Raw genomic sequence first — 118,979 nt, forward strand, 5'->3', positions numbered from 1 at the left:
TTTGCAAATGAGTAAATATCCCTATTTTGTGGGAACCCAGCATGCACTTTTGCACGCCCTGTCCTTCTACCTTGTATGACTCCTCCTTGAAAACTCCTATTCATCCTCCAAAATTCAGTTCCAATCTGACCTTTCCTGATTCCTCAGGAAAAATCAGTGCCCCTCCCCTTTGCTCTGACAGCATGCTGTGCTCACTCTAAAATATCACGACTATGCGTGTCAGGCCTCCTGTGTGACCCTCACCTGCTGCTTACTAAGGTTAGTAATAATAGCTGCTGTTCATTGAGCACTTTAATTATGTGCCAGGTACTTTTTAAAAAACTTTATGTGAATTAAGTCATTTGATTCTCTCAACTCTATGAAGTAACTGCAATTGCCATCCCCATTCTGTAGAATGGAAACTGAGAGAGAGGCTAAGCTACTTTGTCAATATGATATAGTTAGCAAGTAGCAGAGCTAAGATTTAGGTCCAGCAGCTCAGATTTCCAAGTCCCTGCTCTTAACCATGGCAGAGAACAGGTTACCTTTGACAGGGGTAAAGCAGGGAGCCCAAGGACTGAACCCTGGGCATCTTGCTAACAAGGCCTCATGCCTAGCTAGGAAACATCACTCATGGGGAACCTGGAGCAGGAACATGGCACAAGCTATGTTTTTACAAAGATCACTCTCGCTATAGGGCACACAGTGAATTGGAAGAGGAGAGTCCAAGAACAGAGATAACAGTTAAGAGACTAGTGTGGCAATCCAGGGAAGAGGCGAGGAAATCCCAAGTTTAGCAGGGAACCTCGTCCCTGAGCAAGCCCTGCTGACCTCCCAGCCACAGACATGCAGGGCTGCCACTCACGGGTGTGCAGGTGGGGCCCTGCACAGATGCACCTGGGCAAGAGGGCATGGAGGGGCAGACATGCAGCCCAAGCTCTGGGTGCCGCCTGTGAACCTCTGGTGAGGAGTCACGTGCACCCAGAAGGAAGGGCACCGTTGCTCTCACACACAGAGAGGACAGATGGACCAGCCATGGCCCAGCCCATGTGACCCTCCAATCCAGACATTTTCCACTACTTTTTGCTTCCTGTCTGTGGCATGATTTCCCCTCAGTTCCTCAAGGCCGCGGAGATGGGCATATGTTTGGAGGTGAGATCAGGAAGAGGCAGATTGGAGTAGTGCCAAGGAGAGTCCCTTACCCCAGGCGCCCTGCCCCGAGCACCACCTGTCACCATGCTTACATCCCACCAGGCTCTCACTCCTGAGGGCCTGACGGCCACCACATGGAGCCCCCGGTGGAAGTGGAAGGTCCTTCTGGGTACATGCCTGCCAGAAACAGTTGACGGGGATTGGGAACCAGTGATGTAAGGGAAGGAGAAGGGGGAGAAGGAAGGGATATGGGTGAGCAAAGATGCACGTGGATTTCTGCAACTTGCTATTCCTTTTCTCGTATCCTCCACTTTCTCACCTCAAGACACATGTTGAGTAAATGCCACTGAAAAGACTCACCAAGAAGGCGACACAGCATTTTTGAGGTAAGACTTTAAGGCAATGCAATGATGGTAAGAGAGCTGGAGCCAGGAGACCAGGAAAATCCTGCTGTGTGGCCCGGGGCAGGCCCAGCGCTCTCTCTGGGCCTCCATTTCACCACCAGCCACACCCACACCCACACGTGCAGGCTGGGTCAGAGGCTCTCCAGGAGTCCTGAAGTCTCAGCCTGGGTGGTCTGCAGTTTGGACAGCAAGGTGGGAGGCGGGCCTGTCTGTGACTGGCCAGGCTGGGCTGTGTTTCATGTCTCTGGTGAAGCCAGGTCCGCGAAGTCAGGCAAAGTAGCCCCAGAGGAAGACATTGATGGCCAGCAGGAGGACAGCATTGATGTCGCAGACGCGTCTCCAGAGCGGCTCCTCCTCAATGCTGGTCAGCTTCAGCTCTAGCGCGGCCTTCTCTGCGGGGCTCAGGGCCGGCTCCAGGGCCCCGGAGAGCCCGCAGAACCAGCCCCAGAGCAGCTTTCCCCAGTACCTGCGAGGGGCTGAGGGACAAAGGCCAGAGCGGGAGGGAAGCAGGAGGGAGAGGCAAGGCCAGGCCGGAAAGGAGAGTGATGAGAGGGCAGAGGAGGGAGAGAGAGGGGAGAAACCAAAGAAAAGGATGAGGTGCACAGAAAGAGGGGGGCTGTGGAACAATCACCTTAGTCTTTCCTACTAGCCACAGCCTGGGTGCTGAGCAGGGACTCCACCAACCTCTGACCCTGGCCACACACCCAGCCTTCGGCAGAAGCATCTCCATGGTGGTGTGTTAAGGGATGAGGATAATGCTGTCCATCCCAATTCAGATCACACACTCACATGAGGACACAGTGGGGAGCATCACCCCGCCCAGGAAGGAGGCAGCAGTGGAGCCAGACAGACTGAAGCAATGCTCTGGGCAGGGCACTGGCTGGAAGCCGCCTTGCAGGGCCCCTGCCATCACCTCATGAGGCCACATGCAGACTGCTCAGCGTCTCTGAGCCCAGGTCTTTCCCTCCCAAATAGGTCAGTGGCATGTGCCCTGTTCTGCAGGTGGTTCTGTTCATGGAATGAGAATGCAGATTTGACAGCACCTTAAAGAGTCACAGTGCTGAGCAGTGGGACAGGCTCTGGGGAAAGCAATGCTCTGAATGTGCCTGAGACTGTGCCACACGCACACAGCATCACCAGCCTGGAGAAGGGGCTCACTCTGCGGTTAAAAGGGAGCACATTTCACTAAAAGCTTAGCCCTGACTGCTTTGGCTCAGTGGATAGAGCGTCGGCCTGTGGACTAAAGGGTCCCAGGTTCGATTCCGGTCAAGGGCATGTACCTTGGTTGCAGGTACATCCCCTGTAGGGTGTGTGCAGGAGGCAGCTGATCGATGTTTCTCTCTCATCGATGTTTCTAACTCTCTATCCCTCTCCCTTCCTCTCTGTAAAAAAAAAAATCAATAAAATATATTAAAAAATAAAAAATTAAGAAAAGCTAAGTTTAAAAGAATAAAGAAAATAAATATTATCCAAGTTCTTTTGGATTAACAGTTAGTATATTAAAATAAAATTCAAATAAAAAGCCTTCCACAGAGGCTGAACCCAGCCCATTGGAAATGTTTTACTATCTTCATGGCTTTGGAACTGGCACTTGGTGAGTTCAATGTGACTATGGAGTCTCAGGGATACGAAGACCCTGGATACCATGCAGTCTTGTTCTTTCACTTACAGAGGAGGGGAAAGGCTTGGAGAAAGGAAGCAACCTGCTTAAGGTCACGTAGCCGCAAAGTTGCACAAAGAGGAATAAGACGAACCCAGAGCACTAAGCTCTATCATTTTACAAGCCGGTCCCAGCATTTTCTTTTGAGTCACTTAATAAAGCTAAACCTATCTGCACCCTTGGATATGTATCCTTCCTTCAGATCTGCTCTGCTGTTCTTAAGTTTGTCTTTAAGTTCCTTTTCTTAGGACTCAGAAGGGTACTGCCATTTCGCTTTTTAACCTGAGTACGGGACGAGGCTTCCTCTGCCTGCAGCCTTCAACGAGCTGTGCTTCCTCCCACCCCCATGTCCCTTGGCAGGGAAGGGGGTCTTGCCTCTCCCTGTCCTCTCCCTCCTCCTGGTGGGTGGGAGGCATTTCTCTCATTGAACTTGACTGACTCAGTGCCTCTTCTGTCTCATTTGGGATCAAGCCACCCACAGGGAGCAGTCATTTCTCTGCTGCTCCAGAGAGAGAGGCTCTGCCCTGGACCTGGGGGCCACCAGGCGGGGCTGCCTGTGACCGTGCAAATCTGTCTAGTCGTGGTACTGAGCTGGGGAGAGTACAAGCCGTACCCTCCTTCGCTCTGGGAGCCACCTTCTCGGCTTCTTCCCTTCCTCATTCCTCCTCACGGCAGCTGCCTGGCCTGCAAAGAGCTGCGCTCTCAGACTCTTCTTCCACGCCGGACATTTTATGGGACCAGACCTGGTCCTGATGGTGAAGGGATGAGAAGCAGTTCTGAGACCCTAACATCTGACAGATGGACCCCAAAGCTCGGAAAGGAGTTAAGGAGTTCCATTTTGCAAAGCAAACTTGGGGCACCAGATTAGACTAGGGCTGGTGACTTGGAGCTTTATTGGTGCTTATAAAAGTGAGCCTGTAAAAGATTGCATTCCCCACTATGGGTAGTTTTTTAAAATAGTGGATAGATTGGTCAGGTAGCTTGGATCTTGAAAATACAAAAAGAAGCTTGGATCTTAGGTGTCAGGAGAGCTCATACTCTGGAGCTTATGATGTCATAACCTCTAGGCAACTGGCTGTTTCGGTAGAGTCAGGGTCCTGAGCAAAGCTGAAGGGCTCAAGAATGGGGGAGGCTTCTCAGGCCTCAGGGAAGCTCAGGACTCCTAGAATCCGGCAAAGACCTGGGAGCCAAGTGGCATAGCTGCCAGCCATGTGGGGCCAACAACCGGGGCTTCAAACTTGCTGGAATTATTAAAAGTTTGTCACACCATCGGCTGGGGATGGAATGAAGATGCTTTTTGAAGCTTTGATGGAGCTCTTGCCTACCCCAATAGGACAGGGCAGCCTCTGAAGGCACCCCAACCCCAGCCAGCACTGGGCTCCTCTAGCTGAGGCAGGAGGTACATTTAGGACTTAAATTTCATTAAAATTTTAACTCATCAGGGCAAGAGAAGTTGACTTGGGGCTTTAAATTGCAAACTAATTTACCACTTCTGACATTAGTTTTTCCTTGGGAATTTTACACTTTGGGAAATCTCTAAGGTGTCACTAAATTCAGAATACCTTAATATTGGTATTCAAGTGCACTGCAGGGAGGTCATAGATGCATTGCATCTAAACCAGCTACAGTATGTCTTATGTCAACTTCTGATTTAGACACTGTGTGGTTTTGGAGTACATTGAATTCATGTATATTCTAAAACATTTAGGAACAGACTGTTGAACCTCAGAGGGAAGGAAGGCAGGGGAGGGTGGGTGGGAAGAGATCAACCAATGAACTTGTATGCATATATGCATAACCCATATACAAAGGCAATGGGGTGATGAGGGCCTGGGGTGGGGGTAGGAGTGGGCTGGAAGGGGTCAATGGGAGACTAAGGGGGACATGTGTAATACTTTCAACAATAAAAATAAAAAAAATAATAAAAAAAATTTAAAAAAAGAATAGAATCTCTAGGAGGCAGTATTTGTATGGCCCACAAGCAGCTCAGGAGGACACTGTATGGACACATCTGCTCTCTTCCTGTGAAGATGGCCATGCTTTTGTGTGATTCTAGGCAGATTATTAAGCCCAATAGGAAATAATAAATAATAAAATGGGTGTGTGGTGGGAGGAGGGGGGGCTGTTTCTTTGCCAAACCTGAGGCTTCCTTCCATGTGGATGGAACTCAATTAATGTCACACCCTTTGATTTGATTTTATGCCCTTAGATTCATTCAACCCGGGAGAGGAGAAGGGACCTCCCTGTTGGCAGGCTTGGGAAGGATAACAAGGGCTCACTTGGTTCACTCCCACCCTCCTCCTGGGTAGTGCAGTGCTCATGGGTAGGTGACGGATGGGTCCCTCTGTCTAATGCTGGGGTTCAGTGTCAGGAAGTGCACCTCCCTATGGATATAAACCAGATCTTTCCACCTGCACTTTATCAGTAATGAGGGCAATACTTTGGCTCCCATCTGCCTTACTTGTCTTATTCCTCACATTGTTTTATAGCCATGTGGGAAGGGAGGAAAGATAGTGTATGGCGTCTTAGGGGACCTGTGACCCAGTATCTGTCCCCATCACTCCTCTGTGATAGCACCCAGCACATCCTCAGCCTACCTCCGTGCTGCTCCAGGCCCTGGCTGGGGTTCTGGGTCCCTCCGCCTCCTGCAGGGTGCACACCAGGTGATATCTCCATCTCCGATGTCCCTGGTGTGTCCTCGTGGGCTTCCTTCTCCAGCTCAGAGCGGGGGTGGTTCCGTGTCCACCACGTCAGGCGTGCAAGCTGGAGGGAAGGGAAACGCTGTCTTGACTCAGTTCCCTCTGAAGGGAATTCACACCGTAAAATTAGAGGGGCCCCTCATGGGGGAACCTCAGAGCAGTGAGGGGTGCCAGGAGCAAGCACGGAGCTGGGAGGCGAGGCTTGCCTATTAGCTTGGCCTCCATTTCCTTTGAAAACCTGCTCTGCCTGAGCCATGCTACGTGCTGAAAACACACCAAGTCAGGTGCAGGGAGGCAGGCACCCCATGACAAAAGGCTTCCAAGGTCAGGCTAGGAGTTGATTTCTCTTAAAAACACAATGCAATGGAGAGTCACTGCAGACACAGGGAACAGGGAAGAGACTCTGAGTCCTGGGATTCAGAAAGAATTGAAGGGATCCAGCCTGGAGCCTGTTGCAAAAGTGAAGCAAGAAATAAAGCAAGCTGCCTCCCCTGGCTCACCTGTGAATGACCCGCTTGTTTGTAGGAATTGGTGCCACCAGGGTAAAAAGTTGTAACCTCTAAGGCACCGCACAGGTAAGGGGTATGAATGCTGATGTCCACTCAATGTCTCAGGGCCCAGCTTCTGGCATGGGCTCTGTTATGGGCTACATTATGTCCCCCTGCCCAAAGGCATGTGTTTAACTCCTAACTCCCAGTACTTCAGAAGGAGACATACTTGGAGATAGAGTCTTTAAAGAGGTAATTAAGGTTAAATGAGGTGTTTAGAGTGGCCCTAATCCAATAAGACTGGTGTCATTATGAGGAGAGATTAGGACACAGACAGGCACGGGAAAGGCCATTGAAGACAGAGTGGGAGGAGGCCAAGGAGAGAGGCCTCAGAGGAAAGACCCTGTAACACCTCCATCTCCGGCTTCTAGCCTCCAGAACTGTGATAAAAGAAATTCCTGTTGTGTAAGCCACCCAGGCTTGTGTGGTACCTTGTTATGGCAGCTGGAGCAAATGAATGCTCTTTTGCTCTAAAGAAAAAAAAAAAAAAAGGTTTCAGAACTGAAGACTGGGCCTCATGTCCAAGGACAGGTAAATGGTCAGCATGGGAGAGGGGAGAACTCCCAATTAAGTTCTTACTCTGGTGGACTCTGTTTCTTTTCTCATATATTGTTTCTTGACTCTTCAACCAATCCCTACCCATTCTTCTAGATCCAACTCAAAGTGGCCTTGTCAGGAACTCTCCCAGGGGTGACTGCCTCTCCTCTGTGCTCAGCCTTGAGACCAGTCCTTCTGCTTTTCTTCTTATTAGAACAACTGTTTATGTGGGTGTCTGTGCCCCCCATACACCACCCTGTGGACAGATGCCATGGGAGACCATTCATTGTTGTAACTCCAACACAGGCCCGGCACATAGTAGATGCTCACTGAGTAATTTTTCAATTGAACGAATTACTTTTCAGTTGGGAATTAATAATCCAACGAGCTCCCTGTCCCTGGGACATCTGTATGGCAACAGGTAAGATCGTCACCCAATGGCGTAAAACTCGTTGGTGGGCATGGGGAGGCATTTGGGGGGGAGGGGGTTAGCATGAGCGCTCCACTTGCCTCTTCCTCAGGGATGGGGGTTGTACAGAGGCTGACGGTGACCATGACGATGGCAGTGAGGCCGCAGAGGATGAGGGCAAAGTAGAGGTAGTGGAAGTCCTTGAGCACAGCCGGCCTCTGGTCCACCTCCCCACAAGCTGGGGCTGGGTAGGAGAACTCCAGGATCATGCGCAGGAATCCCACCACCAGGCCAAACATGAGGCCCCAGAAGGCTCCCTGTGGAGAGAGGGCAGACCAGGGAAGGGTGAGATCCAGATGGGAGGCCCTAGGAAGATTAAAACCACTCTGCTCCCAAATCTCTCCCCAACTGGTTGTTACTGTGTTTGCAAGTCCATAGGAGTGATTTAATGCTAAGGCTTTGTCCTAATGTTAAGGCAGACAGAGTGGGGTATAGGAAATAACACGGGTTCCTGAGTCAGCGGACCAGGATTTGGACCCTGGCTCCATTCCAGAATAACGGATGCAGTGATTCAGCCTCTCTGACTCAGAGTTTTCTATGTGTAAGGATAGGAGAAATGAATAAGTATTAAGTGTAGATGCTTAATCTTCAAGCAGAATGGAATATGATTTTGTAAAAAGCAGGAATAACTTCGTTATGATAAATCAGAAATCAGTGTTGCTTCTATTTTTTCCCTGTCTTTTGCCATATATATATGGCGTCTTAAGGGACCTGTGACTTAAGACGCCATATATATATTTTTGTTAAAATATATATATATATTTTAACAAAAGAAAGCTCTGGTACCTCCCATGTCTTCTTTATAACACTATTCAACCCTAACCTCTGTTTCCTTATATACGAGTTGTATTTTTAAAATTGAGATGACAATCTGTATTTCAAAAATTCTGCAATAAGCAGAAGCATCCATAGTTCAATTGAGTTTTGCTGTGCACCATGACTATCAGCAGGGAGATCGGACCTCTGCCAACAGAAGGTATCAGTGGACACCTTCCCTCATAGTCCATTGGGAGAGGCATTCCTATGATCTCCTTGGCCATGACCTTAGGCTCTCACATGGCTCCTGTGGAGTCCTGTCCATGACATCCTTTTCTTCCTGATCCCAGATCTGGGCTGTATAGCCAGCAGATCTGGGTTTTTTCTAAACTGTTCTGGGGAGTAATCAGGATTATAGTCCTCCTACCTCGAGCTCCTCCCAGGCTTCTGTTAGATTTCAGTGCAGTTTCATGAATAACACATGTGTAACACCCCTGCAAGTTCACACTTCATTTCATCATCATCATTGCTATCTTTTTGCCTACATATAAACCTTATAATGTTAGGGATGAAACAGAGCCTAGAGATCTTCTAGTCTGTCTTGAGCTTCCACACACTGTTTCTCATGTCTGAAATACTCTTCCCCCTCCCATTAATCCCTCATGTCTCAGCTCAGATGTTGCTTCCTCCAGGAAGGCTTCCCTGACCCCCTCCAAGGCATCTTATAGGTTAGGTGTTCCTGTTCTTTACTATCCTAGCAGCCACTATTCTTTCTTCTTATTGTTTATTGAATTATATTTCCTCCTATCTGGCCTAGTGATGGCACACCTATATGAACCTTGTAAATACAGCATCCCAGATTGATAAATGGTTTTTTCCCCCCATTCTACTAAGGTGCTGTTCTCAGAATGTCCACAAGAGGGTACTGGGATTAAAAATGGCTGTAGAGTAAGTAGATGCTACACAGACAAGCTCCCAGGACCAAATTGGAATTGCAACTAAAATGCAAAAATAAATCCTGAATAATCAACTGAAGACTAGCTGGAGAGAACCAAGAATGGAAAGTGGAGACCAAACAGAGACTGATAGAAAGGGCAGAGGCGTGAAAGGGCTGAACTGGCTCCCACAGACAACAGCTGAAGTTCCGGAGAGATATCTCAGTGGGGGGTTGCCACTGAGAACTCTGGGGTCTAATCCACAAACTGGGTCGCCCATCAGAGAGCACCAGAACTAAGAAAGGTGCCCACAAAACACCTGGCTGTGAAAAGCAGCAGGGTTGCTGTCTGCCAGGGAGTGATGGCTGGATATGCAGGCACCCTCTTAAAGGGCCAATGCACAAAATTTCACATGAAGCCACTCTCTTTGTGCTCCAGCAGAGGAAGGACAGAGTGGACTGAAGCTGTGTAAGCAGAAGCCAGGGTTGGGGGCTCTGGGGTTAGAGCTCAGAAGGTAGACACCCCGGTTTCCTGTGCTGAATCATTCCCTCATGCTGAGGAAGTCATCTTTCTCAGGCAGACCTTTGCTATCCAGGCATTTTTTGCCTGGGGGGAAGGCAGTTGACTCATTCTATTGGAAAACCTCTCCCCCCACAGTGTGGAGTTTCTGGGGCCCATTAAGAGATTAAGAATAACAATTAGCCTCCGGGCAGAAGCAATTGTCCCACACTGTTGGAAAACCTTTTTCCACACCTGTGGATGATTGCCTGAGGGCTACTCAAGACCAAATGCAATCAGTCTGCAGACAGAGGTGGGTCTTTGGAGGCGCTGAGTCTTTGCCTGATCTAAGTAGTCAGAAACAGTGTTTGATATTATCCTGCACTAGAGATTGAGAGCAGATCTACCTAATACACAGCCACAAGCCCAAACAGGCAGCCAAAATGGGGACACAAGAAAAAAAACCCTCAAATGAAAGAAAATGAGAATTCTCCAGAAGAGGAGATAAATGAAATGGAGATAAGAAATTCATCTGATATAGAAATGATGGTAAAGATGCTCAATAGCATGAGAAAAGATATAGTAACTATGAAAAAAGAACAGTTGGAAATAAAGAATGATATAGCACTAATAAATAATACATTGGAAGGACTATACAGAAGATTAGAGGAAGCTGAGGATCAGATCAGTGAATTAGAAGGAAGGGTAGAAAAAAATCACTCAATCAGAGAACCAAAAAGAAAAGATAATGAAAAACCAGGAGAACAGCTTAAGGGAGCTGTGGGACAACATGAAACATAACAATATTGACATAATGGGTGTACCAGAAGGGGAAAAAGGGAGCAAGGGGTAGAAAACTTCCCTAACCTGGTGAAGGAAAAGTCACACAAGTTCAGGAGAAACACAGAGTCCCAAGCAAGAAGAACCCAAGTAGGCCCACACCCAGACACATCATAATTAAAATGCCAAAAATGAAATACAAAGAGAAAATCTTAAAGGCAGCAAGAGAAACACAATTTGTTTCCTACAAAGGAGCTCCCATAAGGCTGTCAGCTGATTTCTCATCAGAAACTCTACAGGCCAGAAGGGAATGGCATGAAGTACTCAAGGTAATGGAAAGCAATGATCTGAAATCAAGATTATCCAGCAAGGCTATCATTCAAAATAGATGGTGAAATAAAGAGCTTCCCAGGCAAAAAAAAAAGGGGGGGGGGTGGCTAAAGGAGTTCATCACCACCAAGACAGCATTACAAGAAATGCTAAAGGGACTGCTGTAATGAGAAAAAATAGAGAAACCTCAAGATTGATCAATGTTTATTGAGTGAATGAATGAATCTAGACCAGATGCTATGGATGAGGAGGGGGCAGTTGGTTTGTGCAAGGTCACAGAGAGGCCAGGTTATGGCCAGACCAGCTCTCCTAACTTGTAGTGAACTGCTGTACTCACAGGCTCTGTGACCCTCTTGCAGAAGATGGCCAGCAGGAAGAGGGCAGTGACGGGTGGGGCCAGGTAGCTGGTGACAGACTGGATGTAGTCGAAGAGCTGGCCACTGTTGGAGCTTTGGATGATGGGGATCCAGAGGATGCTGATGACGACCAGGAACACCACAAACACTCTGCCAGGAGGGCACAGGGTGCTGTGAGGAGCCCTCGGGGTGGCAGAGCGTGGGGTGGGGTGAAGGTGATGCTTGGGAACCAGGAGGAGAGATGGGGGGTGGGGTGGTTTGCATGCTTGTTGAATCAGATAATGTTAGGAGACTAGAATCCCAAAGGATGAGAGTCCAGAAATTTAGACTCTTAAAATCCCAGAATATCGGAATTCTAGAACCTAAGAGATCAAGGCTTTTTAAATAGACCTGTTCTTCAGAGAGGAATCTATACCTTTCACCCCACCACCCACCTCAGTAAATGACCTCTAGTTTTTTGCTGGGGATTCCTTTCCTTCTCTTTTTCACCCAAATCCTGTGCATAGCAGCCCCCTTCTCCAGGGTGGCTCCAGACTCCAGTGACTTCTTCCTTCTCTAAGCTTCTCCAACTCTAAGTGTCTCCTCCTTACGTTGCCAGTTAGCTCAGAAAAGAGACTCCACTTTCATATCCTGACTCACCCACAACTGATCCAGGCTCAGTCCCAGGTCCTCAACATGCACTCCATGTATGATTTTGCAGGTGTGTGACCAGGTTAATGAAAAACTTTTCTTGGATGTGCTGAGTGCAATAATGCATATGGCCAGCAGATGGTAATAGAACCCCACTGGTTGATGAAATAAGTGTCTAAATAAAACCTGGCAGTTTAGTGTGCAAATATCAAAGGACACTCTTTTAGAAGTCTCTCAGTACACCAGTCCTTTCCTCTTCTTTCTTCTCATTTTCTCTTTCTCAGGCCCCCACTAAAGCAGCAGTTACTCAATGACCTCCCTCGCTCATCCTCGCCTCTGCACGATCTGTCCTGCATCCAGAGCCTATGAGCAAGCAGGCAGTGGGACTCTATTGGGCAGCTGTGGGCAGAAGGCACTGTGGTGGAAGGAATAGTGCATATAAAGGCAGGGAGGAGGAAAAAAGCAAGTGCTCTCAAAGACCATCTACCCAAAGCGGAGAATGAACACGTTAGTCCGGAAACCTGAGTTATTTATGGAGCCTTAAGTTATGAAGCAAAGATTTCAGAAAGGGCCCCTTAACTCTATGTAAACTACAAATTCCCAGCCTGGGGCGAAAAAGAAAAATTAGCCACTATTGTACTCTGAAAAGCATGAAACTGATCCCAACAAGGTAAATGCAAACTCTTTAGCCTGGTGTTTGAGGCTCTGCCTTCTTTGGAGACAAACTTTGTACAAATGTCTTCACTGATGCAGGTCCCTCATTGCATTGCCCCTGATGGGGCCTTTCTCGTTAAACTCTTCCACCCTGAGGGCAGAGCCATACAAGTCCTCCCTGTATCCCCAGCACAAAGGCATGACCCAAAGGGGACGCTCTGGGTGAGACTGATGGAGTAAGTTAAAAGCCTTTCTGATATCCTGGGATAGCAGCTGGTCCGAAAGATCTGGAGGGTGAGCTGCTTGCTAGCTTTCTCCCATTTATACAGTTATACGTTTAACTCTGTCAGCTTCTCTCATTGACCCTGTTGATCAGTTGCAAGAGAAAGCTGAACAGGCAGGGAAGAGAGTTTTTTCTCCTTGTTCTGGACGGGGAGGAGGGGCCCAGAGCAGAGGAGGAAGTACCTGAGGTTACAGAGGAAGCTGGTGCTAGAACTAGGCGCTCTGACTGCCAGTCCAGGGCCAACCCAGCCACACCTCCCAGGGCAACACAGGCAGGGAGCAGAGGGGAGAGGGTCTGCCTGCAGGAAGGGTCGCCTGAGGACAGGCCAGCGCACCTGCCCACCACCATCAGCTCCTGCTCCGTTGCCTTCTTGCGGAAGCGCTGCCACACGTCAATGGCGAACAGTGTGCTGCTGCTGTTGAAGATGGAGGTGAGGGAGCTCATGAGGGCGGCCATCATCACGGCGATCATCAGGCCCCGCAGACCTGGGAAGAGATGAGGTCTCTGTGGACAACCGGCCATGGAAGCCCTGCCGAGCATCATGGAGGCTGCAGTGCCCACAGAGCCAGGAGTCTGGGTGGAAATGGGATGGGGAACGTGCTGGCTGAGGTTCCCACCCAGCAGATAAGGAATCCAGGGCTGGGCACTGGGCTCTGGCCACGCCCTGCTGCTGCCTGCTCAGTGGCCTTGGGGGAGCCATGGCCCTCCCCAAACCTCCCCAGGAAGGGGTGTGACAGCCCTGGCATCCTGTGTGGGTGTCAGATCTGGCAGACACTTGCTAGTGGTCGCTGGTGGGGAGGAGGCGACTGTTACTAAACATTTTCAGCATTTTCCTTTTTCATTGAATTGACACCAGACAAAGCCCTGGCCTGGGAAGCAGAGGCCCAGGCTTGTTTCCTGGTTCTGCAGGCAACCAGTTGTGTTACCTTTGAACTAAGTGAGTCCTTCATGTTAGGGCCAATTTTTCCTCCCCTCCTGCAGCAAGAGGTCGGCTCCACTGATCCCCGAAGTCTCTGCCTCTCATGACCAAGCTTCCAGGAAAATGACTGCTCACCCCGGGGAGGGACCCCCAACCCGGCCCTACCTCCGGCCCCTTCTGCCCTCAGTCCAAATCTTTAGCCACGGCCTGCACGTGTCCCTGGAAGACTCAAGGTGTTCCACACCGAGGCCAGCAACGGCCTCCATGGCCTCTGATTCTTCCTTTTATTAATAATGTCTTTCTAGTCTCCACACCAGACTCCTCAGAGGTATCCCAGACCCCTCCTGGGCTCCTCTCCCGCCCGCCTCCCTCTGCGGCTGCTCTGTCATCACTGGGCCTCCCCCCCCCGCCTTTTCTCTACTATTTCTTTGATTCATTTCTTATTCTACTGATGGTGAGGGGAGGGGGGAACTCAACTCACCTACTTCCCTTCATAAACCCGCCTTTCTCCCACATCCCCTTTGGGTTCCTCTGTCTTTCTTGTCCCTCAAACACAATCAGTCATCAAGTCCTACCAATTCTGCCTCATGTATATCTTTTAAACCTCTTTTCTCCATCTCTAAAGATACCAACCTGGTCCTAGCCACCATAACCCCTTACCAGGACCACTGAAGGCCCCTTGTAAATCATCCCCCTGCTGTCCCTAAGCTGAACCCCAGGCAGAGTGGTCCCCCAGAGCACAAGTGCGATCGTGGATGCTGGCCTAACCCACGCCCCCATCCCCTGACCTCCATTGCTCTAGGTGCGGCCACCACCTCATCTCCACGATGCTTGTCTCCAGTCCTCCTGCATCTGAGCCCATAGTGGCCACCTTCAGCCCAGACTTCATGCTCTCTCCCAGTCTCAGGCCTTTGCACGTGCAGCCCCTCCTTCTGGATGATGTCTCCCTCACCCTCCAGCTTTGTCTGCCTGAGGTGCTCCTCAGGCCTCAGTTCCATGTCCTCTCCTCTGAAAAACCTGCCCCTACACTCCCCCAAAGTGAGCCAGGTGCTCCTGAGGGCTCCCCCAGCCCCACCGTGTCCCCACACTGCTCACACTGTATTGTGGCCTCTGACACCCTGAGTATCCTGGAGTCTGCGTGGAGCCAGAGAGTAGGGGCCCACCCTTTATCCTGCATCTCAGGGACCAGGGCACAGAGCAGTGCCTCATGGATGCCTCTGTGTGTGTGTGTGTGCATGCATGTACTGGAAGGGGATGGGGATGTGAATGTTTTTATTCCCTCTCCCTGCCCATGTCCATCCTTAATGCAACCCCTCCTGGGCAGTGGGGATTGGAGGCGGCTGGAGGAGGGAGTAACTGGTGGCCGTAGGAAACAGGACTCACCAATGGGCATGAGAGCTATGACCAGCTTGGGGTAGGCGATGTTGGAGCATCCCACTCGGGCCCCACAGACTCTTTGGCAGACGTCAGGGTCCACGCAGCCCACCTCATCTGCAGAAGAGGTGATGGCAGGGCAGTTAGAGACAAATAATCTAGGTCAGTGGTCAGCAAACTCATTAGTCAACAGAGCCAAATATCAACAGTACAATGTTTGAAATTTCTTTTGAGAGCCAAATTTTTTAAACTTAAACTTCTTCTAATGCCACTTCTTCAAAATAGACTCTCCCAGGCCATGGTATTTTGTGGAATAGCCACACTCAAGGGGCCAAAGAGCCGCATGTGGTTCGTGAGCCACAGTTTGCTGACCACTGATCTAGGGCCTGCTCGGAACGGCCCCGTATTTGCCTTCTGACCCCACCAGGAAGTATCCACTGGGGACTGTGCTGGGCCTGAGGGTCAAGGGCAAGTGGCTGACTGAGTACCAGGATTTACTATGGTAAATTTCTCTGCCATATACTACCCACAAAGCTGGTAGACTTGTTAGCTTTAGGCCTTATCTACACTAATAAAAGAGAGATGCAAATTGCCCATACCTTCGTGACGCCCACCAGCCAATCAGGAGTGAGTATGCAAATTAACCCAACAAAGATGGAAGGTAATTTGCATACACAGGCAGGATGGATGCTTGTGTCATCGCTATGGCAATGACGCAGGTGTTCCGCACCGCCCCAGCCGCTCCAGGCCTCTGGGCAGCGTGGAAAGGTGGAAAGGTGGCTCAGGGCCGTAGCAAAGGGAGAAAGGCAGCTCCAGGCCAGAGCAAAGGTGGAAAGGTGGCAGCCAGGGGAAGGAAGGCCCATTCTTGCATGAATCTTCATGCATAGGGCCTCTAGTATCCTGATAAAAGGCAAATATCCTTGGAAGCCACCAAGAATGCTTTACTAGCCTTTCCCTTATAAAAGCAAGGCAGGATTTAAAATGACATTTGGATGCAAAATTTTCTACTGAAGTAGTTTGGACCACAAAGGTTAACGTACTACTATATGTTCTTTTTTGTCTGTTTGTTTTAATCCATCAATCAGCTGCCTTCTGTATGTGGCCCAATAGGGGCTCAAACCCACAAACCAGGTATGTGTCCTGCCCGGGAATCCAACCGGCAACCTTTTGGTGCACAGGACAATGCTCAACCAACTGAGCCACACTGGTCGGGCACGACTCCATGTTCTTATTAAGGACTGTGCAGCCCCTGCCTGCCCCAGCTCTCACCTGGGTACAGGGCCCGGCTGATCATGCCGGGCATGACGATGAAGAACATGGGCAGGATCTTCAGGTAGCCGCCCAGCACAGAGCCTCCCTTGGCGTGGGACAGACTCTTGGCGGAGAGAGACCGCTGCACGATGACCTGAAAGGCACCAGCGGAGGCTACAGGTGGGCTCTGACGTGGTCACTGCCTGTGCCCCTGCGAGTCCCAACCCTCTGCATCCAGTTTCCCGCAGGGAGCCACCCCAGTTCTGGTGGGCGGGGCCTGCCTGGCTGGGGCATCACCTGGTCCGTGCACCAGCACCAGGTGGCCAGCACCGTGAGCCCGAAAATGAGGCCTGGCCAAGGGATGTCCCCGCTCACAGGGTCCCGAAGCATGTGGAAGGCGTCAGGCCGGGGCAGGTGGCAGGTGGTGTTGGGGACTGTGGCATTGGGGATGGCCTGCCTGTACCGCTGCTCCAGGCCCGGGTACCAGCCCACCTCCTTAAAGCCTGTGGGGGGAGACCTCAGTGAGTGAAGCAGCCCTGAGCCCCAAGAGCCTGTCACAGGCCCCCCAGCTCCCAGTCCCGCGTGGAGTCCCTGGGCTTGGAAGTGGCACGACGTGGAAATGCGGGAGGGCTGTGGGCCTCCGCTGGTTTGGCATAGAGAGCATGTTCCCGGCTCTGAGGGGAGTATGGCTCTGTGCCCCAGGAAGTCCTGATCAAACCACGGAGGTGACAGAAGCCATACTGGCTGAGAGAGGGATTTAGGGGCAACGTGGGGTGTATTCAGTTCTCCTCCTTACCCAGAAACATGAGGACCAGGGCTCCCCCGACCATGATGACCGTCTGCAGGGCGTCCGTGTAGATCACGGCTGTGAGGCCCCCTGGGGACCCAAGGAGAGGGCTCATCAGTCAGCACCCAAGTGTCCTCTCTGTGCCCGCCCTGCACGTGCCACCCTGGGGAGACCGGAGAGGACACGGCGCCCTCCCAGCAGGTGGGCTCCGCCTGCCTCTCCTGCACTGCGGGCTCCCCTCCGCCCCACCTGCCTGGTAGAGGTTGGTCAGTCACGGGTGCTCAGGCCCAGCTCTTCCCACCAACAGCCTCTGCCCCGGCTGCCTGGCCAGAGCCTGTTTAATATCCCAAGTCTATCCCTCTGTGAGCTGGTAGCTCTGCCAGGACGCCCCTCCCCCACCTGGACGCCCACTTAAATTCCCTTCCGCCCAGGCCCACTTGGCGCCCCGCGTCCCAGGAGCCAGGCCAGCGCTCTGCAGGAGGGGCTTTGTGGCTTCAGTCTGAAGCAGCCTAAGGTCTGGTCCAGGTGACAGTCCCCTCATCACTGCCCTGCTCCTGAGTACAGCAGGTCTCTCAGGATCTCTCAGGGCCTCTCCTTCCCTGCCTCTGGGGCTGGCTCTTGCCTCACGTCCCTGCCCTTGTGTGTCCCCTTTCTCTGGTCACTGTGCCTCCTGTCATTTCCTCTGCGTTTTCCTTCGAGCCTATACTTCTCTGTCTGACTCTGTCATTGGCTCTTCCTGTTTCTCATCCTCTGCCCCTCCCTCGGACATCTCTCTCCGCCAGCACTTCCCACTGTGTCCCGGTGGCCTGGGCTTCCCTCTCCGCCTCTCCCAGCCTCTATATCTCCGCTCTGGCCCTGCACCCCAAGGTGACCTTCCCCCGGCCCTACCTGCAATGGTGTAGACGGCCGTCACCACCAGCAAGACCACTGTGGAGAGGTACAGATTCCAGCCCAAGGCCATCTGGATGAAGAGGGCTCCAGAGAAGATGTCAGTCTGCAGAGACACAACCAGGAGGTCACCAGGCCCCAGGGTGTCACCTTCCCACTCAGCAGTACCAGCTGCTGTCAGCCCTCCTCACACCATGAGGACAAGCCTTCAGTGCTGTGCTGAGTGGGTGTGGTGGGCTGTGCAGGCGCTGAGCAGCCATGGAGGTGTCAGAGCAGAGGTGGTCCCAGTCCATGACTTTTATGAACTCTTTACAGGGCTACAACATAGTGGAGGGCAGGACACATGGATGGGTCACAGGACCCCAGCCTCAGTTCCAGTCTCAGAGCTGGCTCTCTGGGCAAATCATGTGACACAGTTTTGTTTTCTAAGGTTAGGTCGATGGAGAAAGAATAAGGACCTTTATTCTAAACTGTAACATTCTAGGCAATTAATGCTGGTACTGAATGAAGAGTCAGGGATAGAAAGATGAAAGAATGAATGGATGAACTCTAGATTGTGAGGTCTTTGAATGGAGGGACTGTCATACACTCAACAAACATCATCCATCTCTGACTACCTACCACTGAGGGAGAGCATGCACTGAAGGTATATGGATTCATTCTTCCTTTCTTCCATCCTCCCTTCCATTCATCCATCCATCCATCCATCCATCCATCCATCCAGCAATAAGCCGTGCCCTGTACTCAGCATTTTCAGAGACAGGGTGGCCACACTGCAGTGTACTCACCGAAATCTTGGTGAAGATATAGAGGATGAGAGACAGCACAGACATATACACCTGGATCCTCTGGCCCCCAAATCGCTTCTTCAGATACTGCGGCATCGTGACCACGCCGGCTGCGATGTACACAGGGACAAAGACCCAGCCGAGGGCCAGCAGCAGCCAGGTTGCCTGAGAGAGTGGAGAGAAATTGGTGTTCATGTCCTGGATGCAAATGGACGAGTGTCCCCTACAGAGGGGCGGTGCCATGCGGAGGACAGCCCTGAGCAGGAGGTAAGGGACCCGGGACTGATCTCAGTCCTGTGTGACCACCAATGGTCCCTCTATCTCCTCCGGGTCTTGGTTGCTTCATCCATAAAATGGGTTCTCCCCAAGCACATATGAGGGTCCTCTCAGGGCTAAGGCCAGGGGTGGGATGGGGTTCAGACCCTCAGTATCCCTGAGAAGCCTCTGGGCCAGCTTCCTTACGTTCCATTCGAAGCCTCCCACAGCAAGGCCTCCGGCAGCACCCGTCCCAGCCAGGCCGATGAACAAGCCGCTGCCCACATTGCTGGACATCAGAGATGCTCCGATCTGCAAGGCACAAGTGGGTCAAGAATCAGGGGTCAGTTTTCATCTGACTCAACCTGGAGTCTACCATGAGCTTCAGGAGCTGGGACATGGCAAGGAGAGAGGACCTGGACTCAGGGAATCTGAGATCAGGGGGAGGAGGAAATGGGGGAGCAAAGAGAAAGAGGGATGGGACTGACAACTAGTGGGTGCCTGCTGTATGCCAGGCACCGTGCTAGGCATTGTATGTATTTTATGTGTGCTAATACACTTGATTCCACAAAGATTTGGATGGATGAGTATTAATCTTTCCAACTTACAAAGAAAGGAAATAATGTTAAGAAAAATAGATAGTAGCTGCAGGCCACCTAGTGAGAGTAGCTAAGTGGGAAAGAAGGAAGCCACAGGGAGCAGATCCATGAAGGGAGAATGAAGTGCTGACTCAGGCCTGGATCTAAGGGCCCCAGAGAGGAGGAAGGGGAAACCGAGGAGAGAGGACAAGCGGTCAGCTGATGGGGAGCCTGGGTCATAAGAGTCTCAGGATCAGCTCCTGGAGGCTGCTGGGGGATTTACATCTATGATTTCCCTCATTTAACTGCTTTTTAGTAATAAGCTGATGTGTCACCTTCTCAAGAAAATCTTTGCTGGTCCCACTCCCACTGTCTGGAGGTCGGAGGCTTCCTGCGAGCCCTCATGAGCCCACACTGCCCCTTGGTCCCTCCAGCTCAGTAGTCATGCTGTCTGTGAGTCTGTCTGCCCAGTGCCACCCAGCTTTCTAGGACAACATTGTGGACCTTCTCCCCGTAGGTCCAGCCTGCGGCCATGAGAGGGCGCCAGTGGACGCTTGTCGGAGGTGTCCAGAACAAGGTGGCTCAGGTGGCAGGTGCATTTGGACTGGAGAGAAGGAGCCCAGAGCCAGGAAACCCACCTGGGGGCTGTTTCCTGGGTCCAGATGGGAGATGAAAAGGGGACTTGGATGTGGGAGAAGGGGAGGGAAGAAGGTCAACTCACCGGCCACCAGGTCATAGACCTCCCAGCCAGGAAGTAGCCACCAATGGTGCCTCGGCTTGCTCGGATGGACGACTGGAAAGGAAGTGGCCAGAGGTGAGGGTTTCCCGAGATTCCCCAGCCTCTGCCCTCACCCAGATTCTCCGCCCTCGGCCAGGCTCTGTGGAAGCAGAGGGGAGAACTGAGGCAGCGTTTTCATCATCTTTATTCTACGTGCCCTTGGGGTGGTCTGAGCCTCTCTCTGAGCCTCTGTGCATGTCTCCCAGAACCAGAACCAGTGTGAAGAACAAGGAGCCAGTGGGGGTACGCAGGCCCCGCCATGGCACAGAGCTGCAAAAGCATACAGCTGATTGCTATCGTGCACTGTGGTCCCCTCCCTCCCCTCCTTCTGAGATGTGTTTCAGAAATTGAGCTGGTGTCTCCGTCTCAGGCGTCCATAGCTTCAGGGAGACTGACCTGTCCCCTCCTTCCCACAGGACTCCTCACCGGGGAGGGTAAGTGCAAAGCTGTTATTAAGATGCTGCCAGGCCTCTGACTGGGCCTGGAGGGAGAAGCACTGAAGGAGAGACAGGAAAAGGGAGGAAATATAATTGATCAGTCACAGGGCAGTGATCAGCTGTGCAGGGCTGGTGATTGTTCCCACCCTTCCTTAGACGATCCAGTGTCACCTCTAGTCCTCGGGGAGGCCAGATGAGCAGAAAAAACTAATTTCATACATTAATCCTGAAGCCCAAGTCAGGGAGCAACTTGCCCAGCCTCCAAAAAGGGGTGCTTCTCCCCGCTGGCCCCTCCCAGAGCCAGGGGTCATCTGTGTGGCCTGTTCTTCCTCCCACCAGCCCTGGGAGGCAGGGACTGGTCACCACTTTACAGATGAGGAAACCAAGGCCCAGAGAGGGATCCTGCCCTTGCCACAGCCTCGTCAGTGACCAGCTGGGGCTCCAGTCACCCTCGGCCTCGCAGCAGAGTCTAAAGGTGCCGGCATTTCTCTCGAATGCTTCCGTGATGACAGCAGTCCTTTATGGCTGCCCTGTGTGCCGGGCACTGAGCCAGATGTCACGGAAGGGTCATGCCCGCTCTGTGCTGTGGTCCTTATTCTCCTTGTCCAGATGAGAAACTGAGGCTCAGAGAAGCTTCAGATGTTCCCAGGGCACGCGGGCATGCTGGAGTTGGATATGAGCTCAGGGCTCGCTGACCTCAGAGCCTGCCTCTCTATGGCACTGAGGCTTAGGGGAACAATGGACCACAGAAGGACCTTGGGGTCCACCTGGCTCCCTCCCCGTGAACACAGGAGCCCGGCTCCTTTAGAAAGCTCTGCTCCTTGCCAAAGCACTAACTAGTGGAGGGTGGGGCAGGCCAGGAGTCGAGCTTCCGGGGAGTTGGGGATCTCAGCACGGCGAAGGGGGAAGGAATGGGGATCAGGGTGGCCAGGGGAGGGTGGGGCAAAGGCAGCAGGTGCATAGAGACAGGCAGTCAGGAGAGGGGCTCAGGCCTGGCCTGCCTCTGGCTCGCTGTGTGACCTCAGGCAAGTCACACCCCTCTCTGGCTTCATTCTGCCTGCCTCTGAAAGGGGGATTGATGAGACCCTTCCACCCCAACCCCTCTGCTTCCCTGGCCCTCCTTCCTCTGCCCACCCCTGCCCCCAGCTCACGGCCAGCCGGAGATGAGAGTGTGGCTCTGCCTCTCCTGCTGGCTCCCAACCTCCACAACTACTCACCCAGACCCCCACGCCCACAACGAAGACGAAGTAGACAACCAGGACCCCGATGTCGTAGGCGTGCAGGCTGGCCCCGGGGCCTGGTGCCGAGCTCGGAGCTGCCGCAGTCCTGACCCCACTTCCTGAAGCTCCGGGCCCCGGCGCTGCCAGCTCCATGCTCCTCCGTGAGAGCTGCTCACCACCCGGCTGGACTTTGAGGCGCTCCTGGCTTCATTCCTTTCCTTTAATGATTAAACAGCCCAGTGCCATCCGCTGCTGAGAAAGCTCAGCCCCACTGGCAGGTAAGTCCTGGCAACCCTTTCCCCTAACAGCCTCCCTTGTCCTCTGTGGGCTCTCTCTCTCTCCATCTCCCCCTCCCCCTTCTCCCTCTCTCTCCCCATCCCTCTCCCTCTCCCCCTCCCTCTCCCCCTCCTTCCCTCTCCCTTTTCCTCTCCCTCTCCCTCTCCCTCTTCCTGCCCCCTCCCACACATGCACAGGCATAGACAGGCACACACATATACACAGAGACACATACAACAAGGCACACATACTCTCTCTCACCAACCCCCCCGCCCCGCAATGTGGAGAAGAGGAGGAGGAGGAGGAGGAGGGGAGGAAGAGAAAGAGGAAGAGGAGGAGAGGAGCAGAGTCTTGGAACCCTGCAGCTGGGAGGACCTTCAGAAGTCGTGTTCTAGCTTTTGCTTGTGTGGAGGGGAAACTGAGGCCCAGGGAGGGGCGGGTCACTCAGGGACGTAAAGGCAGACAGAGCTGGACCTTGATCCAGGTTTCTTGGTCACCTATATGCAACTTCCCTTCTGCCCAGCGGGAGGAGACCAGCGAGGAAGGAGCCTGCTGTTACCCTTGCAAAGCACCCCCCTCACCTGCTCCTGCCTCCAGCCCACCCAGGGGTCACCTTCCCTTCTGTTACCATGCAGGACCCTGAAGCCAGGAGTGCGGCCAGAATTCACACCTCGGCCCACGCTCCTGCCCGCACTGGGACAAAGGAGCTCTCCCGGAAAGAACACAGAGCACCCTGCGCCCAGGGGAGACCATCTGCCCGTGACCCAGGGGGCCGCCTTCCAGTCCTAGCTGCGGGGCTCAGTGACCTTCAGGGTGATGGAGGGCCGGTTGCTAAGGGACTCTGAGTTTGTGTCCTCGGTCAGCATGGCCTGTGCCCTCCCCACCTCTCAGTGCCAGTGAGTGACTCCTCCTATGCCCCCCCCCCCACACACACACACCAAGGAAGGGCCAGCCTGGCCCTCAGGGTTCCACTGCCCACATACAATGTCCCCAACCCCATCTCAGATGCCTGAGGCTGAGCCCCACCCCCTGCACTTCCCTCCCCTAGGCCAGCAGGTTTGGGCCCACAGCAGCCACGAATCTGTTAGCTAACCAGCCGGTTAGTATCCAGAGCCCAGGAAGTGCCAGGAGACGGCAGAAAAGGCATTGACATAGTAGGACTAGATATTGTGACGCCTATGCCCAGAGCCCAAGGCCTTGCTATATCAGCGAGCCCGGAGCCCCCACTTGAGGCCTCTCTGTTGTTGCAAACTAGCAACAGTCAGCAGCAGAAAGGGGCTGCCAGAGGCAGGCAGGGCTGGAGGGACAGAGAGAGAGTGGCTGTGATGGCCGATGGTGCACAAAAGCATCATTAAAACCAGGAACACAGGAAGAATGATGCATAAGACAGGCCAAATGGGGTGGGCAGACCTATAAATTAGGCTCCATCAACTCTCAGTAAAGGGCATTCACGGAAAGCAGCTGAGGATTCAAATGCATTGGCCCAGAATCACCGAGGAAACATTGGTACGACCATCAGGGACTTCTATTGAGAAGGCACACATTGTGAAATCCAGGTGGGAGCATTTCATTCCAAATGGTCTAACATTTTAGGCAGGTGTTGGCATTCAGCAATGAGGCCTCATATATCCAGGAGACCCTCTCAGAGAGCTCCTGAGACGGAAGGGTCGATCACGTTGTCATTCTTATCTTGGGTGAGCCCCCGTGGGCCCCTGCTCTGTGAGGCAGAGACGGCGACATGAGCAAGGCCCAGCCCAGTGGGGAGCCAGATGGCACACGGACAGGCACCTTCAGCATGTTCACCCACCCCTGTCCTTAGCTGGGAGCTCAGAGAAGGAGGAGGCAACAGTCCGTGTGAGGAGGTTAGGCAGGGCTTAGAGGGAAGGGGGTCCTTTGAGCCAGGCCTTAGAAAAGAGTACAACAGATTTGGAAACAGCCCAAGCGCCCATCAGTAGATGAGTGGATAAAAAAGGTGTGGTGCGTTTACACCAGGGAATAGTATGCAGCTGTAAAAAGGAGAGGTCTCTCACCCTTTGGGACAGCATGGAGGGACCTGGGAGGGCACCATGCTAAGTGAAATAAGTCAGTCAGAGAGAGACAAATATCACATGATCTCACTCACTTGTGGAATCCAATGAACAAAATGAATTGACAAACAAAATAAGACCCGAAGCATGGAGGTATGGAACAGACTGACATATCTCGATGTGGGGTTGGGGGGACGAGAAGAGATAAACCAAAGAACTTACTTATATGCATAGTCCATGGATAAGAGCAATAGGGTGATGAAGGCGTGGAGGGTGGTAGAGGTTGGGAGGAGAGGGGTAAAGTGGGGGGCGGGGATGGGAGCTATCTGTAATACTATCAACAATAAAAAATACATTAAAAAAAAGAGTATAACAGCAGTGTAACAGGTCGATAAATGGAAGTTTCTGCCAAGATACAATAACATAAAAATTGAAAAGTGAGCAGCAGATCTGCACAGGAAGTGCTAAGAGCTAGACTAACAATTGTAGAGGCTCTATAAGGAGGATGTGGAAGGCTTTTGTAAACATTTATTTGGATAAAATCCTTGTGTTTTTCCCAACGGAAAAGGCAGAGAGTGTGAGGGCTGGTTGCCCCAGACAGTTTTGGGCAGAGGGGCTTTGGAGAGCTTGGTGAGCATCCCGCTCAGTTGGGGTCACTGCGGACGGGGCTGACTCAGCCTGGAGCAGGTAGTGGGACTGACTCACTGCTTCCAGCTGGAGTTGGTGCTTTGGGATTGGGCTGCACCTGGGTTGGGCAAAGACTGTGCGGATGTTTTTTTTCGGGGGGAGGTGTGTGGACTAGATGTGAGCCACATGCATGGAAAAGACGGGGTGGGGTTCTTCTTAGATCCTGTCCAACGGGCTATCCAGAGGGGGCTTGGGCCTCAGCTGGCAGAACCTGGCCCTGACCTGCTGGATTCCTGGGGGCTGTGGAAGAATGGGCGGGTCTGCAGTGCTGAGGCATGGCTGGGCTGGGCTGGGGGCGGGGCTTCCCCGGCTGAGGGAGTCCTGACTGCCCCACCAGAGAGCCCACAGGGACGGTCAGCCCGAGGGTGGGAGACCCATGCGCCAGAGCCATCTCAGGAGCGGCCTCTCAGGAGCACATTCCTGCCCTTGACTTCTCCTTGCTCAGCACCACAGCGCCCGCCCGGGTCAGCCTGACCAGGTGAGAGAGAAAGGAAACAAGCTGACAGCGTCCCCTCCTCCCACAGCAGCCAGCCCACCTGCGGGTGGGAACTACGGGAGGAGAAATCTTAACCATAAATGACGATAGAAGAGTTGAATAATGTATGGCACTGGGCTTTATACGTTTGGGATCATATCTGAGTTGACTGTTTTCAGACAGAATAAAGCCCTAAGGGTGAGACTTTGCCCAGGAGGTAGGAAACGCTGATGATGGAGTGGGCCTCAGCCCCCGAGCCCATGAATCCTCACGGTGGATCTGAGTTTTCCACATGGAAGGAAACCCCCTCAGGTGAGGCACCTGGGCATTCGGCGGCCTCCTCCAGCCTCGTGGGCCCAGGAAGAATCCTGGGCAGGCACAGCTGTACCTGTGGCTACTTGCAAGTTCCTCCTGAAAAACCACTCTACCAACCGCCTCTGAGCACCTCCTCTTCCAGAACAATGAAGGGCAGGGCTAACATTCACCACCATGTGCCAGGAGTAGCAGGTCGGTCAGACCCCACATGTAATCGAAATTATACTGATTGCGTGATTGGCCTCATTATTCCCATTCTGTAGGTGAGGAAGCTCAGGCTCCTTGGGGATGTCCCATAACTATGGGTCTTTGGGTTTGGAATTCAGGCCTGATTCACACTAAAAGCTGTGCTATCCCACCTACCCTTTCTCCTTAGCCTGATGTCCACGGGAGACAGTGCGCACAGTGCCTCCTTCTGGAGGTTAAGGTAGAAATGGGCTGTTTTGCTCTTTCCAGTGGCGGCTCTGAGCAGGGCACAGAGCTGATTGGGCTGTGATAGGCACCCCACTGGGGTCTGGGTTCAGGTGACAGAGACCTTGTGAGCCTTCTCTCATGCCGCCCCAGCCCCCAGCCATGGCTCCTTTGCTGGCCATGACTCTAGCTCTCAGCCTGCGTGGCCAGGTGACACTGTTTCTGTGTATTTTTTTTTCTACCTGCCTACCTATGCTCCTCTCGGTCAGATCACATAGCGGGGAAGGACAGGAGCTCCACATGGACAGGCTGGACGCTCAGTGCCAGAGGAAAGGGTTATTCCATAGCAGAATGAGGCTGAGAGAGATGGCAGCAGAGACCTAAGGATGGAGAAAAGAGGGGAAGGAAAAGGAAGAGAGTTGCAGGCTCTTATTACTAAAGCTATGCCTGCCAGACCCATGACCCCTACCTGTGCAGCCTGGCGCCCGGCCTGGGCAAACCTCCTGGGCCCCGTGCTCAGCGACAGGCCCGGCGGCAGCTCCCAGACTGGTGTGGCGCAGGCCTGGCCTCTGAGGGCTCAAGAGGAGGCTGAGCCCAGCCCCGGCCCCTCCTGCAGGGGAGCTGGAGAGAGGCCCTGAGCTCCCACTCCAGCCCCTGGGCCTCGGGTTCTGCGGGACAGCCTCGTCCTTTCACGGGTCCCGTCCTGGGGAAAAGAGAACTCGCTCTGGGCTCAGCGTTCTCGGGACCCCTGGAGGGGTCAGATGAAGACCGAGCTCAGAGAGGGCTGTGGTGGCTGCGGTGGCTGTGGTGGCAGCCCTTGTCCCCAGGGACCTGGGCAAACAGGTTTCTCCAGACAGAGGGGCAGGGCTGACACCAGAAACTTGGCCAATGTCTGCAGCTTAGAAGAAGCCTTGGCATCGGGCCGCAGCTCATGCACAGTGTGACTGGCACCCGTGTGCACACACATGCTCACACATATGACTAGAAGCTAGTCTAGGTAAAGCTGTGGGTAGTGGTGAACACATAGAATTTCGAATCCAACCAGGCTCATGTAGGCGCCTCTGCTCACAGCATCTGAGGGCCTGGCAGCTGCCGTCTTCCCTGTGGACATCACTTCATGCAGCACCAGAGCCGAGTCCAAGAGCAAATGGCGAGCCCACGGCAGCTGTAGGTCCGGCTGAGGAGCCAGGGGAGCTGGGGGCCTCCAGCACCTCCGTGACCCCTGACCGGGGTCCATGTGTCTCCCTGTCATTGTGGGCCCGTTTCCTCCTCTGGGAAATGAGATGTCTGGAATTGTTCCTACAGTGCTGGGAACTAAACCATGCCGCAGGTCCCCCCAGCCTTTGGTCCTAACGGTCGGGGTGGAGGTGGGATCCAGCTGGAGCTGTGATTGAAAAGCAGAAGAAAGTGGGGGCTCAGAGCCCACAGGCCTTACTGTCAGGCCCGCCTGGGCCCACACCCGCCGGCACCCATCAACCCCAGAGGGTAGCCTGCTTACGACCTCCCTCCATCCAGCCCCCCCACCCCCCACCCAACCCCGCAGCCTCAGTTCCCTTGCATATGAAATGGGGAGAACTACAAGGTGAGTGTGTGCAGCGTGGACGCCTGGCCTGGCATGGCGGTACTGCCCTTGGCAGCACTGTGCTCTTCTTATCCATGTGGGAGAGGGGGCCCTGTGTGGCTCTGCGCTGGTTTTCACCCTAAGACAGTCAAGCCGCTTGGAGACGTCCTTGGTTCTGACAAATCCCAGAGCCCAGAGACACCCCAAGTGGGGTTGGCAGTGGGCAAAGGAGTGTGGGCTTCATGCTCGAGTCAATACCACCTCCCTTGCCATGTCCTTTTCAAGGGAGCTGGTGGCCGCCCCGGCCAGGGTCTCCCACGAGCATGGGACCCTCCCTGGGAAGAAGAGAAACAGGCCCTGTTCTCTGCTGCTGTTCACATGAAATCAGCTGGGGAGACTCAGGGACGCCTGGGGTCAGCGACGCGAGTCGGAGCCTGAGCTGGGCTCATGGTCCTGTCTCCACTCCGTCTATCCCGTGTCAGTCCTTCCCTAGATTCTGAGCTACATGGCTTCCACACGTGCTGTGTTTCCCCATTATAACTCCTATGCCTGTGTTAGGATGGCTCGTCTGTTCCCCCTGCTAGTGGTGGGTCCTGGAAGGCAGGGGCATCATCGAGTGCGTTTCTGTCCCTAGCACATGGCACATGCCTGGCACACTGCAGACCCCCACACTGTCATCAAATAAACGAATGATGCAGCTTATGTCAGTTTCCTCCTTTCCTCTGAAAATAACTCAAATGCATCCAAATTGTCATCGGCAGAGCCACATACCTTCGCTGAGATGATCATATACACTTAAGTTAAAAGTAGCTTAAACAAGAGAGATTTTGTTCATGTTGAAGTCTGAAGTTGAACAGAACAGGACTAGCCTGGTAGTTCACAATATTTTAAGGGACCTCAACTCCTTTACCTCACTGCTCCACCATCTCCCCCCTCAGTGTTTAAAACGGCTGCTCAGACTCCAGCCATTGCCCCTGTATTCCAGTGTACGTTTCCTAGAAATTGCACTTAGTCACATGGTCACTTCTAGCTGCAGGGAAGGATGGGAAATACCATCATTATTTTGGGTGGTCTCTACTCTATCAAGAACCTGAATTTTATTTTTGTTGATTAATGGAAAAGAATGGATGCTGGGGAATGCCAGCCATACTACAATTTATAGTCCAAATGCCAAACTGTTTTCTTACTATCATCACCCATTAGCCCTGATTTACAATTTATACGCCAAGCTAAAAGCTGGACATTCTGAATGATTGGCTTTTTATTTTTACTAGAGGCCTGGTGCACAAAATTCATGCACTGGGGGGGGGGGGCGAGGGCTGTCCTCAGGCCTGCACCCTCTCACAGTCTGGGAGCCCTGCAATTGATCACCCCATAGAGGGAGGCCCTGCCCACCTGGCCAGGGCTCCATGGTGAATCGCCCCAAAGAGGTAGGCCCTGCTCACCTGCTGCAGCCGGCTGATTGGTGGCCTGGGCCTCCCTCTTTGGGGTGATCATGGAGCCCCCCTATTGATTGTCCCACCGGCTGGTGGCCTGAGCCTCCCTCTGCGAGGCGATGGCCTGGCCCCTGACCAATCGCATCGCACCTGCCTTGGCTGGCCTGGCGCCAGTGGGTGTCATAGCATGGTAGTCCAATGGTCGTTCCGCTGTTCAGCCATCCAGTCTATTTGCATATTACACTTTTATTATTATAGACTAGAGGCCCAGTGCACAAAATTCGTGCACGGGGGAGGGGGTGTTCCTCAGCCCAGCCTGCACCCTCTCCAATCTGGGACCCCTCGAGGGATGTCCGACTGCCCGTTTAGGCCCAATCCCACCAGAGATCAAACTGGTCAAGGGGAGCCACCAGGATCGGGCCTAAACAGGCAGTTGGACATCCCTCTCACAATCCGGGACTGCTGGCTCCCAACTGCTGGCCTGCCTGCCTTCCTGATTGCCCCTAACTGCTTCTGCCTGCCAGCCTGATCACCCCCTAACCACTCCCCTGCCAGCCTGATTCATGCCTAATTGTTCCCCTGCCAGCCTGTTTGCCCCTAACTGTCTTCCCCTGTAGGCCTGGTCCCCCCCAACTGCTCTCCCCTGCAGGCCTGGGTCCCCCCCCATACTGCCCTCCCCTGCAGGCCTGGTCACCCCTAACTGCCCTCCCCTATATCCCTGGTTTCCCCCAACTGCTCTCCCCTGCAGGCCTGGGTCCCTCCCAACTGCTTTTCCCTGCAGGCCTGGTCATCCCAACTTTCCTCCTCTACCGGCTTGGTCACCCCTAACTGCCCTCCCCTGCTGGCCTAATCGCCCACAACTGCCCTCCCTTGGAGACCTGGTCCCTTCCAACTGCCCTCCCCTGCTGGCCATCTTGTGGTGGCCATCTTGTGTCCACATGGGGGCAGATCTTTGACCACATGGGGGCAGCCATCTTGTGTGTTGGAGTGATGGTCAATCTGTATATTACTCTTTTATTAGATAGGATAGAGGCCTGGTACACAGGTGAGGGCCAGCTGGTTTGCCCTGAAGGGTGTCCCGGATCAGGGTGGGGGTTCCCTTGGGGCATGGGGTGGCCTGGGTGAGGGGCCTGTGGTGGTTTGCAGGCTGGCCACGCCCCCTGGTGACCCAAGCGAAGGCCCTGGGATCTGGGGTTTATTTATTTTCTACAATTGAAACTTTGTAGCCTGGAGCGGAGCCAAGCCTTCTGCTTGCTCCATGGCGGCAGCCATTTCTGTTGGGACTTATGTATCTTCTATAATTGAAACTTTGTAGCCTTAAGCGGAGGCCTGGGCTGGCCAGGGTGTGCAGAAAGCTTGGCTTCCTCCATCGCCGCGGGCAACCCTAGCCTCCTGCTCTTTCCAGCTCTGTGGCTGCCGCCATTTCTGTTTGGGTTTATGTATCTTCTATAATTGAAACTTTGTAGCCTTGAGTGGAAGCCTAGGCCAGCAAGGGCAGGCGGAAACCTTGGCTTCCTCCATTGCCGGGGAAACCCATGCCTCCCTCCTGCTCTCTGTGGCGGTAGCCATCTTGGTTGGGTTTATTTGCATATTGGCTCCTGATTGGCTGGTGGGCGTGGCTAATGGGTGTGGCTTGTGGGTGTAGCGGAGTGATGGTTAATTTGCATATTACTCTTTTATTAGATAGGATTTCACACGTTTTTCATTTTCTAATTTGTACATAATATACAAAGAACTGAAGATAATGTTTCTTGTGAACCACAGAGAGCCAGGACTTAGACAAAAGAAACTTTCCACATCAAAAGGAGATGGAGTAAAGCCAAGTGGTTCTGCCCAGTTATTCTGAAATGTCATTTTCAGATTTTACCATAACTCTATGCTGACCATTAAAAGGTGCTTCGGAATCAGGGCCATTATCCCCTTCTTCACAGTTGAAGGAGGGTCCTGAGATGCTAGCAAGTTTCCCACAGCCTCACAGTTAGTGTCTGCAGGGCTGAGATGGAGCCCGAGGCTCCCAGCTACAAGGCTAGTGCTGTTGTTCTTTCCCCTTGTCCTCCTGCCCCAGGGCTGCCTGGGATCATAGAGGTGGGCTCCTTCCTCACAATTCCCTCAAGGATACCTGCTGTGTGTGTACTTGGAGCTGGCGACTCAGAGAAACCAGACCCAGTCCCTCTCAAGGACCCCCTGGTGTGATTTGGGAGGTCTGGTCCTTAAGCAGACTCTTAGCATACAGTGTGCTAAGTGATGTGAGAGTTTTGAACACAGGCAGGAGACAGGCATCTAACCCTTTGAGGTGCATGACATACAATTAATTTTAGGCCCCTTCCAAACTTTAGTAATCGGTCTCGGACAGGAAATGGGGTTGGAGAAGTTGGGTTGAGTTCACGCCGTAAACTAAGGACAGTCATGTTTACAACTGGTGTGGAGTGGAACAGCTGAGATGACGGGCTTTGAAATCAGGACACATTAGTTCTCTTCTCATGGAAGGCAAGTTCTCAACTCATTTTTCATGTGAGAAAACGGAGGCTCATAAGTCAGAATGCCAGCAGATGGCAGTGCAGGCCATGAGCACAGGTCTCCCATATCCAGGCAGGACCTCCCCAGCCCCAGCCGGGTGCTTTGTTTGGGTGGCTCTCCAGACCCTGGCCAGTGCTCACTGTCTGCCAGGCCAGCCCTGACCGGCCACCTGGGCTTCATTCCGTAGCTAGTAGCTGGCAGGAAAATGCCCCACCAACTGGAAAGAGGCGATCTCACCGAGGGAACAATCTGCCCCATGCCAGATTGTAATGCCTGCTCTATTAGACTCCGCTGTGTGACACCCGGACTCCAAACTCTGGTTAGACTGAGACTCCCACCTGTCCTTTCCCTCCCTGCAGGGAGTATCTCTGGAAGTTCACTCACTTCTGTAGGGCTCCTGGCTCCCATGCATTCTGAGGTGGCAAATGTGATTTGGAAAAGAAATTGCCTTTGTCACCTACAGCAAGTGGAGGTGTGCTGTAACTCACTGGCCTCAGAGAGCCTATTAAGTTTAAGGAAAATCATCTGACATGTCCTTTGATGACTTTCTAGCCAGTCACTGACTTCAACTTGGCCCTGATCAATAATGATCAATCAATAACTGATTAACCAATCATCAACTTTTAATCGCTATCATTTAAAAATCTTAGACTGTGTATCCAACCTGTGCTGGCCCTATGACTGAGGGAAATTAAGTGGAGACTGGGCCCTGTCCTTTAAAGAAATTAGCTGGAGAACTCAGAGTTGGAGGAGAGAAGAGAATGATGGATTTGAAGTAAAACAGATATAGCTTTGAATGACAACACTTCATCTTATTAACCATGTGACCTTAGGCAAGGCCCCTTACCTCCTTTGAGCTCAGTGTCTCCGGACACCTGGCTTGATAGTTGTGAATATGAAAGGAGAGAATATAAAACCTTTTGCTCACTACTAGGCCTATGGGAAGCACTCTCTCCGTGGTAACTGTCAAATGCAGGACAAATGCACACAATTATTCAAAGTGACATAGGAATTCAGCGAACAGAGTGATTTGTGCACGAATTCTCTTGTAAGGCCTTAGCTTAGTAAGCAGGTAATTCAGACCCTTGGTTGTCCCAGGACGTGGAAAGGTTGCACTTTTCAGAACCTGCAGTACAAGAGATGGCCACAAGAGGGAGAACAAGGACAAAATTTAGGATCTTTCATCCCACTGTCCCTCTGGGCAGAGCCCACCAGGGGACTGTCCTTTCTCCCCTCCCTCCCTCCCTTGTCATGTTGCTTTGGAGCTAAACTTCCACATACAATATCTGAAGATAAATGAGGGACTTACTGGGCTTTTTAATGTGAAGCAGAATGTCAAAAATTCCCAGACAGTCATGGCACGCAGGAGCCAGTGTCGAATAGCTCTGACTCCATTTCTCTCCTCTTAAACTTGAATTGTTTTTAGGTTCTCTGTGTAACTTTTCCAATATCTTTCTGGAAATATGCAAATGTATACAGTTTTCTATATCTATTTGAAACTTTTGGAAACTGTGACTATCTCTCAAACGTTCTGAAACTCCTTGAAATGCTCTAAGCTTCTGTAAAGCTCTGAAATTCTAAGCCTCTATGTGGCTGGCTTTTTCTGAATTTACCTACGTTTTGAAGCCACACATTTTTTCTGAATCTCAGAGACTCAGGCATGTATCCACCCACAGCTCATTATCATTTCACCGATGGATGCTGGGCAAAGACAGGTGCTGTTCGTGACCAAAGCTCTCCCCCGACTCAGCAGCTCAGGCTTTCACCCACCGCCGAGCACTGCGCTACCCCTTCCCTTGCTTCAGAGGAAAGTGGATCAGATCCCTCCCACACAGGAGGTTTCAGGGAGAATCGGAGCAAGAGGAGAGAGCCAGGCCTTCGGAGTCAGTCAAACCCACGTTTGATTGTTCTATTCCTCACCTTACTTTTTGTGCAACATTGAGTAAATTGTTTCCCCCCTTGCAAGTCTCTCATCCCAAACTAGTTACAATAATAGTGAGATTGAGGTCAGAGGATGGAGACTTCAGTGGGGACCACAAAAACTAGTGCCTTACAGTATGAAGAGGGACCCCTGGCTGCAAGTAAACCCAGTGGTACCATGGCTTTACTGGTGGAAAAGAGAATGTGATTAGAATGTTTCAGTTAAAAAACATGAAAAGAACTAAGGAAGAGGGGAAGGGGGTGGTTTTTGTGTTATTTCCCCCCCTAAATGCAGATCCTGCTATTTCTGTATCTTTGGTTATTTGGCTAGGAATACTTGCCAGAAGTGTAAAATTACTAGGTAAGTAATTTAAGAGAGGACTATGAAAGCCAGGATTTTAAAAAAATATATTTTTTTATTGATTTCAGAGAGGAAGGGAGAGGGAGAGAGACATAGAAACATCAGTGATGAGAGAGAATCATTGATCGGCTGCCCCACACTGGGAATTGAGCCTGCAGCCCAGCATGTGCCCTGACCTGGAATCAAACCAAGACCTCCTGGTTCCTAGGTTGACGCTCAACCACTGAGCCACGGTTGTGGGGCAAAACCAGGATTTATTGATCAGGCTTCAGGGTATGAAGAGAGGAGAGAAGGGTTCTCCCCAAAGCAGCACCGGGCAGGGATCAAACGTGGACAGAGGAAAAGACAGGGAGCTGCTCTAGAATGGGGGTAAAGGATTCACCCCCGCACTGGCCAGGGCAGGGCGAGGCATGTCCTCTCCTCCTTCCACCCATCCAGCCTCCACCCTAAAGCCAGAGAGAACTCCCCAAATGTCACTCTGAGCATGTCACTCCCAAACCCCACACTCTGCTTAAAACCAGGAATGTGAATAAAGCTTGCTAGTGCCCTTGTGCTCTGCCTGCAGCTTCATTTTGCCTCAAAGCTCCTCCTCTTCGCTCTCTGCACTCCCTTCACTGTGGTCATCCATTTCCTGGCAGAGCTGTGCTCCCTGCCACTGCACGGCCTTTGGCCTCTGCCTTTGCTGCTGACTTGTCCAGGGACTCCCTTCCCCCACCCCTTGCTTTGTGGTCTGAAATATTCATGTTCTTCCCATTGAGCTCCAGAGAGCAGGGATTGGCCTGATTTTGCTCATCATAACATCATCTGTGTCGACGTAAGAAACATCCAAACCTGCAAAGTTCTTAAAAACCAACAAAAGAAAGATCAACTGTGCGAAGGAGACCTGGAGGAGGGACACATGCTGGCATTCAGAGAAAACAGAAATACAATTTTGGGGAAAGATACTCAATTTCATTCAATAAAAAAGGTAAAATATAAGCACTATGAGAATTACTTCTCATCTGTAACTTTGGAAAAGGTGAAGAGCTCTGGTACCTGTAATGTCTCACATAGTGACCCACCTGGCAAGCTCACGTGTGCTCTGGTGGAAATGTATATTGGTAACTACTTTCGAACATTTTCAAGAAAATAAAATAGCACATAACCTTGATCAGCAGTTCTACTCATTGGAATATTTCCTGCCTATGAACTTACAGGTTTGCTCAAAAACATGTGTAAGATGTTTGTAGCAGCATTACTTTCATCAGCCAAAGACAGGATGCCAAAAAAAAAAAAAAATGTGCATCAGTAAGATTTCTGCTGTTTAGCAAGTAACATTTGCGAGGAAATTTTTATCTTTTACGTCATTTGTTGTCTCAACTTTTATTTGTTTCTACATAAGCTATATTTATTTCTGCTTTGCATAGACCCCCCTACACAGGCAAATTTATCGCCTGTCGGTTCCCACTAGCCTATTCCTCCTTTTCTCATTGGAATCCCCACTCCCCTGATAACTCACATGGATTCCAACATGGATCCCTATCCTGGGCACTTCCTCACTGTGTGAAAGACACATAAACTGAGTCTCCTCAATATGAATATTGGGTTCACCAGGGCAAATATTAAGTCTTCTTCATCTGCTTCTCCTAGGAATTTAACACAAATCCAGGTACGTGATAAAGAAGACTTACTGATTAGAAATCATTAGCTTTACCCAACCGTAAGCTGGATCCTATAGTACATGCCCTCATTACATAATTATGTATAAACCCGAGGAACCATGGCTGTGTTTTTGAATAGCTGATGTAGCCATAGCTCAGACAGGTAGGAGAGTCAAGCCTGAACTTGGTGTTATCATCTGAGGGAGGAGCATGGGAACAAAGTATCTATCTGGTGAGAGACGGTCTGTAGTTTCTATTACACCTGTGATAACAAGTGAGGAGGGATCAGAAACAGCGATAACAGGAGTGTCTGCAGCACTGAACTCTCCAGTACTGTTGCTAGATAAAAATGTAAGACTCCCAATTAAATTTAAATATCAAATAAGCAGGTATCAATGTAAGAACATCTAAACCTGTCGAGAATTTTTAGAAGCGTTTACTTGAGCCAAACTGAAGACATATGCTAGGGAGCAAGATCTCAAATGCTCTGGAGAATAGCAGATCACAGCTTCTCTTGTGCATCTGAAATTAAGGAGGGGACATAGGAAGATTGCATGAAGGTGTGAGAAACAAGGCAGGATTCAATACCAGGGTAGTTATGTGCTCTTTTGTAGGTGTTCACAGCTTATTTCAAAGGTGTGTTAACCTAGATGTACAGAAACAATGGACATTGCTTGCTTGAGGCAAAGATAAACCTTTTTTTTTTTCAATCTTCACCCTAGTATATCTTTTCCATTGATTTTTTTTTTAAGAGACAGTGGAGGGGAGGGAGGAGGGGAGACAGAGAGAGCGAGAAACATTCATATGAGAAGGTTGCCTCCTGCATGCGCCTGGTCGGGGCCTGGGGATCAAGCCTGCAAAGGAGGTACATGCCCTCGACCGGGAATTGAACCTGTGACCCTTCAGTCCTCTGGCCGATGCTCTGAGAGAAAATGGCCAGGGCAAAGATAAACTTTTTAACTAAAAGTTATATGCCAGAGACATGATTACCCACTGTGACCAGCTCAGTTAGGAATTTATGCTATCACCCTGTGAGGTTACTTTTCATAGAACACCCCCCCCTTTTTTTTTAATCTACACCAGCATAATGTCAGACACATAGTCAATACATAGTTCCTTCCTTCCTTCCTTCCTTCCTTCCTTCCTTCCTTCCTTCCTTCCTTCCTTCCTTCCTTCCTTCCTTCCTTTCTCTCTCCCTCTCTCTCTCTTTCTTTTCCTCACCCGAGGGTATTTTTCCATTGATTTTCAGAGAGAGTGGAAGAGAGATGGAAAGACAGAAAGAAATATCATATATATGTGAGAGAAGCACACTGATTGGTTGCCTCCTGCATGAGCCCTGACCAGGCTGGAGAGAAGCCTACAACCAAGGTACATGCCCTTGACTGGAATCGAATCTGGGACCCTTTGGTCCGCAGGCTGATGCTCTATCCACTGAGCAAAACCAGCTAGGGCTGAATTTCCTTGTCAGCATGAAAGATCTTCATGCTATCAGATTTCACTTGTAGAAAAGTACATGATATTGATCTTTTATTGCTCTTCCCTTTTCCTTTCTGGGGAAGGTGGGGGTGAAATCTTGAATCATGACTATCAGGGCTTTGGCATTGGCAAAGGGCTGATCAGGGGGTGGGAGAGGCGTGATGGTTTCTGTGATGCATCTGGGGGAGGAAGGAAATTCCAGGCAGTTCCCAGGAGCCATCTGCTTTGCCAATGTAGATGCTCTCCCCAGGTGGCCACCTTGGTTCTGGGAATTGAATCTTAATGAATGGATGATAAATAGATACACAGAGACACCCCCTAAAGCCTTAAAGGAGCTGGCACTCTTCACCAGCAGGATTCTCTTACTTCTCATATGGCTCCCAGCCATGATGTTTTCTCTGTAAATCTCTTTTCAAACCAATTGTGGCTTAAAACCTGATTGGTGGAGTCAGACAAACCTAAATTTCAGTGTCCACTCAGTTACTTACCAGCTGTGACTTCAAAAAAAGTATCTTAACCTCTTTAATCAGCACCTTGTGATTGGTATAGGGACCACTACAATGGTATTCTTACAGCGGGAGAGAGAGATTGGGCTCAACTCCAAAGGAAGCATGGACAAGCAGGAATTTACAGCCAAGGAGCAGGTGGAAATCAGTCCATGGAAAATTACTAAGAAGAAACATCAGAAGTAAGGGGTTTTCTGGCTAAACCAACCTGACAGGATTCTTTGCTGAAGACATGTCTGGGTGATTGGACGTCACGTGGGGATGATGGAGGAAGTCACTGGCCAGACATTGAGGGTGGTCAGATATTGCGGGTGGGGGATTCCAGTTAAACTGACTTAGCAGAGTTCTTGCTAAAACTGGATTTTTATAAGGAAGTGCACCAATGGGCATAGGAGAAGTTTCAAGACCCTGAGTAAATTTTGCTCAAGCAAAGAATCTTTGTCAGTACCAATAGGCAACATTTCTCTCAATAACTTTGGGGAACAAGCACTTGTAATTTAACTACTAACTTTTTAAAAAGAACTTTATTGAAGTATGATTGATATACAAAGAGCTGCACATATTTAATGTGTACAATCTGATGAGTTTTGGCAAATGCAAAAGCTGTGATACTATAATGACAATCAAGGTAACAACATGGCCAATACTCACCAGAGTTTCATCCTGCCCCTTTGTTTTGTTTAGTGTGTGCGTGTGTGTGTGTGCGTGTGTGTGTGTGTGTGTGTGTGCGCGCACGAGTGTGTGTGTGTATTTTGGGGTAAAGACACTTAACATGAGACCTACACTTTTAAGAAATTTTGAGGTGCATGATTCTACATTGTTAACTATAGGCACTATTTTGTATCATAGAGCTCCAGAATTTATTTAGCATAACTTAAACACATTGAATAAACTCCTTATTTCTCCCACCTCTTTCCAAGCAGCCCCTGGCAACCACTATGCATTCTCTGCTTCTGTCAGTTAAACTATTTTAGACCCCTCTTGTAGGAGGAGTCATGAAGTATTTGTACTCCCATGACTAACTTCATTCACTTAGTATAATGACCTCCAGATTCATCCATGTTATTGCAAATGGCAGCATTTCCATAAAGGTTGTGGAGAAATTTAAACCTTTGTACACTATTGGCAGGACTGTCAAATGTTGCAGCAACTATGAAAAGCAATATGGATATCCCTCAAAACATTAAAAATAGAACAACCTATGATTCACCAATCTGATTTCTGAGTCTATATCTAAAAGAATTGAAGTCAGGACCTTAAAGAGATGTCTGCAGTCCTGTGTTCATTGCAGCATTATTCACAATAACCAAGATATTTAAAAAACCCAACTGAAAAGTGAATAAAGACAGTGTGGTATATACATACAATGGAATATTAGTAACTGTTTAATTGTATTATGTGGGTGGTACTTTGTGCAATCATCTTCTTGTATTGCCATATTTTTCTATTACCAGGAATTGTGTGTCTTTATCCATTGCCCTAGAAACTAGATAGTTTCTTGAAAAAATATTTCACTTTTATGCAGGCTTGACTGAATAGCTGTTATCTATATCCCTACTCAAAAGATAATGAAACATACTCAAAGATTTTATGTTTTGTTCCTGATCATATGGTGGGATTCCAAAAGCAGATCCTCAGTCTCTAAGTGCTGTACTCTTCCTCTTGTTCTGTATATACCTTAGATTTACCCTTACACCTGTTTGTTATGCTGTTCATTGTGAATGACACTGTGTATACTTTTGTGCCAATAGGTTTTTGTTGTAATTTTTTGTTTAAAGTATTACATAAGTCTCCTTTTTTTCCCATTGACCTCTCCCCAACCACCCCCACCCCCCAGCACATGCCCTCACCCCACCCCTATCTGTGTCCATTGGTTACGCTCATATGTATGCATACCAGTCCTTTGGTTAAGCCCTTACCCCCTCACCCCCTACCTTCCCTCATAGGTTGGACAGTCTGTTTGATGCATCTATGACTCTGGTTCTATTTTTGTTCATCAGTTTATGTTGTTCATTATATTCCACAAATGAGTGAGATCATGTGATATTTATCTTTCTCTGACTGGCTTATTTCACTTAGCATAATGCTCTCCCATTCCATCTATGCTGTTGCAAATGGTAAGAATTCCTTCTTTTTTACAGGAGTGTAGTATTCCATTGTGTAGATGTACCACAGTTTTCTAATCCACTCATCTGCTGATGGGCACTTAGGCTGTTCCTAAATCTTACCTATTGTATATTGGGCTGCTAGGAACATAAGAGTGCATATATCCTTTCTGGTTGGTGTTTCTGTTTTCTTGGAATATATTCCTAGAAGTGGGATTACTAGGTCAAATGGAAGTTCCATTTTTAATTTTTTGAGAAAACTCCATACTGTTCTCCACAGTGGCTGCACCAGTCTGCATTCCCACCAGCAGTGCAGGAGGGTTCCTTTTTCTCTGCATCCTCTCCAGCATTTGTTGTTTGTTGATTTGTTAATGATAGCCATTCTGATAGGTGTGAGATGGTACCTCATTGTTGTTTTGATTTGCATCTCTCAGATGATTGTGACTTTGAGCATGTTTTCATATGTTTCTTGGTCTTCCTTATGTCTTCTTTCCAAAAAATTCTATTTAGGTCCTTTGCCCATTTTTTGATTGTTTATCTTCCTTTTGTGAAATTGTATGAGTTCCCTATAAATTTTGGAGACTAAACCCTTATCGTTGATATCATTGACAAATATGTTCTCCCATGCAGTGGGCTTTCTTATTTTGTTGATGGTTTCTTTTGCTGTGCAGAAACTTTTTATTTTGATGTAGTCCCATTTGTTTATTTTCTCCTTAGTTTCCATTGCTCTAGGAGCTGTGTTGGTAAAGATATTGCTACGACAAATGTCTGCTGTTTTGCTGCCTATGGCTTCTTCTAGGATTTTTATGGTTTCCCATCTTACATTTAAGTCCTTTATCCATTTTCAGTTTATTTTGTGTATGGTGTAAGTTTGTGGTCTAGTTTCATTTTTTTTGCATTTAACTATCCAATTTTCCCAACTCTATTTATTGAAGAGACTGTCTTGACTCCATTGTATGTTCTTGCCTCCTTTGTCAAATATTAATTGAGCATAATGACTTGGGTCGATCTCTGGATTCTCTGTTCTGTTCCATTGGTCTATATGTCTGGTCTTGTGATAGTACCAGGCAGTTTTGAGAACAGTGGCTTAGTAGTATAGCTTGATATCTTGTATTGTGATCCCTTTAACTTTGTTCTTCTTTCTCAAGATTGCTGCAGCTATTTGGGGTCTTTTTTAATTCCAGATGAATTTTTGGAGAGTTTGTTCTAGGTTTTTGAAGTATGCCATTGGCATTTTAATGGGGAGTGCACTGAATCTATAGATTGCTTTGGGTAGTATGGACATTTCAATGATGTTGATTCTACCAATCCATGAACATGGTATATTCTTCCATTTGTTTATGTCTTCCTCTATCTCTTTTTTCAGCATCCTGTAACTTTCTGAGTACAGGTCTTTTACTTCCTTGGTTAAATTTATTCTTAGGTATCTTAATTTTCTTTTTGTTGCAATGGTAAATGGAATTTTTTTTCAGTTTCTCTTTCTGTGAGTTTATTATTGGTGTATAAAAAAGCCATAGATTTCTTTTTCTTTTTTTTTTTTTTTTTTCAAATTTTTATTAAGGTATTATATGTGTACATATCTTACCATTGCCCCCCACCCCCACCCCACTCCCATACATGCCCTCACCCCCCAATGTTTTGCATCCGTTGGTTACTCTTATATACATGCATATAAGTTCTTCAGTTGATCTCTTATTTCCCCCACCTCTCCCTAACCTTACCACTGTAATTTGACAGTCTGTTTGATGCTTTACTGCCTCTGTAACTATCTTTTTGTTCATCAGTTTATAATGTTTTTCATTATCCCCAAATGAGTGGGATCATGTGGTATTTTTCTTTCATTGACTGAAAAAAAGCCATAGATTTCTGGGTGTTAATTTTGTATCCAGCTACATTGCCGAATTCATCTATTGGTTCCAGTAGTTTTTTGATGGAGTCTTTGAGGTTTTCTATGTACAATATCATGTTATCTGCGTATAATGGCAATTTTACTGCTTCTTTTCCAATTTGGATGCCTTTTATTTCTTCTTCTTGTCTGATCACTATGGTAACACTTCCAGTACTATGTTGAACAAGAGTGGTGAAAGTGGGCATCCCTGTCTTGTTCCTGTTCTTAGGGAAATGGTTTTAGTTTTTGCCCATTGAGTATGATGCTGGCTGTAGGTTTGTCATATAAGTGTGCCGATAGGTTTTGCAATTGTGGATTTATAGCCTGTTTAGTCAGATGTATTTTTTCCTAAGGTGCTGGATTGGTTCACTAAAATGAACCTCTTCTCCTCAGTAAATAAATAGTCTGAGGTCTCAGTTTCAAAGAAAACTTGTACACAAAAGTCATATATACTAAGTGGGAAAAGGTGTGTTGAATGATGTGCATATGTTATTCATGATTACTGATTGTTGGAGGACAGCAAATAAAAAGGCACGTATACCATGTGGAAAATATATGCAATTTATAACGAATCAGGGGAGAGATGTTTAAGTGTGATTTTTTTAAAAAGAGCAAGTCAAGGGCTGTGAAATTAGCACGGATTTGAGAGTCACACAGCTCTTGCATTTTAATCCCAAGTCTACTGTATACTGGCTGTGGAACTTTGCACACAATACCTGGCAAATATGAGACACTGAGTATTTGTTAAATATTACTATTTTTATTTTATTTTATTTTTATTTTTTTGGTTTTAAGTAGCACTTTATTTTTTTAAATAAATCTTTATTCAGATTATTACAATTATTTCTCCTTTTTCCCCCCATAGCTCCCCTCCACCCATTTCCCACCCCACCTTCTGCCCTTACCTCCCCCCCACTGTCCTCATCCATAGGTGTATGATTTTTGTCCAGTCTCTTCATGAACCCCCCATACCCCTTTCCCCCTGAGAATCATCAGTCCACTCCCTTTCTATGCCCCTGTTTCTATTATATTCACCAGATTATTCTGTTCCTCAGGTTTTTAATTCACTTGATTTTTAGGTTCACTTGTTGATAGATATGTATTTGTTGTTCATAATTTTTCTCTTTACTTTTTTCTTCTTCCTCTTCTTTAAGAATACCTTTCAGCATTTCATATAATACTGGTTTGGTGGTGATGAACTCCTTCAGCTTTTTCTTATCTGTGAAGCTCTTTATCTGCCCTTCAATTCTGAATGATAGCTTTGCTGGGTAGAGTAATCTTGGTTGTAGGTTCTTGCTATTCATCACATTGAAAATTTCTTGCCACTCCCATCTGGCCTGCATAGTTTCTGTTGAGAAGTCAGCTGACAGTCGTATGGGTGCTCCCTTGTAGGTAACTAACTGTTTTTCTCTTGCTGCGTTTAATATTCTCTCTTTGTCTTTTGCTCTTGGCATTTTAATTATGATGTGTCTTGGTGTGGTCCTCTTTGGATTTCTTTTGTTTGGGGTTCTGTGGGCTTCCTGGACTTGTAAGTCTATTTCTTTCACCAGGTGCGGGAAGTTTTCAGTCATTATTTCTTCAAATAGGTTTTCAGTATCTTGCTCTCTCTCTTCTTCTGGCACCCCCATAATTCTGATGTTGGTATGCTTGAAGTTGTCCCAGAGTCTTCTTACATTATCTTCAACTTTTTGGATCTTTTTTTTTTGCTTTTTGCTTTTTCGGTTGAGTGTTTTTTGCTTCTTTGTATTTCAATTCTTTGACTTGATTTTTGTGTTCCTCTTGTCTGTTTTTGGGTCTCTGTATAATATTTTTTATTTCAGTCAGTGTATGATTAATTTCTAGTTGGTCCTTTTTCATATCTTCGAGGGTCTCGTTATATTTATCGGCCTTTTCTAGGATATTCTTAAAAAGCCTTATAACCGTGGTTTTGAATTCTATATCCAGTCATTTGTCTATTTTTATTTTTTAAAGACCTTTGTAGGATATTTGCAAAATAAGTATACCATCAACTCTTGTATTTGCATGTACAACAACTTCTCAACTATATGACAATAATGATCACCTAAAATAATCTCTCTGACTAAAAATTTTCAATCCCATCATCTAATCCAATATCTACCACAGTAGCAAGTGAACTCTAAAATTTGGAATGATTACAGTTAACATTTATTGAGTACTGACTCCATTTCTGATTCTTTGTTAACCCAGGAATAACAACTTTACTAAATTCTCTGAAGGAGAAATGGTGAAGAACAAATTGACTTATCAAATGCCATAAAAAAGAAATTGTTAACAAAAATACAAATAGATAAATATCTTTCCCTCTCTATCTCTCTCTCCCCCCTCCATTCCACTCCTTCTAAAAAAAAAAAAAAAAAAAATATATATATATATATATATATATATATATATATATATATATCCTTGGAGAGGATTAACAACAACAAAATACAAATAGACAAATCATAAAAACTTGGAAAATTTAAAGAAAAAAATTGTCAAGCCTTTCCTATTCAAATCTTGGTCCAAAGAGAAAATAAATCAAATAAAAATTAGAAATACCAAATGCCAAAGACTACTAGTAACATACTAAAATTTATGTGATAAATAGGAGACTAATGAGGATGAGAACAAGTAGAAAGCATAGAAGGAGTGGGAGGATTATATTTATCTGAACATAACTTTATGTTGTTTTAGAACTCTCTATCAGAAAATTTTATTTATTCAACTAGAATTTTAATTTTACCATGATGAACAAAGTAACTTTTTGTTAGGCTAAAATTCAGTATCATTTCACACACTGAATTCATTTAGGCTAGTCTGAAGTCTATAGTTTTTTCCCCCCAATTTAAAAAATTTATGGTAAAATACATGTAACAAAATGTACCATGTTAACCATTTTTAAGCATACAGTTTAATGATGAAGTACAATCATATTGTTGTGGAACCATCAGCACCATCTATTCCCAGAAATCTTTTCATCTTTCAAAAGTGAGACTCTCTATCCATTAAACAGTAAGTCCCATTCCTTTCTCCCACCAGCCCCTGGCAGTCATGTTCTATGTCTGTCTCCATGAATTTGACTACTCTCAGTACCTCAAGTAAGTGGAATCATACAGTATTTATTTTTTCTCACTGACTTATTTCACCTAGCATAATGTCCTCAAGATTCCTCCATGTCATAACATATTTCAGAATTAAGCTGAAAAATATTGCATTGAATATACATACCACATTTTACTTTTTCTGTTTCAGCAGTGGGCATTTGGGTTACTTTTACAGATGGTCGCCAGCTTAGATGGTGTGAGTTATGATTCTTTTGATGGTGCAAAAGTAAAATGCATTCAGTAGAAACCGTACTTCAAATTTTGAATTTTGATCTTTTCCTAGTCTGGTAATATGCAGTATGATACTTCCTCTTGATACTGGGCATTATCAATAGGACTTGTGTTAGATGATTTTGCCCAACTGTAGTCTAATGTAAGTGTTCTGAGCACATTTAGGATAGGCTAAGCTTTTCTGATGTTTGGGTTTAGGTTTTCTAAAAATTTTTTAAATCAATTTTTAGAGAGAAAGAGAAAAACATCGATGTGAGATTGAAACACCAATCAGCTGCCTCCTGCATGCCCCTAACCAGGGATTGACCCCGAAACCTAGGCGTGTGCTCAGACCAGGAACTGAACCGGGAACCTTTCGGTGCATGGGATGATGCCCCACCAACTGAGCCACACCAGCCAGGGTAGTTATGATGTTTGGTAGGTTAGATGTATTAAATGCATCTTCAACTTAATGATATTTTCAACTTAAGATGGATTTATTAGGACATGACCCCATCCTAAGTGGAGGAATATCGCTATATTTTAGCTACTATGAATAATTCAGTTATCAACACAGGTGTATGACATTTTTTCGGGATCATGCTTTCTTTCTTTTTCGTTTCTTTTCTTTCTTTCTTTTTTTTTGGGGGGGGGGGGGGGGCGTTGGGAGATACATTCCCAGAAATGAAATTTCTGGATCCTATGGTAATTCTATTTTTAAGTTTTTCAGGAACTTTCATACTGTTGTTTATAGAGGCTGTGCCATTTTATATTCCCACCACAATGCACAAGAGTTTCAATTTCTCCACATCATTGCCACACTTATTTTCTGTTTTTTTGATAGTAGTTATCCTAATAGGTATGAGGTGGTGTTTTTTTATTTGTATTTCTCTACTGATTAATGATGTTGAGTACCCTTGCGTGTACTTACTGGCTGTTTGTAGATCTTCCTTGAAGAAATGTCTATTCAATTTTTTGCCCATTTTTTAATAATTTGCTGTTGTTGTTTTGGGAATCTGTTATATACTCTGGATATTAATCTTTATCAGTATGTGATTTGCAAATACTTTTTTCCATTCCATGGGTTGCCTTTCACTCTATTAATTTTGTCCTTTTATGCCCAGTTTAATTTTGATGTGGCTAAACCTATCAATTTTTTTCTTTTGTTGCCTGTGTTTTTAGCATCATGACCAAGAAATCATTATCAGGTTTAATATCATGAAATTTCCCCTATGTTTTTATCTGCGAGTCATATAATTTTAGCTTTCATAGGTCTTTAATCCATTTTGTTGATTTTTGTATATGTAAAGCAAAAGTCCAACGTTATTCTTTTGCATGTGGATATCCAGTTTTCCCAGCACTAATAGTTCAAAAGCTCTCCTTTCATCATTGAATGATCTTAGCACTCTTTTCTGTTATCATTTGATCATATATATGAGGGTTTGTTTCTAAGCTCTCTATTCTCTTCCATTGGTGCTCGCATTAAGGCAATGTTGATCATTCTTTGCCTAGTTTTCATATGTGCTATTCAATAGTCAGAAATTTTTCATAGGGCTTTATTTGAAAAGGTCTGGTACTATTTTTATTCATAGTTCTCTTCTTTCTGAAAGTCAGCCTTACATCTTCCTGCCACCTTAGCCTCCCTGAGACATAGTATGTCTTCTCAGTTCAGTCAGGCCTATTGGGGTTTTCTTTGTGTTCTCTGTTCCTTTGCCCACAATAAAAAATTACCTCCAGAAAGCTGAGGCAATCTTAGGACTTGACTCACTGATTTTCTTGTGTTTGTTTTCTAAACTTTAAAAACAGATTATTTTGCAAAATTTTCTTGCTTTATCATTATTTAATGACATTAACTCCCACCTTTGTTACTTCATCGGAGCTAGAATAAAAAGTTCTACACAGTGTTTGGGTTTCTGATGTTAAGAGAAAAGCAATTAAGGAAAGTTGATAGTTACCCCACTATCTTGGTAGGGGTAATTTATGTTCATCATCAGAAAGAGGTAGAGCTAATGTTACAGAAAGAAGGTAGGAAAGAATGTTTATTTATAGCATTTGGTTAATTTCAGTTGGTCTGGATCAACTGAATACTTATCTTCAGACTTATTACCCTTGGTAAATGGTGTAGAATCTATTAACTAAAGATATCTGATGTTATAAAACCATGGCTCTGTGAGTTGTCACAGACAAGAAGTATCAGACTATTTTCATTGCTTATTATCTAAGAGTAGCATCAGATTTTGGTGGAGACTAGGAGTAGGAAATTTTAGGTTCAAAGGTTAAGTCTAGTTACATAGCTAGAACAGATTTATATGAACAATTCTACATGAGACCCCTACCATAGGAAGATTTAGGGCTTCCTGGTACTGAGGTGCTTCACAAAACACTGGTGGTGGTTTGAGATCTGGAGACAATGCATATCAACTTGTAAGTTATGTCCTCCATAGCCTCATTTTACACCTGTACTTTGTGGTACTAGTGGCCTATGTCCAGGCTCCCTTTAAAATATTTATTTATTTATTTATTTACTTATTTATTTATTTATTTATTTATTTGGTTAATCCTTACCTGAGGATATTTCTTCCCCCACTGATTTTTAAAGTGAGTGCAAGGGAGAGGGAGAGATATAAAGAGAGAAACATCAATGTGAGAGAGACACATTGATTGATTGTTTCCTGCACGCACCCCAATCTGGCCTGGGGATTGAAACTGCAACCCAGGTACTTACCCTTAACCGGATTCAAGCCTATGACTCTTCAGTCCCTAGGATGATGTTCTAACCACTGAGCACACCGGTCAGGGCTCCTGCCCCTTTTTAGAACACAATCCTTAAAAGTCCCCTATGGACCAGATAATTTCCAGCAGAAGGCTACCTAAGCCTCATCCAGGAGGCTTAATTTTAAAAAATCCATTGTTTGGTTAATTTTAAAAAGCTTGTAATATTATTTTCCAGGTGCTTGTCTGTGCTCTTCTCAAAATTACAAGTAATACGGTTTTCAGGAAGAAAACAGCACTGGTATAAGGAAGTAGAAAGGAGTGTTCAGTAGGGGTGGATGAGTAGGAGGAAACTCTAAACTGTGTTTACAGCGATAACATAAGGGCATATAACTTAATGAGAACAAAATTCCCCTTGGGTTCACCCCAGCATTCTCATGACGGCAAGGCAAGAACCAAGGGAAAACACATGCAGAAAGACTCCTGAGCTCAGATGTCATCTCAGCCTAAGGCATGTCACGTTGGGACCTGCCTCTTGCAAATATAACATGGAGTTCTCTTGGGTGATGCAAGGTTTAGCTGCAAATGATCTGAGATTTTATGATACGTGAAACAGACACATTGCTGGTTTTCCTATGAAGGGACTTTGATATCAGATGTCAGAAAAAAAAGTTCCGCCAGCAGGCAATAGGCGGAAGCTCTGGTAAACAGAGTACCTGCTTGACTGAAGTGTAGCTGTTACCGACTGTTGGAGGAGCACTGCCGAATCACCTTGAGACCTTGAGGTGACTTTCTGAAGGACCCGGAAAGAAATTTGCTCTGGATCCTGGTGCTCAGGTACGTGATCAGATTGTGAACGACATTAAGGACAAGGCCTGGTGTTAGAGGCCTCACTGCCAATCTTTTCATCACAGAATAGTGATACCCGGGATTTAGAAAGTTAACAGGCAGTGAGGTGTTTCAAAAGAGATCTGCTTTCAAATGTTAGTAGTGGTTTGCTAATAATTAACAACCGGTTCTTTTTGCTCTGGGTCCCAGAAATAGTGCCCCTTTTCCAGTCTCTTCTTTTATCGTCACCGAAGGATGTGCTTTTATTGAGAGAGAGAGAGAGAGAGAGAGAGAGAGAGAGAGAGAGAGAGAGAGAGAGAGAGAGAGAGAGAGAAACATGGGTCGGTTGCACTGGAGGATGCCCCAATGCCCCAACCAACTGAACCACCCAGCCAGGGCCCCAGTCTCTTTTTTTAAACAACTCAAAGAAAACTTACAGTGAAGCCAATGCTTTAGACATGATATAAATGGTACCATTATTAAGTATAAATACTTCATTAAATATTATTATTAATATTTTAATTGTATTTTAAGTAGACTTTACAAAAAAGATTTATTGAGGTATAATTGACATACAACAAACTGCATATGCTTAAGGTGAATAATTTAAGTTTTACATATGTATACCCTGTGAAACTATCTCTAATCAATATAATAAACATATCCATCACTCCCCGAAATGATGGAAAAGTCAAGCAGGTTTGTAATTATTCCTTCCTCTTCATTTTCCCCTCTTCAAGCAACCACAGAGATTACTTGCAATTTCTAGAATTTTTTTTTCATGTATTCACACAGTATGGACCACTTTTTCTGTCTAACTTCTTTAACACAGCACAATCCTTTTGAGATTCACAGGTGTGTAAAATGGTTAATTCCTTTTTCTTGTTAAGTATATTACATCATATAGATATACCACAACTTGTTTGTCCATTTCTAGTTATTGACTACTAGAGGCCTGGTGCATGAATTCGTGCACGGGTGGGGTTCCTCAGCCTAGCCGGTGATCGGGGCCATCTCATCCAGTCCCAATCAGGGCCAGCCAGCTGGGGGGAGGGACAGTGGGAGGTTGGCTGTGGGAGTGCACTGACCACCAAGGGGCAATTCCTGCATTGAATGTCTGCCCCCTGGTGGTCATTGTACGTCATAGCTACCAGTCGGTCATCTGGTCGTAAGGGTCACTTAGGCTTTTATATATATATAGATTACTTCCAGTTGTTAACTATTACAAACAAAGCCATTATTAACACTTGGATACAAGTCTTAAAATAGACATGTGCTTTTATTTCTCTTATCACTTGCTTTTAAAAATAAGCATTTGTCTTTCATAGATTCAAGGTTTAAGTTACTGATTCTGAATAGGAATGGTAAAGGAGGGAGTCATCTAGAGATTATTACATCTCTTTGGAAATTGTAATCTGCTTTTCTTTGTGGTATGCTAACCTACCAACCTACATCCACACACTAGGATATGAATAGTCTACTGGGCCAGTGTTATTGATAATCATTTGTCATATCTGTTAGATATGTGAAATAATCTATATATATAAAAGGCTAAGCAACCGGCTGACTGGCCAGTGGATATGATTCACACTGACTACCAAGCAATAGTAACTTTGCAGAGTGCCCTCTCATACTCTGGGACCCCTCGTATGTATGGTTTCAGCCTAATCCCTGCAGGCCAGGTTGAGGGACCCTCCTGCCAGAGGGACCCCACTCACTCTGCAGAAGACCTTTGAGCTGCAGCAATGCCCCAGGTGTGGCTGGCTGGGGAGGGACCTCGAGAGGTTGGCTCCAGGGTGTGTCCGTCCTGTCTTGCCTAGTCCCACCCTGATGGCCACCTTCTAATTAATTTCCTTTCAATGTGCACAAATCCATGCACTGGGGCATTAGTAACATATAAAGCACCATTACTTTAATTTGTTTTCACATTGGAAAACAATAAATATAGAACGAATAAACCTTTCTTTCTTTCCATAGTAGATAGATTTTGTTAATTTGTAGGACCATGTGAATTTCTTCCTTCAGATATTGACTCATTTCTTTAGTACATGGCTATGATTTTAATAAAGTTCTACATCTTATCGCCCTTCAAGATATATTGTTAGACCACATTTTTTATTGTTTCTCAGTGGTTAGAGCATTGGTCTGCACTTCCTGGAAGATCTCAGTTCTCGGTCAGTGGCACGTATGTAGCTGGGTTGCAGGTTCAATCCCCACCCCCAGCTGGAGGACTTATGGGAAGCAACTAATAGATATGTCTCTCACATCAATATTTCTCTCCTCTCTCTCTCTTTCTCTCCCTTTCCCCTCCTTCCTACTCTCTTCCCCCACCACCCCCAAAAAATCAATGGGAATAATATCCTCACTTCTCAGGTGAGGATTAAAAACACTTATTAACAAGCTATTTTAGTTCCACCTGAATTTGGTTTTATCTTAATTATTCAAGAACATGAGTTCAAAAAATACTTTCCTTACTTTACCATGCATGCTTAGACATTCATACTTTTGTGCTTGCCATTTTCGTTTCCTCCCCCAATTCATTCATTTAGAATGTTTCTTCTATTCCATTTGTTACACCTACTGGAGGAAATGTTCACTTAGTAGGTTAGGTCACAAAGTGAAAGAGAGATAAAAAGCAAGTGTGATTTAGTGGGAGAAAGGAACTGGGAAGACCTTTTCTAATCAGAACACTTTGGGTGGACATGATCATTTTGTTGAACACCGAGAGAACTTATACTCTGAAAGGAGAGTTTCAAAATTGTCCCTCTTTGTGATCTTGATTAATTTAATGTATCTTGACAATTCCTACAAATATCTCATAGTCTATGGCTTTCTCCTTGTCTCTTTTCCAGGCATGATGAAGCTTAAATCCCCTTCTTTTTCTGGGTACTGTGTTGGCTTTCTTCTCCTACAAGTGATGACATCAACATCAGGTAAGAACATCTACTTTTTTCTTACTAAGTTACAGCTATTGAAAAACCCAGGGCAGACTTCCAGTGTCCAGTTCAGCATGTAAAGACCTTGGAAGTGATCCATGCATCCTAACATCAAGTTAAAAAACTGAAAAAAACTGAAAATCAATTAACTCCTTTTAGGTCCAACAGGGAAGTGAGGTTATAGGACAAATGGGGGAGTTAGACAAGTGGAGTGTTAGAGACTCAACCTCCACATCAGAAACCTCTGTGGAAACCAGTACCAGGGTTAGGAGATCTAAGCTGTAATTATTGAACTAGGGGCCTGGTGCATGAAATTCATGCACTGCGGGGGGGGGGGGGGTGAGGGGGGATGGGGTGGTCCCTCAGCCCAGCCTGCCCCCTCTCACATACTGGGAGCCCTCAGGGGATGTCCTACTGAGGCGACAGGGCTGATCAGGGGAAGGCACCAGCCCCATCACCCTGCTGCTGCAGCCACTGCCAGTCACCATAGCCACCAAGGTGTTTTCATCAACATGGACTCCAGTCCCTTCACCATGAAAAAATGACAACTTTCTTTAGGCATTTTCAAGATGTGTCTTTCATAGGATATGACATTTCTTTCTTTTTTTTTTTTTTATCCTCACCTGAGGAAATGTTTCCATTAATTTTTAGAGAATGTGGAAGAGAAAGGGAAAGACAGAGAGAAACATCAAAGTGAGAGGAACACTTTGATTGGTTCCCTCCTGCATGCGCCCTGACCTGGGCCCCGGCCAGGGAGGAGCCTGCAACCTAGGTACATGACCTTGATCAGAATCCAACCGGACAATGCAGTCGGCAAGCCTAGGCTCTATCCACTGAGCCAAACTGGCTAGGGCAGGATATGACATTTCTTAGCCCTCCAGCAGCGGACCTTTGTTTTTTTCTCCAGGAGTGTGGTAGAAAAACCCTAGATCACCTTCTTGGATTCTTATACCCAAGTTACTAAGAATATTACCAGTGGCATACAGGGAGCTTAGCTAATGAGCGTCAGAAAAGGTATTTCCTCTGTAGTTCACATCGATAGCCTCCGATCTCTGGCTCTGCCCCTGCCAAGGCCTAAAGCCTCAGGGACTGGGCAGGGGCCCCCCAGCTCCCTGCGATCACCAGCTCCATCCCTGCCAAGGCCTAAAGCCTCAGGGCCTGGGCAGGGGCCCCCCAGCTTCCTCCGATTGCCCAGCTCCACCCCTGCCCAGGCCCCAAGCCTCTGGCTGGGGCTTGGGGCCTGGACAGGGGACCCTCAGCTCCCTTCGATCACTAGCTCCACCCCTTCCAGGCCTATAGCCTCTGATCTCCAACTCTGTCCCCTCCCAGGCCCCAAGCCTCTGGCCAAGGCTCTGGCCAAGGCTTGGGGCCTGGGCAGGGGAACCCCAGCTCCCTCCCATCACCCAGCTATGCCCCTGCTCAGGAGCCCCCTGGCTCAGGCCCTTCCCAGGTTGCTCAGGACCCATGGGGGGCCTACTTCGGAGTAACCTGGGTGCTGAGAAAGTTCCCGGGACCCAGGCTGCTGGGCACCTACATATACAAATTAACCTCCTTCTTTGTTGGGTTAATTTGCATACTCACTCTGATTGGCTGTGGGCGTAGCAGAGGTATGGTCAATTTACATGTTTGTCTATTATTAGTTTATGATTGCTGGAAGCTCAGTGTGGACAAATTTGAGAGTTAAAAGCTCCAGGCAGGCTCAGTCATGGGAGAAATCACTTTTGTGAATTTTACCTCTAGGATTTTTACTAGGATCTCACAGTGAATATTGGAGAAAAATCACCTCATGTTTTAGGAAGGGGAAAAAACCATTTTGAAACATGGTATTTATTTATTTATTTATTTATTTATTTATTTATTTATTTATTTATTTATGTTTGTTTGTTTGTTAACCCTCACCTGAGGATATTTTCCATTAATTTTTAGAGAGAGTGGAAGGAAGGGGGAGAGAGAGAAACATGATGTGAGAGTGGTACATTGATTGTTTGCCTCACACATGCGCCCTGACCAGGGCCAGGAATCAAGCCTGCAACCAAGGTATGTGCCCTTGACCAGAACCTGGGCCCCTTCAGTCCATGGGCCGATGCTCTATACACTGAGCCAAACTGGCTAGGGCTTCTTTTTTATTTTTAAATTTTATATTTTCCATCACCATTTATTCTCTTTATCCCTCTTCCACCTCCATGTCTCCTTACCCCACTCCTGCAATCATCACACTGTTTTCATATGTTTGTGAATTCTTTCTTTTCTTTCTTTTTTTGTTCAATTCCTCCATTCTCCCCAATACCCCCCTCACCTCCCCCACACACACAACCAGAGTTGTCTGCCTGCTCTCTATCTGTGAGTCTGTATCTACTTTATTTGGTAGTTCAGTTTGTTCATTAAATTCCACATTTGAGTGAATGATACGGTACTTGTCTTTCTCTGACTGGTTTATTTCACTTAGCGTAATGTTCCCTAGCTCCAGCCATGCTGTTGCAAAGGATAAAATTTTATTTATTTTTATGGCAGTGTAGTATTCCATTGTGTAAATGTACCACAGCTTTTATATCCACTCGTCTACTGAATGACACTTTGGCTGCTCCACACCAAAAACAAAAAACAAAAATTCAATTAAAAAATGGTCAAAGGACCTGAATAGACACTTCACTAAAGAAGACATACAAATAGCCTATGAACATATGAAAATATGCTCAGCATCACTAATTGTCAGGGAAATGCAAATTACAACCACAATGAGATATCACCTCAAACTTGTCCGAATGGCTATCATCAATAAATCAACGAACAAGTGTTGGTGAGAATGAGGAGAAAGGGAACTCTTGTGCACTGTTGGTGGGAATGCAGATTGGTGAAGCCACTGTGGAAAACAGTATGGAGTTACCTCAAAAAATTAAAAATGGAACTGCTTTATGTGCCAGTGTTTCCACTTCTGGGAATTTATCCAAAGAAACCAGAAACACTATTTCAAAAGAATATATGTACCACTATGTTCATTGCAGCGTTATTTACAATAGCCAAGATTAGGAAATATGGTCTTCTTAATAGGGCCTACTTTCAAGAGAGACTATTTTACCAGAACCTAACCTATTAGGGTTTTATCAGAATCTGACTGATCTGGAGGTAAGAAAATATCCAACTCCAGATCACCTATGGGGGTGGGAGTGGGAAAAGCTGAGATGAAGTTCACAGCTAAGGACATATCCGTGGTTGGCAAACTGCGGCTCGCGAACAACATGTGGCTTTTTGGCCCCTTGAGTGTGGCTCTTCCACAAAATACCATGGCCTGGGCGAGTCTATTTTGAAGAAGTGGCGTTAGAAGAAGTTTAAGTTTAAAAAATTTGGCTCTCAAAAGAAATTTCAATCGTTGTACTGTTGATATTTGGCTCTGTTGACTAATGAGTTTGCCGACCACTGGGCTAACTAAGACTGAGATCACAGGACTAAAAAATTCCTTCTCTCCCCCTACACTTATTCCATCACTAAAAACTTTTAACACAAGTTCCTTCCTTTTATCCAGTCCATTATGTTTGGTTTTCAACAAAAAATTTGCAAGGCCTACTAAAAGGCAAAAAATGTAGTTTGAAGGGGCAGAGCAAACATCAAAACCAGACTTCGATATGGTAATATTGTTGGAATTATCAAACTGGGAATTTAAAATAACTATGATTACTATGCTATGGTCTCTAATGGAAAAAGTAGGCAACATGCAAGAACAGATGGGCAATGTAAACAGAGAAATGTAAATTCTAAGAAAGAATTTTTTAAATTATAGAGATAAAAAAAAAACTGTAACATAAATGAAGAATGCCTTTCATGGACTCATTAGCAGACTAGACATGAGTGAGGGAAGAGTCTCTGAGTTTGAAAAAATATCAATAGAAACTACAACAACTAAAAAACAAATAGAAAATGAGTTTGTTTTTTTAAAAAGAGAAAATCCAATAACTGTGAGACAACTATAAAAAGTGTGATATATGTATAATGGCAATAACAGAATAAAAAGGAAAAGAGAATGGAATAGAAGAAATATTTGAAATAATAATGACTAAGAATTTCCTTAAATTAATGTCAATCACCAAACCATAGATCCAGGAAACCTACAGAACATGAATCAGGATAAATACTAAAAAATTACATCGAAGCATATGATATTAAAACAACAGAAAATTAAAGAAAAAAATTTTTAAAGAATCCAGGGACCTAGAGCTTACAGGAAATGTTAAAAGAAGTTATTCACAGAGAAGAAAAGTGAAACAGATCAGAAAATCAGATCTCCATAAAGCAAAGAAGAGCAATAGGGAAGGGATAAATTAAGGCAATATTATTATTTTTTTTATTTTTAATTGACCTAAAATAATATTTTGTTCATAATAATAACAGCAACAATGTAACCAATGATTATAGTTTATGTATAACTGAAGTGAATGACAGTGATGATGCAAAGAAATGGAGAAAGATACTAGGAATTCTTAGTTATCATAAGGTATTTGCATTACCCATAAAGTAATATAATGTTGTTTTTCAAAATACCTATTTAAAAACTACTCCCCATTTTCCCTTCCTTTCAGTCACAAAACAAACAAACAAACACACAAACTACCATTCTACTCTGCTTCTATGAGTTTGACTATGTTAGATGCCTCATATAAGTGGAGTTATGCAATATTTATCTTTCTGTGACTGGCTTATTTAATTTTATATATTTTCTTCCAGGTTCATACATGTTGTAGCATATGACAAGATTTTATTTTTTAAGGCTGAATAACATGCCCTGTTTTGTATATGTCACACTTTTCCTCTTGTAAAACTGAAACTCTTTATATTAAAATCGGGTTTATTGTTGACAACACTTTATTGGATCTTGTTTTTTGAATCACTCTGACAATTTCTGTGTTTTAATTGGTTTCTTTAGGCCACTGATGTTTAAAGTGATTATTGATATAACTTGATTAATGTCTAACATATTTTTGTTTACTGTTTTCTATTTGTTGTCTTTGTTCTTTGCTGTTATTCTTTTTTGCCATATGTGGTTTTATTTTCCATCAAGTATACATTTTCACTGTGGTCCTAACTGGGTTGTTCAGTTATTTAGAGCATCTTTGCAATACACCAAGATTGTGAGTTTGATCCTTTGTCAGGGCACATATAAGAATCAACCAATGAATGCATAAATAAGTGGAACATCAAATCAATATTCCTCCCCTTCTCTCCCCCCCCCACCTCCCTCTCTCTATCTAAAATCAATAAAAAAAATTTATTGTGGTAAAATTCACATAAAATGACATTAACTATTTAGTTATTTTTAAGTGTAAAGTTCATTAATATTAAATATATTCATAATGTTTTGCAACCATCACTATCTTTTCCTCATTCATGGCTTATCTTTTTCCATTCTTTCACTTTCAATTTATTTGAGTCTTTGGATCTAAAGTGAGTCTTTTGTAGGTAGCATATCCATTCTTCTAGCTCTGTCATTGATTGGAGATTTTAACCCATTCACATTTACAGTAATTACTTTTGTAATTTTGTTATTTATTTTTTGTATGCTATATCGCTTTATTGTCCCTCATTTCCTTCATTACTTTTTTTTGTATCTAATTGAGTTTTTGAATAAATAGTTTAAATTCCTCCCTCATTTCCTATTTTACATATTCTATAGCTATTTTTGTGTAGTTATCATAGAAATTGCATTAACATCCTAAAACTATAACACTCTAATTTGAATATGTAACAGCCTAACTTTAATAAGATTTTTAAAAACTGTTTCTTTAACTGCTCTGTACCTATTCCTTTCACTTGTTGATGGTACAAAATTACATCCTTATACATTGTGTGCCCTAAGACATAAACTTATAATTATTTTAATTACATTAGACTCTTATAATTTACAGTGCAAAATGTGGACCTATAAACCAAAGTTGCAATAATGCTAGCTTTTAGACTAATAACTTTTTAAAAAATATATATTAGTTTCTTAAATCACACAGAAAACAAAAAGTGGAGTTAGAGAACATTGTTACAATAACAATAGTTTTTATACTTGCTCATGTATTTACCTTTATTGGGTACTTTATTTCTTCATACAGCTTCAAGTTACTGTAACTATCTTGAGTATTTTTTTTTCTTTTTTTTTTTCTTTCTTTCTTTCTTTCTTTTTTGGTAGGGCAGATCCAGTGGTTACAAACTCCCTCAGATTTGTTTATCTTGGTTGACAGTGTTTTTTGTTTTGTTTTTCTCTTAGCACTTTATATATATTATTCCACTTCTTTCTGGATTCCAAAGTTCTGATGAGAAATATGTTTATAATCCCTCATAAGTGATGAGTTGCTTCTCTCTTGCTGCTCTCAGGATTCTGTCTTTGTCTTTTAAAAGTTTGACTTTAAAGTGTTTATTTGTGATTTTTTCTTTGGTTCATCTTGGAGTTTGTTGAACTTCATAGATGTTTATAGTCATGTCTTTCATCACATTTTGGGAGTTTTCAGTCATTATTTTATCAAATATTCTCTCTGCCCCCTTTTCTCTCTCTTTTCCCCTTTTGGGACTCCCACAATAAATATATTGGTCTACTTAATGATGTACCACAAACCCCCTTAAGTTCCGTTCACTTTTTCCAATCTTTGTTCTTTCTGTTTTCCAGCTTAATAATGTCTGTTGTCTTGTCTTTTAGTTAATGGATTCTTTTTCTTCCTGTTTAAATCTGCCTTTGAATCCCTCTAGTGACTTTTTCATTTCAGTTGTGTTTTTCAGCTCTGGGATTCCATATTGTTTTCTTTTAGATTTTCAGGTCTTTATTTATATTTCCATTTTGTTCATATATATATTTTTTGTTGTTTTTGGCTATCTCACTTCTTCCTATAGTTTTTGGAGCATCTTTAAGATGGTTGTTTTACAGTCTTTAATTGTAGATCTGCCATCAAGTCTTTTTCAGGACAGTTTCTGTTTATTTATTTGATCCTTGGAATGTACCATATTTTCCTGTTTCTTTGTATGTACTGTGATTTTTTTAAAAGAAAACTGGATATTGGAATCTTATGTGTTAACTCAAAATATGAGTCCCTTCCTTTTCTAGGATTTGCTGTCTCTTTTTTTTTATTGTTTTCTTTCTTGTTCTTGTTTTGTTTTGTTTTATTGTTGTAGGCTGTTGGTGTGCCCAGGATAAGCTTGAGATATAAACTTTAGGTCTCCTTGGGTCTTTTCTGAGCCTGTCCCTTTTCCTGAACATATGTGGTCACTTTCTAATTTTCCACATATATGCACTTGCTTTTGAATGTTCTAATCTTTAATGTCTGGTACTCAACAGGGGAAAAAGAGGAAAATGAAGGGGTGAATGAAAGGATACTGACCCTTTAAATTCCCAGAATGTCACTTCAGTTAGAGAGGTGTGGCTTGAAAAAATAGAAGTTACAATACTTACCTCTTTGACCTCCAATCTCTGTGATTGGAAGCAGCAATCGGGGATGACAGCACAGATCCCCAGTATTTGAAGGACAGGGTCCTTTGTGCTTACTCAGGCTCCCATAAGCTATGTGAAAGCGTATCCAGGGAGAGTTGCACAGTTGCCTGCCATGGAGCTGAAGGTGGGAATTGGGTAGATGGTACTGTGATATGAGCTAAAATGGATCACAATTAATGCAATTTACCATCCAAGCTTTCCCTTGGAAGTTGAAGGCCTTCCATAGACTTCAGAATTCTAAAATAGTTACCTCAGACAGATTCTGCCAGTGCAATTATTGTCTAAGTAGGGATTCAGATTCCTGGTGCTTTTTGCTCTGCCATCTTCTCAGAACCCAAGTGAGTATATGTTAAAGAAAATAATGTAGTAACATAGATCTTTTAAATAAATAAAATATTGATTTAAACAGATATGTTCAGAGCTGAATATTTAGAATGTGAAGGTGTGATGGAAATAATAGTGTGTCCTTTAATATAAAGCAACAAAGATGTAGTTGGCCTCAAATTTACCCTATAGTTTTCTATCTTTCTTTACAGAAAAGTGGACAGTGACCATTCCCACGGGACACTTGGTGGCTATAGTAGGAGGACAGACTGAGCTTAGCTGCCAGTTGTCCCCACCACAAAGTGCAAAACACATGGAGGTGTCCTGGTTCAAGGGTGACCATTCCAAGCTTGTTCACCTGTACAGAGATGGCCATGAAGTGAAAGGGAAAGCTGCCCCAGAATATGTGGATCGCACAGAGTTTGTGGAAGAGGCCATTGGGGAGGGCAAAGTGACTCTCAGACTTCATCATATCCGAGTTTCTGATAATGGAACATACCAGTGTTCATTTAAGGATAGCAACTTCAGCAATGTGGCAAGCATGGACCTGAATGTAACAGGTATGTTTATGGTGGAACATTGCATATCAATGGCCTTGTGACCCCAGGAGCTGAAATATGTGGAAAATATATCATTTTTTATTTATTGTCTTTTTTATATTTTACAAAGTATCTCAAGTGTTCTAAATAGAAGATGACCCCCTATATCTAATGCAAAATTATACTTTGCAGTAAATAAACAGTGCTGAGTGTCCAAAGATAGGTAGCTTGGATATAGATTTGAGTATTACTTCTTCTTATATTGCATAATACAAGATTAATGACACACTTTTCCCTTCATCTTTCAACTCAACTTCAATACAATAACTATCTTGATTTCTATATCATTTACCCAGCATTAGGCTTGGAGACACAGATCCATATTCAGACTCCTAGAATTGATGGACTTATGGTGGAGTGTAACTCAGGAGGCTGGTTCCCACAGCCCCAGATGGTGTGCAGAGACAGCAAGGGAGAGGTAATTCCACATTCATCACAATCCTATTCACAGGATGGAGCTGGATTATTCCACATCAAGATGACTCTTCTCAGATACAAATCACAGGGTGATATGATTTGCTACATTCGCAACCCTCTGTCAGATGAAGAGAAACAAATAAATATCATCTTAGCTGGTGAGTGTTTGGCAGAGTTTGGTTGTCAATAAAGCAACATATAGAGAAAATAAATGAGATAATTCATGTTAAAAAGCTTTGTACGTTATCAAGCGCTCTTTCAATGTGACTCTTTATAATTGTTATAGGTTTGGGTACACTTTACAGCTTTAAAGGAAAGTGCAGTGTCTCATTAGACCCTTACAATATTGCAAGAATGTTCAAACTTGTGGAGAATTTTTGTAAGAGTTTATTTAGCCAAACTGATGACATGCCTGGAAGCAAGATCTAAAATGCTCACAAGAAAGACAGTTTTGCAGTTCTCTTTATATATCTGGATTAAAGAGGGATGTAAGAAAGATTACATGGAGATGGGAGAGAGCAAGGCAGGGAAATCTCTGTGATTAGATTACATGATTGTTAACAAGATTGTGTGATCCATTGAGGGTGCTTATGCCTCCCAGGAGTCTTCAAAAGGGGATTATTCTGGCATTTCAAAGGTCTGTTAACCGAGGGGCACAAGAGCAATGGAGAAGTCTTGATTAAGGTGAAAGTAAACCTTTTGCTAAAGAAGTTATAGGCCTAGGGTATGACTATCCACCATGACCTGCCAGTTAGGACTTTATGATCAAACTAGAGGCCCAGTGCATGAAATTCATGCACAGGGGAGGGGGGTGTCCCTCAGCCCAGCCTGCACCCTCTCCAATCTGGGACCCCTTGGGGGATTTCTGACTGCCAGTTTAGGCCCCATCCCACAAGGATCAAACATCCCTCTCACAATCGGGACTGCTGGCTCCTAACTGCTCACCTGCCTGCCTGCCTGATTGCCCCTAACCACCTCTGCCTGCCTGCCTGATCGCCCCTAACTGCCTCTGCCTGCTGACCTGATCACCCCCTAACCGCTCCCCTGCTGACCTAATTGCCGCCTAACCACTCCCCTGCCAGCATGATCGCCCCCAACTGCCCTTCCCTACCGGCCTTATCACCCCCCTAACTGCTTGCTCCCCTGCGCCAGCCTGATCTTGCCCCTAACTGCTTGCTCTCCTGTTGGCCTGATCGCCCCTAACTGCCTCTGCCTCTGCCCCTGCCACCGTGGCTTTGTCCAGAAGGAAGTCAGACATCTGAAAGATATCCGGTCGACCCCGTCTAATTAGCATATTACCATTTTATTAGTGTAGATTCGCCTGTGAGGTTACTTTTGACACTGATTTACTACAGAGTACCCATCTTCATTCACAGTATTCATGTGTAAGCTTAACACGTTTCTAGCTCAGTGACTTAAAATATGTCACTTACCTTCCTGTATATACTTTTCTTATCTTAGAAAGAATTATAATCATACTTCATGGTTTTTTGTGACATTTTGTCATACAAATGTATTAGTAGAAGCACAAATCTTCTTTAAAGTACTAACACTACCTTTAAAACTTTCTGAAAATTCAGTAAGAAGGCATTATTATGACCATTTATAGGTAAACAGAGGTTGAAAGAAGCCAGTCAAACTGACAGTAAGTAAAATTTGAAACTAAAGCACAGGTTTTTTTATTATTGACCAATATATCACCTTCAGAAGGTCAAACAACAAAGGTCAAACAGGAAAAAGCTATGTCCTGTGTGTGACAATGGCACCCTTAGCTAATACCTATGCAGAGAAGTCTAAGCTGATTATAGGAGCAGAGTGGTGGCTCTTCAGGTGCCACTTCAGGGAATCTCTTTCTGGCCTAATTGAAGGCACAGCCTTTTTTCCTAAAAATCCTCTCTAATACTTTTAGACAATTAGAAATTGAACTGGGGAAAAAAAAGAATGTTACCCTGACTAGATAGGAGTCTATAATAATGATCTTGGAAATGGGTATAGCAGAAAAAAATAGTAAGAGTTGATAAGATTCTATAAATATTTTAAATGAAGTGCTGATGGGACTCACTGATGGATTGAATATGTGATGAAAAGGAGAAGAATAAAGAATAATTATTATAAGTTAGGGTTCTGAGTCATGAAGGATAAGTTTGCATCTACTCAGATGGGGAAGTGTGTAAAGATGAGCATATCTTGGAGATAAGACCATGCTTATATAACATGCAAATGAAATTGTTGACTATGAGTTAAAATTCTATGGAAGGGACCAAGCTTGAGACATAATGTGAATAGCTTCAACCTAAGAAGAATATTTACAACTGTGACACTGGATAAGATAAAAAAATAAAATAAAAATAAAAATTCTAGAATTGCATTTTGGAGCATGCTTTTTAGATGTCCTTTAAATGAATAAGAGAAACCTGCAAAGTATCTGAGAAGGAATAAGGAGAAAGGTAGGAAATAAGCAGACACAGCAGACAAAGAGCAATATTCAGAAATATTTGTTTTGATCTCATCCTTTTATGAATGATAACAAATAACTTCCATTAGAACCTCTTTTTACTCTTTTTGATATTTCCTGCTATTTCACTAAAGATAGTTGCTTCTTATACAAATTAAAAGGAATTATATAGATACATTCAAATATTAATTTCATATAGGAATCAAATTGGAATAGGCTTTAAAATAAGCATAATATTTGAAAAATGGAGCCATATCTGATGCAATTAAATAGATAATACCTGAAGTCAAGTTACATAACAATAAACTTGGACTAGATGAGCAATATTGTTATCATTTTTTCATATTTTATGTAATAAGTAAAGCTCTTACACCTTTATTTAATTCACAAATATTAAAACATGTTAAACATTTAACATAAACTTGAAATCTGCAAAAGCACTGCATGGTAAACTTTGCTTTTCTTGAAAAGCTATCCAAAAAAATGTTGCTATCATTAAAAAGCACCAAATATATGGTACAGGCAAATATGAAACCAAAAGATATGTAAGATATTTTCTTAATTACAAACTAGAGTGAAGCTATAATAATTAAAAAAAGGTTAAAACCCCCAAGGAAAATATGGGGAAAAGTAGCATGCAGTTAACATTAGCTACAAAATACGTAGAGTCACAAGGCAGATGCAGAACCCACTTGGAAAAACAACACATACTCTGTCTAAAAGACCTCAAAAGGACAAAAATGTTTGTGGAAGAATGCTTTGAATGGGAATATTTATATCCATGAAGACAAACTTAATACAAAATAAATATAACCACTTCATTGTAATCAGTTTTTAATAATGTTTTATTTTTTAACTAGAGGCCTGGTGCACTGCCGCAGAGGCCGAAGAGGCTCCCGCTACCACCGCTGCTGCTGGCTTCTGGCTGAGCAGCGCTTCCCCTGTGGGAGTGCACTGACCACCAGGGGGCAGCTCCTGCATTGAGCAGGATGGGGCCGAAAATGGCTCTCAGACATCTCTGGAGGGGTCCCAGATTGTGAGAGGGTGCAGGCCAGGCCGATGGACCACACTGGTGCACAATGGGGCTGGGGAGGGGTGCAGGAGGTTGGCCTGCTGTGGAGGGATCATGGGAGGGGTCCAGGGCATGTCCAGCCCATCTCTCTCAGTCCCCATCCGCCAGACCCCAGCAGCAAAGTAACCTACTGGTTGGAGCGTCTGCCCCCTTGTGGTCAGTGCACATCATAGTGAGCGGTTGAGCAGCCTTAGCATATCATTAGCCTATTACATTTTGATTGGTTGAATGGACGACCGGACACTTAGCATATTAGGCTTTTGTTATATAGGATTACAATTGACATACAGTATGTTTGTTTCAGGTATAAAACATAGTTATATAAGACACTTATATAACTTACAAAATGATCATCCTAATAAATGCAGAACCCACCAGGCACCATACATAGTTAATACAATGCTATACCCTATGCTATACTTTATATTCCCTATGTTATACTTTACATCCCCATGTATCAGTTTTTTATCTGATAAAATAAATTCTATCTATTTATTTAAACTTTTTTCTACTATTTACAGATATTCATTCTTCCATACTAACTTCAAAATTACTTTATCCAACTTTTTTATAAAAAAAAGACTCATGCATGCAACCATATACAAAAATAAATTTCATATAGGTTAAAAATTAAACGCTGCAACTGAAACAAACCCTTTTGAAGGAAAATACTTTATAAGAGATACCTTGTCAAAAATGCAAACCATAAAAGGAAGACATTTGTCTCTTCATTATCTCTATACCCTAAAAGCTCTCTAGACAATTCTGAGGATCTCTTACAGCCACTGAGCTTCTCAACCTCCAGCATGATTTATGATGTCCAGGGTTCTGCTCAATTGTTTCTTTTATAATCAGGAAGCATTTGTACTGGATATTAGTAAGAGACAAGGGAGAGACTTCTTTCATTCCACTTGGCCTCAATTTCAATTCTGTCCCCCAAACAAGCTCAATCCCAGGCTCTGTACTTGTCACTAAAACGGTTTCACTGCTCTTTAGCCCTGACCCAAATACAAAAAAAAAATAAAGACAATGCAGGACCTGAAGGGGAAACCTGCTTATTAGCAGTAAAATTTCTAATGCGATAGTGATGCATGTCATGGGTTTATTGAACTTCACATTATTCTGCTCTTTCTTTCAGATGCCCTGTTTATTCCAGTCCACATTTGGCTGATGGTTTTATCTTCAATTTTCAGTGTGATGTTGTGTTTTATTTTTGTCCTCTTTATCTGTCAGTGTTTCAAAAGAACAAGTAACTGCTGCAACAAAGGTAAAATCATTTAGGGCATCTCTCTTAATGTGATACCTAAGTCACATGGGGTGCTTAAATAGAGCAGCATGACATATGTAAGTGCCAAGCCTTACATAGAATTATTTAGAGCTTGTTTCTCACTTTAGAAGTGTTAAACTCCACACCTCTCAATTAGGAGCTTCTGAGGACAAGGGTTTTTACAGGAATAAAGTCAGTATACATGTCTCCTGAGCTGCGTAGGCCCAGTTACTTTTGTATTCCCCAGGAGTGCTTTCTCTCTTAGGTGAGAGTCTATTCAATTAAAATTAAATGTATCTCGGATACACTTCATTTGATCACAATCTCCTTGCCTGCACAGATTGCCATCAATGTTTAAGATACTATCTCCATTCAAGGACTAGAACAAAACTAACATGAAAAAGAAATAGGCCTCTAACCAGAGGTCCTCAAACTTTTTAAACAGGGGGCCAGTTCACTGTCCCTCAGACCGTTGGAGGGCCGGATTATAGTTTAAAAAAAACCACTATGAACAAATTCCTATGCGCACTGCGGGCCCGGGACGAGTCGGCTGCTAAGCAGGACAGGCAGCGGCACCCGGCGGGCTGGATAAATGTCCTCGGCGGGCCACATGTGCCCCTCAGGCCGTAGTTTGAGGACCCCTGCACCAACAAGTCCTTTATAACCAGACTGTCCCCTAGAGTTTTATGGCTAAACTAAATGACTATATCATCTTTCTTTATGAATAGATCACTGAGTGATACAGTGGCCCATCAGGTACAAGTACATCAGACTTTATTAAGAACAACTCTTCTTACAAAATATGACCAAGCAAAATAGCTCATATATAGTTGAGTAAACTGCTAGATGGGGGATGTGAATTTGGAGATGGAATAGACAATTTAATGGAGATGAGGAGATGAGTCAATAGAGAGGATACAATTCATTGTGCACTTTTATTTTATTTTATTTTTTTTACCAGATCCTTAAAACCTGATACCATACTTATTCAGTGCCTACCTTATGCTAGGAATTGTGATAATCATTTCACAGAATTTATCTAAATTAAGCCTGGAAGGCAGTGCTATTATTGTCACCATTTGATGGGTGAGGATGGCATGGCTCACCTAGCTCATAAGAAGCAGAGCCAAGATTGGAATACAGATGTGTTTGGCTCCAATTTTCATGCTCTACTTATTGTGCTTCTTTCCAGTATTTAGTGTCAGGTTTCTGCCTGCACACCTTAATGGTCATAAAGCTTATCAACTCATGTGGCAGCCTGTTGCACAGTATCATGGGGATTTTCTTCATTGCGAAAATCTAACCTACTGATACATATCTACCCACTATATAACAATGATTAGAATTTCCTTGTTTCCCCATGAAAGTCTTCGAGTGGAGATCATAATTTTACTACAATTGAGTGTCTTTAGAAAGTACCTAATTGTTCTGGTTATTTTCCTGTGGAAGGTGATATAAATAAAAAATAAATTAATACATATTTTAGTAATACATGGAAAAACATTTTAATCATCTCTGTTTAGCTTATAAAAATAAACTCCTTGACAGTGAAATTCAAGCTGAAAGGTGTAAGTACAGTCAGAGTTGTGGATACAGAGATTTTTCTTTCAGCCAGCTCAGTTCTACCACAGCTATATCTGGTCAGTCCCAAAATCCTCAGAATCCCCAAAAATCTGATGAAGATTCCTTGGGCCTGTCTCCAGTCCCCCCAGACAGATTAATTTTGTGGTAGGTTAAGTGGTGAGAACTAGGAATGGAAACTCCTCTTAGCCCTACTAGTCTACAAGTCCAATCTTACTAGGCCCTGCCACCACCCACAAACTAAACTCACATCCTGAGTCCTGTCTAGGTTGAGTGGGCGTGGGATAATGGCTATGCTTTTTCTAATAGTGACCCTTAGGTCAGTGATGCCCCTGATTCCTGCACTCCTCATTAATTAATTCTCTCTCTGTTCTAGCGATCCGATGCAACTCCATTCACATAATGAACACAATTCCTGCTCAATTCCTGGCTTTTATATGCTTTTGTGAAATGCTCGGGATATATCTGCACTTCCGGATACAAGGTAAATGGGGTCAGGGACTCTCCCTTTTCCTGGAAATCTCTTTCCTGGGGGTTTGCTTAGTCAAGCTTTGTGACTCTCTCATTATCACCAGGAAGATCAGTGGTTTGGGTGACACCTTAGAGGACCAAATCCCAACACTAAGGTTGTTGTGGGTGTCAAGGACTGAAGGTCCTGTAACTACTGATGATGTTCTCAACTGTGCTTAAAGATATAGCCCTTCCACTACAAGGAGGAAAGCACATTCTGGCTCCAGAAAATATGGAGTCCAACCACTCATTTACTTTACTGGGCCACTGATAGTGTGCCTTCATGACTCTACCAATAAGTTAGTGTTTATCTATTTGCAGCTTAGTGTCTATATTGAATATACAATGTTCCATCTGAGAGTAATATTTACATATACCTCTTCAGTTTGCATGCAATTTCAGAAGGCTTATGAAACATTGAAATCCTTCCTTGCACTTAATATCTATAAAACGTGGCTATCACTTAGAGATAAAGTTGATAAACTAGCATGATAATATTCTTTTTTTTTTTTTTTTCAAAGAGGAAGGGAGAGAGAGAGAGATAGAAACATCAATGATGAGAGAGAATCAATGATCAGCTGTCTCTTGCACGCCCCCCACTGGGGACTGAGCCTGCAACCCGGGTATATGCCTTGACCGGAATCGAACCTGGGTCCCTTCAGTCTACAGGCTGATGCTCTATCCACTGAGCCAAACCAGCCAGGGCAATATAATAATATTCAAAAATATGATTTTGACACTTGACAATTCTTAATTATTTAAAGAATTCTAAGGAAATGTATATACAAGATAATTACCACCAGACAAGCAAAAAAACCCTGAAACTTTATTTTACTTGAAGCATTGCTTTTAAACCACGAAGAAGAATGTTAGAGAATTAGGGTGGTTACCAGCAGGGCTCTCTATCTTCTCTCAGTTCCTATCCTCATGCTTAATAGGCCTTGACCAACAACATATGTAGGACTTTTGTTCAACTCTTTCCATTGAAATTTATTCTGAAGTTTCCCATTTGTCTGCAGAGTTTGATGAACATCTTTATGACTATTGCTTTGAACTCTTTATCTAGTAAACAGCTTACCTCCATTTTAAAAAAAACCCTTTTAAAATATATTTTTATTGGTTTCAGAGAGAAAGAGAGAAGAAGAAAGAGATAGAAACATCAATGATGAATGAAAATCATTGATCAACTGCCTCCTGCATGCCCCCTACTGGGGACTGAGCCTGCATGTGCCCTGACTGGGAATTATACCATGACCTCCTGGTTCAGAGGTTGATGCTCACCCACTGAGCAACACCAGCTGGGTGCCTCCATTTTGTTTAGTTGTTTTTTTGTTGTTGTTGTTGTTGTTGTTGTTGGGATTTTTTTTGCATTTTGTATTGATTTTTTTTTCCTCTTTGGAACATATTCTTTTGTCTCCTCATTTTGCCTGTTGTTTCTATGTATTAGGCAGATAAATTATGTCTCCTGGTCTTGAAAAAGTGGTCTTATTTAGAAGGTGCCCTGTGGGTCCAGTGGTGGATTCTCACCCTGTCAGCAGAGCCAGGGGCACCAGAAATGTTTCCTGCTGTGGTTGAGCCACAACTGTTCAGGACACACTAGCAGCTGAGGCTAGTTCCTGGCCCAACTGGTTCAATCTAAGCCTTAGCTGCAGCTGTTGTGGGCATACTGTGTACAGGGAAAGACTTTGGTGTGGCTGGCTGTGAGGCCCAGCCTTGACTGTGTGCTGGTACCAACTGAGAATACCCACAGGGTGTGGCAGGGCAGGAGCTGCTTTGAAGGGGTGCCAGTTGGGTGGGTCCTCAGGGGAATGCCAGGGTGGGTTGACAGTGTTAGAGGTTAATGGAGAGTATCATAAATGGCGCCTACTAGTGTCAGACCAAGAAGGTGGAAGGAGAGTAAAGAAAGAAAAAAAATGGCTTCTGTTCCTGAAGAAAGTTATAAGAGATCCATGTCCCTCCAGCACACACCCTAAAATTAGTTAATGTATCACCTTCCATTATGACCTGGGTGCTTTTCTGACTATTGCCTTTCTGCTGGGACTAGGAAAGAGCACAACCTTGTTTCCCTACAGCCTTTTGGTTCTCCCAGCCATAAGCCCCACATATTTTCAAAGCCAGATCTTACAGGGCTTCTTTTCCTGGTGCTGGTCCCCAGGCTGGGGCTCAGACCCCTTGCTCTTTGGTGCGGACCTCCTTATTGTGATATGCCTCCCTTTTGTGGGCCACTGCACAGAGAGTGGATTAGGATGGGTCCTGACTCTACTCAGTCTCTACCTCCCACACCCATTTCAATGTGGCTTTTTCTTTATATCCTTAGGTAAGTTCTGCTAGTCTTCAGGTCATTTTCAGAGATAACTGTTCTACATTTAGTTGTAGTTTTGAAATCAATAAAAGGAGGTAAGCTCAAGATCTTCCTACTCCACCATCTTTTTCTTTTTCTTTTTTCTGGTACACTGTTCCTGAAAGTACTGTAAAACTGGGTCAAAGCATGGAGTGAATGAAGCAGCTCTTATTCCATCTCCCTGTCCCAAAATACATTTAATATATTGTCCTTAGGTAGTGGAAATATCAGATATTAAACTGATAAGAACAGACACTACACTTGATCTTAGCCTAAGGGCTGAGAAGCAATGGTACTCCACCACCTTGAATCCAAAGCCAGGAGCCTTGCTCTTGAATGCCAACTTAGCTTGTCCATGAAATGTTGTTCCTTGTGGTTTGTGCCCTTTCCCCAACAAATGTGTCTCCAGATTGCCAAGTTACTGCCCTCGCTTCTGTGTGTTGAATTCTATCCTTTTTAATGCTATTGTAAGCAGAGTTGTTTTCTAAATTTTACATTGATCTTGACCATTGCTAATTATAGAAGTGCACTGATTTTTGTATTTGGATCTTATATCCTGAAACCTTGCTAAATTCATTTATTCACTATTTATTTGTTCTAATAGTTTGTGTGTGTACATGTGCATCTGTGTGTGTGTGAATTTCTTAGGTGTTTCTATAATATAAGATTATCTTATCTGTGAGTGAGATTTACATTTTCATTTACAATTTGAATACCTTTTCTTTCTTATTATTGCCAAATTGCCCTGACTAGGAAATCATTGAATACTAGAGGCCTGGTGCATGAAATTCGTGCATGAGGGGGTGTGTCCCTCAGCCCAGCCTGCACCCTCTCCAGTCTGGGACCCCTCGAGGGATGGGGCCTAAACGGGCAGTCGGACATCCCTGTCACAATCCGGGACTGCTGGCTCCCAACTGCTTGCTTGCCTGCCTGCCTTCCTGATTGCCCCTAACTGCTTCTGCCTGCCAGCCTGATCACCACCTAACCACTCCCCTGCCAGCCTGATTGATGCCTAACTGCTCCCCTGCCAGCCTGATTGCCCCTAACTGCCCTCCCTTGCAGGCCTGGTCACCCCTAACTGCCCTCCCCTGCAGGCCTGGTACCCCCAACTGCTCTCCCCTGTAGGCCTGGGTCCCCCCCAACTGCCCTTCCCTGAAGGCCTGGTTGCCCCCAACTTCCCTCCTCTGCCAACCTGGTCCCTCCCAACTGCCCTCCCCTGCTGGCCTGATCACCCACAACTGCCCTCCCTTGCAGGCTTGGTCCCTCCCAACTGCCCTCCCCTGCTGGCCTGATCACCCACAACTGCCATCCCTTGCAAACCTGGTCCCTCCCAACTGCCCTCCCCTGCTAGCCATCTTGTGGTGGCCATCTTGTTCCCACATGGGGGCAGCCATCTTTGACCACATGGGGGCAGCCCTCTTGTGTGTTGGTGTGATGGTCAATTTGCATATTACTCTTTTATTAGATAGGATACATGGTAAGAGCAAGCATCCTTGTATTGTCACTGATCATAAAGGGACATCATTAACACTTTCACTACATAGTCTCATGTTAGCTTTCAGTGTTTTCATAGATGGCTTTTTATCAAATTGAAAATTCTTTTCACCCGGCCTCAGTGGCTCAGTGATTGAGCATCAGCCTATGAACCAGGAGATCTCAGTTTGATTCCAGGTCAGGGCACATGCCCGGGTTGTAGGCTCGATCCCCAGTAGGGGGCATGAAGAAGGAAGTGGATCAGTGATTCTCTCTCATCATTGATGTTTTTATCTCTCTCTCCCTCTCACTTCCTCTCTGAAATCAATAAAAAATTTTTAAAGAAAGTTCTGACTTTTTTATTTTTTTTTATCATGAAAAGTCCTTGTGTTTCATTACATGCTTTTTCTGAATCTATTGAGATGAATATATTGTTTGGACTTTTATTCATTGTATTATATTAATTTGTGGAACTTAAACTAACCTTTCATTTGCTAGGATAAGTCCCACATGGTCATGGTGAATAACAATTATAATAATAAAAGCATAATACTCTAATTAGACCGGACATTCTTCCAGACAACCTTCCGGATAAAGCCAGAGCTGGGAGGGAAGACCAGGTCCCAAGTGCCAGAAGGAAACTGGTGGTGGGGGAAGGAAGGCTTACTCTTGAATAAATTTTCATGCATTGGGCCTCTAGTGCCTTATATAAAAAAACTAGAGGCCTGATGCATGAAATTCGTGCAAGAGTAGGCCTTCCTTCCCCCAGCTGCCAGCACTGGCTTCCCTCTGGGACCTGGGCTGCTTCCCTCTGGCCACCGCCATCAGGCACTCGGACCTGGCTTCACTCCAGCCCCGGCTTTGTCCAGAATGATGTCTGGAAGGACATTCAGTCTAATGGTCTAATTAGCATATTACCCTTTTATTGTTATAGATGGTTTGGTTTGCTAGTATTACTTTTTTAATTGAGGAATAATTTCTTCTGGTTCAGGACTTTGTGTCTATATTCATAAGATATATTTGTTGTAGTTTTTTCCACCTGTTATGTCTTTGTCTAGCTTTAATATAAGAGTAATACTGGTCTGATCCAACCATGTGGGAAGTGATTTTGTCTTTTCTATGTTTTGGAAGAGTTTGTGAAGGAGTAGTATAAATTCTATGAATGTTTGGTAGAATTTACATGTGAAGCCATTTGAGCTTGAGCTTTGAGGAGAATTTTTTAACATATGAATTCAGTTTTTTGCATGTTATAAGCCTATACATGTTTTCTTTTCCTTCCGGAGTCAATTTCCCTTTTTGTATCTTTCTAGTAATTTGTCCAATTTATATTATCTAATTTTTTGGTATTCATTTCTTCATAATATTTCCTTACAATCCTTTTATTTCTGTGATCTTGGAAATGATGTCTCCCATTTCACTTCTGATTTTAGTAATTAAAATCATTTTTTATTTTCTTTCTTATCCTAATAAAGTTTGTTAATCTTCTTAAGTAATCCATTCTTGGTTTTATTGATTTTCTCCATTATGTTTCTATTATCCATTTTATTTATTTCTGCTTTATTTTTAATCATTTCCTTCCTTCTATCTGCTTTGATTATAGTGTGCTTGTCTTGGGGTGTCTTATGGTGTAAAGTTAGGTTATAGATTTGACATTTTTCTTTCTTTTTAATGTAGGCATTTATAATTATAATTTTTTCCTCTAAGTGCTGCTTTATATGCTTCCCATACATTTTGTTATGTTCTCTTTTTATTTTTATTCTTCTGAAAATATTTGTAATATCCCATGTGAAGATGTGGTCTGGTTTCTTTTTTGCTGCTTATAGTAAAATATGAGAGGGGGGAAATGATTGATGTAACAACTGTTAAACTTTTTAAAAAGGAACCAGGACTTGATGATGTGGGAAGTTCTCAGCAATTCAAATGATTAAAATAAAAAAGGCTAAAATTAGGAGAGTCACTGTTAGTAAAGTGTGCTCTAGAGAGAAAACCTAGGGTGTGTTTGGAAAATCTTTTGCTGAAATCTTGGAGGAATAAAATAAAATCAGAGTATCCAATCATGCAGAGGGTTGCATACTTAAATTAGATTAGATTAGATTAGATGTGTGATTCATGGATATCTTCAGCAATATCAGCAGAAATTAGCAATACTTATTATATTATCCTGGAAACATCTGTTGAGGGATCTCTTATCTAATAGAGTTTGTCCCTATAACATACACAGGAAAACTTCAAGGCTCTTGAGAATGTTATACCAGCAGAAAAACTGCCAACTTGTACTAACCAGGTCAGAAAGATAAAATGAAAGAAGACTGTTGAATTTCCAAAATTTACTGACAGAAAACAAGACAATAAAACTGTAAGATGCAAACAGATATTACTGTCCTATGGCCACTGTACCAATTTGCCACAAACTTAGTGTCTTAGAGCAACACAGGTATCACTCAGCTGAATCCAAGGTGCCACAAAGACTGTGCATCCTCCAGAGGGTCTATGAAAATTTCATTTCCTTGTCTTTTACAATTTCTAGAGCTTCATCCTTGTATTTCTTGGTTCATAGCCCATTCCTCCATCTTCAAAGCCAGCAGCATAACATCTTTAAATTTCTCTCTGCTCTATCTCCACATATTCTCCTCTGTGTTTAAAATAAACTGCCTCCCTCTTATAAGAGTACTAGTGATTGCATTGGGCCCAACCAGATAATTTAGAATAATGTCCCCATTTTAAGATCCTTAACTTAATCACAACTGCAAATACTCTTTTACTGCATAAGGTACCATAGATTAGATATTTAATATCTTTGGAGTCTATTATTCAGCCTACTATCATATATTATCCTTTATGAAATTAGAATAAGGACTCCAGGTCCAGAGGTCAGAGCCATGAGTCCTAGAGAATTATCCTCAGGACTTGAAACCTAATGGAGTTTGCCCCATAGAAATTTGGAGTTGTTTGGTAGTAGTAACTACGTTTTTCTTCTCATTTTCTCTTCATTTCAATGGAATGTCTATAATGGCTTTCCTATGCCTATTGCACCATTATACTTTAGAACAGATCACTTATTCTATTTCACAATTCATGATGAAAAGGAATTTTACCCCAGGATAGATTATATTCAGAGCCTCACTCATCTACCTCCAAAGTTATTTAGTTTGTTGGACAGTTTCAGTTCTTTGTATTTGTAGTACTTAGGTTCCATTTCCTTGCTGATTATTAGCAGAAGGACTAGAGGCTGCCTGGATTTCTTCACTTGCTTTTTATGATGCTTGGCCAATAATGGTGGGTCAAGTCCCTTTCAGCATTTGGAATCTCTGACTTCTCCTTCTGCCACATATTTCTGACTGCAACCAGAGAAAGTCTCTGCTTTCTTGGGCTCATATGATTACATTTTCCCCACCTAAATATTCCTGAGAAATCTTCCTATTTTAAGGTTCATAACCTTAATTATATCTGCAAAATCTCTTTTTCCATGCAGTGCAAGATATTTACAGGTTCCGAGGATTGGGGTACAGGTATTCCTCAGAGGGGGCCAGGGCGGTCCATTCTGCCTATGATAATTTGTTTCATCCCCAAAGATCCACATCTCTCCCAAACACAAAATCTATTCTACTCATCCAAGTCTCAACTTATTAGAACATCAACTCAAAATTAATAAGAAAATAAAAGAATATTAGAGTCTATTTTATATAGTTGTTATGAGGATTAATTGGATTAGTCAATTTTAAGTAGTAAAATGATGACTTTTAAATACTAAATTATCAGTACAAGTAAAGTTACTAAATGTTGGTTCTTGAATATTCTCTCCCCCTTGCCGGGATTCTTGTCCCAGCGTTACAAAGGGTTCAGCAATCTGGAGAAAGGAGCTTATGCGTAATTAAAAAGGAGTCCAAAGACAAAAGATAATTTTGAAAGGCATTGGGGGTCAGAGGATCTTCAGCTAAAGGAATTGAAGACTACTTCCTTGTCTAAGGACCCTGTGCTATTTATTTAACACAATTTGTCCTAAGGCAAGGTGGAGATATACACTTCAAAGGGTAAGGTTTCAAAGGGTACAGAAGCATTTTCAGTTTGGGGAATAGCCTACAGCTGTTTAGGTGTTTGGCCAACAGGAGGCAATAAAATGTCCTGAGCTGTCTGGCAGCAGACAATCCTATTTAGGTTTGGGGGAAGTGCTTTTTAGCCGTTCCAACAGGTAAACTACATATGTGGCTCACCCTTGTTGAGCCGCCCAAGCTTCACCAACCTTTTGGTGAAACTCTTGTAATTATGACATGTTGGAATTGGTTCCCAGCATGCCCTTGTTCTCAATTTAATTAATTTTCTAATTTTTACACCTTTCACAGTTTCTATTTCAGATCCTTTCTTGCCTTTGTATAATGACTGGATATGGGATATGGCAAAGATGGTAATGATACTTATGGGATTTTACATTGTGCTTATTGCTGTTTTATACTTCACAGTAAAAGGTAAGTGGTCAGGGTTAGTCATGACTCTAATCTATCATTTTTCCAGCACACATTTATATTCCATTCCCTGTAAGGCCCCACTTTCTGCCTGGTTATTAGTCCAAAGTTCATCCTTTTTTAGAGAGAAAACAAAATAAGTCTCAAATTATATTTTGTCAAGTTATACATTTATATACTAAGGTTAAGTTATAGTATCTCAATGCACAATCACAGAGTGACTCTGCTTCTGCTCTGACCTTCAGACATCTGCTCTGACCTTCAGCTAGTAATACACTAAATCATAGCTGTACTTCTCAGATTTTTCACTCTCCTTGTGCAACATGTAGGTCAATTTTTATATTGGCATCTCTATCTCTAGCACCCAAAAAGAGTGCAATGCAGGTCTCTCCAAGCTCATGTTGTGACATTGCTGTTCACATAGATTGATTTATCCAGCTCTTATGTTATTTTGTTCACTAAAAATTACTAAGACTTGATTCAATTTTGATATTATTTAACTGTTCACCCTGCCTCCTTGAATTAATTTTTACCATTTCTCCACTTTTGTTCAGCCAGGAATCCCAAGTAATAGGTAGTAAACTAAAAACTCTTATGATTTTTTTTGGCCAAGATTTTGATATGAATGATGGCCAATAAGTGTTCAGATATATAATTTTCCCCTAACAACTTCCTATAAGTGAATTTAAATTCATAAAATCATAAATAATTCCCATTGCTTTCTTGACATAATTTTCTTAAATGAACATAGTATTAAATGGACAGTGAACATCTTATTTGTATCATTAGATGTTAGAAGAAACAATAACAATATATGGGATTCTAATGAGTGAGTGTGTTTTTAGTCCACAATTTTACCTATTCTAAATAATTTATTATAAGAGCAAAAAATAGTTAAGGATGTAAAGAATTTACTATTACCATATGTTATATGAAAATTATTTAAGAAAAAATTTCAAATGGCAATGAGAATATGTAAAAAATTAGATGAAAAACTAATATGTAAGAAATAAGTAAAACAATTTGATCAATAAAATATTAATTTAAAAATACTTAGTGTTATAATAGTTGCCAATATAATTATTATTTAAGTAAATAATGTAACAATATATTAATAACCTAGTCACTGAAAACCAATGACTGCTAATATGACAGAAAGTGAGACAACCAGAGATTATTCTGGAAGTAATAAAATATTGATGACATGTTCCTGGTAAAAAGAAAAAACAACAACAACAAAGGAAAACCTTGAATCTTATTAAACTTCTATTTTAAATTCTAATTTGTAGGGCATATAAGAAAACGAATATATGGAAAAAAAACAACAGAGATACAATCATCAAAATGTAGACATGGAAAGCACTACACAAGAAATGATCCAAGTTCTTCAGTAAATGTTGCAAGAAAATAAAATGAGAGAAACAGAAGATTAGCTCTAAAGTTTTATAACTAAAACATACTGTATATCAATGAATTACAACTTGTACATATATTTGTTTTTACAAATGTGTTTTTATTGACTTTAGAGAGAAAGAACGGGAGGAGAAAGAAATAGAAACATCAATGATGAGTGAGAATCATTTATCTGCTGCCTCCTGCACACACACACACATCCCCTCTCCCCCGCCCACTGGGGATCAAACCCACAACCATGGCATGTTTATCCTGACCAGGAATTGAACTGGTGACTTTTTTGGTGCATGGGACAACACACAACCAACAAAGCCACACCGGCCAGGTCAGTACATATATTTGGATGTCTATTTAAACCAATACACTATTAAGCAAAAATGATGAATCTATAGCCTAACTGATCAAGAAAAAATATTGCCCAAATAAATAAAATGAAAAATAAAAGAGGAAAAATTATAACCAACAGCACAGAAAGACAAAGAATCATTAAAGAACATTATGAACTATTATGTACCAGCGAGTGGACAACCTACAAGAAGTGGATTAATTTCTAGAAGCATACAACTTTCCAAGACTGGACAAGGAAGAAATAGAAAATCTAAGACTGATTACTAGCAATGAAATTGAAGCAGTAATAATAATAATAATAATAAACTCTCACAAACAAAATTCCAGGACCAGACAGCTTCCTTTTCAGTCTATTCCCAAAAATTAAAGAGGTGGAAATGCTTCTAATTCCTTCTACAAAGCCAGCATTGCTATAAAACCAAAACCAGACAAAGACGTTATCAAAACAGAAAATTAAAGTCCAATATCCTTGATGAGCATAGATGCAAAAATCCCCATTAAGAGCTTGCAAAAGGCAGCCAATCCATGTTGCTCATGATGTTTCTATCTCTTTATCCTTCTCCTGTCCTCTTTCTGAAATTAATAAAAACATATTTTTAAAAAATTCTCAACAAAATATTAGCAATATGGATTCAACAATACATTAAAAGGATTATAGGGAAGGGGCAGGAAGAGATTAAAGAACTTATATGCATAACGCATGGACACAGACAATAGTGTGTGGGAGGGTAGGTGATGGAGGGGGCAATGGGTGTAAAAAGGGGACATCTGTAATACTTTCAATAATATAGATAAATTAAAAATATTTTTTAAAAAATAAATGTAAAAACAAATAAGAGGATTATACAGTACACTATGCCTAGTGGGATTTATCCCAGAAATACAGGATTCTTTAACATTTGTAAATCAATCAACATAACACATCATATCAACAAAATGAAAAAAATCATATGATCATCTCAATAGTTGCAGAAAAAGCATTTGACAAAATTCAGCATTCTTTTATAATAAAAACTCAACAAAATGAGCATACAGAGAACATACTTTAACATAATAAAGGTGACATATGACAAATCCACAGCTAATATCATTACTCAATGGTAAAAAGCTGAAAGCTTTTCTTCTAAGATCAGAAACAAGACAATGATGCCCATTATCACCACTTCTATTCACCACAGTATTGGAAGTCGTGCCACAACATTAAGACCAAAAAAAAAAAAAAAAAAAAAAAAAAAAAGAAAGAAAGAAAAAGAAAAAGAAATGGCATCTGAATTGGTAAGGAAGAAGTAAAATTGTCACTATTTGCAGATGACATTATACTATAAATAAAAACCATAAAGATTCTACCAAGAAACTGTTAGAAATAAAAAATGAATTCAGTTAATTTGCAGAATACAGAATTAATATATAGAAATCTGTTGCATTTCTATATACAAATAATAAATGATCAAAGCATAAATTAAGAAAACAATTCCATTTACAATTGCATAAAAAAATATAAAATCTCTAGTAATAAATTTAACCAAAGAGGTAAAGACCTGTACTCTGAAAACTATGGACATTGAATAAATTAATTGAAGAAGATACAAATAAATGGGAGGGCATACCATGCCCATGTATTTGAAACATTAATATTTTAAACGTCCTTATTATTTAAATAAATATACAGACTTAACACAATCTCTATTAAAATACCAATGGCATTCTTCTGAGAACCAGAACAACTAATCATAAAATGTATGTGAAGCTACAAAACACTCTGAATAGCTAAAGAAATCTTGAGAATGTAGTGATCAATATCACACTCCTAGATTTGAAACTATACTACAAACTTACAATAATCAAAACAGTGTGGTGCTGACATAAAAACAGATATACAGATCAATGAAATAGAATAGAAAGCCCAGAAATAAATCCTCATTTATAAGGTCAATCAATCTAAAACAAAGCATGCAAGAATATACAATGGGGTAAAGACAGTCTCTTCAATAAATTGTGCTGGGAAAACTGGACAGATATATGCAAAAAAAATGAAACAGGTACTTTCTTACACCATATACAAAATAAATTCAAAATGGGTTAAAGATTTAAATGTAAGACCTGAAGCCATAGAACTCCTAGAAGAAAATATGTGCACTACACTCTTTGACATGGACCTTAGAAATGTCTTTTTGGATATGTCTCCTCAGGTTCAGGCAACAAAAGAAGAAATAAACAAATAGGACTACATCAAACTAAAAAGTTTTTGCACAGTGAAGGAAACCATCAACAAAATGAAAAGAAAACCTACTGAATGGGAGAATATAGTCACAAATAATATATCTCATAATGAATTAATATCCAAAATATATAAGGAGCTCATACAACTTAACATAAAAATCACCAAACAATTTGATTTAGAGATGGGCAAATGACTTGAATAGACATTTCTCCAAGGATGGCCAATCCTAATATATAAAAAGCCAGGGGCCATCACGACCGAAACAACTGGATGGACAATGGAACACAGGCTACGTGGGGCGACCAGGCTGGCAGGGGGGTTAGTGAAGGATGACCAAACGACTGAACAGCAGACTGCATTGGGTGACAAGGCCAGCAGGGGGGTTAGTGAAGGATGACCAAATGACTGAACAGCAGGCTGCATGGGGTGACAAGGCCAGCAGGGAGATTAGTGAAGGATGACCAAAGGACTGAACAGCAGGCTGCATGGGGTGACCAGGCCAGCAGGGGGGTTAGTGAGGGGCAACCAAATGACTGAACAGCAGGCTGCATGGGGTGACCAAGCCAGCATGAGGCGGGCAGTTGGGGGTGACCAGGCTGGCAGGCAGGTGAGCAGTTAGAAGCCAGCAGTTCTGGATTGTGAGAGGGATGTCCTGAATTGGAGAGGGTGCAGGCTGGGCTGAGGGACTCCCCCTGTGCACGAATTTCATGCACCAGGCCTCTAGTAGACATATAAAAAGATTCTTAATATAACTAATCATCAAGGAAATGCAAATCAAAATGACAATAAAATACCACCTCATACTTATCAGAATGGCAATTATCAAAATATCAACAAATGCTAGCAAGGATGTGGAGAAAAGGGAACCTTTATACACTGTTGGTGGGATTTTAAATTGTTGTATACATTATGTAAAACAATATGAAGATTACTCAAAAATCTAAAAATAGAGCTGCCATATGAGTCAATGATAGCACTTTTGGTATTTATTTAAAAACCAAAGAAACAAACAGACTAATTAAAAAATGATATATGCATCCCTATGTTCAATGCAGCATTATTTATAACTAGAGCCCTAGTGCATGAAAATTCATGCACTGGAGCGGAAGGGTTCCCTCAGCCCAGCCTGCCCCCTCTCACAGTCCAGGAGCCCTCAGGGGTGGGAGGTGACCCGGCGATCAGGGGAAGGCGACGCCCCCATCACACCTCTGCTGCTGTCACTGCCAGTAGTGCAAGCCTTGGCCAGCCCTGGTTACCTGGGTGGCTGGGCAGCTGCCATCGAGGCTTGCCTGCACCTCAGGCCGGCCCTGGGGGGCTGGAGGGCTGACGGGACTGGGGGACTCCAGAGATGGGCGTGCGGAGCAGTCGGACCCGCCTGGGGGCTGGTCTGGCCATGCCGCACACCTGCCACCCTGGTGAGGCTGAGTGGGCTGGGCACCGCCATCTTATGGCTGTGGGTTCAATTAGCATATTCCCTCCTTATTGGCTGTGGGCGCTGCCATCTTGGTGAGGGCATGATGGTTAATTAGCATATTCCCTCTTTATTAGATAGGATAGCCAAGATATGAAAGCAATCTAGGTGTCCATTGATAGATAAATGGATAAAGAAAATATCACACACACACACACACACACACACACACACACACACACAATGGAATCTTATTCAGCAATAAAAAAAGATGGAATCATCCCATTTGCAACAATATAGAAGGAACGCAGCCGTGGGCAAACTATGGCCCACGGGCCAGATCCAGCTGTTCTATCCGGTTCTCTTGCTCTCCCCTCTGCTCCTTTACTTTAAATTTATATTAGTTCACACAAACACTCCATCCATGCTTTTGTTCTGGCCCTCCAGTCCAGTTTAAGAACCCATTGTGGCCCTCGAGTCAAAAAGTTTGCCCACCCCTGAACTAGAGAGTATCATGGTAAGTGAAATATAGAGTGGGGCAAAAATAGGTTTACAGTTGTTCCTATGGAAAATAATATAATAATTAATAAATAATAATAATACAAGAATAAACTGTGCTTCATGTACTCACAACTGTAAACCTACTTTGCCTCACCCTGTATGTCAGACAGTAAAACACAACTACCGTATAATTTCATTTATATGTGCAATCTGAAAAGACAAAACAAATGAATAAAAAAAAAACACACACAACAGAAACAGACCCATAGATTCAGAGTACACCTGATGGCTGCCAAAGGGGAGGAGGTTGAAAGGATGGTTGAGGGAAAAAAAGAATTAGTCTGAGGTGGTACTCAGTATCTATTAAAACTCTCCAAGTGCTTTTTAAAAAAAGAAAAAACAGCAAATATTTATTAACTTGTCCACTTTAAGTGGATCAGGAATTTGGACAAATTTTAGTTGAACCATAACCGGTTTGGCTCAGTGGATAGAGCATCAGCCTGTGGACTGAAGGATCCCAGGCTCGATTCCAGTCAAGGGCATGCACCTTGGTTGTGGGCACATCCCCAGTAGGGGTTGTGCAGGAGGCAGCTGATCGATGTTTCTCTCTCATCAATGTTTCTAACTCTCTATCCCTCTCTGTAAAAAAATCAATAAAATATATATTTTTAAAAATTATAAATTTTAGTTGAGTTTTATGTCTCTGGGTTTGTCATTAAATAAGTAAATAAATGAATAATTAATTAATTAAAATGTTGACATCCTATATAATAAAAGAGTAATATACAAATTAACCATCACTCCGCTATACCCACAAGCCATGCCCACAAGCCACGCCTACCAGCGAATCAGGAGCGAATATGCAAATAAACCCAACCAAGATGGCTACGGCCACAGAGAGCAGGAGGGAGGCTTGGGTTTCCCCAGCAATGGAGGAAGTCAAGCTTTCCACCTGCCCTTGCAGGCCTAGGCCTCTACTCATGGCTACAAAGTTTCAATGATAGAAGATACATAAAACCAAACAGAAATGGCAGCAGCCACAGAGCTGGAAAGAGCAGGAGGCTAGGGTTTCCCCGGTGATGGGGGAAGCCAAGCTTTCTGCACACCCTGGCTGGCCCAGGCCTCCGCTTAAGGCTACAAAGTTTCAATTATAGAAGATACAAAAATCCCCCCAAAAATGGCTGCCACCACGGAGCAAGCAGAAGGCTTGGCTCCACTCCAGGCTACAAAGTTTCAATTATAGAAAATAAATAAACCCCAGATACCAGGGCCTTCGCTTGGGTCGCCAGGGGGCATGGCTGGCCTGCAAACCACCACAGGCCCCTCGCCCAGGCTACCTCACACCCCAAGGGAACCCCAACCCTGATCTGGGACACCCTTCAGGGCAAACCAGCTGGTCCCCACCCATGCACCAGGCCTCTATCCTATCTAATAAAAGAGTAATATGCAGATTGACCATCACTCCAACACACAAGATGGCTGCCCCCATGTGATCAAAGATCCTGCCCCCATGTGGACAAAAGATGGCCACCACAAGATGGCCAGCAGTTGGGAGGGACCTGGCCTGCAAGGGAGGGCAGTTAGGGGTGATCAAGCCTGCAGGAGAGGGCAGTTAGGGGTGACCAAGCCGGCAGAGGAGGGAAGTTGGGGGTGACCAGGCCTGCATGGAAAGGCAGTTGGGAGGGACCCAGGCCTGCAGGGGAGAGCAGTTGGGGGTGACCAGGCCTGCAGGGGAGGGCAGTTGGGGGCGACCCAGGCCTGCAGGGGAGAGCAGTTGCGGGGGGACCAGGCCTGCAGGGGAGGGCAGTTAGGGGTGACCAGGCCTGCAGGGGAGGACAGTTAGGGAAAAACAGGCTGGCAGGGGAGCTGTTAGGCATCAATCAGGCTGGCAGGGGAGTGGTTAGGGGTGATCAGGCTGGCAGGCAGAAGCGGTTAGGGGCAATCAGGAAGGCAGGCAGGCGAGCAGTTGGGAGCCAGCAGTCCCGGATTGTGAGAGGGATGTCCGACTGCCCCTTTAGGCCTGATCCCACCAGGATCGGGCTTAAACAGGCAGTCAGACATCCCTCGAGGGGTCCCAGATTGGAGAGGGTGGAGGCTGGGCTGAGGGACACCCCCTCTCCCGTGCATGAATTTTGTGCACCAGGCCTCTAGTTTTTATATAATTGGAAATAAGAGTATTGGTTGTATCTCTGAGGATACTATTAAATTTTTAATTTTTAGGTGTAATAATATTATTGTGACTATGTTAGAGAAGATCTGCTTTTAGAGACATGAGATATGTCCTAAAATATTTATGAATGAAATGCGATCATGTCTAGGATTTGCTTCAAAATAACATGGCAAGGATGTGAAATGGGTAATTATATACCTTAAAATAAACCTGTCAGTTAGGTGATATTTATTAAAGTTGGTGATGGGAACATAAATTATACTAATATTTCTATTTTTGTATATGATGTAAAGACTCTTTCATTCCTATGTTCCACCCAGATAAGTCAGTGCTTGTGTCTCTTCTATTCTTGGAAGTTTCAGGCTGCCTTTTTCTCTACAAACTCAGCAGGGTTCAAGAAAAGTTATGATTTTGTTGATTATCCAGCTTTTCTTTGGTGTTAGACTTGGAGCAACACTCCAAATTTATTGATCCCAAGCAAAAGCCAAAAATCTAATTTAACACTGAATTTGGACGGGAAGAAATTGTAAATTTTGATGAGATTTTTATCATCATCATATACTGTATATATACATAGATATATAGATATATAGATTATTGATTTCATAGAGGAAGGGAGAGGAAGAGAGATAGAAACTCCAACGATGCAAGAGAATCATTGATCAGCTGCTTCCTGGGGATTGAGCCTGCAACCTGGGCATGTGCCCTGACTGGGAATGGAACCTGTGACCTCTTGGTTCTTGGGTCAATGCTCAACCACTGAGCCATACCAGCCTGGCCATCATTCTTCTTCTTTATGGTCATGCTTATGTGACCAACCTATGAAATAACTGAAGATCATATAAACCCTCCTACATTGTTTAAAGCAGAGTTTTCCCAACAGCCATGATGAAACTCTGACTCTGTAGAGAGTGAAAGCAAGTGTTCTCATTACCTTATGCAGCAGATGGAGATAACAGCACATGAAGCCACTTCTTTGCAAGATGAAGCTTGTTCTTCCTAACAGTGCAGTCCCACACTCAGAACTAGAGAAAAACAATAGCAGAGCTGATAGGATTTGGAATACCTCCAATAGCCTTCCCAATACCCCCAATTGGGAAAACTTCATTACTCTGCCTCTCAAATGCTTCCTGTCAAAGCCTTCAAAATTTGTGTATGTCAAAACTATCCATTAGCTATGGAGACATTTAACAATTCAATCTCAGGGAACTTTAGAACTTAACAATGGCATCTAAAAAAACCAGAACGTAAAGAAATAGAATAGAAGCTGAGGATTTGGGGAATCAGGGAGATGTTGTTTAAGGGTGCAAACTTGTAATAGTAGATAAACAAGTTCTGGATATCTAAATACACATCACAGCTATTATAGTCAACAAAACTTGTGCTATAAACTTCAAAGTTCCTATGAGACTGTATCTTAATTACTCTCACCACAAAAAGGAAATGACAATTGTGAGATGGGATAAAGGTGTTAGCTTATGCTATGGTAGTAGTCATATTGCAATATATAAATGCATCAAATCAACATATGTCTTAAATTTATATCAATACTAGAGGCCCAGTGCATGAAAATTCATGCACTGGAGGGGGCTCCCTCAGCCCGGCCTGCCCCCTCTCACAGTCTGGGAGCCCTCAGGGGTGGAAGACAATCAGGGGAAGGTGACGACCCATCACACCTCTGCTGCTGCCATGGCCAGCAGTGCAAGCTTCGGCCGGCCCTGGTTACCTGAGCCTCGGGCTAGCCCTGGGTGGCTGGGGGACTGAAGGGACTGGGGGACTCTGGAGGCAGGCACGTGGAGCAGCCGGGCTGAGGGGACTGGGCACTGTCATCTTGTGGCTGTCAATTAGCATATTCCCTCCTTATTGGCTGTGGGCGCCACCATCTTTGCGATGGCATGAGTGTCAATTAGCATATTCCCTCTTTATTAGATGGGATGTTAATCATAGTTCAAATTTTATAAAAGAACATCACTATAATGAGGGATGCAAAGTTAAAATGAAAACAATAAAGTCTTAACAGTTTTAAAAGATGTATATTCATAAATGGAACACTATAATAATAAAAGCATAATATGCTAATTAGACTGGACAGCCAAATGACCTTCTGGACATCATTCCAGATGTCCTTCTGGACTAAGTCGTGGTGGCGAGGGTCAAGGCAGAGGCAGTTATGGGTGATCAGGCAGGCAGGCAGTCAAGCAGTTAGGAGCCAGTGGTCCCGGATTGCGAGAGGGTGCAGGCAGGGCTGAGGGGCCTCCTCCCCCCACTCCCCGCCCCATGCACAAATTTCGTTCACCAGGCCTCTAGTTCACCCATAAAAAGGAGTGAAGTACTGATACCTGCTACAACATGGATGAACTTTGAAAGCGTTTTTCCTAAGTGAAAGAAGCAGGTCACAAAAGCCACATACTGTATGATTCCACTGATATAACATGTCCAGAATTGGAAGATCAACAGAGAAGGTCAGTGATTGCCAGGGATGGAGGGAGGGGGAAATTGGGAGACACGGGTTTCTTTTTAGGGTGATGAAAATATTCTGGAATCAGATAGTGATGATGGTTGTACAACACTGTGAGTATACTAAAAACCACAGACTTGTACACTTTTAAATTGTAAATGCTATGTTATGTGAATTTATTCTCAATTAAAAATTGATACAGAAACCCAAAAATAAATAAATAATATTAATGGCATTCCCCACTCCAAAGCTGCTCTAAAATATTCCCTAGTTGATTCAAATGTGTGGTCTTTAGAGCCTGATACAGAGACATATCAGAATTACAAGGTGGATGTTCTGTTGAGGCAGAGGAGTCCCAGCCCTCTGAAGAGGGGATCGAAGATGAACCCATGAGCTCTAGACCCAAACAACCAAGTGCCTCATAAACAAAACCTCCTGAGGATTCAATGTACATTCAAATCAATCTGATCAATCTGTTCCAAACCAAGCTTGTTCACAAACATATATACATATAAACAATTTACTCTCATGTTTAAAATTGCTCTTCTTCCCTTAAGCCATACCTCAAGAAATATTCTCTCCATTCATCTGGTCAGTTAAATGCTGAACTCTGGAAGACACCCTGAAAGTCTTTATTTCCCTCAACTCCCTCATTCCATACATTCTACCTATCAATTCCTCGTCCCAAACAGATCTCAGATCTTTCTAATTATGCATTGTCTGCTCTGCCATTACTTTAACTTTTCATTGTACTTGTCCCTGATTATTGATTTACATATATATATGTGTATATGTATATGTCTTATCTAACATATGTCCATATGTGCTGTATAGTCCATATGTTTGTGTATGTATAAACATAATCAAATGTGTATTACAGACATATATATACATAGTAGAGGCCCAGTGCATGAAAATTCATGCACTCGGAGGGTCCTCAGCCTGGACTGCACCCTCTTGCAGTCCGGGACCCCTCAGGAGATATCCACCTGCCAGCTTAGGCCCGCTCCCAAGGGGAGTGGGCCTAAGCCTCAGTCAGACATCCTTAGCGGTGCTGAGGAGGTGGGAGAGGATCCTGCCACTGCTGCTGCACTCGCAGCCATCTCCCTGACTTGAGGTTGAGTGGAGCTTCCCCTGTGGAAGCACACTGATCACCAGGGGGCAGCTCCTGCATTGAGCATCTGCCCCCTGGTGGTTGGTGTGTATCATAGCGACCAGTCATTCCCGGTTGTTCTGCCTTTAGGGTCAATTTGCATATTACCCTTTTATTATATGGACTAGAGGCCCGGTGCACGAAACTCAGCCCAGCCTGCACCCTCTCCAATCTGGGACCCCTTGAGGGATGTGTGACCTCCCATTTAGGCCCGATCCCAGTGGGATCAGGCCTAAACAGGCAGTTGGACATCCCTCTCACAATCCAGGACTGCTGGCTCCCAACTGCTCACCTGCCTTTGCCTGATTGCCCCTAACCGCTTCTGCCTGCCAGCCTGATCACCCCCTAACCACTCTCCTGCCAACCTGATCAACGCCTAACTGCTCCACGGCCAGCCTGATTGCCCCTAACTGCCCTCCCCTGCAGGCCTGGTCACCCCTAACTGCCCTCCCCTGCAGGCCCGGTCCCCCCCCAACTGCCCTCCCCTGCTGGCCTGGTCCCCACCCCTAACTGCCCTCCCCTGCAGGCCTGGGTCCCCCCCAACTGCCCTCCTCTGCTGGCCTGGTCACCCCTAACTGCCCACAACTGCCCTCTCCTGCAGGCCATCTTGTGGTGGCCATCTTGTGTCCACATGGGGGCAGCCATCTTGTGTGTTGGAGTGATGGTCAATTTGCATATTACTCTTTTATTATATAGGATATCATCATTTACACATATACAGGGGTAGGCAAAGTGTTTATGGTTGTGATACAAATAAATAATACAATAATTACTAACTAATAATATAAGAATAAGCTCTGTTTTGTGTACTCACAACTGTAAACCTACTTTTACTGCCCCTGTATATTGTACATAAAAACACCATTAGGATATGTATGTATGCACATAAAATATAGATATGTCATACCTATATTTATATTTATGTAAGCATATATGCAAAAAGATATAATTCTTTATAACTACTAGTATATACATATATGTACACATGTATATGCTTATATATATATAGCTATATATTTTAGTACTCATATATGTATATTATCTATATTATATGAGAATTAGGAATGAATATGTGTGTATATATATATACTTAAGTATATATTACACATATTTATTAACATTCAAACCACAATTTTGCCTTTGTTTCTCTGTACAACTCATTCACTTCATTCTCTGTTTATATCTCACATTGCTGCCACAGTAAACTACTTGAAGTTTTCTGAATTGAACATTTTCTCTCAAATACCTTGCAAGCTGTCTCTCCCTCAGCCTAGAAAACCTATTCTGCTCCTCTGCTCCTCTTCTTAAATGGCTGTTTATGTTCTGTCAAGACTCCTCTTAGTCATCATCACCTCCCTTGAATGACTGATCTAAATTTAGTGTCTTTTACTTGTATCTCCATAGTTATTTTCCTTTCTTTTCTAAGTACAGTACAGCCTTCAAAATAAATTCTTGATCACACCCATTTTATTCATCATGAATTATATAGAATACAAAAATCAGCTTGGGTGTTGCTTCCTTTCAGAGTGAGGCAAGTCTTGTTAGGACTTGTGATGTGGGTACAGCAATGCCAGCTGCAATCACTAAAGCTAAACAAAGACTCCTACCCTCAAACTGGAATAGCCAGTCTCCCTGGAATTTCCCTTGGAAAGGAACATAAGGACAGCACTGCAGAATCAGGTGCCCAGAGGTGGAGGGCAGCAGTGAGAAGGAGCTTTGTTAGTACTCTGCCTGGTTCTGGCACTGTCGTTCTCTAGGGACAATGGAGCGCTGCATCAGGATCTCCGGTAAGTGTAAGATTTAGGATTGAGTTCTCTGTTCTTAGATGGTCAGCACTTCTTCCATCCCTCCCTCTTCCTGTGCCTTCTGGGAGACCACCTGTCCCTACATTTCAAGGGACTTGACAGATATATTTGTGGACTAGTGAGATAGTATGAACAGAGATCCCAGTGCCCTCTAGGGAAAGTCTTTTCTCATTGTTTCTTTGTGGGTCATTTGAAACTCAGTCTGCAGTATCATGTCACAGCAAATGTTGGGCTGGATTTCTGGAGTCTGCTTTGTTCAGGCGTAAAGAAAATGTTATTCTTATGAATGTTATTCCCCAGTCACCTAGTTGTGCAACCAGTCACCATCTATGTTTCTCTCTCTCTCTCTCTCTCCCTCTTCCTTCCTTCATCCCTCTAAAAATCAATAAAATTTTAAAAAGAGTTGGAGTTTCCAGATCTAGCAAATAAGTATTGCAGGATGCCAAATATTGGGTGGGAAATATGTATACCAGAAACTTATTCACTGTGTGGACAAAAAAGGGGAGGTTCTGTGGAAAGTAACTTCACATAAGGTGTCTGATCATAAATTCCTAGTTAGGCAAGTCATGGTGGGTCATCATGCCCCAGGCATATAACTTTCTAGTACAAGGTTTATCTTTGCCTAAGGAAGCTCTGTACATTGTTTCTGTGCATCTAGGTTCACACACCTTGACATAAGCTGCAAACAATAAAAGAGCCCATAATCTAGTTAGCCCCGCCTTGCTTTTGCCCACCTTCATGTGATCTTCCTTATGTCCCCTCCTTAATTCCAAATACATAAAAGAAGCTGCAAAACTGTTATTCTCCAGAGCATTTGAGCATATGAGCCACACATATGTATTAGTTTGGCTCATAAACTCATAAAAATTCTCTACAGGTTTGGGCGTTCTTATATCCATAAGTTTATTTGATATTCAGATAACTGGGACTCATACAGCACTCTTACAACATTGTCTGGCAACACTACTTGAGAGTTTATTAATGCCTAAAAAACATGTTAAAATACGTGATTTCTGAAAATTCTTACTCCTGTTATCGCTGTTTCTGAACCCTCCTCACTTGTTATCACAGGTGTAATGGAAACTACAGGACCGTCTCTCACCAGATACTTTATTTCCATGCTCCTCCTTCAGATGGCAGCACCAAGTTCAGGTATGACCCTCTCTTCTATCTGTATAAGTCATGGCAGTATCAAGTATGCCAGAAAAATCAAGGACCAAAGTAAAGAATTAAGCTCTTTTGACCATTGTTCCTCAGATTTAATACATAATTATGTAATGAGGATGTGTACTATAGGATCCAGCTTATGGCTAAAAAAAATTATTTCTAATCAGCAAGTCTTCTTTATCATGTACCTGGATTTGTGTTAAATTCCTGGGAGAAGAAGCAAATGAAGAAGACTTAGTACTTGCCCTTGCGAACCCAATATTCATATTGAGGAGACTCAGTGTATGTGTCACTCACACAGTGAGGAAGTGACCTAGGATATGGATCCATGTTGGAATCCATGTGAGTTATCAGTGCAGTGGGGCATCCAATGAGGAAGGAAGGAATAGGCTAGTGGGAGCCAACATATGATAAAATTTGCCTTTGTAAGGGGATCTATGCAAAGCAGAAATAAATATAGAGTCTTTAGAGACAAATATAAGCAAAGCCTGAGACAATAAATGACATAAAAGAGAAAGTTTCTAGTAAAAATTACTTGTTAAATAGTAGAAATCTTACTGGTGCACTTTTTTTTTTGTATACTGTCTTTGGCTGATAAAAGTAATGCTTCCATGAACATTTTACACATGCATTTGACAAAACCTGTGAGTACATAGGTAGAAAATATTCCTATGCATAGAACTGCTGGTCAAGGTTATGTGTTATTTTATTATGTTGCAAATGTTCTTCTGAAATAGTTACCAACATACATTTCCACCACCAGCATAGGTGAGTTTGCCAGGCAAGTCATAATGTTACATATCCACCATTATAGTATCATACAGGATTATTTTACCATTCTAAAAATGCTTTACGCCCCACCTACTCATCTCTTTTTCCCTCTGAAGCCCTGGCAAATACTTCTGTCTACTGTCTGCATATTTTCGCATTCTTTAGAATGTCATGTAGTTGGAATCATATTGTAAGTCTTTTCAGAGGGGCTTCTTTACTTAGCAATGTGCCTTTAAGGTGCCCCCATGTCTTTTCTTTTTAAAATTTTAAAACATTAATTTATTTTCCAATTACAGTTGACATACAATATTATAGTAGTTTCTGGTGTGATTAGACATTTATATACCTTTTGAAATGATCATCCCAATAAGTCTAGTATCCATCTTGCACATAGTTATTACAATATTCTTGAGTATATTTCCTATGCTGTACTTGACATTCCTGTGACTATTTTTATAATTAGCAATTTGTACATATTCACTTTCTGCCTTTCCTCCCAATCAACCTCTAATCTCTGTGTCTTTGTTTCTGTTTGTTTGTTTATTTATTTATTTGATTCCACAGAGGGTGAAATCATGTCTGTCTTTGGCTTATTTCACTTAGCATAATACCCTCTAGGTTCATCCATTTGTCACAAAGTATAAGAGTTCATTCTTTCTTATGGTTATATATTATTCCATTGTATATATGATTACCTCTTTTTATCCCTTTGTCTATCAATGGACACTTAGGTAACTTCCATATCTTAGCTATTGTAAATAATGCTGCAATATACATATGGATGCATATTCAGGGTGGAGCAAAGTAGGTTTACGGTTATTCATATGGAAATTAATATAATAGTAAATAATAATATAAGGATAAACTCTGTGTTTCATGTACTCACAACTGTCAACCTATTTTTGCCCGACCCTGTATTTTTTCAAATTAGTGTTTTGTATTTCTTCAGATAAAGACCTAGAAGTGTAATTTTCTGGGTTATATGGTGGCTCCATTTGTAACTTTTTGAGGAAACTGCACATTGTTTTCCATAGTGCCTACACCAAATTACAATCCCACCAAGAGTGCACAAGGGTTCACTTTTCTCTACATCCTCAGTAACATTTATTTTTTTACTTATTAAGGATAGACATTCTGACAGGTGTGAAGTTTGATATCTCATTGTGATTTGGATTTGGATTTCCCTGATGATTAGTGTTTTTGAGCATTTTTTCATGTCTATTGGCCAGCTGTATGTCCTCTTTAGAGAAATGTCTGCTCAGGTCTTCTGCCCATTTGTAGGGGATATTTAGAAGCCATTGATATTTAGAATGGTAGAAATTCAGATTATCCTTATGAGTCAAGTTAGAAATTAAAAATGTGGAATTATTAAGAACAGAAATATATAATGTATATATTTTCATATTTTTACAATATGCAAATGTGGCAAAATGGCCTTTAACACCTCACTGAAACATGTGGAATGTCATGTGTGTGTCTGTGTGTGTGTGTGTGTACCTCATACTCTCACGATTTGCTTATCATCTCCCTTCCCAGAACAATTTACAGTGACTGGCTTACAGGGGCCAATCTTGGCTCCATTTGGTGGCATAGTTGAGCTCACCTGCCAGCTGTCCCCACCACAAAATGCAGAACACATGGAGATACGCTGGTTCCGGGATCGCTATACACAACCTGTTCACCTATACAACAATGGCAAAGACCTGCATGTAGAAACTATCTCCAGGTATGTGGAGCGGACAGAGCTCCTGAAAGAAGCTATCAGAGAGGGTAAAGTGACCCTCAGGATCCTCAATGTCACTGTTGATGACCATGGGCAGTACCACTGCTTCTTCAAAGATAGTGATTTCGATGAAGAAGCCATCACAGAAGTGAAGGTCACAGGTAGGGATGGATTTCTTTGAGGTTTCTACACATATGATTCTCAACTCACCTGAGGCTGAATAATAGGGAAATTCTCAGTGTTTCTAACTATTGCATGGTTTGGTTAGCAAGTTCAAATTCATGCATTTAGTCCTGGAACTGAGAAGAGTTAGGATTAAGAATGCAAATTGTGCCTGCACACATTACCATTTTCAGAACTGTTTTCCCATGTCCATATACATTGTTAGATCTGTAAAGTATCAACAGATTCCTTTCAGGATTTATTACTATGCTTTTAATTATTTCTGACAACACTTTAGTGAAACCTGACTTTGTAAACTACCTAAATATTTACAATAGTCTCCTTAATGATAATTTTTATTCCCATTTCTTCCTGACTCAATTCACTGACTACTTAGTTTCAGACTAATTTTCTTAAATCTATTTCAAAAAGCCTTCATCTACAATCTTAAGTATGCCTGCCACCACCCGGTAGCCACCGCTTGGTAGCGCTGCCATGGAGATGGGAGAGGCTCATGCCACTGCAGCTGCGCTTGCCAGCCATGAGCCCAATGTCTGGCACCTGTCGGTCAGCTGAGTGGCGCTCCCACTGTGGGAGCACACTGACCACCAGGGGGCAGCTCTTATGTTGATTGTCTGCCCCCTGGTGGTCAGTGTGCATCATTCAGTCATTGGGTTACTTAGGCTTTTATATATACAGATATACACTGAGTGGCCAGATTATTATGATCTCTGAACGCATAATAATCTGGCCACTCAGTATATATCCTACATAATAAAAGGCGAATATGCAAATTGTCCCCTTGACCAGGAGTTCGACCAGCAGGCAGGCCTGCCAACCACCATGTCCCATCCCTCTGGTCAGACCCCACCCATCCACGAATTCATGCACCAGGCCTCTAATATATATATACTGGGTGGCCAGATTATTATGCGTTCAGAGATCATAATAATCTGGCCATTCAGTGTATATGTATTGTATGCAAAAATATAGTATTTAAATCATTCACTTTATCCTTGAAGTATTTTTTTTTAATTTTTATTAAGGTATTATATGTGTACATATCTTACCATTGCCCCCCACCCCCACCCCACTCCCATACATGCCCTCACCCCCCAATGTTTTGCATCCGTTGGTTACTCTTATATGCATGCATACAAGTCCTTCAGTTGATCTCTTATTTCCCCCACCTCTCCCTAACCTTACCACTGTAATTTGACAGTCTGTTTGATGCTTTACTGCCTCTGTAACTATCTTTTTGTTCATCAGTTTATAATGTTTTTCATTATCCCCAAATGAGTGGGATCATTGGTATTTTTCTTTCATTGACTGGCTTATTTCACTTAGCATAATGTTCTCTAATTCCATCCAGGTGCCTACAAATGGTAGTAATTCCTTCTTTTTTATGGCAGCATAGTATTCCATTGTGTAGATGTACCATAGTTTTCTGATCCAGTCATCTGCTGATGGGCACCTAGGCTGTTTCAAAATCTTAGCTATGGTAAATTGTGCTGCTATGAACAGAGGGGTGCATATATCCTTTCTGATTGGTGTTTCTGGTTTCTTAGGATATAGTCCTAGGAGTGGGATTACTGGGTCAAATGGGAGTTCCATTTTCAGTTTTTTGAGGAAACTCCATACTGTTCTCCACAGTGGCTGCACCAGTCTGCATTCCCACCAGCAGTGCACGAGGGTTCCTTTTTCTCCGCATCCTCGCCAACACTTGTCGTTTGTTGATTTGTTGATGATAGCCATTCTGACAGGTGTGAGATGGTATCGCATTGTTGTTTTGATTTGCATCTCTCGGATAATTAGTGACTTTGAGCATGTTTTCATGTGTCTCTTGGCCTTCCTTCTGTCTTCTTTTGAAAAGATTCTATTTAGGTCCGTTGCCCATTTTTTTATTGGATCCTTTATCTTCCTTTTATTAAGTTGTATAAGCTGCCTGTAGATGTTGGAAATTAAACCTTTATCAGTGATACCATTTGCAAATATGTTCTCCCATAGAGTGGGGTTTCTTGTTGTTTTGTTGATGGTTTCTTTTGCTGTGCAAAAGCTTTTTATTTTGATGTAGTCCCATTTGTTTATTTTCTGTTTGGCTTCCATTGCCCTAGGGGCAGTATCACTGAAAAAGTTCTTTTGGCATATGTCTGAGATTTTGCTGCCTGTGGATTCCTCTAGTATTTTTATGGTTTCCCGTCTTATATTTAAGTCCTGTACCCATTTTGAGTTTATTTTTGTGTATGGTGTAAGTTGGTGATCTAGTTTCATTTTTTTGCATGTATCTGTCCAATTTTCCCAACACCATTTATTAAAGAGACTGTCTTGACTCCATTGTATGCTCATGCCTCCTTTGTCAAATATTAAATGTGCATATTGGTTTGGGTCGATATCTGGATTCTCTATTCTGTTCCATTGATCTATATGTCTGTTCTTGTGCCAGTACCAGGCTGTTTTGATGACAGTGGCTTTGTAATACAGCTTGAAATCTGGTATTGAGATCCCTCCTACTTTATTCTTCTTTCTCAGGATTGCTGTGGCTATTTGGGGTCTTTTTTTATTCCAGATGAATTTTTGGAGAGTTCTTTCTAGGTCTGTGAAATACGCCGTTGGTATTTTAATGGGGAGTGCATTGAATCTATAGATTGCTTTGGGTAGTATGGACATTTTAATGATGTTGATTCTACCAATCCATGAACATGGTATGTTCTTCCATCTGTTTACATCTTCCTCTATCTCTTTTTTCAGTGTCCTGTAGTTTTCCGCATATAGGTCTTTTACCTCCTTGGTTAGGTTTATTCCTAAGTATCTTAATTTTTTTGGTGCGATGGAAAATGGGATTGCTTTTTTAGTCTCTCTTTCTGTAAGTTCATTGTTGGTGTATAGAAATGCCATAGATTTCTTGGTGTTAATTTTGTATCCTGCTACATTGCCGAATTCATTTATTAAGTCTGTTAGTTTTTTGATGGAGTCTTTCGGGTTTTTTATGTACAATATCATGTCATCTGCAAATAAGGACAGCTTTACTTCTTCTTTTCCAATTTGGATGCCTTTTATTTCTTCTTCTTGTCTAATTGCAGTGGCTAATACTTCCAGTACTATGTCAAACAGGAGTGGTGAGAGTGGGCATCCCTGTCTTGTTCCTGTTCTTAGGGGAAATGGTTTTAGTTTTTGCCCATTGAGTATGATGTTAGCTGTGGGTTTATCATATATAGCTTTTATTATGTTGAGGTATGATCCTTCTATTCCCACCTTGTTGAGAGTTTTTATCAAGAAAGGGTGTTGGATTTTGTCAAATGCTTTTTCTGCATCAATTGATATGACTATGTGATTTTTATCTCTCAATTTGTTTATGTGATGTATCACATTTATTGATTTGCGGATATTGAACCATCCTTGCATTCCTGGGATAAATCCTACTTGGTCATGGTGTATGATCTTTCTGATGTACAGCTGGATCCTATTTGCTAGAATTTTATTGAGGATTTTGGCATCTACATTCATGAGGGATATTGGCCTGTAATTCTCCTTCATTGTGTTGTCTTTATCTGGTTTTGGTATGAGGGTGATGCTGGCTTCATAGAAGGAGCTTGGAAGTGTTCCTTCCTCTTGAATTTTTTGGAATAGTCTGAGGAGGATAGGTTTTAGTTCTTCCTTGAATGTTTGGTAGAACTCTCCTGTGAAGCCGTCTGGCCCCGGGCTTTTGTTTGCCGGAAGCTCTTTGATGACTGCTTCAATTTCTTCCATAGTTACTGGCATGTTGAGCTGTTTAGATTCTTCCTGATTGAGTTTTGGAAGGTTATATTTTTCTAGGAATATGTCCATTTCCTCCAGGTTGTCCAGTTTGTTGGAATAGAGTTGTTCGTAGTATTTTTTAACAATCCTTTGTATTTCGGCGGGATCTGTTGTTATTTCACCTCTTTCATTTCTGATCTTGTTTATTTGGGTCCTCTCTCTTTGCTTCTTGGTGAGCCTGGCTAGAGGTTCATCAATCTTGTTTATCCTTTCAAAGAACCAGCTCTTGGTTTTGTTGATCTTTTGTATTGTTTCTTTGGCCTCTATGTCGTTTATCTGTGCTCTGATCTTTATTATTTCCTTCCTTCTGCTTACACTGGGCTTTTCTTGTTGCTCTTTTTCTAACTCTTTGAGTTGTTGGGTTAGGTAATTTATTACCCCTGTTTCTTGTTTTTTGCAGTAGGCTTGTAGAGCTATGAACTTCCCTCTCAAGACTGCTTTCGCTGTGTCCCATAGATTTTGGATTGTAGTGTTTTCATTGTCATTTGTTGTCATGATGTTTTTTATTTCTTCTTTGATCTCTCTGGTAACCCAGTCATGGTTTAATAGCATGCTGTTTAGTCTCCATGTGTTTGATTTCTTTGGGTTGTTTTTATTGTAGTTGATTTCCAGTTTTATGCCACTGTGGTCTGAGAAGATGCTTGATATGATTTCTATCTTCTTGAATTTGAAGAGACTTTGCCTATGTCCCAACATATGGTCTATCTTTGAAAATGACCCATGTGCACTTGAGAAGAATGTATATTCTGTGGCTTTGGGGTGAAATGTTCTGAAGATGTCAATTAATTCCATCTGGTCTAGTGAGTCATTTAGGATTGATGTTTCTTTGCTGATGTTTTGTTTAGAGGATTTGTCCAATGGTGATAGTGGGGTATTAAAGTCTCCTACTATGATTGTATTGCTGTCAATCTCTCCCTTGATATCCTCCAGGAGTTTTTTTATGTATTTGGGTGCTCCTGTATTGGGTGCATATATGTTTACCAGAGTTATTTCTTCTTGTTGGATTGCTCCCTTTAGTATTATGAAATGGCCTTCCTTATCTCTTGTTATGTCCTTCAGTTTGAGATCTAATTTGTCAGAAATAAGTATTGCTACCCCAGCTTTTTTTTCAGTTCCATTTGCCTGGAAAACCTTTTTCCATCCCTTCACCCTCAGTCTGTGTGCGTCTTTTTTTCTGAGGTGGGTTTCTTGTAGACAGCAGATATATGGGTCGTGTTTTCTTATCCAATCCGTTACCCTATGTCTTTTGATTGGGGCATTTAATCCATTTACATTTAAAGTTATTATTGATAGGTACTTATTTGTCGCCATTCCTATTCTTTACCCCTGTGTTACTTCTTCGCTTCCTGTTTCTTTCTTTCTTTTTTTTTTTTTTTCTTTTTTTTTTTTTTTTTTTTTTTTTTTTTTTCACAGCAGACCCTTTAGCATTTCTTGCATTGCTGGTTTGGTGGTAATAAATTCCCTTAGTCCTTTTTTGTCTGTGAAGCTCCTGATTTCACCTTCAATTTTGATTGACAGCCTTGCTGGGTACAGTATTCTTGGATTCAGCCCCTTCCTTTGCATGACTTTGTATATTTCATTCCATTCCTTTCTGGCCTGATGAGTTTCTGTTGAGAAATCAGTTGCTAGTCTGATGGGGGTTCCTTTGTATGTAACTTTCTGTCTCTCTCTGGCCGCTTTTAAGATTCTTACTTTGTCGTTGGTGTTTGCCAATTTAATTATAAAGTGCCTTGGCGTTGGTCTTTTGGGGTTCATTTTGCTTGGGACTCTGTGAGCTTCTTGGATTTGTGTGGGTTTTTTCTTCCCTATATTAGGGAAATTTTCTGTCATTATTTCTTCAAAGAGGTTTTCTATTCCTTGCTCAGCTTCCTTTCCATCTGGAACCCCTATTATGCGGATGTTGTTTTGTTTCGTGTTGTCCCAAAGTTCCCTTAGACTCTCCTCCTGCCTTTTAATTTTTTTTTCTAGAAGTTGCTCTACTTGGGTATTTTTTTCCATCTTGTCTTCTAGCTCACTGATGCGGTCCTCTGCTTCTTCTAGTCTACTCTTGATGCTTTCTATTGAGTTCTTTACAGCAGCGATGTCATTTTTCATTTCTTCTTGGTTCTTCTTCATTTCCTCTTGGTTCTTGCTCATATTGTCGAATTTGTCTTCCATTCTTTTCAGCCACCTTATGACCATTTCTCTGAATTCTTTTTCTGGAAGGTTGCTTGCCTCCATTTCGTTTACTTCCTTTTCTGGTGATGCCTGCTTTTCTTTCATATGCGGGCTGCTTCTTTGTCTCCCCATGGTCTCTCTTCTCTGGGTGTCTGGTTATGTAGTTCTCTCTCTCCTGGGTTGATTTAAAGGCACAAAATACAGCACTACCAGGTACAACTTACAAGGCACTGAACAGGAATGTATTCACGATATTAATAACCTCCAATAAAGGTGACCACCAGAGAAAGGCAAATTAGGTGATAGTAGAGAAAGAAGAAGAGGAAAAAAGAAAGAAAGAAAGAAGAAAAGAAAAAAGGAGTGTGAAAATGAAATTGGGAAAAGGGAAAGTAAAGAGAAAAAAAAAGTAAGAGAGACAAGAAAGTGACTAAGAGAGAAAGGGGAACAGACTATATATGTTGGGGATAAAACTCCAATAGAACAATCACTAATCTCAGCAAGTGCCCGCAACAAGTGCCTGGGGATTAGTACAAACTACAACACCAACTAATATGGAGTGAGGCAAGGGAAAGCTGAAGCACAAAACAAACAAAAAAATAAACAAAAGAAGAATAAGCAAAACAATCTCACAAAAAAGCATAAAAATTCGATATAATCTACATTCAAGCAAACAACAACAAAAGGACAGAGAGAAGGACAAGTTTATGGATAGCTCAGACAGCGAAGGGAGAGGTGTATGTGGACTTGGAGCAGGGGATTGGAGATTAGATATGTAAGTAGGGTGAAATTTTAACAAGGGGTAAACAGAAAGAATAGGGAAAATCTAAAGCAGTAAAAGGGTAAGATAACCAGGACACTGAAAAGGGGGAGGTTAGGAAGAGAGTGATGGCCTAAAGGTAGAGTTGAGATAGAGTAAAACAATGCTAAAGGAAAGATAAAAATAGAATGTAGAACCCTAATCCCAAAATAAAATGAAGAGAAAATAAAATGACACTTAAAAAAAAAAAAGATAAAATAGCAGTAGTAATAATACGGATTGAAAATAAAAATGTAATAATTAAAAAGGTAAAATCAAGTGAGGAAAAAAGAAAAAAAAAGTTTCTTGATTAAAAGATGCAAAAAATGAAAATAAAAATAAATAAAAAAAATAAAAAAATAAAAGGTAAAAATAAAATGTGAAGTAGTGAAGGTCATTCACTTCCTCTGTTTTTCTGTTTGGCACACCTGTTTCTCAGTCCAGACAGTATTGCAGTTCCCTGCGATCCACTGCTCTTCGGTGTTGTAAGCCAGTCCTGATTTTAAGCAGGCGGTGTGTCTTAATTTCTCGTATTCCTTTATTTTTGATTACACAAGAGTCAATTTGTGATTCAGCCCCAGGGTGGCAGTGTTTCTGGATTGACTTCTGGGTCTATCTATGACCTCTCTAGGCAATGTTAGAGCCTTCTTTCCCTGTGGCACTCGCTACCGGTTTGTGGGAGTGGGCTCCCTCAGAGCTGACTCTCCGATGGTCACTCCCTGCTCCGATCCCCAGGTTCCAGAAAAACAACTTTCCCCTGCAGTCTCCCAGGGTGTCCCCAACTGGGTGATCCTATGTATTGGGCTTAGTAATCAGAAGCAAGAATTTCAAGAGGAAAAAGCCCAGTTGTGCGAACTCCGGGACTGCGCGTAAGCCCAGGCACCCAGGGAACGCAGGGGCTGCGCGTAAGTCTGGACTGCCTGAAATTCTTAGGGTGTCCCTGCACTTCAGATCAAAATGGGTTGCTTTTTAGAATGCCCTTCTCTTAGCAGCTCTGAGGACCCCTTTCCACAATCACAGATCACGCCAGCCCCTACAGCCATGGATTTTTCTAGGCACAGACTTCCCTGGTCCTCCAGCTCCCGCAAAACGCGCGTTCCTCTCTCCTGCCGGGACCAGAGACCTCACCTTATCCCAGGCGAAATCTGACCTTTCCGTGGTGGAGTGTAGAGCTCCTCTGAACCCGTGTGTTTGCGCCAACTGGGGAGCGTTGTTCTGGGGCTCGCAGCTGTTCCGTGGGTGCCGCAGTTGTGGATTCTCAGGCTTCCGATAAGCTCCACTTTCCGGATCAAGATGGCGCAGACTCCGCGTCCAACCCCGCAGCTCCGGGAGGGGACCCAGCCACCATTGGTGCTGCCAGGTCAGGGGAACCCCGTTTAGCAGTCCCCCACCTCCTTCTGGAATTCAGCTGTCTCCCAACCAGCCAACAAACACTACTTGTGCGACCCTCAGCTGTTCTTTCTTTCTGCTCCGGGACAAGGCTCGGAACACTTCTGTCTATTCCGCCGCCATTATTCCCTCCCTCTTCCTTGAAGTATTTTGAATGACAAAGAAATTGTAGGGAGATGGAGGACTAAGAAACTAAAATGTGTCACAAATGTGAGGGCACTAGTGTAGGGTGCTAGGCCCACTCATACTTAACATTTTTATTGGATACTAGGGGCCCAGTGCACAAATTCATGCACCTTGAAAGGAACTGTGGGCTGCGAGGCTGCGGTGAGCACAGGGCAGGTCTTGGCCCATCCTCTTTGCCCCCACCAGGCCCCTCCTGCCATGGCCCCTGGTCCACTGTCTGCTGGGAGCCCCACTCCCACCGCCATCACTCTACATGCTGATGGTACCAGCCCCACTTGCATCCACTGATGGCATGGAGCGATTGGGGCTGGTGCCAGCAGTAGGTGCAAGCAGGGCCGGCACCATTATTGGGTGCGAGCAGCAGCTACTGCCCTGATTGCCCTCAGGAGCAGGGGGAGGTGGAGAAGCCCTCAGGGGTGATCAGGGCCAGCAGCGGCCACTCACACCCGCTGATAGCACCGAGTGGTGGGACTGGCACCAGCGCCAGCAGCAGGTGCAAGCAGCAGCTCTGGAGCCAGCTGTGGGTGCGAGCAGGGCCGGCACAGGCAGTGGGCCCAAGTGGCAGCTCCAGTGCCAGCAGTAGTTGCAAGCGGAGCTGGTGCCAGCAGCAGGTGTGAGCACCAGGCGGGACCGAGGCACGTGGGAGCAAAGAATTTTCAGTAACCACCAGAGGCTCACCCTGATGACAGTGACCGGTGGCCCTCCTTGGTCTGGTGCCCCTACTCACCTGCTCCACCATCCCACCGTAGCCAGTGCCCGCCATGTTCTGTGCTCTGCCACCTGCTGCTGATGCCCACCATGTTTTATACGCTCCCCCTGGTGGTCAGCACACTGTCATAGTGACAAGTTGTTCGGTTGTTTGGTTTTTTCAACCATTCAGTCTATTTCAGTGGTTCTCAACCTTCCTAATGCCATGACCCTTTAATACAGTTCCTCATGTTATGGTGACCACCAACCATAAAATTATTTTCGTTGCTACTTCATAACTGTAATTTTGCTACTGTTATGAATCATAATGTAAATATCTGATATGCAGGATGTCTTAGGCAACCCCTGTGAAAGGGTCGTTCGACCCCCAAAGTGGTCATGACCCACAGGTTGAGAACCGCTGGTCTATTTGCATATTAGGGTTTTATGTATAGAGATTATGACACTCAGTAGTATTGCTCAGAGTTGAGCTATTCAAATGACAACCATGAGCTGCATGTGACTGTTTAAATTTATATTTAAGTTAAGTAAAATTAAAAATCAATTCTCAGTCTCACTGGCCAAATCTCAAGTGCTTAATAGTCTCATGTTGCAAATAGCTACTGTATCAGGCAGCACTGATATCGAATATTCCCATCATTGCAGAAGCTTATTGAACAGAGCTGCTCTAGAGTAATGCTTTAAATCTCTGTTATTCTTCTTTTGTCTGCACATTTAGGCAAGCCTGATGTTCCAGGCAATGAACTGAAATTTTTCAAAAACTAGTTATTTTCTCTAAACTGATATGCACTGCTTTATTTCGGTAATAGTAGTGTATTACCCATTTTATGCAAATACTCATTACATGCAAAGACATACACATAAAATGTTATTAAAGTTTTAAACAGATTTATATTATTTGTTTACTTATAACTGATGGCAGATCAAACATGACTAATGGTGAAGATACAAGAAAAAAACCTTAAGCCTTAAATTCAAGAGGGCAGAGATCTTGACTGTTTATGTTCATTATTATATCCATATTTATAGCTAAGTCTCCTAGATGTAGTAAATAACAAAAATAATATTTTTGAATTGATAAATGAAACAAACATGCATTTTCTCCCTGAGTTGTTAATTTGTAAACCATAACCCTTCGGCCTGGTTTATCCTGTTTGTGGTGACAATCACAGCCCCACAGTGCTTGGCTGTCAGTATAGCTAATGGAACAGGGATTAGAGTGGGGGAAGCAGGCTTTTCTTTCTCTGTTTTTCTCCTTTTCTTCACGTAAAAATACTGTTTTTCCCCTTTCTTTCCAACCAGCTACAAGCTTAGGAATACAGATTCTTGTGCATCCTCCTAATACCAAAGGTCTTTTGGTGGAGTGTAATACAGGAGGTTGGTTCCCACAGCCTCAAATGGAATGGAGAGACAGCAGAGGAGAAATCATTCCGCCTACATCCATATCCCATTCACAGGATACAGATAAATTGTTCAACATGAAGATGACCCTTCTCCTTAAACCGAGCTCCCATAAGAATGTCACTTGCTGCCTTCGAAACCCCGTAACTGGTCAAGAGGAAAGGACAAGCATTGTCCTATCAGGTGAGATCAGTGTACTTGTTCTACAAATGATGACCATTGTCATAAAATTTACAAACTGAAGGGAAAAATTAATATACTTTCTTCACTTGGTTTCTAGGATGTTACATTCTCTTGGCTTTATTCATCATTTCGCCCATTTTCTTTCTTTTTTCCTTCTGTTACTTTATCTTTTATCTCTACCCTTTTGATACAGGAGTTCCCCAAGGCTTAGTCTTTGAGGATTTTCTCTTGTGTCTTAATTCCATCTCATGGCTTTCCATACCATCAATATGACAATGGCTCCCCAAATGATATCTCCTACCCAGATCTCTCTCCCTAAATTTAGTCTTATTTCTAAACTCAGCATCTCAATGTGGAAGTCTAATATATATCCCAAATCCCACACATCAAACACTGAACTCCTAATCACCCACTGACTTGGGTAATTTATTGCCTTCCCACTCCACACATCATATTCTCAGTTTCAAAGAACAAAATCCTTGAAGTCATTCTTGACCCCCATCATTCTCTCATATTCTATTTCACATTTGTCAAAAGATAATACTAGGTCTACCTTTAAAATAAATCCAAAGTCTCACCACTTTATTTCTATCATGCAAGTCTGAGACACTATCACCCATGGTCTGAATATTGGCAATAACATCTGAAAAGATCTCCCTATTTCTAGCCTTGTCCACTATGATGTATTCTCAACATATAGGTAGGAGAATCCATTTAAAATATAAGATATACAACATTACCTTTTATTCAAAAACCTGCAAAGGTTCCTAATTTTATTCAGATTAAAATGTCCCATAATGTTCTTCATTATCTGTGCCCATTACCCAGCTGACCTCATCCCCTAATATTCTCCTTTATCTACTCTAGGCTATGTCCCCCAACATGCCAGGCTTGCTCCTGCGTGGGGGTCTTTGCTCTAGTTGCTCCTCTTCCCAGAACACTGTAATTCCACTAAAGGTCCTTTCTCCTTCCAGTTTATGCTCAACTCTCACCTTTTTCATAAGGACTACTTAATTTTTTTTCTGTTGCACATTTATGTTATCTATATTATTTTTAAAATCTTTATTGTTGAAAGTATTACATATGTTCCCTTTCCCGCTCATTGACCTCTCCCAGTCCGCCCCTGCTCCCCACCCCAGGCCTTCACCACCCTATTGTCTGTGTCCATGGGTTATGCATATATGCATTCAAGTTCATTGGTTGATCTCTTCCCATCCAACATACATAGACTGATGAACAAAAATAGATCTATAAGGACTATTTTAACAAGCTAATTTAAAAAATGCAACCTGCCCTCACTACCCAGGATTCCCTATCTTCTTACCTTGATTTAATGTTTTAACATAGTATGTATCCTTTTAACTTACTCTGTAACTTATTTATTATTTTTATTGTCCCTTATCTATCTCCCTCTCTAAAACATGAAGATAGAAATTTTTGTTGGTTTTATGTATTTATTATACCCCAACTGCTTCAAATATTAGGTAAGCAATAAGTATTTGATACTTGAATGATTGGAATAAAACAAAATGAGTGCCTTGTCAACTGCCAAGAAAATATATATGTATTAGTATTTGTGTATGTCCATGAAATTAATCTTGGAGTCAGATACTTCAGGAATATTCTGATTCAGAAATATTATAATAGGAATAAGTTCCTTAACAAGCTTAACAATTTGCTAATTTTAGGTTATTTTTGTGTTTATTTGCTCACTTGATCTTCCAGAAAACAACCAAAGCTTCATATTATGGTTGTGTCACAAACAGCAAGACACTTCTATAAGACAAGCAATTACAGGGGATAAAGAAAGACTAAACTACCCACCCTCTGCCCTGAGAGTTCTAAGTAGGATATATATATATATATATATATATATATATATATATATATATATAGAGAGAGAGAGAGAGAGAGAGAGAGAGAGAGAGAGAGAAAACAAAGAAAGGAAAATGGATAAAATCTTTAACTTATTTACTTCAGTAAATAACAAGATGCATATTTTCTGAGTTAACACATTCTTAAAATAGATATGCACTTAAAAAACATATATTAAAAGCAATGTAATTGACACAAACATAGGGGATTGAATTAAAGTTCTGGGAAATAAAGACATCTGAGGAGATCTTATTTTCCATTCACTAAATATTAGGAAACATGGATAAGATTCAAAAGTTATGATAAAGAAAAGTTCATAATCAAAATTCAGTGTCCCTGTCTGGCCCTTGAGCTGGCAAAGCTCTTTTCAGCTCCCTTGGTTGCAGTGAGGGGTGGGGGGGGTGGAGAACTCGTCTGGATATAGGATTGGCTCCAAAGTCATGGGATTCTCAATCCCATGAATTGCACCAGCTCAATCCAGGTTCCTGCCCACCAAACATAGACAAAATTGTGAGAAGCAGAACTTGTGACTGGCTCTCTAGCTACCTCTTGGGTTTACTTCCTTGTACATAATGGTGTGTTCTAGTTGGAATAGAGATTTTTCTCTGGGAAGAAAGATATCAGATTACCAAACAAAATGACAGGTGTCCATGCCCAGCATGTGCAGCCAGCAGACCAAAGAAGATGAAAAGGAGAAAAGTTTACATAAACATATTTCTCTCTAAATGTATTCTGAAGCATAATGCCAAACCCAGTGAATATATTAGAGAATTCAGGGCTGCACATATATTAATTGCTTAGACAAAAGGACTGAAGGACTGAGTTGGGTCTGAGACTTGCTGGGGAGAACATGAGATAGAATGGATGGGAAGAAATGAGGTTGCGGAGGAGGGGGAGCCTTCCTTCACTCACACCTGGCTCAGTCCCACTCCAGACCTTTATTCACACCTGGCTCAGTCCCACTCCAGACCTTTATTCACACCTGGCTCAGTCCCACTCCAGACCTTTATTCACACCTGGCTCAGTCCCACTCCAGACCTTTATTCACACCTGGCTCAGTCCCACTCCAGACCTTTATTCACATCTGGCTCAGTCCCACTCCAGACCTTTATTCACACCTGGCTCAGTCCCACTCCAGACCTTTTCTCACTATTCAACTACCCAAATATAACTGCCTCCCCAAACTGGCTTACGGCTAATATCCCAGGTTCAGGGGGTCTTGAATGGAAATAAGCTTTGGATGAATCATCATTCCTGGTTTGATGAGTCTAAATGCTCCAAGTTCCTAAGTGGTAAGCTTTGTGGCTCTCTATTTCAGATCAATTGTTTCCGTGGAACTTTATTTGGAGACTGATTCTGGCCATAATTCTGATTCTGCTGGTGATATTTATCATGGTGCCCAGTGTTGATCTACATTGCAGATTACAAAGTAAGTACGTTTGAAAGGCGGGAGATGAAAAAGGGGGTGGGGAAGCTTAAGCTGCAATAAGTTTAATTAACATTCATTGCTACAGTTTCAGAATTTTTTTCTTGTGATGAGAACTTTTAAGTTCTACTCTCTTAACAATTTTCAAATATGCAATACAATATTAGCAACTATTGTTGCCATGCTGCATATATATATTCCCATGAATTATTTAATTTCTAACTGGAAGTTGGTCTATATCTATATCTATATCTATATCTATATCTATATCTATATCTATATCTATATCTATATCTATATCTATATCATTGATTTCAGGGAGGAAGGAAGAGGGAGAGAGAGAAACATCAATAATAAGAGAGAATCATTGATCAGCTGCCTCCTGCCTCCTACAGGGCTCCTACTGGGGAACCAGCCCACAACCTGGGCAGGTGCCCTTGATGGGAATGAAACCTGAGATCCTTCAGTCCACAGACCAATGCTCTATCTACTGAGCCAAACCAGCTAGGGCAATGTTGGTATCTTTTGACTCCCTTCATCTATTTGTGCATTCTCCCATGCTCTTCCTCTGGCAACCATCAATCTGTTCTCTGTATCTATAAATTTGTTTTTTCAATCCTCACCCAAGGACATTCTTTTTATTGAGTTTAAAGAGAGAGGAAGGGAGAGGGAGAGAGAAACATCCATGTGAAAGTGAAACATGGATCAGTTGCCTCCCAAACATGCCCCAATGAGGAATCGAACGTGCAACCTAGGTCTGTGTCCTGATCAGGAATCAAACCAGTGACTTTTGGGTGTACAGGACACCACTCCAACCAACTGAGCCACTCTGGTCAGGGCCAAACTTGTTTATTTTATTTAGATTCCACATGTAAGTGAAATCATACTGTATTTGTCTTTCTCTTTCTGATTTATTTCACTTAACATAATGCCCTCAAGTGGCAAGATTTTATTCCTTTTTCTGGCTGAATAATATTACATTGTGTGTGTGTGTGACATTTTCTTCATTCATTCATTGATGGACATTTAGGTTGTTTCTATTTCTTGGCTATTGTAAATAATGTTGCAATGAACATGATAATGCATATATTTTTAAGTTAGTGTTTTCGTTTTCTTCAAATAAATACAGTCATGTCCCACTGAGAAATGCATCATTAGAAAATTTCATCATTGTATGAGCATTATAGAGTGCACTTACACAAATCTAGATGGTACAGCTTACTATATACCTAGGCTATATATGGTATAGTTGATTGCTCTGTAGGGAAGAAAAATATAATTTTCCCTCTACCTTTTTTTTTTTTTTTTTTTTTGGTTGAGACATCACAGTAATAATAATAAAAAAATTAACATGAGAAAAACAAACCGAAGTTTAATAACATGGAAGAGACCCAGGAAAACTGAGTAACTCACCAAAACAGCTGAAGCTAGCACCTTAAATACCATCTTCAGCTGAAGACTAAAGAAGATTTGGGGGTGGGGGTCAGGTTACCAGAAAATCACAGTAGACAAAGGTAAGGGTAAGGTTGTGATGCATATTTAAGTCATTTTCTTCTGCACTGATAAGCGTTTCTAGAGATAAGGCCATCCCCCTTTTTCTGGTACAACTAAGAAGACACCCTTACAAATGAAGATTTTTCCTTGCAAATGTAAATGCATTTTACAAAGGGTATCTTCTACTTGGTTTTCAGCGCTTCTCCCAGGTCCGCTGTTTCTTAAAATTAACCAGCCTAAAATAATTCTTATGCCAAATAGACATATTTTGGGGGTGACACATTCTGTTCCCCTATAGCTCCTAGGCTATAAATCTGTATAGCATGTTACTCTATTGAATACTGATGGCAACTGTACAACACAATGGTAAGTGTTTATGTAATGCATTGTGCTGCCACATTATGATGGCTAAGATATAACTAGGAGATAGAAAACTTTCCGTTCCATTATAGTCTTACTAGAGGCCCAGTGCACAGATTTGTGCACCAGTGGGGTACCTTGGCCTGTCCTGCAGGGATTGGGCCAAAACCGATCTCTGGGTCCGGAGTGCGGGTGAAGAAGATTTGGCGCAACAGTGTCCCAACAGCAACCTAACCCATGTCTGATTCTGCAAGGAATTGGGTTCCCTCCTCTACTGGTCGGAGCGTCTGCCCCCTGGTGGTCATTGCGCATCATAGCTGTCAGGCGAATGGTCAAACGGTCGGATGGTTGGACGGTGGTTTAGGCTTTTATGTATATAGATGAGACCACGGTCATATAGATGGCTTGTTGTTGACTTAAATGTCTTTACATATGGCACATGGCTGTACCCAGAAGTTGAATTGCTGGATCATATGGAATTCCTAGTTTTAATATTTGAGGAACCTCCATACTGTTTCCAATAGTGGCCATATCAATTTAGATTCCCACCAACACTACAAGGCTTCCCTTTTCTCTACATCCTGGCCAACTCTTGTGTTAAAGTCAGAAACATTCAAACCTTTGAATAATTTTTGTGAGTTTATTTGAGCCAAAGTGTCGACAGTTGCCAGAAAGCAGAATCTCAACAGATTGAGATAATGCTCCAGAGAATGGCAGTTTTACCCACTGTGTTATACATTACAATAAAAAGAGGAGACGCAAGTGGGTACATGAAATCCATTGATGATAGATTAGGGAGGGAGGAAGAAGCAAAGCAGGGAAACCTCTGGGATTGGATAAAAAGTAAATGAGAGACACATACTTCTTTTACATAGGTGGGTACAGGATAGTTTACAGTCAACAATTAACTCAATAACAGTGAGGGGATTTGTGGTGTCCACAGAGCAGTGCCTGTGATTTGAGGGGTCCAAAAAAAGGAAAATTACTTTGACATTCCAAAAGTATGTTATCGTAGATGCAAAAAGACAATAGACAGGCCCAGTTAAGGTTAAGATTGACCTTTGTGAGGGAAGATACTAGCCTAGGACATGGCTACCCACCATAAACTGATTTTTAGTTTAAACAGTTTTAATTTCAGACCATCCTTTTTGGTTTCTTTAGTTCTCTGAGTTTGCAAGGCTGCCATGCAGGCCTTCCGTGAGCTCATCAGGTTAGTATGTGGCCCTTTTTCGTCCGCATTTGTTATTGCTTGTCATTTAATAATAGCCATTCTAACAGGTATGAGGCGATAACTCCTTGTGGTTTTGATTTGCATTTCCCTGTTGATCAGTGATATTGAGCATCTTTTCATGTACGTGTTGATTATCTGTACGTCTTCTTTGAAAAAAAATGTTTATTCAGATCCTCTGTCCATTTTTAAAATGGATTTTTTTTCTATTGAGCTGTTTGAATTCCTTGTATAGTTTGGATATTAACCCCTTATCGGGTGCATGACTGCAACTGCTGTAGATTCTGAGGCTCTCTGAGACTTTGTATGGATACACCTGCTCCACACTTGCACCCTTTTAGGGCAGGATTCTGTAGCTTGTATATTTTTTCTTGATTTTGCAGCACACCATGCTGGCTACTCTGTCTTTTGTTTCCCTGAAGGTGGCTATACAGTTCTCACTATCTCACACACCCTGGCCCACTTTCTGCTCATGCTGCCCTCCAGAGCAGGAACAGGGAGCCAGCCACAAAGTGGAGGGAGGTGTGGATTTGGCATGTAGTGTGCTGGGTGTGTGAGCAGGCCAATTTGGAAGATCCTTGTGTTAGGCCTTCCCCATAGCTCATAGGCAGGCTTCTTGATGGGAATCCAGAATGCATTCAGCAAGAACCATATCCCATTAATAATCTCCTTAAATCTTATATGCAGTCTCCTGATCTGCTCCTTCTTCCATCCCCCGACCATGGACCTTTCCTTTGAATATACTAGATACTCTGAGAGATAAATGAGTCTCTTTGGAAGCCTCCTGTACAGCTGGGAAAGCCAGGCATTTTCTCATTGGCTCTCCCATCACCCAAGGGAGAAATCACAGCCATCTTTTTTAGCCCTAATCTGTTCCTACTTGGGGAGGCGTCGAGCTGGTCCTCTTATGCACTCCAATGTATCCACATTTTTTTTTTCTCCAACAGAATGCTGGAACTTCTTCTCTGGAAACCTGGACTTCCACAAGGCTCTCTCTTAGGTAGCTAACTGCTTAAGTCCATGTTTTACATTTGTTTCAGAACTACAGCAGAAAGGATGTTCTGTATGTTCCAGAGTCTGTACCAAAGACTGTCTGCCTAATACTGGATGCACAGGTAGGCAAGATTCCTCCTAGGTGCCTTGGTGTATGGCCCTGTGTCCCACAACTCCCACTTCCTGTTGTAGACGGGTGCCAAATTTTGTTGTTGATGGGGGAGACAAAAACAAAGGACTTGTTATGCCACCATAATGCTCATGAATCTTTGTATGCGATAATTTAACCACTACGTAAAACTGTGCCTATAACTCTCCAGCAAAAGAATGGGCACCGCTCGTGGTAGTGAGCTGCCACACCATAGAAGATTTTCATGGAAAGATTAGATATCCCATGACAGTATAATGATATAGTTGTAGATATATAGAAATAAAATCCAATTTGAAACAATATGTTGTCTTACCACCCTTTGCTTCATGAGATTCTCATACAGTCAGAGGTCATTCAGAGCTCTCCTTCTGGCCTCTTTCAAATCTGGGTAAAATGATAATGACCAGTGCATAACTCTTGTCTCATGTACATTGATTGATGGGCTAAATGGAGGGAAAGTTGCTTTTCTCCAGGTCTACGTAGCCTCAGCCAAAAACTTGTCCCATACTAGAAACACCTATGCTTCTTTTCCTGGTCATCAACACCTTTAGACCTAAGCCTTTAGAATCTTTAGGTCCTTTAGATCCTTTAGACTACATCTTAGTCCTGTTCTTTTATTTTTCTCTAGTCCTATTCTAAATTAATACAGAGGGATGGCATTAAAATATAGCTCTTGCTTTCTTGGTGCATTTTCCCCCAATCCAAAGTACCTTCACAGCAATAACCAATGATTATTATATCTCTTTTTCTTCAGATTGCTCCCACAAAATGAGAAACCCTATAGTAGTGGGCATAATGATATTGGTGCTTTCCATAGTTGTAATCACCTCACTCATTTCCGGTTTGCATCACAAAAGCAGAGGTACGTGGGATCAAAAAGGTGGGAACATCCAGAAAATATTTCCTTTTCCAATTGCCCAGTCTCTGGTAAAACATTTAACCAAAGAAGAGTGGTATTTATTTGAATTACAGGAACAAAAAACACTTGGACCTCATGTCATAGGATTTAGATTCCAGTCTTCTGAATTTCATGGGTTTAATGATACAAACTGTTGACACTTCTGCCCCTTAGGGAAAGAAAATGTTTTCTTCAGTTTTATTAGCACCACTCCTCCATCACTTCACCTAAGAAAATATGCCAATTCTTTTCATACCTTTAGCCTAGAGGAGATAGTAGTTCAGTGTATCTTAAACTTTTGGCTGTCACAGATTTCTGTTAGATACTTGTGCAAAGGACCCTCTTCTCAAAATAAATTCATATGCTCACATATATATTGCTCAATTTCATGGTGTGCGTGAACAAGTGAAACTGATTTTCCTTCTCTGGCTCTCTTTGAGGGTGAGATTATAAAGGTAATTGTATAAGTTGGGGAATAGCTGAAGCTAATACATTTGAAATGTGCCCTCAGCTCTTATCTTTGAAGTCCCTATGGAAATTATATATGTAAGGCAATGAGCAGCATGATAAGGTAATTCTTTATTATAAACTAAGAGATATAGCTATAGCCACAAAATCATGATGTGGAAGTCATAAAGTAAGGCTTGATTATTTTGGAGGATTTTATTTATTAATTTTCTCATGTGAAATGAAGACACAAATGACCTTACAGCAAACCGGACTGGAAGTGCTATTTATACTTTAAGAAAGTTCATACCTGAGTCTGGCATATTAACCATGTGAGCAAATTAAATGTCACATCCATCCATGTCAGAGGAAATAAGCAAAATGTTATAATAGTAGATTATATACTAGTATATTACATACTTATTGTGTGCTCTACAGATTTTACATAGATTAATATATAGTTGACCCTTGAACAACATGGGTTTAAATTGTATGGATCCACTTATATATAGATTTTTTTCAATAAATGTATTGGAAAACTTTTTGGAGATTTGTGACAATTTGAAGAACATTATAGCCTTGATGAACATTATAGCCTAGAAATATTTTTTAAAATAAGAAAGAATGAGGTATGTCATGAATACATAAAATATATGTATGTGTTTTCTCTTCCTATGATTTTCTTAATAGCATTATCTTTTCTCTAACTTACTTTATTGTAAGAATATAGTATATAATACATATAACATACAAAATATGTGTTAATTGAATGTGTGATCAACAAGGCTCTGGTCAACAGGCTCTGGTTAAAAAAAAATTGCTATTTTTAACTGCTAGGCTATTAGTAGTTAAATTTTGAGGGAATCAAAGGTTAAAAGCAGATTTTCAACCCTGCAGAGGATCTATGTCCCTAACCCTCAAGTTGTTCAAGAGTCAACTGTACTTACTCTTCAGTGAATTAGATTTTATTGGTGATGAAATCTGGTACACAAAGAAGTTTAATAGCTCACTTACACAGTTAAGTGATGGTGGAGCCAGGATCCCAGCTCAGGAAATTAGATCCTGCAGCCTCCTACTTGTCTCTATTATAAATCTGTGACCTTCCTAATTATTGCATCTCTCTTCAGTTCCTGCTTCAGATCCACATTTCCAATTGGATACTATGTGGTTGGAAGATATCACGGTGATCCTGTGTGTTCTGACTGTCTTCATCACCATGATCATTTCCTTTATTTACTTTAGATTCAGAGGTAAATGGGATGGGAAGGGAGGTAACTCAGAAGGTACCATTCATCTGACTGATCTGCAGATGCCCCAAGCTGTGACCTTTCCAGTCCTTGTGCCTTAATAGCTGGAGGAAGAAAAAAAAGCTATGCCCTATGTAAGGGTTTCCTGATTGTAGACTCCTGGAGGTTCCTGGAGTTTCTGCCCGTGTTAGTGCCTCAGATTCCAAAGCCAGTTTCAGTCAGACTTCATGATGTGACAACACGCTTAGTAAACTTTGAAGGCCCTGCTATTTTATCTAAAAACACTCACTAAAGCTTTCTGTACCCTGAGCTCTTCGTAAACCAGAGGTGCTTTCTTCCATTTGGATCTCAAAGGCAGAATTGAAAACTTAATATTATAGTTTCTCTTTCAGAAACTTTTAAGTGTCCACAAAAGCTGGACCAGAAACATTTCTGAATCTATGTTCACAGGAGGGCATATAACTTTGAAACACCCCCTAACTAATGCCTAAAGACGAAAGATAGATTTCTTATGAAAATGTAGGAAATGTAGAATTAGTCACCAGGAAAGAAAAATGTAATACTTGATACTTGTGTTCCACCAATGCAATCTACAATCTTAAGAAGCTCCATTTAAAAAGGTAGGCAAGACTATGCAAATATATATTTTTGATTACCAGCAGATTCCCCCCTCCAATATATAGAGTGCGGATCCATGGTGGTTATTATGAACAATACAGAATGTTAATGGTTTTAAAACTTGAGGTTTATTTTTTAAAATATGTTTTTATTGATTTTAGAGAGGAAGGGAGAGGGAGATAGAAACATCAATGATGAGAGAGAATCATTGATCGGCTGCCTCCTGCACACACCCCCACTGGGGATGGAGCCCACAACCAAGGTATGTGCTCTGACCAGGAATTGAACCATGACCTCTTTGTTCATAGGTCCACACTCAACCACTGAGCCCTGCCAGCCAGGCAAAACTTGAGGTTTTTAAACCACAACATCACCTACCTATACACTGCTGTTAAAGTACCTCATGCTAACCAATTGTACCACCAGAGAGCTTCCCCTACAGGCCCTCCTAATTCCGGTCTAAGTTAAGATCTCTGTTATAAATTTTGACCTTATAATTTATTTTTACTTACCCAAAAAAGACTCATACCCTAGAACCACGAAGAATGGGTACTTCTTTTTTTCATCTTTGCATCCATTGACTCCTGCCTTTCCCGGCATTACCTGTAGAGAGCTGCCAGATGTTGAGATGGTCAATTAGGCTAACAAGCCAAATGGAAAGTAATAGTCAAACCTTTATCTACCTGTTATGGTATAAGAAGCCAAAAAGGAAAGTAGTGCTGGCTCCTCACTCTTCCATTTGCCCATGGAACAGCACTGGACCAGGATCAGGTGACATGCAGTGCTGGTGGGAAAACTGTGTCTCATTGCAAAGGAGCACTGAACAAAAGGCTTTGCAGTTTTATATAGTTGGAATGGGGTGGGGGTAGGAAGAGAAAAGAGGCAGAAAGGACTGGGGAATGGAAAATACTGAGTCAGAGAGAAGAATGTTTGTCAAGACAAACCTGCCCCGTCCCCCCGCCCTCCCCCAATAAAAAGGTTTCAGTAAAGGTGACTGGAAAGGATCTCAGCTGAGTCCCGCAATAAGGTCTCCAAAAGGCCTCCTGGGCTAGGAATACAGATATGCCCCCTCAGGGTGGGGGACTAAGTCCTTGACTGCAAGGCATTGACTGTGCACCAAGCCCTATGTGGAGAGGACAGCTTTCCCACTCAGGGCCTGCTAGGCAAGGCCTTTGAAATTTCCTGTGGTCAGACACAAGGGATCGCACATAGGATGTTGGTCTGGAGTCAAACTCCTCATTACTTCTGTAATATTGAGAAACAGTCTATTAGTTGAAATTAACCCAATGCAAGGGACAAGTGTGTGCTTCCAACAATACAGAATTATGCTTCTCATTCCTAGTTTCTGCCACCAAAAGCAACTGCCCAATTATTATCCCTGCATCCATAGGCATGCATTAATGATGAGGAAGGTAGTAAGGAGCCTGTAGCCAATTTCTTCCACTGAGTCAGGTTTACTTATTAACCCAGTGGGATTAAAAGCAGGGTTAGAGTCAAGGAGAAGTTTTACTGTCTCTCACAGTGGAGGAGACCAGTCTTGCTAAGAAATAAATCCTATTTTCAGGTTCATGGGGCTGTAAATGCATTTCTTCTTTTTTTTTTTTTTCTTTTTCTTTTTCAAGAACCCTTAACACATAGGTATTTTTTCCACAGAAATTAGAGATATTGATTTTATCACATTTAATATGAAGGCCTCATAATCCATTTTTTTGTTTATTTATGGAGTTGTTTTGTTGTTGTTGTTCTTGTTGTTAATCCTCACCTGAGGATATTTTTCCATTGACTTTTAGAGAGAGTGGGAGAGGGAGAGACAAAGAGAAACATTGATGTGAGAGAGACACATTGATTGGTTGCCTCTCACATGTGCCCCCAACCAGGGCTGGGGATTGAGCCTGCAACTGAGGTACATGCCCTTGACTGGAGTCAAACCTGGGACCCTTCGGTTGAGAGCCAATGCTCTCTCCACTGAGCCAAACCAGCTAGGGCTGTAAGTACATTTCTTGATGCTGCGCCTCAGTATCCTATTGAGACCAATGAAAAATTTGCTTTGCCAACTCAAAGATTTTATCAAGCACCCAGAATTCCATTTTTTAAAAAATCAAGGCAATATATTAATTGATTTGGACTAGAGTTTATACAATGCAGTGAACTGAAAAGACTCAATTTATTCTATTTATCATCATTTATACTCTACTAATATGTCTCCTATTGCTAATATTATAGAGTTTGATAGCAGCAACTTCATGATAGCCTAGCCAAATTGAAAATGGTCAAACTTGAAATTGAAGTACTCTAAACTAGTGGTTATATTTTTAAATTAAAAAATCAACCACCTCTCATAATTAAGTCAATTTTATTTTACAGACAAAAACTCTATAAAATATATTTTCTACAATTTTTTTAAATATTTCCTTTAATTCTATCAAGTTTGTGTTAGGGTATTATGATTATTCCTATTCCTTTTTTAGTAGCTATTTTCTTTGCCCATTTATTGAATGGTCTGAGCTTTTTTCCTATGTTGAAAGTTGATTATTCCAATTCCATGTCTCTTACGTTTTAAAAATTTCCAAGTTCCAGCAGGTTAAGAGGGTGCATAAGAATATTTAGGGAAAAAAAGGTTTAAAAAGCAAATCTGCAGACTCACTGCAACTTCTCATGTGTCTTGTGACATACACATCGGTTTTACTGTGCAATAGCCTTTTCGAAGCAAATATTGATTTACTAGTATCTGAGTTTGAGGGTGTAGAGAAAGAGAGGAAGAGAAGAGGAGAGGAGAGGGGAGGAGAGGAGAGGAGAGGAGAGGGGAGGGGAGGGGAGGGGAGGGGAGGGGAGGGGTGGGGAGGGGAGGGGAGGGGAGGGGAGGGGAGGGGAGGGGAGGGGAGGGGAGGGGAGAGAGAATTCTTAATTAAATTTCACTAAGTTATCCATTTACATTTACTTCAGTTGCAAAGAGAGAACATGCAAATTAAATCAGACCCCTTTCTAGATGCCTTTATTCCTTGTAGACTTCCACCCTGCAGAAATTTCCCTCTCATTGATTTAAGCTAAAGAATTCAAGTTCATGACTTCTAAGTAAATTGTTTCTCATGGGATTTCCAAAGATGTCTTTGACATCTCAAAGGAGGCACACATGTTCTCAAATATGTTTTCATTGAACTGTTTGTCTTTAGTAAGATGTGAATTTATAATTCCTTGACAGGTGTCCTAGAAACATAGGAATTAAACCAGCATCAACCATCTCCTCTGGAACTCTGGATAAAGGTATACAGTGGAAGAGGGGACCTGCGTGGCAACCTTACACACTCAGAGACCTAAAATAACCACAAAGGAAGATCTGAAATTAAAACTTTTAAACTAAAAGCAGTTTATGGTGGGTAGTCATATCCTAGCTAGAAATCTTCTCTGACAAAGATCAATTTTCACCTTAATTAAGCCTGTCTATTGTCTTTTTGCATCTATGATAACACACCTTTGGAATGTGAAAGTAATTTCCTTTTTCTGTACCCCTCATGTTCAGGCACCACTCTGTAGAGACCAAAAATCCTCTCACTCTTATTGAGTTAATTGTTGACTGTTAACTCTCCTGTACCCACCTATGTAAAGGAAATATGTATCTTTCATTTTACTGTTTATCCAATCCCAGAGGTTTCCCACTTTTCTTTCTCTTGCCTTTCAAGTCTATCACCAGTGGATTTTATGTAACCCACTTACATTTTCTCTTTTTATCATAATGTATTAAAAAAGGTGAAAAACTGCCATTCTCTGGAGCATTTTCTCAATCCTTTGAGATTTTGCTTCCCGGAAATTGTCGGCAGTTTGGCTCACAAAAATTCTCTATAGGTTTGAATGTTTCTTACGTTAACAGTGGCCCTACAATTTTATATATAACCAGGTAATTGTCAGGTGGAGGGCAAGTAAAGTATATTCAAATTTGCATTTCATTTGTAGCTTTTGTACAAACTATGAATTAATGCAAAAGAGATGAAAATGTTATCAGAGGATAACAAATTAAGGGAATAACTGGAATAAAACCAATAATCTACATGGTAAAATGGAAGTAACTTTGAAATCAGGAATAAATCTGCATCAATAATTAAATGTCATGTCAAGCAGTAAACAATTAAAGGAAAACTACTCTCAAATCTATGATACTTACAAGAGACTTAACTAAAGCATAATGACAGAGAAAAGTGGAAAATACAAGAATACAAAAAACCAAAAACCATACAATTTCTACCAAAAACATATGTGGAAAGATATATTAATATTGGGGGAAAATATAATTAAAAAGAAATTAACAGGGATAACGAGGTCACTCACAAAATGAAGACAAGGACCATATACTGAAACTTTCTAAATATTAGTGCACAGTACATATATATTAACAATGCACTCTTAAATTTATAAAGAAAACACTTAAAGAAATGCAAGTACAATTCTACATATATTGACTAAAATTTTAATATGCTTCTGGGCACCAGGAATTGGCAGATCAAACAATAGTACCTGCTTCATAGGTTCCTAATAATGATTACCTAATTTAATATTTGTGTAGCTCTTTTCTCAGGACATGGTGCTACAGAAATTTCATTTATAAAATAAAATAATATGTGAAAAGATTCTTAAAAATCATAATTCAGGGTAATGAAATTCAATGTAATGACACTTCATCTTACCGCTGTCAGACTAGTAAACATTTAAGAGGAATCAAATTTTGATGATTATTTGTGGAAATGGAACATCATACATTCCTGCTTTGAAAATAAATTAGTAAAAACCACTGAGAGAGATAATTGTCAACAATTAACAAAAATTATTATAACATAAAAAATGAATTAAATTTTTATATTTCCATTTGTTGTGGTTCTGAATGAAATTAGAAAGAGCAAGAGCAAGACAGAAAATGATATCCTTGTAATTAGCTAGTCTGTATATATAAAAGCCTAAGCAACCAAACGACCAGTTGACTGGTCGCTATGATGTGCACTGACCACTAGGGGGAAGACGTTCAATGCAGGATGTATTCATGG

General features: G+C 42.9%; 3 protein-coding genes across 4 annotated transcripts; 2 read left to right on the forward strand and 1 right to left on the reverse strand.

Moving 5' to 3' along the window:
• Positions 1-1,506: 1,506 nt before the first annotated feature.
• SLC5A9 (solute carrier family 5 member 9) lies at positions 1,507-22,120 on the reverse strand. 2 transcript variants are annotated; one of them, XM_080654849.1, is made up of 15 exons: positions 21,943-22,102; positions 20,232-20,303; positions 19,140-19,244; positions 18,678-18,842; positions 17,890-17,995; positions 17,011-17,091; positions 16,512-16,717; positions 16,233-16,368; positions 14,973-15,080; positions 13,005-13,155; positions 11,085-11,253; positions 7,490-7,705; positions 6,874-6,912; positions 5,793-5,958; positions 1,515-2,011 (listed from the first exon to the last, which is right to left on the reverse strand). In XM_080654849.1, the coding sequence occupies exons 1-15, from the start codon at positions 22,096-22,098 to the stop codon at positions 1,803-1,805; spliced, it is 2,085 nt and encodes a 694-aa protein (XP_080510975.1). In that variant the 5' UTR covers positions 22,099-22,102; the 3' UTR covers positions 1,515-1,802. The 2 variants fall into 2 exon arrangements, with proteins under 2 accessions (XP_080510976.1, XP_080510975.1); XM_080654850.1 differs by lacking the exon at positions 6,874-6,912 and having other exon boundaries at positions 1,507-2,011; positions 21,943-22,120.
• Positions 22,121-51,257: 29,137 nt separating this feature from the next.
• Positions 51,258-75,723, forward strand: LOC308242788 (selection and upkeep of intraepithelial T-cells protein 8-like; the record flags this gene model as incomplete). Its single annotated transcript, XM_080657352.1, has 7 exons — positions 51,258-51,336; positions 59,332-59,679; positions 60,015-60,293; positions 64,801-64,911; positions 66,887-66,994; positions 75,175-75,297; positions 75,656-75,723. 7 exons carry the CDS (start codon positions 51,258-51,260, stop codon positions 75,721-75,723), a joined length of 1,116 nt encoding a protein of 371 aa, XP_080513478.1.
• Positions 75,724-88,731: 13,008 nt separating this feature from the next.
• LOC308242790 (putative selection and upkeep of intraepithelial T-cells protein 1 homolog) lies at positions 88,732-116,204 on the forward strand (the record flags this gene model as incomplete). Its single annotated transcript, XM_080657358.1, has 6 exons — positions 88,732-88,756; positions 89,846-89,926; positions 92,249-92,596; positions 102,931-103,212; positions 113,212-113,334; positions 116,173-116,204. The coding sequence occupies 6 exons, from the start codon at positions 88,732-88,734 to the stop codon at positions 116,202-116,204; spliced, it is 891 nt and encodes a 296-aa protein (XP_080513484.1).
• Positions 116,205-118,979: the final 2,775 nt, after the last annotated feature.

Source organism: Plecotus auritus (genome assembly GCF_963455305.1).
Source record: "Plecotus auritus genome assembly, chromosome: 2".
NCBI lineage: Eukaryota > Metazoa > Chordata > Mammalia > Chiroptera > Vespertilionidae > Plecotus > Plecotus auritus.

What these genes read in the sequence shown, in the direction of transcription:
- SLC5A9 (XM_080654849.1), bottom strand. Translation starts at nt 22,098, where the DNA reads ATGGAGCTGGCAGCGCCGGGGCCCGGAGCTTCAGGAAGTGGGGTCAGG. An exon ending in GCAAGAGGGTCACAGAGCCT is followed by an intron (nt 7,706 to 11,084) that starts GTGAGTACAGCA and finishes CTCTCTCCACAG; the next exon opens with GGAGCCTTCTGGGGCCTCAT. An exon ending in GCTCCAGCTGCCATAACAAG is followed by an intron (nt 5,959 to 6,873) that starts GTACCACACAAG and finishes CCTTCCCTCCAG; the next exon opens with CTTGCACGCCTGACGTGGTG.